This window comes from Teleopsis dalmanni, chromosome X, assembly GCF_002237135.1.
Source record: "Teleopsis dalmanni isolate 2A chromosome X, ASM223713v2, whole genome shotgun sequence".
Lineage (NCBI taxonomy): Eukaryota > Metazoa > Arthropoda > Insecta > Diptera > Diopsidae > Teleopsis > Teleopsis dalmanni.
In genome coordinates this window covers 65333141-65471200 of record NC_051848.1, presented here as the reverse complement: position 1 = coordinate 65471200, position 138060 = coordinate 65333141, and the positions used below count along the sequence as shown (strand labels likewise).

The following is a 138060-nucleotide window of genomic DNA, read 5'->3' as shown; positions in this document are numbered from 1 at the left end:
CTGTCGCGCCAGTAGCGACTTCTCTCGGTTGAAATCCAATCAATGATTAGAGACCTAGTTGTAGACCAACTTAATCCACAGAAAGGTTCTGGGCCACATATTAGAGTGGCGGATCCTGCCCGTGCAAGACTATCGGCAGACTCATTGCCATTGATTCCTGTGTGACCAGGCACCCAGCACAGTGTCACTTTATTATTGCTTGCCAGCTGCTGCAGTGTGTCATAGCAGTCTGCTAGAAGCTTTGAGAAAAACTTCCAGGAGCATAACGCTTTAATTGCTGCTTGACTATCTGAATAAATACAGATTCGGGCGCCTTTCAACCCTTTGTTAATGTTGATACGAGCGCAGACCTCGATGGCGTGAACCTCTGCTTGGAAGACAGTGGGCCATATACCCAGTGCGAGCGAGATTCTGGTGTTAGGACCAAATATTCCAGCACCAACTCCTTCTTTGGTTTTTGAGCCATCAGTATACCATGATATCACTTTTGGTTCAAATCCAGGAGTGCCATTTACCCAGTCCAGTCGATCGGGTATGAGGACTTCGAACTTCCTACCGAAGCGAAGTTCCATGTTCATGCGATCTGTCCTATCGCAGATCTCTATGCCAGGAACTAGTCTGCAGATAGAATTTTGACTGACGAGACTTCCGTGCATGTCGATGACAGGGTGTAGCCTAGCTGCACTCATAGCTGCTGTCTTTTTAATAAAGAGATGCAGAGGGGTGAGACCCACTATGGACTCCAGTGCTGATGTGGGACATGTTCGAATAGTTCCCGTCATAGCGATACATACGAGTCTTTGCAGTTTATTGCATTTGACTATTGCAGCATTTTGTTGCGCTTTATTCCACCAAACAAGAGCTGCGTAGGTTACAATGGGTCTGACCATTCTGCGGTATAACCATGATATAATTCTAGGACTTATGCCCCAGGTTCTACCATATGAGGTCCTACATGTCCACATGACCCGGGTGGCTTTGCCAATTATATTATTCAGGTGAGTGTTCCAGTTAAGACGCTTATCTAGGGTGACCCCCAAATATTTGACTTCATCGGAGCATTCGATAGCCGTATCCTTAATAGATAGGGACCCAATATTTACTTTGTACCTTCTGGAAAAAGGCACAATTACCGCTTTTTTTGGGTTAATACTTAGGCCTTCTTTGATACACCAGTTCGAGACTTTGTGTAATGCCGCTTGCATTACATCTGTAATTGTGGTGTCAAATTTACCTGTAACAATGATTGCCAGGTCATCTGCATAACCTATGGCATGATATCCAGATTGCTCCAGTTTAACTAGTAAGTCATCGACTACCAGCGTCCATAACAATGGTGAGAGAACCCCACCCTGGGGGCAGCCCCGTACAGCATTAATGCTGACGATAGTGCTACCTAACTTGAAGGATATGTTCCTATCACGCAACATTCTATCTATCCACGTTATTGTACATGAGTCTATATCTTTACGGGCCAGTGCTCCAGATATGGATTCGTAAGATGTGTTATCGAAAGCTCCCTCTACGTCCAGAAATGCACATAAGGCGATCTCTTTGGATTGAAACGTGCTTTCGATTTTGCTGACTAAATGATACAGCGCGACCTCTGTAGATTTGCCTTTTGAGTAGGCATATTGGGTGGAGTGGAGTGGGACAGTTTGTTCCAATTTATTCCGTATGTACAGATCAATCAGCCTTTCGACGGTTTTCAATAAGAAAGACGTAAGACTAATGGGTCTGTAGGACTTAGGTTGGTCCATAGGTTTGTTCCCAAGTTTGGGAATGAAGATCACGTTCACTCCTCTCCAGGAATGAGGGATATAACCCATAGTAAAACAAGCCCTAAAGAGTTTTATTAATGGGTCTATGATGATATCTATGCAATTCTGCAATAGAGCAGGGTAGATACCATCGCCTCCAGGCGCCTTAAATGGTTGAAATGAGTTGATAGCCCATTGCACCTTGTCCCTGTCAAAAATAACACCAGATAGTGCGTATTCCTGACCTGTAGGAGCAGTAACTTCCCTATATGAATGTGATGTGGGTGGTCCGGATACGGAACCAGGGAAGTGTGTTTGCAAGAGAAACTCGAGGGTATCTTCACGACCAGTAGTGAATGATCCGTCGGGTTTTTTTAAAAGTCCTACTTCATTTGTTTTGACCTTATTTAAAGCCTTGTGTAGTCTAGCAGCCTCAGGCAACCTATCAATACTATCACAATGGCTACGCCAGCTGGCCCGTTTGGACTGTCTGATTGAATTGTTGTAGTCGGTGAGTGCAGTTCTATACTGTTCCCAACTACCAGAGCGTTTTGCTCTATTGAATAAGCTTCTTACTAGTTTACGCTTATTAGCTAGTTGCGTGTTCCACCAAGGAACCTTACCTCTAATCGAAGCATTACCTGCAACCGTGCTGTTGTGAAAGGAGGTCAGTAAAACCTCACCTAAATGGTTTGCAGCCAACTCTATCTCTTCACGAGTTCTTAGTGGCCTAGCTAGAGAAAAATTTTCGGAACCCACCAAGTCCCTGTACCTAAGCCAGTTGGTTTTCCTCGGCCGGTACACTTTATCTTGCTGCTCGGATATACTGGGAATTTCAAACCTAATATGTTGATGGTCTGAGAGGGACACTTCGTCCGACACTCGCCAATTCCATATAGATTCCTCAATACCCCTAGTGCAAAGAGTGAGATCTAATACCTCTTCTCTAATTGCATTAATAAAAGTGGGTTTACTACCTTTGTTAGCTATACTTAATCTTACCGACATAATATAATCTAATAGGTACTCACCCCTTTTGTTATCATTGCTGCTCCCCCACACTGTGTGGTGGGCATTAGCGTCACAGCCCAAGATTAGCTGTCGCCCAGTGGACTTGCAGAAGTTGATCAGCTGCTGGACTTCCGATGGTGGAATGGTTACTTCATCACCTGGGAAGTAGGCAGAGGCCATGACTATATCTGTGGCCCCTCTTAGTGTTGGGACTTCGACTAGAACCGCTGCTAGGTCTCTAGAAATAAAGTTTGTTAACGGAAGATATTTTACATCTCCACCGATTAGGATAGCTGCACGTGGCACTGCTATCGAACGGTCATAAACCAGCTTACCTGATTTTGTGTTGAGACCCCGTATTTGGCCATCAAACACCCACGGCTCTTGGATAAGTCCTAGAGCGATGTTATTGATTTGGGCAATTCTGCACAAGGTGGCCGATGCTTCCTTAGCATGGTGCAGATTTGCCTGGAGCACTTCAAGAGCGCTCATTATGTCTCGTTAAGAGACTTACGGACGAGACTTTCACGCTTGTCTCGTCGAGAACCTTTATTTCTATCACCCTTTGATTGCTTCGGTAAAATTTTACCGATTAAGGGTGTTTTATTGGTAGCGGTCCGTGGTTTACCTGCTACAGTTGCCGTGCCCGTGGAGGGCATTGTGGACTTTGTTACCGAGGTGGGAATCTGAACAGCACGCCCACTGGCAGAGCACACAGCCTTGCTTGTGGAGGGACGTGTGTCTAGTTCCTCTTCCTCAGGAACAGTCACTGTTGGGCAATCATCCGTAATGGATGCTGCCGGAGCCGAGGATGATTGGATTATATTATCATCCTGAACCACCTTTGGAGTATTATCTATGAGGTGAGAATGAGCGGGGGTGGTTCCCTTTAGCATCAATCTCAAGTGTCCGAACCGGTATGCAATCCTACCTTTAAGTTCGGATAACTTCTTCATAGATTCGTCATCAATGACGAAGACTAGGTGAAGCATCTGATCCTGCGTCAGCCTGCGTATCACCTTCCACCGCGTGGTGGAGAATTTGTTCTGGGTACCAATGGTAGCCAGAACTTTTTCGTTTGACAGTGTCAAACTCTGAGGAAAATAGCCACGAACTACATGAGTTCGTGGGAAATCTTTTTCCTCTACCACGTTTAAAGCGAGTCCGCTTTTGGCCCCTATGTGGCCTGAAAATTTCTTGACCCACTCCGCAGTTTTTGCATCACTGCAGACGATAAGCAGCCACCCCGTTCTAGGTAAACACCCTTCGAACTCCGGCTGTATTTCGTCGTTGTGTTGCTCAATAGCAACATCAATAATGGCTTCTTGGAGAAGCGTGATTTGCTCTGTAGAGAGCGAAGTGCCAGCCGGATCGGCCGACGTGAAGCCTAAGCGTACGCCTTTAACAGCTAGGCTGTACGATGGCTTGGTGAGCCCCACGTGAGCCACCTTATGTTTTTTGGCGGGAAACAAACCGGGGGATTGCTCCTCTGATCTGACCCGCTTATTTGCAGGTGGATGTTGCATAGCAATTTTAAGAGCCTCTGCCCTGCTATGGCCTGAAGACATTGCCGCCTTAAACCTTCTTCTCTCACTTCTTTTAAGGTGAGTAAATTTTGGAGATTCCAAAGTGAGGTTGCCAACTTTGGATCCAACGACAGTTAGACCGGATTTTTGTGATACCACACTGCCGGTGTCGGAATCATCAGATTCAACGGTTTCGGAATTTGAGGACAAGACCTCAATAATTTCCTGCCGCCTTACCTGAGATCGCGACGAAGTAACTGCTGGTGCGTACACCGTTTCCGCAAGCGGAGAAGTAGACGGTGGCCCATCCGGATCCATTTTGACGCACACAGTAGCGCTGTCGAAATGGGTGGAGGCTTCCAGCCCAATGGCCGGCACACACTCAGCTACAGATAATTCCGGAGAGGAATTATTTGAAGATGATGCCGTTAGAGTGACATCAAGCTCATTTGAATTGTTTAATTTGTCCATACGAAAATTGTTTAAATTCGGGATGGGAAGGTCACACACGACATAGCCCGTTTATCGTGAGAAGTCTAAATTAAAACTGGAGGTCGACAGGTATCCAGAGTTCGCATATTAAAGACCAACTATCCATGGCCATTCATCCCTCGGCATATGCTGTTCCACCTTGGATTTGAGCTTTGATTTAAGACGCTTTTACATGCGTCCGCCCGATTACAATTAGCCAGCACTCATAGCAGAGACATGACCATACTATGAGCCTGTTTCTAGCCGCCCCCGCGTAGAGGATGTAATCACACTACCGACAGTATACAGCAGTTACGGCACATACACATAGTACGTGTTTATCCCCCTGTGTATCTGACAGCTGACGACCTACAGTTTTTAATACTATACATTTAATATTTTTCTGTCCAAGTTTGGCATTAAAATCAGCTCTTTTCTTACTTTGTCGAAAGTTTCGACGATATACTATTTGCCCTACATTAAACTCTACTGGTTTTTTTCGTGTATTGTATACTTTCTCTGCTTGTTTATGTGCAACTTTTAACTGTTCCATTATTTTATTTCGTATTAACTGTTGTTTGTCAGTCTGATGAAGAACACAAAACTCTCCCGTTCTAGTTGTAGCTAGTTTTCTATTAATAGTAAAAGACTTCCCGTGTTGTGACATGTGCGACCCGAACACAGCAAAATAAGGCTCTAATTGAGTCGCATAGTGAGTTACACTCCTCAATGCAAAAGCCACATCACTCACATGCTGATCCCAATCCTTCTGGTTTTCTCCAATATACGCTCGTATCATTTTCAGCACTGAACGGTTTACTCGTTCTGCGGCATTTGGTTGAGGCGAGTAGAAGGCTGTTCTCATATGATTCACTCCGTACTTGGTCAGAAGATTCTTAAAGTTTTCAGATACAAATTGCTTACCATTGTCAGAATGAATATGTTCTAGTACACCAAATACTTGAAAAATATCGCTCTTAACGTATTTTACCATACTCTTAGCAGTCGCTGCTCTCATTGGTTTTAGGAAAACGAATTTGGAAAAATGGTCTAGACATATAAAAATTACCGTGTTGCCTTCTTTAGTTCTTGGATATGGTCCCATAAAATCTACATATAGGCGTTGAAATGGTTTTTCAGTAATGATCTGAGCTCCCATTGGTGGTCTTATCATTTTGTTTGAAGCTTTGGACATATTACATATTTCGCATCGTTTTATCCATTCCTGGATATCTGGCCAGGTATGGTAACCTGGCCAGAAGTACTTCAATCGCAATTTACACAGGGTTTTCTGCATTCCTATGTGTCCTGATGAAGGAGATTCGTGCATCTGCTGTATCAACTCTTGCCGTAATTCCGTAGGTATTCACAACTTCCACGCGTCATCTTCTTATATTACATCTCCACTTCGAAAATCCATTCCATTCTTTTTTAACCTTCTGATACACAGAGATCTGGGAATTTGTCTTGCTCGATAGAAATAGTCTGAATAGTCTGAAATAAAACATTTAGACTGTAAGTCTGTGTCTAAATCTCTATTGGCTATAACCAATTCTTCTAAATGCATCCCGGATAAAGCATCTGACACTACATTCTGCGATCCTTTTCTATATTCTATCAGGAAATCAAAAGCCTGCAACTTTAAACTTCACCTGGCTAGACGACCTGACAAATCTTTCTGATTCATTAGCCATTTTAAGCTAGCGTGATCAATAATAATATACACTATAATTTCGCTGTGCCTTGTTTAGTTTGGTTGACATGTATGCGATTGGTCTCTCATTCCCTATCTCATCTATTTAAAATAAAACTCCTCCCACGCCATCACTGGAAGCATCACATTGGAGATAAAATAAAAATGACGTTCAAAATTTGGATTTGTCAGCACTAGTGCAGACACTAAACTATTTTTTAGATTTTTAAAGGCATCTCTAGCATTCTCCGACAAAGAAAATTTTTTTATCTTATCCTTAGTTAGACAATTGTGAAAAGGTGCAGCAATCGATGCATAGTCCTTTATGAAACGTTGGTACCAACCAGTCATACCTAAAAACCGTCGAAATTGTTTTGGTGTTTTAGGTTCTGGAAATTCATTAATTGCTTCTACCTTACCGGGATCAGTACTTATGCTGCCACTTCCTACCACATAGCCTAAATATTTCACCTCTCTGTAACAGAATTTTCTTTTCTCTACATTCACAGTAAGATTCGCTCTGCTCAGACAATCAGCAACCTGTTTAAGGAGTTCCAAATGACTATCAAAATCAGGAGAGCACACTAATAGATCATTTAAGTAAACAAACACGCGTTCTGAGCCTAGCTGATATCACTTTATTCGTTAACCTACACATTCGTTGAACTGCATTGCACCATCCAAACGGCATGACCGTAAAATGGTAAAGTGGCCTACCTGGCACAGTGAATGCTGTTTTCTCTCTAAACTTCTCTTCTAGTGGAATTTGCAAAACGCGTCCTTTAAATCAATCGCTAAAATATATCGAGTGTCTTGCAGTCTACTCAATATCCCTTCTATGTGCGGCAACGGATAACCATCCTTGATTGTACGTTCATTGACTTTTCGCGCATCTAGACATAGCCTATTTTTAGTACCTTTAATTACCAGAGTTACTGGTGAACTCCAGCTACTATTACTTTCTTCGATCACTCCTAAACTAAGCATCCTATCCAATTCATTATACATGAGTTTCTGTATAGCCGGAGAAATTGGGTAATGTCTTTGTTTGACCAGTAAATGTTCATCCATAACTTCTATAACATGTTTTTCTACCATAGTACCTAACTCATTACATGATGGGAATTTTTTAATTATGCGAGATAAAGTTTTTTGTTGTGGTTCTGTCAATTCGTGTGGGTTTGACGTCACTTGGAGGTCTGTTGCGGTCGGTACTAATTCTTCTACTTTACAGTTTTTACTCAATAGAGGTATCGGAAAGGTTTTCCAGAAGTCAATACCGAAGTAGAACTCCTGTTGTAAAGAAGGGACAACTAAAAAATCCAAAATTTTTTCTCCCCTTCTCATTGTACTTCTAAAGATATCACTCTTACTATTGGAGTTTCTTCCCCGTTGACAGTTTTCACATGTTTGCCTTTAACTGCAATCATTCGCTGTGATTTACCTTTTAGAAATTCTAAAGCGTTTCTACCAATACAGTTTGCACTTGCTTCAGAGTCCAATAGAGCCAGTACTTCCGTTCTGCTTACTTTGGTCCTCACATACATCCTATTATCGTCTTCTACTGACACTATAGTGTCCACCATTTTCTTCAAACATGTCTTCAACAAACGTCTTTTATTCCTCATTCGCATAATCTTACAAAATTTTCTGTTAGCTTTCAACTCTACTTTCTTCATTATTTCTTCGTTGAATAACCGACGGCGTATTGCTTCATATTCTGTTTTTCGTTGATGCAAAGTCTTCATGCCTTGCCTTTTCATGTCTAAATTTACAGGTGCATGTGGTGATTGCGGTCTTTTTAGTATCTTTGTTGGTGTTCCGGGCGCTGCTTCTGGTGGCATAGACCCCCGGTCAGTTCTGCCCCCTTCGAGTTTCCCAACGAGTCCAGCCTTAAACCACTTTATGGCTGGACCCGTTACTAGACAATGGTAATCTGTCAACAGATGGTGATACGGCACTTCATACTTCTCTCGCATACGCTAAATCCTAAAAATGAAGCTTTCCACCGTCATCTCTTTGGCAGACCCGTCAAATTTGATATGCCATCTTCCCAAATCGATGTCTCTTCTGGGCATGTGTTCATCTTCTTCAAAGAGCATTGACTCTCGCCGATTCCTTAGTCCTTGAGTTTTCGGATATGCTCCGCGCCTGGTTTTGTTCAGCCTAGATTCTATGCTTGGTAGTCCCGGTTTCTGTGTTGACATTCTGGGCGTCCTTGAGACACTTCGGCGTGGCACTTGTAGTTCCATGACGGGTGCCTCTGTCTCCCGCGTCTGGTTGCGTAGTGTACACATCTCGGTTCTCATCTCATTCATACAGCTTGTCATATACTCATTTTGCTGCATAATCATGCCCATCATCCTGCTGAGCTGCTTCGTGTTCACTGTTGGTTCCAGAGCTTATGCTCCTTGCGTGCTATTGTTCCTTCCTTCCATAGTGAATGGGCTGTCCAGATGTATTAAATCGATTTGTGAATTAAAACTAAGCTCTAATTTCCTCTAACTGGGGAAACTTTGGTAATATGTTCGGTAGTGCATGGTCATTGCTATGGAATGAGAGACTGTTTCAAATGCTTTCGCAAGCATTTGAGATGTAATCTCACAAAGAGCAGTGATGGTGTTATGACGTTTCCTGAATCCATGCTGATGGGGAGCTAGATGAATATAAGGAGAAATCTGTTTTAGTACTAAAGACTCCAGAACTTTGGCTACTGAAGATAACAATGAGATTGGTCTATATGATTCACCTAGACCAGCCGGTTAGCCCAATTTCAGCAGAAGGATAATCCTACCAGTCTTTCATATATTTGGGATGATATGAGAACTGATGGAAGTGTTCAAAATATGGGTCAGAACTGAAAGGTCAATAGGCCCGAGGGGCTTGAGCATGAGGATTGAAATACCATCAGGCCCAAGAGCTTTCGAGGCTTTGGGCACGAAAAGATCAAAATTATTGTGCACAATGCTTGGGATCTGGGAAGGTGATATCATTAAAAATGATCATTTTATTATTGGAGCGTGCAGGATTAGATAATGCTTTAATGGTAGTCCACAATTTACCATTTTGAGAGTCGCAGTTATCTTACTATTCCTTCCATTGATGATAATGCTGCGAAATTGTATCTCTGCCTTATTTAAATCAGAGGACAGAGAAATATTGCCAAAGTCGCGTTCAGAGACATTTTTAAATAAGGCCCAATTCGCTTTTTTAAAATTTCTGATGGTTTTCTTGTCAGTTTCGTAATAAACCTCAAACGATGGAATTGAGATGGTAATGGGAGTGTGGTCTGAGCTTTAAGCTATTTCCACATTCCAATTCGAGGCAGCGAACAGCCTAGAGCAAGTTGTTGTTACCCTAGTTGAAGAATTTTCATTTAGTACACCAAAGGAAGAATCATCAATTTGGGACGCCATTTGTAAACCCCTCTGATTGTGGTAGAGTGCTTACCACCACAAAGGATGGTAAATATTCAAATCATCCAACACAGGATCATGTTGAGACGCTCTTGCCAGTACAAAGGAAATGAAGAAGGCCGTTCGTTGGTAAAAACTTGTAATCACGTTTTTTTTTTGTGTTTTTTTTTTAATAATGAAATCTTTTTTTATGCCACAAAATTATTGGATATTTATTATTGAAACAATTATTTTTGAATATGTTTAAAAAAAAATTGTATACTTTTTCACATTTTATACTTTTTAACTTTAACTATTTGGTTCTCACTAAGTTCCGACTTAATGGTATCTCTATAGTGAACTTTCGACACTTGACGCCCTTTATTTTGGTTTCCTTGTAAAAGTCGCTCAACTCGTTTACACTCACTGGTGAGATCCGCTATCGATGTGAATGATGTCGAAAACACAAGAGTAGCCAAATTCCCTCTTAGATTACTTTTAATAATTTGCACTAACTCACTTTCTGGTTTTTTCTTTCTATCTTTGTTCAAACGTTTCCCCGACTTGTTGCCTACGTTCAATCATTTGTCTAATAATTTCATCATCGGACAAGATAACTTTATCATCTGCATATAGCAGCAACCTTATATTCAGTTATTCCACCTGCATACCACCCTCTAGATAATCGTGTAAGTCGTTTAGATGTAACGCAAACGGAAGAAGGGAAAGCAAGCAGTCTTGTTTGACACCAGAAATTGTGTTAAAACTGTCGGATAATTCGCTTCCGTTCCAGACTACCGAATTTGTCGTCTCATAAACCTGCTCAATAAAATCTACAAATTTGCTTGGAACTCCTATGCTCCTCAGTTTGTACATAAGTAATTTTCTAGAGATTTTATCAAATGCCGGCTTTAGATCTATAAACACAGCGTTTACTTTATTTTTTCATTAAATTTTAACTTCACGATAGATGCTAGATTGTATAGGTTGTCTATCGTGGAATAGTTTTTATGAAATCCTGGTTGGCATTCCGACATGATATTATTGTTTTCAACCCAACATGATAGCCTTTCATTGAGCACACCCATCAATATTTTTGCTTTTGTGTTCATAAACGCCACACCCCTATAATAGGCTACAATCGAGCTATCTCCCTTCTTGTGTATTGAAAATATTATATTCGTTTCAGAACTTGAATCTGTCCTTCCTGAGTCGTACATCTGGTTGTATGCCTTCGCGAGTTGCTCTAAAAATTCTGTGTTTGCGTTTTTGTAAAATTCGTATGGCATTCTGTATAAACCTGGAGCTTTTCCGTCTTTCCTTTTTTCAAGACCTGCAATATCTGACCCACCATTATAGGTTTGTCGAGCTCTTCTATTTCTACCAAGTTTCTTTCTTTCGCCGTTTGCGTGTGATTAAGAAGATTTTCAAAGTGCATCTTAAACTCGTTTTGTGCAATTCGTACCTCATTTATTAAAGGCCTATTTCTTAGCTCTTTAACCAGCTTTCACCATTCTTTACCATTTTTAATCGTGTTTATACGTGTCTTTAGACTTCTATAATATTCAGCTTTGCTTTTTAGACATACTTTTTTATATTTCCTATTTGCTTCTTAGTATTTTGCTCTTCTATACTTTCTCAACAAGTGTTTAGCTTTTTTATCGCGACAAAGCATCCGGAGGTTATACCATTTTGATTTTTTGGTATAGAATCCCTTACATTTTCGTATTTTGGGAGTAGATTTGAGTATAACGTCAGTTAAGTCTGATAAGTCTAGGTGTGTTTTATTTTGCAGCTTTGTCCTTATATTTTCCTTAAGTTTTTTGTTATATTGAACCCTATTTACATCTTTCCATTTGAGGGTCGGCTGCAGTTTTCGTTCTGTGTTTTGCTGTATTTCACATTGCAATTTCAAACCTACCACCAAAGGCATATGATCGGACCATTTCTTTTCTTCTACCGTAAAGGTTTCTACATATGTTAACATTTCTTGTGAAACTGTGCATAAGTCATTTACCGCAAAACCGTTACTATTTATATATGTGACGTTGCCTTCTATGTCTCCTGCCGTTCTCCCATTGAGCACTTATTGACCATAATCACAGCACAGCTCAATGAACTTTTTTCCTCTGCTGTTAACGACTACATCTTTTGATTGTCTACGCTCAACGCCTGATTTAAATTCATTTAAAAATATTTCTCCAATGTTTTGTTGTATATTTCCTATTCTGACATTTAGATCGCCAATTAAAATTGTATTTTCAACGTCTTCCTCCATCAAATGATTAGCTAGTTGTTGGAAATTATTTTCCCAATCGTTGTCGTTTAGATATAACGGAACTATTTTAAAGTTTATGTATTTTGTTTTTATGTTGATAATGTTAATATTATTTATATTTTCAAAGCAATACATAAAGCCAGCATTCCTTAGATCTTTTTTAACTCTGTACATTTTTTCATCACTACCACGGCCAAATCGACTTATCCTAGTAGCTTTTTTGAAATGTAATTCGAAACCCAAGAAAAATTTTCTATAGCTTTCCAAGTCTTTCTCCTCTATATGTGTTTCTAGAAAACAAAATATATCAAGGCCTTTGACGAAATTCGAAAAAATCTGGAAAGATCATTTTATTTTTAAACCGTTTATATAGGATGACAAAATACGAATGTTTCTAAAATTATTAACTATATTAGTAGTACTATTATATTCATTTTCTCCGCAGACAGCGCGTTCCTATTTCTTTTCTAATGCTTTTAAAAGATTTACATAATTAATATCTATTTTAGAAGCTAGTTCTTTAAACAATATTTTTAAAACCATTTCGATTTTTTGATCATCGCAGACAAGTTCATTTTTATTGTTCCGCCTTAGCCAGTAGTCTCCAATTCTAAATTTTTTATTTCTAACGCTGACCCTGTGTGCTTTACTTACGGTGAGAATTTTATGATTTATGTATCAGTTTACCAGGATCAAGATCCCGTTCTAAAGTGATTTGTTGTGACCCTTTTAGATTTTTACTTCTACTCAGCAGTTTTTCTACAGAGTTTGCTGTGTCCAACTATACAACGACATTCACCTTCCCGTTGAACTCGCTTAATTTTCTTACCGAAGCTATCGGCAGTGGGCTCGGAATGTTTAGAACTTCGTTACATAGTTGGGTTAAGCGCGGTGCAGACTATCATACTGGTTCCTCACACAAGTTGCGCTCTCTCTTGCTCAAATTTCTTCTAGCGACCGAATTTGAACAGATATGACTCACAAAAGTCGTCATTCACGCAAAATTTTCGAATAGTGGTTTTCGGATGGTGATTTTTTTTACCGATCTATATATTCGCAGCTTTGGACATCCCACAAACTGCGATTGCTGTTGAAGCATTCGATGAAAGTATCTAAAAATATTTTTTATGCATCCATATTCACGTTTTTTCACTTTTACTGCTAATTAATACTAATTTCTTAATACTATTTCTTTGCTTAAATAGTAAAAACTAAAAAGGTCATTAATTACATTAGTTAAAATTAGAAGGTCAGTAAAGGACCGTAGTTAATTTCATTCACTACCTGGAAAATAATCGTTTATAAATTAAAATAAAATTAAAATATTTAATAAATTATATAAAATGTTTAATTGTATTTTAATTTTTTATAAGAGTTTTATATAAAAATTTATATTTTTTTAATTAAAATACAATTAAATATCTAACTCAAATTTATAAGTGTGATTTTAATAATAATAATAAATACATTAATAATAAAATAATAAAAATTCGTATTAAATTTATATTACAATTCTACATATATCGCTTGCTTACAATTAATTTTTAAGGTTAAAATGCTCGTGTATGATGTATAAATCGTTTGAGGTGACAGACTATCATACACAAAACGTTGGCGAGAGCTGCTCACCAAAATTTTGGTGAGCACGCCAACATGTTGGTGATAGGCGCAGACTATCATACCTGTGTGTCACACAACGTTTTTCTCTCTCGTAAGACACACCAGTATGATAGTCTGCACTGCGCTTTACACAATCGAATGTTCGTTGGTTGGCATCATAAGCTAGGCCGCGGATTACAATATGTTTTCTCTTGCTTTGGTTTTGTAAATGTGTGATATTCGCTTACTATCAACTTCTTTCGATTCTTTCATTTGTTGCATTTCTTCTCTAAGCTTAACATTTTCTTCCTTTAGACTTTGAATTTGATTCGCAGTTTCTACTAGGTTATCTTTTAAGTCTTCGATATCCCTTTTCGTTCTATATCCCTTTTCATTCTATATCCCGCCTTCATATCTTGCATATTCATTGTGTTGGTAGTTTGTGGTTCACCAGGGCTGCGCAGTTATTTGTGTCTTGGTTGTATTTTTATTTTCCATGAAGCGAAATGTACTTCTAAACGCTACCGATCTGTTATACAAACGTCAGTTATAGGTGGCGCCTTTGTTATATTTTGTCAAAGATCTTGAACCAAAGTATACTTTTAAGTATACTTTAATAATAATAATGACAACAAGCAAAGCAATAATAGAAAAAAAAAATAAAAATAATAATTATAAAAAAAAGCATTTACAAACATCCTGTGTCATCTGTTTATAATATTTATATAAGCCTGAGCACAGTTGTCTGTATCCGTTTTATAATTTAGTCTTGTACTATTAGGAACTTGAAGTATTGAGAGCATTTCCAGAAAGTACCTCTTATTATGGTTTCTTTCTTCATGTAAGATTTTTGCCTTCTCAAAATCAAGTTCATGTTTATGGTCCATACAATGTACAGTCAATGCTGTATTGGCTTCAGCACCACTTTTATTTTTTAAACTATGTTTATGTCCAACCATCCACGTCTTAGGTTTATTTTTAGTCGTACACCTATATATATTTTATTACATACGTTGTACCCGTCGCCTTAACAATTCAGCTGGTACACTACATTAGATTTGTCCTCATTATTTATTTTTGTTTTAGTATTGCTATATAATTTAGCTATTGTGTTAGTTGTCTTCTGAGTGATTCTATAGCGTTCCTTGTCATATATATTAGAATTCATTATTTGGTTTGACAATTTCGGAACATAGTCAATAGATTTATATATTTTTTGGGCATTACTATTAGTTAGTTGGAACTTTTTCAAGTTATTATTAAGAATCGTATTAATAATCTTATCTGGGAAGTCACTCTTTCTTAAAATATCACGCACTTTGTCCTTTTGTTTACTATGCAAAATATTGTCACTAAGTACTAGAACTCTTCTAATAAAATAGGATGCTGTATTTAAAATCACGTGTTTAGGATGATTGGAATTGTAATTAACTACAATTAAATTAACTGTATTGAAATTGGTAAAATTTAAAAATTAAAAAAAAAACTTTGTAAGAGATACATTTCAAGTTTTCGGCTCAAGAAATTATCAGAATATAATAAGAGAAATACTAGCCTTATATATAGCTATAGCATTTTTCTGCTCTAGGAAGAATATAAATACAAGACACAGAAAGGTGCTATACATATATATAGTTATATATATATATTATTATTATGTACTTCTTATTATTTTTGTTACTATTTGAAATATATTTAAAAAAAAAAAAACAGTGTTTCTGTTATTGTAAAATATGAAATAAAAAAGCTGCAATTTTTAAGCATTGGAATAATTTATTTGATCAGTCTCCAAAAGGTCGGGAACATATAGGTATATAAATGACTTTTTAAATAAACGTAATTAATCATTTTGATTAAAAAATTTAATGTTGAATATATAATTAATATCGGATATAATAATGTTTTACCATAAGTCATATATAATATATCTTAAAATAATTTATTTTATGATCGAAATATAAAATCGGTGTTTTTAAATTGTAGCTTTTTAAAATAAGAAAAAAAAAATGAAACAAAAAGCCTTCCAAAAACATATTGTCTTCCAAATAATTTGTAATAAATTTGCATTAATTTTTAAATGTTATAATAATAATAATAATAAATACATTTATTTAAATTAAATGAAAGGAAGTCTTCAAAAGTTTATTTGTAAGAAAATCCATATAATATTAGTAAATATGTATGAATGTATAATTAAGATACAATAGATAGCCAAAATAACTCATATAAAATCGATAGTTTTTGTAATGCTTAAATATATATATATTAAAATAAAGTAATTTTTATTTTAAAGTAAATATAAAACTTTTATTATTTTGCCTTAACTTTGTCTATGATAAGTAAAACCCCACATTTTTATTACTACATATAAAAATAATTAAATTAATAAATTAATATAAATTTTCTTAATTGTTAATGAACGGCCTTTTGATATTTTTCGGGTAGCTTCGTGACCCCATCGATGTAAAATAACTGTGGGTTTTCCACGAAAAACTTCGCCAAGGGATTTACAGCGGATCTCTAGTACATAGCCTAAAATGTCACTTTCAAAACACATCAACGTTTGACGTGATCGAATTAGTGTTGCTAGAGATATAGGTTGCAATACCATCTAGTGACAAAAAACGACTAATACTTTTTATATTATCTATACGTATACAAAAATGCAACATGGAACCATTAATGGAATTTTGTAAAGATGTCAGAGTTTTTTTTCTAACTGTTCTGGTACGGAAGTTTCTGCCTCGTTTATGTTAATATTAAGAACAACGTGAGACTCTGGGTTTTATTCGATTTTTTTCGTTTCTAGCACGACGACCATAACAAGAAAAAAGCTCCAGTGATCGGACTATTGAATATTTTAATTTCAATAAACGTTCATAGTATTTGTAGACTGGCTTAAAGATTTCATTCTGTATGGGTATGAATATAGGTAAGTACATTCAGAACGACAGATTCCCTGAAAGTATCATATTGAAGCGTTAACTTATTGTACATATATAGTTGCCAACACATTATTAATTATACTTAGTAAGGAATTGATTTTTTCTAATAAAAAGCCAAAATTGATAACCCTGTAGTTTTATTTCAGGTATTTATATACAATATCTACACTTAATATTTCAATTATTCATATGTTCGAACGAGATGTTCAAGTTGATTATGTCGTAGGTCAGGTAGCCGCTACAACCTTAATGTAATATGGTAATTTATTCAGATTATATGCCAATTATAATTAAGAGAATTCAAATCTACTCCACAAGTTGCTGTAGTTAAACAAAAGTGCATAAAGGTATGGTGTAAATCTTTATTCCCATTAAAGACCTAAAACTATAAAATATCATGAAAAAATTAAAGGTTTAGAGAAACCTCTCCAACTGAGAAGAACACATGGTCTTAAGAAAACGATAGGTAAACTGTTGCAATTAAGTAGCCCGCTGCATATACATACTTATAGAGGAATTTGATTTCTAAATTCCTTTGCCAAATTATTCACAAGAGCACTTCTTGAGTAAATTACTATTTGGGTAACAAATATACAATAAAATGAAAAGCGTTAGAATGTGACTCTAACTTAATAAAATACTACATACTTTATAATCGGCAAATTTATAATTGACACAGATATATCATCAGAGTGGTTTTCCATTAAATCTAGAATAAATTAAGCGTTTGAGATCGAAGACTTGATCATGCATCTAACAGACGACATAGCTCTTATGAAATCGAATGTTATGGGTCCAATTATTGTGTTATTTTAACAAAAACTCCCAAATTATTGCAAGTTAAGATAAATAATCTTCACTATTATTGCGTGTTATGAAGTCCACAATAAATATTCAAAGACTCAAGATTACGATATTCGAAAAGCACCACAGTTTCCATGCAGACGAGGAATTATAAATGCATGACAATGAAAATTCGGGAAAAGTTAAGGAATAAAAATACACATGAGTATGGATCTACTATAATATTTTATATACTTAAGTTCCAGTAAAAACGTTAAAGAAAGCAAGAATGTTTATTAATTTGTCGTGGGAGTTATTTTTGTAAATAAGAAAATATGAGAGAGCTGACCTTCCATATAAAAGCAACTTAGAAGACCCGCTCCGATACTTTATAAACAAATAGTTGCGATAATCGCTTAACACAGCTAATCAAATGATATATTTTGAGCCCAAGTTATTATAAAGTCTTTTAGGTGGAAAACTAACAGTTACTTGAAGGTATTACAAGAAAAACAATTGTTTTAAAACGTGGTACGACCTATATTTCAAAATTCTGTCAGGCGTCAGTTGTCAATGTCTAATAGAAATCAAATAACGTAACTTTGTAATCATTATTGTATAAAATACGCTTTTTTTTATTTAGAGGGATTCGAATAGCAAACAAAATATAAACACAAAAATTTTAGTTCATTGAATTTCGAGTATTGTCACGTAGTCCTTATCCTCAGTAGTCCTACATATTCGAATATCTATCATTTTAATTAGTTTATATTCCGGCTATAATTTGTGAATTAGTTTCTTTTAATAGCATGAGGGGTATGTGTTCCCGAAGCTTAAATTGCCCCTTAGTTGTAAGCGTTTTAAGTCGATTGAATTGGTAAAAGAGAATTCGCCGAAGGAACTAAAGGCCATACCTTCACGGGGCTACGAAAAGTGTATGGAAGATTGGGTTAAGCGTTGGCATATGTGTATCGCTTCAGAATGAGCATATTTTGATGAAGAATAAATTTGGAATAAAATTTAAATTTGTGTGTTTTATTTACAAAATCCGAGTACTTTTTGAGCAGAAGGTACATCAAAATCACTAAAATATCAGCAAAACATAAATACATAACATAAATATATAAATGGAGCTCATAGATATGTATATATAAAGCAACAATTTAATAATAAACTTTGTTAAAACTAAAAATTAAAATAAAATAAATCAATCAAAAATTTTTGTTTTAAATTTATGAAAATAAAATGTACTTTAAGGTAAGTCTTTTAAAAATTTTTCAATAAAAATATTTTAATAAGTTATATTTGTTCTTTAAACAAATTTAATTAAGAGTACTAGCATTTACTTTAGATATTTAAAATATAATGAAGTATCAGAGAATACCCAATAAATATTCTTATATCGTCAGGACTATATCCTAACTGTCTAACCTAATTCTCTGGGCTGTTGCCACACACCGTTTTTGTCTCATTTTAGGATTATATCAATAATATTGGAACTAAAACTGTAATATAGCTGAAATATATAATATTATCCTTTTTATACTTCATTTCTTATCTAACTATGAAATAACTGAAGACCTACATCAAATATAGATCACACGAAATAACAGCGCACGTTGATTTTAGAACCTTTTTTAGAAATACTATATAATCACAACTGCAAAAGATTGGGCTTCACTGTGAAATATTAAAGTGCGCTTATCGATGCATTCTAGGTATACTTGGCCTTCTATATTGGAAATTATAAAAAAATCATCGCTTAACGAAATATGATAACTCGATGTGGTTTCACCAACGATAAAGTTTCTTCAACATTAAGGAAATGGGCAGAGGTCACGACCGCATCTATAGTATCTCCATAGATAGCGTCTATGGTTTAATCTTCTACTAACTAAGATCTGGTTTACACGATTTACCATTAATTAAATGTCCAATGCATTAAATGCATTAAAAATCTTTAATGCCGACATTTTTATAACCTAAAATTTTTTAGGTTATTCAATGTTTGAAAGTTGTTTTCTAACCCACTTGCCCAGTGTTTTCTACACATTTGCAATAATGTCAAGATCAGGACTGCAGGCAGACCATGGTGAAATCTATCATTTTGTTGTTATTGTTGTTAATATTAGACATAACATTGTACTGCTAAAAAACTAAACCCTACAGTGGTATCTTCTTCTCCATGAACGTTATCGCACATGTCGTCGGAATACCAACCAATTTATTAGAGATTAATTGATGAAGTTACAATATGTACAATACAATATGTACAATATGTCTTCATAAATATGTACAATGACTCTTCATATCGGGTTTTACACAATAGGCAGCTCAGCGAGTTTTGGATTGTATCAGGTGTGACTATATCAAGACTGCGTATTCTCATTTCTACTTTTTATTACGGCACTCGACCTAGTATACGAGAATTTCAATGAAACGGGTATTTATTGGAAGATGACGAGAAAACTAGGTGATCTAGTCTATTCTGATGATGTGGTTCTATTTAGGAACACATATATTGAGATGCAAGAGAGACTTATGACCGTAGCTAGCGACTCTGCGAAACTTGGCCTTCAAATTTACACCGCAAAGACTAAATATATATGCCTGAACTCACGTAACAGCTATCAGTTGAAAATATACGGAGTGTCCATGGAAGTCATTGAGGGAAAAAAAAGAAGAATATCGAAGACTGCTGGTACCTTCTCCGCTCTTTCGTGGGTTGACCATACCCATAAAACAATAAAACGAGAAACCAAAATTCAAATATTTACTTCCTGCGTCAAGTCAGTGCTAATCTACAACAGCGAAACATGACACGTAAAACAAGAACCGATTCGTAAACTACAAACATTTGCAAATAGATGTTTACGACATATTGTCGGTATTTGGTGGCCACGTAAGATAACTAACACTCGTTTGTGGCAAATATCTAAACAAATCTCTATTGAGAAAGAAATAATTCGCAGAAAATACAATTAGATTGGGCACACCCTTCGGAAGATCGCAAATGAATTAGTACATGTAGCTCTACAATGGAACCTCCAATGTGCAAGAAACAAAGAACGCCCCAGGATGACATGGTGTAGAATCGTTAATAAGGAAACGAATAACACATTTAATGAGTTAAATTGACTAAGTTCTTAATTTAAACCTTTGATTTAATGTTAGAACATGTCAATAATAAAAATAAATAATATTATTATGTATATGTATTGTTGACCGCATATATCTAAAAATTCAAAGATCCCTTGCAAAAAATAATTTCCTCGCTGTCAGCATCCAATATTACCACGTTTCAACAACTAATTAATTTTTTGTTGATATCTTCCTCTCTAGATCGATTTATCGATAATAAAAAGCAAACTCTTTTTAAGTCCATGTCTAATAAAAACAGTCCGAAAAATTGTTTTTGAATTCTTATAAATCCTTCCTTCGGACCGTAGTTAATTTCCGACATACATTCTTAGGACTTAAGCACAGAGCCTGTGAGTTTAGTCTTTAGTAGCAATTTTAAGTAGCTTCCTTTGGTCTGGTACGATAGTCTAGTTATGTTTGCACCGCTGAGATTTGTTTTTAAGCTTCAATGGAAAGTAGTATAGAAACTCCTTTACAGTGTTGTGTTGCCTCTTTTGTAATTATTTTAAGAAAAATAAAATATTAAGCCTATTTAACACACATCAAAAAATAAATTAAAATTTTTTTAAGTGTTCTTCAAATTATTTCATATATCCTTAATTTATTATTCTATGGGGTTGTTGATAAACCTGCATTAAGAAATGAAACGCAATGAACTTGAAACGCTGTGCGTAAAGGTTTGTGTTCACGCTAAATGAAGTTTCAGTTTGCTGCAATGTGTTATTTAGCATCAAATCTTATATGTAAATTTAAAATTAAGTAAGTATTATTTATGTTGTTTTATTAATGGCTTGTATGAACCTAAATAAAAAAGTATTAGTAGGTTGTTTATCTTTATTTTATATAATAACTTATATATAAAACACATCAACATTCACACTGTCTCATTTAGACGGTTTTGCTGATTAATCTCATCTATGACACATGAAAAAATATATTAACATAAAGAAGAAATCAACAAATCAAAACAAACAAAATATAAAGAATTCTCTAAAATATTTGTTTTTTATAAATAAAACGTATACACCCAAATCTTTTTTTACACGGTTTCTTTTTACACGGATTTGAAGTTACACGGTTGAAAAACAATCTAGTACGGTCTCAAAATCACTATCTTGTTTGACACTTGGCATATTTTTACACGGTTTTTTTTTACCCGGATTTCTGAGGAACGTATCTGCCGTGTAAAAAAAGAGTTGGGTGTAATTGATATATAAAAATATATATAAATGAGTTTAAGTATCAAGTATCTATTTAATATCACTGTTATTTATTGTTTTTAAATTGTTAGTAATTTTTTATAATTCACTGCACATTCTTTTTTATATGCAACAACTGCTGCATTCATATTGTGAACAATATCATAAACATTATGCAATAAATTATTTGCATTTCATGTATTTTCCATGCTAAATTATGTCATTTGCTTACAATTGAAATGTAAACAAAGAAAAGCTCTACAACTTAAATTATTTGACACATAAAAGTTATACTCATTACTGGTTGTAATGGGCAAAACCGCCTAAAGGCTCAATTAGACTGTAGGTAACGTAAGAAATTAATTTGAAGCGAAATGCACAACCAACCAAACCTGCGTATTTGATAGGAGCGAAATAAACAAAGTACACCGTTTTTGTTTATTTCGTTCCTATAAAATACGCAGGTTTGGTTGGTTGTAAATTTCACTTTAAATTAATTTCTTACGTTACCTACCGTCTAACTGAGCATTAAATGAGACAATGTGAATGTGCTGTTAAATTATTATAACTTAACTTTACAAATATGCAGTAATATGTACTATTTTCATATATAATTCATATAAAACTATGCTAGAGACGTTTCAATAACTTAAATTATTAAAGTTTACTCATATATTAAAAACTAAATATTTGGAGTTTTCAGAAATTTTTCTGTGATAATATATTAAAATATTATATAATAGAAAGATTTATTTACAATTATAAACATTGTGACAGTCTGATGGTCCACTTTTTTGAAATAAGAATCCAAATTTTGAAAATTTTTCATTTTTGCATTCTTCTTCTTCTTCTTGTTCTTGAGTTAGTGCTATTACGCACTCTATTACTCTATAAGGGCTTATGACTACCCCACACTAGGCTTTAACTATGCTAAGAAATTATTTATTTGTCTTTTAATTGATGGCGGACCTTAAATCAGCATATCTTCCGGAGAATCCAGAAGTGGACTTGAGGATTGTTAGGGCACTTAATTTGTAAAATTAAATAATAAAATAATTTTTTTATAATCAATGTTGCATTTTTTTTTTTTTGAAAACAATTTCTTTGATATAATAAAATAATACATATATCATTAGTTTGACTAAAACATAAAATTATATCTATAGAAATATTTATTTAAAAAAAGTTTGCGGCGAAAAAATTTCTCATTCCATTCCGCATTCAACTTCGTCAAAAGTTCGTTTCGCCTCATATGCTTGCGTAGTTTGTTGCTAGAAAAATATCTTAAATCATTTGGAAATATATTTGTTCAAACAATTTGCTCTTAAAATTCATTTTGTGTAAGGTTTTTGTCATAAATTTTAAAAAATTTTATTTGTTGACACAATGGAAGAGCTGCTAAATGACATTGTACCTCAGGATGAGCTGGAAGTAAGTAATTCAAATTGATTGTATAAATATGAATATACGTGCATATGTATGTGAATTATTTTTTACAACTAAATTTTCTTTGAAGAAATTCGAGAAGAAATATCATCAGGAATTGGAGTTGGATGGTGAGGCAACAACTGAATCCAAATTTGAGTACGCTCTCTGCTTGGTACGGAGCAGATACTCAAATGATGTGCGTAAGGTAAATAAGCAAATGAATCATCAGTTTGTTGTGAAATTATTTTAGCTTAAAAATTAATTACATATTTTTAAAAAAATTCTTTAAAGGGAATAATGATTTTGGAAGATTTAGCTCGCACCCATCCTGAAGGTAAACGGGACTACATTTATTATTTGGCTTTTGGCAATGCTAGAATAAAGAACTACACTGAAGGACTAAAATATTGTCGTGCTTTCCTTGAAATCGAATCCAATGATCAAGTTCGTTCATTAGAGGTAATTAAACCAAAAACAAAAAAAAATACTTAAATTATGTATTAGATTATGTATATGCAGTACATTGCATTACGTGGATATAGTATATATTTACATATATATATGTTTATATATATAATATGCATAGATTAAAATCGCAATACACAATTCTGCATTGATAAGAAAATATGGTTTGGAAATTCCATATTAAAGTCCAATAGAAGAGTTTTTAAGTAGTAAATTACAAAGAAACAAAATTATTTTTGGCTAATCATAAAGCTGTTTTGAGTAATGCCAAGTACTCATCATTTGTAATTCAAAGAATTAAACACTGTTTGAAGTGCTTTTTGAGAGCAATCATAAAATGTCTACATTGCGCTAATTGACTAGTTCCAAGAACGCACAAGTTCTCGTTCCGGAGCCAATTGTCGTGCCGTTCAGTACTCACAAAAGGTACTACACAAACAGGTGTCAGCGGACTGCAACAACATACTTATGAAACCGCAATTCTCTTTAAACTCATATAACTTTACAACACAAATTTTATTTATATATATTTTAGTCAAGATATATTCCAAAATAAACAAGACTTACTATAAAAAAGTAAGTTTATATCAAGTTAATTTCATATATCAGTAAAGTAGAACCCTTTATAGTATATTGTGTACTCTCTTCACTTTGAACTCCACGTCATAAATAACAAGTTAGCTGCTCTTATTATCAAGTGAATTACGAATTAATTACAATAAATATATATATTATCTTTGAATTAGCGATAATGATTGATATAGGTTTATTCCGGTCTATCTCCAGCTCAAAAAGTGCCCGGATTTTGTATATAAAACACACAAATTTAAATTTTATTCCAAATTTCTTTTATCTTCTTCTGAAGCGATACACATATACCAACGCTTAACCCAATCTTCCATACACTTTTCGTAGGCCCGTGAAGGTATGGCTTTTAGTTTCTTCTGTTTTACCGATTCAATCGACTCAAAACGCTTACCTCGAAGGGGCAATTTGAGTTTCGGGAACAGGAGTTTCACACGGATCCAGATCGGGTGAATATGGTGCCTGAGCGATAACAGTGGTGCCGTGTTTGCACTTGAGGTAGTCTCACATTAACCACATTAACCATATGTCAAGAAAGGGTGAACCAAGATAACAAAAAAAGGTCTATTACTTAAGGAGTAGTTAACAAACAAACAAAATCCGAATAATTTTTAAGCAGAATGTATATACAATAGGTGGCTTTTAGCAAACAATGATCCGCTCAATTTACATGCAAAAAAATAAAAATGGGTTGAACCAGCAATTGAACTGGTTCACATTCTGGTTCAATGTGAAATGTATGTACAAAATAAAAGTGGAACATATTTCATTCAAAATGTCGTTGGTAATGCGATTTTAACATATGATAACGCTTTATTTTTATTTTTAAAACTAATGATTATCCGTCTGTTATCCACTTTGAGATATTGAGCATTTATTATATCTTCCTCCTTAGAATACATATACTGAATGAATTCATTATGAATTTCGTCATTTTGTGTACGCTCAATTAAATTTTTTATTGAAAATGTTCTCTGTTGTTCCATAAAATGCAACAATCGACGAAACCCTGTTTTCATGCAACCAAAATGACTTCTATAACAATTCTTGCCCGCAAATATACTCTTGGGTGCTATGAGAACTTGGTGATCTGAAAGAGAAAACTGCATCTGTGTGTAGGACTGTTATGCCACGTTTCTATTCGATCTCACTGATGTGTGTTCCATTACAATAGGTGTCGATGTATACATGTTGAGAGCAGGGCTCCACTGAACATGTTGCTCTTAGGTTGACTATCTGTGTGGCATGCAAGTAGATGTTGCTCAGTCAGTCAAATGTAGTCTTTAGCTTTTAAAGCAGAATATAAATATACATATTAAGCATCAAATATAATATAATATAATATAATATTTATAAACTATAAATAATAACGTTTGTTGGTTTTTATTTTCAGGAGCACATCAAAAAGCAATCTGACAAGGAAATGACAAAGGGAATGGTAGTTGCTGGAGGTGCAGTTCTTGTACTAGGCGGCATTATAAGTCTCGGTCTGGCATTGGCTAAAAAGTAATAGCTCCAAACAAAAAACAAAAATTCATTTTATTTTAAAAAACTTTGTCCTGTTAATTCATAAATTTATTTATTTATGTATTCATGAATGCATGCACACTTTGTTTCACACTTGGTATGTAAAAACATTGCATTTAAACTGATCGAAATATTTTCCTTTGTATTTATAGTAAACAAAAACGTGATAAATAAAGAGCATAGAAAAGGATTTTATGTGAGCTATTGTTGATTATATTTACGTTAATTTTTATTCCGGATTCCATTTTCTAATAAACATAAAGTACCGTAAAATCATCGGACGCACTAAGAATCCGACTACAAATTTTAATTAATGTGACTTCCAAATCCTATAATATAGTTAAAAACAAATACAACGTTATGTTAAAATATTAAATTGTATCTTATGCATAATTGTACAACTTACGTGATAGGACTTCAGGGTCCATTAAAGAGAAAGTATATTCCAAATTATAAACCAAAAATAATATATTTCTATACTACTTGTATATCTAAACAAAACAAAAAAATCTCAAAAGATATCATGTGTAATGTAAGAATTTGTTAATTGGCATTTGTTATGAATAAGTATCTTTTATGAATGTTATATAATATTAATGATTTATTAATGGTTTGACTAATTTAGAAAAAAGAAAAAGATATGTGTTTTATAACTAGACTTTTATATTTTTGTTGAATAGTTTTTTCAATTTTATGTTAATAGATTTTAGTTAAAAAATTTCCAAAATCTTTAAATATAACTTAAACCAATAAAATTTCGTAAATAAATGCATTCGTTACTTAAAAGTCAAAAACACTGCAATCTCGAAAATTGCATCAAAAGTGTGCATATATGAAATATGCAATATATGGTAGTCATGCTAAGTGGCTTCTATGATCTATGGTCCGTCTTGCTCAGTTAATAATTGACTACTTCCTTAATTGCTGTTAAACAACGATATTTGTTAGGCAAGTAAAACGGTTCGAATACATGGGGGAACGGAGTATCCCAACCGGTCACACGTTTAACTGGTGCTTCCAGGTGTAGGAAGCAATTCTCCTGTATTGACGCTGCTAACTCGGAACCAAAGCCTTGTGTAAGTGGAGCTTCATGCGCTACAACAACACGGCCAGTTTTCTTCACCGACTAAAAAATTCATGAAACTAACTTCTGAACTTATTCAACCAAAATAGAAATTATAAACTAACCTTTATAACTGTTTCCTTATCCCAAGGCAGTATAGAAACTAAATCGATAACTTCACAGTTGATATTTAATTGCTGTTTGGCTAAGTCGGCAACCTGGAAGAATATTACAATAAGAGATTTTGTCACATAATGTACAGAGGAGTTACTGAATGATGATTGTAAATAGCAATGGAATTTATAAAAAAAAAAATATATGGTAGGTAAGCTGATGCACTTCTCTTACTAATAGAATAAATATATTTATTAGAACAATATTTAACAAAGTAGCAAAGTGCTAAATAAGGTAAAGTGTGGAGCTACTTCAAGGAAAATAGATATCATAAGTAAGCACTAGAATGAAACTGCTGGCTTTGAAATTGTCTTTTTATGAGGTTTAGATTGTATGATCGGGTAATGTAAGTGAAAAAGAACCCAGACTATGGAATGATATTCTTGAAAGCATTTTTTTAGTTGCGATAAATAATTATATTTTAAGTGTATATGATCAGTAAAGTATGAAGAAACGATGACCGTGTCATATGCTCTGGAATAAGTAAGATTTGCTTACCTCAAGCAATACGTGAACTTGTGTACCCCAACCAATCAATGTTATATCGCTACCTTGACGCAACACATCAGCTTTACCTAAATCAGAAGTGTAATTGCCTACAGGCACCTCTTCAACGGCAGCTCTATAAAGAGTTTTCGGTTCAAAAACTATACATGGATTTGGATCACGTATACAAGACAGTAACAAGCCTTTTGCTTTGATTGGTCCTCGTGGTATAACAACTTTAAGACCAGGTGTATGTGCAAAGTATGCTTCAGGACTTTGGGAGTGATATAAAGCACCATGGCCTACGGCACCGCATGGTACACGGAATGTTAGTGAACCGCAATCATAAATACCTCCACTACGATATCTATATTTTGCTGCTTCGTTCACAATTTGATCAAAAGCAGGAAATATATAATCGGCAAATTGAATTTCTGCAATAGCCGTTGATCCAGCATTAGCAACTCCAATTGCAAACCCAGCGATGCCTTGCTCACATAGTGGTGTGTTGAAAACGCGCTCTTTCCCGTACTTATCCCGTAAGTTTATGGAGCATCGAAACACACCACCAAATCCTACATCCTCACCGAAGAGTATAGCAGATGAGTCTTCTTGTAGCGCCAAATCCATTGCGTTGTTTATGGCTTGGAACATGTTCATCTTTTGACGTTCTGTAGCGGACCCATTAGTTGCCACTTTGTCGGGATAGTAGGTAAAATGACTTCGTGACAACACAGGAGTATTGGATTTAATAACATTATTGAGTAGAGATTTTGCAATTTTATTCATTTTTATATCACAGACCCACGAATTTCAGAACCAGCCACTGTCGACAGTGCAAGATCACAATTATGCAATCAAAAATCATATCATGATCATATGTTCAGAGCGTTGCCACTACATTTCAAAGCATATTAAGTGCAAGAACATTAATAAATAATTATGTTCAGTAATTTATAGTATGTTTCCACTACGTACTTAGTAAGCTTCATTTACTGAGTAAATTGCATTAACCATACAAAGAGCTTCCGTGCTTTTTAATTTACTATAAAATATAGTAAACAAAATTCGACCAAAATTATACCAAATATGACGAATGCAACATTGGAAATGATCGAAATTTGACATATTTGACACATGAAACAATATATAAACATAAACAAGCAATCAAAAAATCAAAACAAATGCGCCTATTTACACTATCATGAGCGTGAGATGAACTTGACGACAACATGAACTGTCAGTTCAGTTCACACTAATATAAACTCTCATGATCGTGAAATTTGTTATGTTTTGTGTAAACGTATGAAATGCTTGTGTTTAGTAGTGCAGAGCACAAAAATTGAGAGTATTCAGTATTAAAAGGTAAATATAAACATAACATTGCATATGAACTCACATCACGCTCTCTTCCCTGTCTCATCTATAAGTAACCGGTTTTCAAGTTCATGTTACGTTCATGATAATGTAAATCGGCCTATTGCCATAAAATTAAGAAAATAATGTGAAACAAAATTAATTTAAAATTATGATTGTTAATGTGAACAGGTTTTTAGTTCAAAATCATATAATACAGAGAGTAACGTCAAATGGTAACGTCAAATTTGAAATTGTTGTTGTTTTTAATGTAAATTAAAAAATTGAAAATAGGAGAAATTTCTATTAATACGGTCACAAGGTTATTTGTCTCATGTCACGTTCTCAACAACAAATGCCAAAATATGAAGCAAATATGGTTGCATCATATTTATAAAATAAATATTAAATATGTATTTATGTATATAGGCCGTGTGCGAGTTCGAGTAAATTGGGGTAAAATAAATTGAAATTTCCTCGGAATTTTTTGCACTGCACTTATGTAAATATTTATTTATTTATATATTGTACTTATTTATTATTTTTGGTTAAAAGTTTGCGAATGTATTTATTCATTTATTAAACAAATATAAAATTTTCACAGTGGTAATACCTAATTTATTTAATTTTTATCTAATTTACCCTACTCCAACATTCGCTGCCATACCGACATGATTTCCTATTTTCCTCAATGTACCATCAATTTACTCGAACTCGCACACAGCCATAAAAAGAGCATCAAATTATATTTTTTATTATAAGTTATACATTAAGACTGAAAAGTTTTCGGAAATTCTCATTTAAAATTCGCGCGCTGTATATTTTTCGATATTTTAAGTTTATGTAGTTTGGCAGCACTTTCCTTAATTACTATGCCAAAAATGAGCGCGATCTGTCAGACAGTTCGTTTACGGCAGCTGTTGAAACCAGTTCACCTCAGTAGTGCGTTGCGAAATGTCTTAGACGGTCGTACGACCGTCCTGAAAGGCTTTGTACCACTCATAAACTTGAGTTTTCGATAAAACTGATTCCCCATAAGCCTTTTGTAGCATTCGCAAAGATTCTGCACACGAAATTTCGTTAGAAACAAAAAATTTGATGCAAACTCTTTGTTTAATTTTTTTTTCCATTGTTTTTTTCGCAACGCACTACTGAGGTGAACTGGTTTCAACAGCTGCCGTAAACGAACTGTCTGACAGATCGCGCTCATTTTTTGCATAGTAATTGTCCTTAATTGCTGCCAAACTACATAAACTTAAAATATCGAAAAATATACAGCGCGCGAATTTTAAATGAGAATTTCCGAAAACTTTTCGGTCTTAATGTATATTGTTTCCAGTGCTTACTTAAGTTAGTTATAGCACATTCACACTGTCTCATTTAGGCGGTTTTACTCATTGTGTAATGTGTAAATACAATTTACAATTTTAAATACAGGTGTAATTTTACCGTATATATGGTATGTCTGTAGATCGAATTTTGGTATGTATACTTGCCGCCCTATGCTCCTTCTATACATATACACACTTTGATTTATATATATATACACACTTCGATTTGGTAGCACGGCATACTTGGTTTGCATACATGTAGCATCGTCTATGCCATGCTTAACTCTAACTAAAAACAGAATTTAAACTCACTTTATTAAAATAAAAACTATTTAAAAATATTTATATGTATTATTATAAAACTTTCTTTGTTTTTCAAAATTTATTTCGCGCTGTTCTTTTTCAACTTCTATTACTGCTTTATTTATTTATTTACTTTAAAAAATGCTTTAAATAAAAAAAATCCATTTGCTGCAGTATCTTAGAACTAACTTAAAAACGAACAAAAAAGAGATAAATAATATGTAAACAATAAATAACATTTAACAAATTATTAAATAAAAGATAGAAAGAGAAAAAACAAATTAAATTAAAAAATAACAAAATTTAGGATTAAAAATTTAGAACAGATTAAATTAATTAAATATAACACACAGAAAAGGTATTAAAAAACAATTAAGAAACAATTTGTGTTTCAAAAAACAGCTGTTCTGACCAAACTTTTCATAAAGCTGTTTCATGAAAATTTGTGTACACTGGCATTTTATTTGTCTTATGCTCTTAGTTGGTATTTTAGTTTTTTTATACTACGTTTACATTGTGAGATTAAGAACACGAGATTAAGTTAATCTGCATTTTAAATCTTCACCGTTTACATTATACATTGAAGATTAATTTTAACGTTTCTCTTGATGAGTTGTGTTTCGTGTGTTTGATAAATTTCTGTAAAAAATCATTTAATTAAAATTTTGTATAAAAAAATTGTAATAAATAATTTACTAAAGTGTTTTGTAGCAATAATTTAACAAATTTTAGTCATAATTTTGTACAAAACTATTATTAAACAAATTTTTTGAAAATTTACTCATTTCGGCATTTTTAAATTTTCAATGTTTGTTTTGAATAGATTTTCACATTTCTTTTCTAATTTTTCTAAGATCGTAAAAAAATTTACGATATTAAGCCATTTACAGAGTTGCATAGAAAAATAATCAGCATTTCTAAGGAGATTAAGAATTAATCTCTACCAAAAAGATATTAACTTTTGTATGGACAATCTTTGATTAAACGACGAGATTAGTACCTTAATCTTGATTTTTGCTTTAATCTATTTTTATCTCATAATGTGAACGCCGTATTATTCGAGTTTTACTACGAGTACCTCTCGTGGAGCAGACCTACCCTCAAATAAATACTTTGTCACACAAAATATTTGTGAGCTTGTGTAAACTCTAGGTTTACCTTATGTTCGTAAAATAAACAACTATGGCAACCATGTTATGGCAATACAAATAATATTTTTAAAAACGAACGTACGGACTTGTACTCGAATATATTTTATGCTATATGGATTGAATTTTTGGAATATTGCAAGTGCAATTAATATTTTTGATGAGAATTTAAAGACACTACAAAAAATTTTAAACTTAAGCTACAATGACAAATGAATTAAAAGAAATAAGTCTAGAAGATACTCTAGAAGATGATATTTGGATGGACTCCTTTGATAAATTGCTAAAAGCAAGACCGTAAGTTTTTTAATTGTAATTTACCATTTCCATACATACTTTAAACAAGTCTTGTTTTAGTGTTTTACGTGATTTGAATGTACTTAAAAAAGATGTACACGCTTCGTTAAACATTGATTCTAGCGTAGAGAATTCCATCGTGGATAATTGTGATATGACAGATTTGCCGCAAAAGCAGACGCTCGTAGTTACCTCAAATTGCAATAGTTCCATATCTACGCCGTTAACAAAAATTCGTGCCTTTAATCCATTTATATGTTCGTTGTCTCCAATCGGCGCTTGGCAATATCGCTTTTTTGATAACTTACAAACAAATAACGATAACTCAAATGTTCAATTTTCGCACGGCACACCAAACAAACCGGAAATGATTGTGGAAGGTACGGTAAAAAAATTCATATTCTAATTGCAATGAAATAACATGCTATGCATTGTTTTTCAGAAAATAATTCACTACGTTCTGACGAAAATTTATCAGTACAATATGTGAAGGAAAAGGAACTCTCATTATTACCAATTCCTAATAAAGAAACAAGAGAGAAACAGCGACGTATCCGTTTTCAATCAATTCTGGATAAAACAAATTCTTCAAAAATTATGCGCTCGAGTGCACCAGTCTCCTATAAAAACGCATCACGAGCTAATAATACAATAGTTAAACCTGACAAAGCAAAGAAGCCGATCAGTGTGAGCCGCCGTTCCGAAAACTCAAAAAGTATGTAATGTAATTATCAATTATATATTTATACTCTAATTAAAGTATTTGTTTTGATCAATTTTTAGATGGCAAATCAAAAAGTACTTTAGAGTTTTGTGCTCCATCTGTGCAAATTGGAAAACGTAAGTCAAAGTATGTAAATCCAGCAAAAGAGTGTGAATCCAAAAGTGGTGTACTTATTAATAATTCTAAAGAAAACGATAAAGATATGTTAGGGCAGCGTACATCAAATCATTTCGATAAACTATGTAATATAGAGATATTAATAAATTCCCAAAGAGCTGAAGAAGATGTAAGCGATGTAGTATTGACTAATCAAAATGATGCTCTTGAAAAAGAGAAACATTCATTATTACCAATACCACATAAGGAAACAAATGAAACAAGTCAACATGTTTGTTCCGAAATAACTGCAGATGACACTATTTTAAGATGTAGATCTTCAACACAATCTATAAGTTCGTTAATGAAAACTGGGAAATGGAGAAAATCGCTTAACGCGTGGCGCCGTACTCAAAATCTACAAAGTAAATAAATTTTGTGATTTAAATGTTAATATCTTAATTTTATTAAAGTGTTTGTTTTGATAATTATTCAGATGGTAAACCAAAAACTTCTAATATTTATGTTATTGCTGAAGAATCTGTAGAGATTTGTAACGTATCCATGCGAATTGGAAACCGTAAATCTATGTATATAAAATCAGAAGCAGACATTGAAGCCGTAAGTTACAAAGAATGTCAAAAACAAGTACTGGCACGGTGTCAGCAGCGTGTACCAAAGCAATTCAATAAATTATATAATGAAGATTTATTGGAAAATTGTCGGAAGATTGGAGAAGGTGCTTACGGTGAAGTATTTATCAACAATATTGACAACGCAGACGATGCTTATGGTACGGTAATGAAAATAATTCCCATTGATGGTGAAATAGCAGTAAATGGCGAAGTTCAAAAAACGTTTGAACAAATTTTGCCCGAAATAGTAATTACAATGGAGTTAAGTAATTTAGATAGTATAGAAAATCCTAATTCAACGATTGGATTCGTTAAAATAAACAGAGTATGTAATTCAAATGAATCAAAATATGAATATGTTAATTTTGTTTGAAATTAAAGGTTACTTGCGTCAAAGGGAAATATCCAACACATTTAGTTAACCTTTGGGAAGCATATGATGAGGAAAAAACGTCTGAAAATGATCATCCAGCCATATTCACAAATACACAACTATATATTGTATTGGAATTAGAATATGGTGGTCAAGATTTAGAAAAATTTGAATTTACAAATGCTGAACAATCATACTATATATTTCAACAAGTAATTTATATTAAATTATATTAACTTATATTAACTTATATTTTCAAGCATTTGTTTTAAGTGTTTCGAATGTTATTCAAACTACTTAAAGCTTCAAAGATTTTGATGTGCGAGTTCTCATTTAGCTAGAGCACAATGAGTCGTAGTAGAGCCTATGGCTTATTTTCCTATGTGCATTACTTACTGTGTGTATAACAGTAAAAAAAATTAAAAGCTATAGAGAGCAGTGCAGTCGAGAATTATCCCACAAAAAAGAGAGTATTCTACTAATGTTTGGTTTTGAGCTCAGTCCATACACATTTTTTGCTTAAGCTGTCAAAAACTTTTTTATAGTGCTTTAATAGTACATAGATATAGCATTGATTGTATCTGAACTAATTATTTAATTACTATTCGAAATATATGGTTAATTCAACTTTATCGATCATGTTGGAACCTATAGTACACATTCTAAAATTATTTTTATGAATACGTATCTCACGCAACGTCATTCCTTACCATTGCAGATATCAGAGAACAAAGTATGGAGTGTGTTCGCAAACAGATGTGGTCACTCTTACTTATTATATTTATTTATAATATTTTTGTGGCTATGGTAAAAGTTGTTGAAGTACTTGATGACCAGAGTAAGCGGGTTTTTATTAACAGTCAATTAAGTTTTTTAAATCACATTTATAAGTTTATTTGAACATTGTGATGTTTGAGTAAATTTAAATTGCTCAATAACTTAACTTACTGCAATATCGTTAAAAAATTAAAAGATTTTTCTTGTGAGAAAGTTTGTCTGCTCAATTAACTCGACTTTAAATATACTGCATACCATGTTTACATATGTATTTAAAGATTTTATTTAAGTGCAAATAGTTTCCAAAATGTACGGTTCTACGTCCGTTTTCAAACGGTCCGCTGTGCTCAAGCCAAATGTACGAATCATACCCATCCAAATACTTACACTGCTGAGTAGTGTGAATAATATTTGATGCTTTATTCTAAATGTCATTCTATGCATAGAATTTACAGACTATGTAAAGAGTTGAAATTTCAATAAATAATAATAAATGTTAACTATTTTATACATTATTTATTAATTAAAATATTATTTTTCTATATATTAGTTGGCAATATCTTTGGCTGTTGCTGAGGAAGTGTTTCAATTCGAACATCGTGATTTGCATTGGGGAAATATTTTGATAAAAAAAACTACAGAAAAACATTTTCAATACAAATTAAATGGTGAACTTGTGACGTTGCCTAGTAAAGGCATTAAAGCATCTATTATTGACTATACGCTTTCACGTATGACATATGGTAATTATGTTTATTATAATGATATCTCTAAAGACGACGAACTATTCGAAGCAACAGGCGATTATCAGTTTGATATTTATCGTATGATGAAGACAGAGCTAAAGTAAGATATAATAAACATGTAATAATAATGCATTTTGTCATTAATATATTAATTTTGTTTTTTTTTTTTTTATAATATAGAAACGAGTGGGATGTTTATAAACCTAAAACTAATATTTTTTGGCTATCTTATGTCGCAGCGAAATTGATCAATGACGTGAAATATAAAAATAAGCGAGCAAAAATTCACACAACTTATATTAAAAAGCTAAAACAGGTCAAGGAGTATATTCTAAACTACGACAGTGTCGGAGAATTCGCCAGAGAATTTATTATTGCAAAGTAGCTTAAGAATTTATTTTGTACGTTCGTGATATATAGCAATAGCGATTTATTTTTTAAATTTTATTATTTAGCGTAAGGAATATTTTTACCAAAAGTAACACAAACTAACTGTGTCGCCGATTTTAGAATTTTCAATATGAAAATGAATATCTATTTTTTATATTCGTGTTTTTGACAATTTGACGGTAACGAAAATTTTACCAAAAAGCTAGCTATATAGCTAAAGTCTTAACTGTTCAGGGCTTTATTTATTTTTTTACATTCGTCTATTGAAGATGAAATTTGTTTAAAATGCTATATTTCTATATATATATTTATATTAAATGCTATATATGAAATTTGTTTAAAATGCTATATATAGTCTTCGTTTTGACACCCTTATTTATTTTTTACATCCCTCTATTGAAAGTAACAAAATTTGTTTAAAATGCTAAATAAAGTCTCCATTGTGACGACTTTGTTTATTTTTTACATTCATTTATTAAAGATGATGAAGTTCGGCTAAACTGCTATACAGAGTTTCTGTTCTGAGGACTTTATTTGTTTTTTAGATTCATCTACTTAAGATGATGGAAATTTGTTCAAAATTTTATATAAGGCGTTCATTGTGTCGACTTTATTTATTTTTTACTCAGCTATTTAAGGTGGCGGAATTTTGTCTGAAATTCTAAATAAAACCTCCACTGTGACAATTTTATATATAATATATTATTTATAATATAGCAATATTTATACAAGAATTATTTATTTTTTAAATGCGTTTATATAAAGCATTTAAAATTACTTTAAAGTGCTCGTGCCATGACAGCTTGTCGAAAATATTTCTTTTTTTACTATATGAGTAGTTATATATTTAAATATTTTGTTTACTATTTTGAATTTTGTTTTTCTTTTTGTTGTATATATTTTTTATATATATCTTGTATTTGATATAATCTGAAATTATATAAAAAACTTTATTTTTATATGCTTTTCATATATGTATTAAAATAGATATATTTCGACAAACCTATCAGTACTGACTACATTATATAAGTATATTTTGTATATATGGTATTTATATAATAGCTTAGTTCTTAAATTGTTATACTTGTCTTCGGTTATTTTTGATAATAAGCGAATATTGTAAATTTCGTTTTTCGAAGTTAATAAACCGATTCAATGAAGTCTGTTTTTTTTGTTTGCGTTAGTGGAAAATCCGTCTGTCAGTCCATAGGCTGGTAAATGTTTTAATTATATAAATCATTAAAAATAATTCTTAATTTCAATTTCTCAACACTTATTATTTTATATATACTTAACAATTTTAACATATTTATTTAACAAAATTTTAACAATTGATTACATCGGTATTAATACAATAGTAAAATAGGCTTTTCAAGTACAAGGTAATGCTAATAAGGATTTTTACAAAGCAGGATATCGCATTCGACAGGATACTCAGATATTTGATGCTCTAGAATAAATATTTGCTATTAATATAACAAATAACGTCAGTTGTATGTAAATCATATCGTACGATAGCGCTCAGATTTTATTCCATTTAATCTAAATGAGAGATATTCCATACCATAGAATGGTATCGGGCATCAATTTAAATACTTGTTTATATTCAATATTACGATTTTTAATGGTTGCGATCATGGATGTAGCCATGAAGCAGGAAAGGGTTAATTTTTATATTTCAATTTTAAAAACAAATATTATTCCAATTAAATGAGTAATGATTAGTAAAAGTCAATTAGTAAAAGCAATTTTTACACTAACTAGAATAAGCAACTTGAAATAAAGTCAAATATCTTGAAAACTAGGGAATATTGACGTAGAGCATTGTGGAAACAGTTGCTTAAAATAGTTGTCTTTATTAAAATCTGTTGTAAATTATTAATTTATATATCGTTTTCTAAAGTAAAACATATTAGAAGAGAGTGTAGGTTGAAACAACGGGAACTTGATCTCATAATACAATACTTATATGAAAATAGAACTTCAAAATAATTAGTTATATTTATTACTTTATATATGTTTTGTATTTTTAATATTGCTTCTTTAAATCATTTGTATGCAGTATATCTAGCACTATTTATGTATATGTTCGAAACGTTGAACTTTGTTTTTTATGTTAGTATTTTTGTTTTCACTATAACAAGATCTAAACAGCGGACAACGAATCTGTACACTAAAGCCCTCTCTTTATAAAAAAATGTTTGGCAAATAATGAAAACACTTTATATCAGATTAATTTTTATCAATAATAGTATATAGTATACACCAAAAAGTAATAGTATATCTCTGAAAAATTTTAAATTTTTTATTTAAAATTAATTTTTTTACCAAAAAAATTACCTCGTTTGGAATAGAGTAGGGTTCTACTCTATTGCTACCGATGTAGCAGCTACCAGTTTAAAACTGTTTATGAACTGTACTTGCTCAAAAATGAAGAAAATCAGAACGTCACCATCAGTGACATTCGGAACATATCAATGATGTCCGCTATTATATTTCCATGTATGACATTTTAACGAGACTTTGTTCCATATGATATTTTCAGAGAATCATCGAGTTATTTAAACAAGCGGCTGACTTTATAGTCTACAGAAATAGTGCTATTGTGTTACTTCTTAAGTAGTGTCACTTGCTGACATTAGTGGACACACTAGTCTATGCGGACAAATCAATACTGACCTCAACATTGAAAGCAAACATTAAATGAATAAAGCTTTAATTATTCGAAAAAGTGATAGAAGATTTGGACCCTAGAATGAAATTTCAAAAATGTTTCGCTTGTGATTCGTCATTAATGTCTAAATAAGTGATGATTTCTTAGTAGGTTTTATTTATGCATTATACTATAAGATGATAATGGTTGATATACCTATCGAAATACGTCTTTAGCTAAAAATATTGGTACTGCTAGTAAAAATGCATTTGGCCACTTCTTTCTGCACATTCTGGCGTTATAAAGTTTTGTTACCAATCGGTGCTATGCTACTTTAACAACTGTGTCAAGCGCAATTTCGGAATCCAAGTGGTATTTTTATATCACAGTTAGGTCTAAAAATTTTCATTATAAACAAAATAAGATTTATTCGTTATGATAACACTCGTCTACTAGTACTCGTCTTATGTGGCTATACATGAATAAATCGGTAGCTATTAATGAAATATGGTTAAATTTGAGAGGGAACCCAGAGATATCATATTACCGAGAGTATAATCTACCGTCGATGAACTTAATGTTTTCAATCAAAGGTCGAATTCTGAACCTATTTCCATACCACCAACTATCTTGTAATATTGTAGATTATTTCTAAATCATTTTTGATCGGTACAGATTCTATACTGCAAGAGTGTCTCTTTTCCAGCGAACGGTTAACAGTAAAAATCTTCATCTTGTTAATTTTGAAAACACTCTTCCTTATATATTCCATCCTTACATAAAATTGGTTAATTTTTTCCATTTTAAATTTGTAAGTCAGTATTTGATATGTGATCGAAGGTGAACTCATCTTACTTATATCCATTTAAGTTTCCCGATTGGATTTACTCTACATTAATTACATTGCTGTTAATCACTGCAAAATTTTTGGTATCACTGCCGTTTTCAAAGTGGTTTGTAAGGAATGTCTATTAATTTGTCGAATGACATCTGTCAACCTAATTGCATTTTGATCTTATTTTATTATTTCTTAACTTCTCTATCGGTTTAAAATAATAGAATAAATATAATACTGCATTTATAAAAGAGGACAAATAGTAACGATTCTTCAGTTTAATATGACATAGTAGCTGTGGAATATAGTCATGCTATGTAAAAGTTGTAGATTAATTCGTGTTGCCACAGGCACCATACAAACGGATATCTTCTGTACTACATTGTGAACTCTTAGCAGATTTTGTGAGTAATGGATATATACCTAAATGCTTCACTGCTCAACCTACTGGAAACTTTATACATATAGCAGTAAAGAATATAATTTATTTAGCACTATATGTGGGGTTCTCGAACTTAAAATTTCTGGATAATTACCAATACATAAAAATACCTTTGAATTAATTTTTTGCAATAAATTTAAGAATGCAGATCTGTAGATTAGCTTTTTGGGGCCCATGATGAATAGGAAAAACTGTAGTTAACTTATAGACTTATAGATTAATTGACATTAACATTAACAAAAAGTAAATTTGTTAATGTTGTACACTCTCTGAGAGATTAGTAAATATTTTTACGGATCTATTAGTTCCTCGTTTTCACTTAATTGTTGGTTAAAAATAATAAATAAATTAATAAATAGTGGTAAAGAAAAATTCAAAAGACTTAAGAATAATCTTCAAAGAATGTATTCGTTGGTATATAATATATTGAATATATTGAATTTTTTAACAGCGAAATTAAAAACAAAATTTTTTTTCTGCATTCAACCTGAAACTTAAACTGTGTTTCCAAACAGTTAACCATCGGTTTGATGATGTTCAGAGTTGATCTGGAGGGTGTACTAACTTCTTTCATAAGATCTGGAAATTTTTTTGTAGGACATTCAATTGTCGGACTGCATCAGTACTTTTAAATATCAATTATAAGTTGTTCAGGAAAGGTTCTACCAATTTTATTTAAAACAATTTATTCAAATCGTGAATAAAATAAAAAAGTTTGGACCAAGGAATACCGACATGCATTGTTTCTGCCAAGAAACGAGTGTAGTCTGGAATCAAGAGACAGACATTGTTAATCTGTCGAGAAAAGCACAACAGATCTAATAGGTTGTAGTTAACTTTGTAGTGTCCCTTCTAATAATAAATAAAAAAATAAATTGAACTATCCTATGTACTTTTACGAATGATTCAGCACAGTTTGCTAGAGGCAACATTTGGTCTTGTGTCATAGTTTTATGGAATATGGAAAGCGCGACTTTCTATTTTGATTTATTTAAAGTTTCATTTGATGTTGGTCGACTCTACTGTATTATTGTTTTGAGCATTGCCAAGTTATCAGTGGTCTTTAGAATGGTTCATTTTAGAACGGTTTTAAAGGTCTGTATATAATTGCTGAACCGTAATTGTCAGATGCAGAATTTTGAACATAATATGAATTTGACATTATGATATCTGTGTGACGACCATGATACAATATAATGCATAACCTTAAAGTTCTTTGATTTGACCACTTCTATCATAAATTTTCGATTAAGTAACATCAGATTATTATTTTCTTGGACTGTTTGGGATGTCAAAACCTTTAACCGAGTCACAAATTACTTTTATCATTATACCATATGATGGTATAATGGTTATATCAAAGATTCTTGATAACTCTGCAGAAACTTGATGAGGTATATTACCATATTCTTTATGTTTGGTTACTTCACATTTTTTGGGATTATATAAAGTGACATTAATGCCAATATTGCTTCAAGCCTCTTTAAATTAATTGGTGTGTTGTATTTATTTGACAAAGTATCGGGTTGATTTCAACAATTTTCGATAATTTGGCACAATTCTATTCGGGGCACTTCAATTTTACACCGCATTTATGTAAATAGAATCAACTAATTGGATTAATTTTTTTTATTATGTTATATGCCAATATATTATGCCTTATTTCTCGATATATGTAAGTTTACATTTGAAAATTTCTTGCATTAATGTCTTACAAAAACTACATATGCCATAGGGCGTAATTTTTTCACTAATTAGAATAAGCAACTTGAAATAAAGTCAAATATCTTGAAAACTAGGGAATATTGACGTAGAGCATTGTGGAAACAGTTGCCTAAAATAGTTGTCTTTATTAAAATCTGTTGTAAATTATTAACTCATTTATCGTTTTCTAAAGTAAAACATATTAGAAGAGAGTGTAGGTTGAAACAACGGGAACTTGATCTCATAATATAATACTTATATGAAAATAGAACTTCAAAATAATTAGTAATATTTATTACTTTATATATAATTTGTATTTTTAATATTGCTTTTTTAAAACTTTTGTATGCAGTATATCTAGCACTATTTGTGTATATGTTCGAAACGTTGAACTTTGTTTTTTATGTTAGTATTTTTTTTTCACTATAACAAGATCTAAACAGAGGAAATGAATCTGTACTCTATAGCCCTTTTTACAAATATTTGGTAGAAAATGTTTACAAAGTGCTAGACCATAAGACCTATTTCTTATTTTTATCGCAGAAGCTTTGTTAATTAAAAAAATTACCTCATTTGAAATAGACTAGAAACACTGCCTCCGATGCAACAGCTACCAGTTTGAAACTGTTTATGAACTGTACTTGCTCAAAAATGAAGAAAATCAGAACGTCAGCGTCACTGTCATTGGAAACATGTCCCTGCGATTTATATTTCCATGTAAATCGCAGGAATCAAGAAATATTAAAACAGGCGGCTGACTTTATTGTCTCCAGAAACAAAGTTTTCAATAACGTGTCATATGCTGCCGTTATAACACAGGTTAGTCTATACAGCCAAGTCAATGTCGCATATAACCGCCGAAATTTCATTAGATATATTACCACGTCTATCATATTCTTAGATTTGGTTAATTCACATTATCATTTTTTTGGACTCTATAAAGTATCTTGGATGTCAAAACTATTAAGTTACAAATTGCTTTGACCATGATGCCATATCATGCGAGACTTTAGGGATGTTTGATAACTCTCCAAAAATTTAAAGAAATACATTGTGACCGAAAGGTTTTCGGAGGTTCTCATTTAAAATTCGCGCGCTGTATATTTTTCGATATTTTAAGTTTATGTAGTTTGGCAGCACTGTCCTTAATTACTATGCAAAAAATGAGAGCGATCTGTCGGACAGTTCGTTTACGGCAGCTGTTGAAACCAGTTCACCTCAGTAGTGCGTTGCGAAAAAAACAATGGAAAAAAATATTGAACAAAGAGTTTGCATCAAATTTTGTTTTTCGAACGAAATTTCGTGTGCAGAATCGTTGCGAATGCTACAAAAGGCTTATGGGGAATCAGTTTTATCGAAAACTCAAGTTTATGAGTGGTACAAAGCCTTTCAGGACTGTCGTACGACCGTCGAAGACATGCCGCGTTCTGGACGACCTTCGACCTCTACCACCGACGAAAACATTGAAAAGGCAAAGGAAATCGTGTTCAAAAATCCTCATGTGAGTGTTAGAGAGATAGCACGAGAGCTAGGCATCGGTCGTGAGATGGCTCGTTTGATTTTGGTGGACAATTTGTGTATGCGACGTGTCAACGCCCGGCTTGTTCCGATTCACCTCAATTTGTTCAACATTATCAACGATTTTAAGGCCAAACATTCAATAAATACCATCGAACAGCCACCGTATTCACCTGATCTTGCACCGTGTGACTTTTTCCTGTTTCCCAACCTCAAATTACCACTCAGAGGAACGCGTTTTGAATCCATAGAAGACGTAAAACAGAATTCGCAGAGGGAACTCAAAGCCATACCGGAAAGCGCCTATAAAAAATGTTTTGATGATTGTAAGAAACGTTGGCATTTGTGTATCGCTTCTAATGGAGCATATTTTGAAGGAGATAAAATAAATATTGATGAAGATTAAGAATTTTGCGTTTTATTTATTTATGACCGGAAACTTTTCGGTCACAATGTATATTACCGCGTCTATCATATTCTTCAGATTTGGTTATTTCATATTAATTTTTTTTGGACTCCATAAAGTGTCATGGATGTTAAAACCTTTAAGTAAGTCACAAATTATTCTGACCACAATACCATGTCATGCGAGACCTTGGAGATGTTTGATAATTCTCCAAAAATTTGATGAGATATATTACCACGTCCATCATATTCTTTAGATTTGGTTATTTCACATTATCATTTTTTAGGGTTCTATAAAGTATTTTGGATGTCAAACCCCTTTAAGTGAGTATGTCAAAAATTAATTTGAAAAGTTGCTTGAACTTTAAAAATTAGAAGTTTTATGGGCGTGGATATTAGATGAAAATACAGGATATATATTTCCATTAAAAATTTATAGACCATTTAAAAAAATTGAATCACTCTCCGAACAAAGGATGTGAACTTTTCGTATCGTCTGTGCAAATTATATTGGGAAGCTTTTTCATTACAAAAAAAAAAAATTGGACTGAGCTTTTAAAATTTAATATTGACTGGTAAAGCTTTTCACCAAATCCTGTGCTTACAAGTGTTATAGTGTTGAATGGTTTTCCTCTCACTGGCGACGGTCATAGGAATTTTCCTGTTTGACACACATCCATTCGTAATAGTAGAAAAGAGCAGCATTTACTTTTGTTGTAAATAAAATAAAAAATATAAATATTTTGCATTTAAAAATGTGCTAAAAACATAAACAAATACGAGTAAATAAGAGAATATATCATTTTCGTAGTGAAATAGTTGAAGTGTAGAACGCGTAGAACGAGTAGAACGGGTAGATTTGCGTAAAAGAAAACATTAGGAAATAATACCAAAAAGAAGAAGAAAAAAATTATATTTAAATAAACGTAAAATCCGTACTCCAGTTTGTGGTGAGCGACGTGACGGAGTAGTAACTGCAACAACAAAGAACAACATTGGTACAAAATCGATAGTTCCAGATTTTCCTCGCCGTCTTACGCGGTAATATTATCTTAAAGTGGGGCTGAAAACCGACAGAAGGAGGCATTAGTTGGTAATTCGGGAAGTGATATAAATAAACAAAAGATTCTGTTGGCCCTGCACTTGTTGTGGTTGTTCTGTTGTTCTGCGTTGCGTACCTGTACAGTGTACAGTGTACAGCTGCAGTGCGGGTGTTTGGGCGAGTGTAAGCGGTGCTGTTGACATTTTTAGTGCTGCAATGCTGCTCCAAGTAATTTAACGCAACCAACAAAATGTTGCATTTATTGCATTTAAATCAGTTTTAACAAATAATATAAGACGAAAAAAAAACAAAAAAAAAAGAGAAATTAACAAAAACAATTAAGCAAAACTGCGTTATGAGTTAAGTTGCGCGAAACAAATCTCGGTAGGACTTAGCTACATGTTTCTATAGATAAAAGTACAACAAAACTCGCAAAAAAAAATGTAAGTTAAAAATTTATTCAAGTGTCGTTCTATTATTTTTTTTTTATATATATATATGCATATATGTATGCATTTACTTTCTGTGGTAAATGGGGCAGGCGAAACCCTTAACTGGGAAATAAGTCACTACGGCTTGAAGGTAGCATATGCGGATGCTTACGTTACATATTAAACTATTTGTTCGAGTCGTTTCTATTGTTGCTTATAATTAGTCTCTACATACACTTAAAGCTAAATTAATTTATTTCACTTGACTGTGCACAGCTCTACCAACCAACCGGGAATATTTAGCTTAAAACCTGCTGGTCTATGTGCTAACATAGAGTTAACATAAGAGTAATTGCACTGCATTCGTTTAATCTCCGTTGCAGTCTATTGAATAAGCTACACATATTAGGAGATGTGGAGTTTTCTACTGTAGATATATATTATCATTAGCTCCTGTTACTCCTTGTGAGGCGAAGCGCCCTAGTGTCTATCCTAATTTGTGCTACTTGGTTTTATAAGCATAATATACATATATATATATATTTTTTATTACCTAGATTGTGCATACATACATATATATGTAGAAATAGATGGGAAGTAGTAAGAATCGTTTTTCGCATGTGTCATACTGGACATTGCCAAGAAATGGAACAGTGCGAGTATTAGTCACTCATGTATATTACATATGGTATTTTTTTAGAGCAACTTTGTGGGATATCACTTTGTTTTTTTTTCTGATTTGGTGCTATTCAGTAAAATCATGTCAAATGCTGTTTGTAAATACAGACCCCAATCGCTCGCTAACCCTGCACTACTAATGGATATTATTTTTGCAAAGCAAATACAATGTGTACATTTGTCAAAATACTAAACACAAATAGAAAATATTCACAAAAACCTGTTGAAATATTTTTAGTTACGGTCAAATCTGCTTTCCCTTACCTCGAAGCTCGAACCTCGAACCTCGCACCTTGCACCTCGAACCACGAAACATGAAACGTATTTACCTCCAAACGGGGACAGGCAAGTTTCCTTCACGAATAGCACGCCAGCCTTAATAACAGCGAAATTGACATTATGAAAAATTCCGGTAATGGTGGTGGCCTTAGGTACTGGCAATAGTGTTGACTTCAAACATATATTTTCCATTTTATTTTGTACGAATATTACCAGTGAACCAGCGAACCAGTGAAGCTCTTTATTAGTTGTTGCTATTTCCGCATTAGTTTGGAAACTTGTGCAGACTGTGGAAGCGTTCACTTAATGGAGATAGGATAATAAATATCCTTTGCTTATTGTGTACAAATTAAAATGGCAACCCATTACCTATTGACGCTTTTATGGGATAAAATGTTCTAACAAAAGGCATTCGCTCTGTAATGACAGTTGAACTGTTTTGTTACTTTTTATGCAGTCCTTGTGCCTTTGTGATGTGCAATTATCCTTGCCGGTTCAGTGTACTGCACCTATGTACTTTCCACAGGATTGTTGGAAAAAGAAACTGATAAATGTGATTAGATCGACAATTATTACAGCTACTCGTATAAAATAGTTCAAAGATGTTTATGTTTCTAAATTGAATACTAAAAAATTGTATTGTACATGATTATTGTATATCTCAAACTTCAATTATCAATACTTATCATTAATCCTTATTATGTCCTCAATTATTTGTTAAAGCATTTGTGATTATCCTTCTAGCAAATTTGTTTTGTTGGGCGTGGTGAAATCGCATGCTACGAGAAGTATCTCTCAATGCAATTTCTAAGTAGGTCAACGTACTTGTGTGACGTTGCTTGGGTGAAAAAGCGCAGCATACGCCACAGGACCAGTTAATGCTACTTGTGTGCAGGAGGATGTGGCTGTTAAAGAAGGTGATACATTTTTCCTTATTTTGACCACCTGCAGTTTTGGCAAATAAATAAAACCGCTTTAACGATGTCAGGAAAATAAATTTGAGGAAAGTGTATGAATAAATATTTGTAGACATTGATATATGTCACTTTGTTCTGAAGTTGGGTATTAACATAAACTTAATGTATTTGTTAGTTTTATCAACAGAAAAGTACATCTTTTACATATTTTTATCATAATCAGTAGTACAAACATTGTTTGGTAAGCTAGTTATACAAATTTGGGGTACTCACTATAGGTTAAAGTGGTAGTTAACGTAACATAGTTGAACAGCTCACAGAGATTCTAGGGGTTCATTGTGATAACTATATTATGATAGTTAAAAATAATTAACTATGAGTGTGTAACACTCATCAGATTACGATAGTTTGCGAAATTCATCAACTAACTTAAACCCTCCGGGTCCATCCATCTACATTATGATAGTTAAAGACAATTTATATTCCACTTATTACTACTTTTTTTTTTTTGGAGTGAGGAGGTGGAATGCGTTACGCACCGTCCGACTGACCGTCATCGGAATGGTGTGCCCCACTCCCTAACATTAATATGTACTATACGGACTAAAATACCCATCTTCGGCGAGACTTATTCCTCCTCGGAACCGCTTTCGCATTATTTTGAGGAGAATCTCTTTTGTATTAGTATTTGAAGCCATGCTCTTGTGATTTTCTTTCTGCGTTTAGACTTTCACTTTTCCACCGCATTTTTTTGGTGACTACACTAATTATTACCCTAGTTTCTGGTTCTCCTTTCTAGATCTAAGTTCCTGTGAGGATTTGATTTAATAGTTTGTGGGGCTTGACTAGTGCGTTTGTAAATAAAACAATATTCTGAATAAAATTTTATTTAAATTTTTTTATATATAGTATATAAATATAAATATATAAATATAAATATATATATATATATAAATAGCTTCCACAGAATATTTCACAGTACTAGACCATTTTGAAGTTATTTTCGATTAATTGTGGCGGCACATAGCTAGTATAAGCTTGTCCTAAATTTGACGGATGTTAAATAAAACGTTTCAATGCATTGATTGTTCATATAAACACGATATATTGGGTCAATTCATCTAAGGCCTGATCAGTCCTGATAAATCATGTGATCTTAGAGGTCAATTTACATAACTAAAATGAAAGCTTAAATAAAATGGGGTGTGTAGTGTGGCTTATGACACCGAACTATTGTAATCACATACCTTTTTCACACCTTAATTTATTGGGTGTAAGGATCAAAACCGATAGTTTGAACACACTTTCATTATTTTCAAAAAAGAATGGGTTTATCACACCACCAGACATTAGGTCTCACCTAATCACCTAATATTGAGAATTTTTGTGGATGCAAAGGTGTTTCTATAGGTACTTAGAAATTACCATTGGTCTATAAAAAGCGAAAATGTGGCTCATTTTCACTGAAAACAATTCGATGTAAAATTGCTTCATCCCAACGCTGCTGTTCTGTGTTTAGCAATTTTAACATGTTCAGCGATTGTTAAATGATCCTTACTGTGAAATGGCAAAATTTACACTAAACATTTAATGCCTCTGTTTGACATAAGTCAGTCACAATGTGGTTATAGCTACAAATCTTCTACAAAGTTTATATCTTATTTCAGCCAGTATTCTGTAAAAAAAAATGATAGAACTTTTATAGATTTTTCGCAAAAAAACGTATACAATTTTAGCAAATTAATTTTATTTAATGTATTATTTTATAGCTTTAATCATAAAAAATTACTTGGGTGATTTGACCACAAGGGAAACATTTCAAAATTGGTTTTTCAAATAATTAAAGCTTTATTCACTTAATATCTGCTTCCATGGCTTTAGATCAAGTAAAGTTGAATTCTTCGCATAGATCAATTTGTACCCTGATGGTAAAAGAAATGATCTAGGAGATCACGCAACAGCTCTATTTCTGTAGACTATAAAGTCAGCCGCTTGTCGATGATTCTCTAAAAATATAATATGGAACAAAGTCTCGTTAAAATGTCTTACATGGAAATATAAATAGTAGTTCACGGACATGTTCCGAAGATCACTGATGGTGACGTTCTGATCTGGTCGCTGCTGCATCGGTTGCAATGGTTCTACTTCATTCCAAAATGAGGTAATTTTTTTTAATTAACAAAGTTTCTGCGACAAAAGTAAGAAGTAGGTCTTATGGTCTAGCACTCTGTTAACATTTTTCACCAAATATTTGCAAAAAGGGCTATGGAGTACAGATTCATTTCCTCTGTTAAGATCTTGTTATAGTGAAAAAAAAAAACTAACATAAAAAACAAAGTTCAACGTTTCGAACATATACACAAATAGTGCTAGATATACTGCATACAAATGATTTAAAGGAGCAATATTAAAAATACAAAACATATATAAAGTAATAAATATTACTAATTATTTTGAAGTTCTATTTTCATATAAGTATTGTATTATGAGATCAAGTTCCCGTTGTTTCAACTTACACTCTCTTCTAATCTGTTTTACTTTAGAAAATAATATATAATTTAATAATTTACAACAGATTTTAATAGAGACAACTATTTTAAACAACTGTTTTCACAATGCTCTACGTCAATATTGCTTAGTTTTAGAGATACCTGGTTGGTTCAAAGGTTCATTTAAGAAATATGAACCTTTAAGGTTTAAGAAATAGATTGCAAAATATATTTAATCTACATATTCATAATATAACGAAATTATGAATCTTTCTGTCTACTTTTTAGATTCAAATAAATCTAAGCAAATTGCATTTAATTAGTTATGTTAGTTAGTAACGATAAATATGTGTTATAGATCAAGTGCGGTGCTTTACTGGATTATGAACTTTGCTTCAGGCTATTAAACTCTGTAAGCTATTTTACTGAACACATACATTGGTAGTAAATAGATGAGTAAGGATTTATCAAAAAAAAAATTCTGTTAGTATTAGTTGACGGGCCAAACATTGCACCTATGTGAACCTGTGCAGTTTTTATCTATTTACGGAGTAAGCCTTTTTTGAGCCGATAGTCAGTATTGGTTGGTGCGTACTTTGTATATTTTATGTACTATATGTAACCGTGCAGAATCTTGTTGAAACATCCACTCCATTTCACCAAAATGTTTCGTTGTCTATCGCTTCCAAAACCTCTAAAGTTTTTCGAATAGGCACCTATGTGGAATAAATATCGCTTATAGAATCTTACGGTCGTTTAAACCAATAGAAATTCTGCAGTTTGATCTTTGATTTCTAGTGACTAGTCGAGTGTTTAAGTCGTCATATAACCTATCTATTTATCTATTTACCTATCTATTTATTTATGATTTACTCAATTCAGGAACTGCGAAAATTTATTCGCGTCTACATTAGTTAGACTCTGGTATTACATTTAGTTTTTCAAAGTATGATTTTCCAAAATTCAAACATTTCTATTACCAACAATTTGGTAGGAACTGATGTATATAATTTATTTATTATAAAAAATTTATGTAAAAATTATAGCGTTTTCGATTGGTAAGTCTGGGGTAACTTTTTCAATCAAGATTCGCTTTTGGTATAATTTTCATTTTCGACTGATGAATCTCGAGCGAAATGTATAACACTCGAGATTAATTTATAACACTCTAGATATTTTGCCAGAGTAATAAAATTAACATAAAATTAACAGCTGTTTTATATGATTTGACAGATACCATAAAGTGTGATTTGATTTGATATACGTATATGTGAAAAATATGAATGTTTACTAACTAAAAATGTTGGGCAACGAAATTTGACAGATCGAGTAAATCTAGATTGAATAGAAAAATTACCAATCAAAAGGGTCATTAGATTTGAAAACTATGGTATGTCACTATGTTTTAATAAGATATACAATCTAAAATGTTATACTTTAAGTCAACGATGAATGTTCAACATGTAGTTGTTTTATAGTCTCCCCTTGAATTCCAGAATACCATACAGCACAGTTTCTTTAATATTCGGGTAAATAAATTTGAAAATATTTTCCGCAATTAACTACTGTTCACTTTCTAGTAATTATATTATTTTAACGAATTTATGGAGGTTGTACTACTACACTTCACTTTAGCTCTATAGAAGTCTACAACGTCTTGTCACACAAAAATTGTAGGTAAAACGTAAAAACGGTTTTTTGAAGATTTAATTTTCGTCAAATCCAATTTGCCGTTTTCATTAAATTTTCTCTGAAAATCCTACACACAATGTGGATAAATTCCCATGCAGTTAATCGAAAACAACTCGCCGGGCTTGAATAAATTATGAAGGGAGCTTTCAGCATAGGAAAAAAGTCTCCCTTTAAGAGGAAGGTTCAATTTGTTTGTTGTGAATGTAAGTGTCGTTGTAGGTTAGAAGTACTTACGGGTGCAGTTGAAAAGTTCGTGGTGGAGTTTGAGTGTCGTATGAGTTGTGTTGTTTGTACCGAAAAGAAAAAGGGGTAGACCTATTAACACAAATTCAACATATCCTACAACCTCATTTAATTGGAAATATAATCAGTCTGTCTTTCTTATTTTAGTCATATAAAATTAGACAAATTTTGTGTAGTATAAACAGCCATAGATATTATACTATAACGTGTTTATTTCTGTGGTTATATTTTGAAATAAAAATAATTTGATTTTGACCAGCAGTGGGCACGGACATCAGTCAAAAGCTAAAAACAGTAACCTCAACTGCTAACACAATCATGTGTTTATACTCTACTTCTGTAGCAGATAGATTAAAAGTTAGTTAAACAATACATAGTTCTTGTGATTTTTTATGGCGTTTTCGATTGGTAAATCTAGATTCAGTCAAGATTTATTCTCGATCTGCCAAATTTTGTCGTCCAACCAAAAATTTTTTAGAGTAATCTAACATTTTTTTAGACGTGTTAGTAGATATTAACATTTTTCACAAATAAATATATTAAATCAAATTACACTTTATCTGTCAAATCACATAAAACAGCTGTTAATTTGAGGTTAATTTTATTACTCTGGCAAAATATCTAGAGTGTTGTAAATTAATCTCGAGTGTTATACATTTCGCTCGAGATTCATCAGTCGAAAATGAAAATTACATTAAAAGCGAATCTCAATTGAAAAAGTTACCACAGATTTACCAATCGAAAAGGACATCAGGGTTTGTTAATGAGTATTGATACTGATGATCATAATAAAGATTATAAATTTTTTTAAAATTAAGAAAATAAACTATATTCAATTTAAAAATTATTCAAGTTGAAATATTCCGTGAAGTTTCATTTCATTGATTATTTTATTATTGAAACAATAAAATAATTGTATTATTTTGTTGTTGTAATTAAAAACAATTAAATTCAATTGAAACGAAAACATTTTTAAAGCTGATTTTAACTGTCAAATATCAACTCGCACACTTCGACTAAATTAGAGGAGTGTGAAAAATTCCATCGAAAATTGTGCTACGAGGATCACTATTTATATTTTAAGCCTAATAATGAAAAAATACTAACTTGTCGTTGAAAACCGCTTTATTGTTCCTCGAAGTATTCTCCTTTATGTTTAATACACCTTTTCATGCGTTTGAACCATTTGTCAAAGCATTTTTCCGAATCTTCTTTAGATAGCTCCAAAACATGGTTTTTGAATATACTAATGGCTTCTTCCGCCGTTAGCTAACCAAAATCGTTGTCCACGCAATTTATTCTTACGCTTGATGTTTGGGAACAAGAAGAAGTCATTAGGTGCCAAATTAGGATCGTATGGTGTAGACACATTAATTCGATTTTTCGAATGTTCAAATAGTCGGGTGTTAGACGAGATGTGTGAGCACTCGCATTGTCTTGATGGAGAATGTTCCGATGACGTTTGTTTGATTTTCGTATTTCACTGAAGACTTCCGGTAAACAAATGGTTGTATTATATTCGATATTGACCCCGTTTTACGTTTCTGAAATTGTAACTGTATAGTTGCCACATGACCAGTTTTCCCGTAAAAACAAGCAACCATTTGTTTCGAAGTGCTTCGAACGCAAACAACTTTTCTTCGATTTGGTTCATCTGAAAACACCTATACAGTCGACTGCTGTTTATGTTCCGATTCATACCCATATATCCATGATTCATCACCTGTTACAATCTTATACTTGTATACTTCTTTTACATCGCCACTGTTCTTCTGGAGCATTTGCGTCCACCAATCGAAACAAGCATCTTCTTGAGATTTTGTCATATGATGCAGGATGGGATCCAAAGCGAACAAACCTTCTCACGGCTATATGATATTTTATATATGCTGATGGAACTAATGCTTAGAATTCCCTCAATCTCAGAGTACGGATATGTCCAGTGACGATTTTGTATTATCAGTTTTTGCACAGCATTAATATTTTCTAGCACAACAACTGATTTTGGACGACCTTTACGAATACGAATTTCATCAGTGAGCAAACTTCGGCCCCGACTAAAATCATTGTAGTAGCGTTGCACAGTGGAAAAGGGTGGAGCTGGTCGATGCACTCTTGTGTTGTCAAACTTTCATATGGAAACGTCAGATGACATCTGACAACAATCAGTATTGCCAAGGCTTAAAGTATAAATAGTGGGCATCGTAGTTTAGTCAAATTTATTCAAACTTCGATAAAACTGTGATTATTTCACAGTCGAACTCGATTGAAATTTTAAAAACTCTGTTTATTATCCTTTTCAGTTCAGAGGTTTCATGTACACATTTTTTCTTTTAAATAAAAACCAATTTTTCTAAGAACTTTCAAATTATATCAAAAATCTAGTTTTAAATTTGGATTTCAAATTATTTGATCTGGAAATGAGCACTTTGGATAGGACAGGATAGTGATTTTTTATATATTTTTTGTATGAAAAGTTTAATTTAATAAATTTTTAATTTCTAATTGCAGCGTGACAATGCATTCCGTTGGCATACATTCGGCGATGGCCATTAAACGTCAGCGCAAGAGACGAGATGAGCAGAAAAGAGCAAGAGAAAGACGTTACAGTACACAAAGTTCCGAAAGTGGTGAAACTTTTCATTCACCTAGCGGCTCATTTCGACGAAAATATCATCACACACATGCTGCAGCGAAACCAGGACCAGGCATGCTCGATAGTCAGGTATATTAGCTAGAACTTTCACCAAACACATTTTCACATTTTCGTCTTCTATATATCTATTAGAATAGGAAAATTGAAAGATTGAAACAAAGAATTGAAACAACAAATAAAAAATAGGAATATTAAAGTGAACCCATGTTTTATATAAGATCCAATATGAATTTTAATCCAATATTTTTTTTTCATAAATATTTGCTTTATATAAATATAAAACGATTTCTTTAGAGTGAATAAATATTTGATAGAATTATATAGGTATTATTTATTGTGGTCTCATATCTTTACTACCTTATTCGAAACAAATTTTTTAACGTCCAAAATTTTTACAAATAACAGGTAACTCTAAAGAATATAGTGGGTGTTGCGGTAGATCTCATCCAAATTGTTGGAATTTCTGGCGAGTTACCAAACCTGTATGGGAATACTACACCTTTTTTAATGATTAATTCAAGTCTTTTCCGTTTAAGTAAATAATTCATTTTGTCCAGCTAATGCCGGTACAATTCAGAATTGCTGATTGAGTGATCATTTAAAATACTATCTGTTTGGACAGCATTATCTTTTTTCTGATATATTTATTTTGAAGTGCTTTGTCTCTTCATCCCTTTTACAGCATGATTTCTTGTGTTTAGATAACATTGTTTTAGATAACTTATTTTACGTCCCAGTTGCATTTTAAGAATGGATTATTTTCTAGACCTTTGAAAGCAAATCTCAAACTTTCATGCGACGGCACAAATTTATATTCGTATGAACACGAGGAATACATATGTCGAGCTATAAGAATATCAAAATCATTAGCTAAGCTAACTTTTTTTTGAGTGTCCAGTTCTAGACAAGCACGATTATTACTAAATGATGAAAAATAATACTGTTTTAACATTAAATATTATTAATGAAGTCTACGGACTAAAGTTACCTTCCTTTAATCAAATATGAAATCTAATTTCAGGTTGTCACTAGCATAGGGATGCTTCATATTGGTATTGTGTTTATAGTGTTTGGTATATTTTTATGTGGTGCCGGTATTATACCCGATGAAACAATGTCCTGGAATGTCTTCAGTAAGATTTTTAATTTCTAATAAAAATGCAGTTTTATATATGTTTTGAAAATAGGCTCCAGTTCGGCATGGTGGAACGAAGTTACCTGCACTGGTTTGTTTTCACTTGGTCTTGGCTTATTTTTATTAATTTTGAATTGCCTTATTAGTCGCAAGGAGGAAGAGGATTTGGAAGACTATGTGCAAAGGCAGTTAACTAGATCACGATCAGGTCACCGCTTGGAACGAGATGTTGAGACTGGTGTATTGACGACGCGGCATGCGCGTAAAGCAGTCGCTTTGCAAAAAAATGTTAAGAATGGTTCAGCGACTGATGTTGCCTTGGTTAATAGTTCAGCTACTGATAACGTTGCTAATGGCCCCATAAGCGGAAGAAATTGTAAGTAAAGATTGATAAAAACTTCTAAAAATAAAAATAATTATTGGAAAATATATATATTAGAAATTAAATTAATTTATATTTATACGAGTATTTAACTTTAACTTAATAAAAAAAATGTTCAATATATACTCCTATTATTTTCTAGAACCCTTTGTGGAAAAGGTTTTTTCAGTTTAAAAAAATTGTCATGTGTTCTATCTTAAGTGAAATAAGATAAAATATTTCTTAATAGTACCCGCCGTTATGTTTAGTGGTCCGATCTTATATGTTTGAAATTCGCAGGTCAATATCTACGAAAATCATATATTGCTTACTGTTAGTAAGATTATTAAGAACATTGTCGAAAAATATTTGCAATATTTAATTGTTATTAATCTTCTTTAGTGTACATTATAATAACGGTGAGAACAGACAAATATTGCCAATTATTATCTAGGTATATAGATATAACTTAAGTATGGCAATTAATCTTCACGAATTTATTTTATTACTGCTTTATTTACTTATTATTTTAAACAAAGCATTACAGTGACTGTCTGAAGTGATCTAAGATTAAGGTACTGCATGCTAATCCTTTAAGGAGAAGTCAATTTTGAATTTTTTCCACTAGCAATTATTGTCAAATAAGTTTTTGGATAGGTTAGATTAGGTTCGGAAGGCGCGTGCTGACCGTTGTCAGCACTTTCACTCGGAGGCATATGTTGCCCATTGTGATGCCCTCAAAAATTTGGCCTGGAGAGGCGATAACCTCTCTAACCTAACCTTTGTAACATAATCCTTGTTAAACCATTTGGTTTTCCATTTGGTTCTCTTCCAAGTCAGTGAAATCGTACACACTACGATAGTAGTGTGATCGTACACACTACCATACAGAAAAACTGCCAAAAACCCGTGAAATTAAATAAAATAAATATTTAACTCACAACAAAGCGATCCCCGAGACATTGAAGTCGCTTTGTCTGAAGTCCTGGACAGAGGAGTCCTAGTTGATAGATTCTACCTCCTCTTCAGTTTGTGGATAGATCAACAATGAAGTTTTAAGGCATTAACTGACTGTAGATGTTTTTGGTAGGGATATCCCTATTCTGGACAAGAAAACTAAGTTATTATTTTAATGATAGTCACAATGTATTTAACATACATGTTGTGGATATCGGATAAATACTTAAGAAAGTAAGTAGCTTCTAGAAATTGCCGTGCTGTAACAGTGTAACAGAGCAGGCACTGTCGCTCGAACTAGTATTGATGTTTTTCTGGTTTTTGCATGGTATATATATTTATTTTCCTAATGTGTTTGTAGTACCTGGTGTTTGCTAAAATCAGTCATTTTTGTATGATAGTTAGCATTATATTTTTGAAGTTTTAAAGTGAAGTGCAATATTGCTACTTGACTGTCTACGAATTTAAGAAGGTATATATGTGATATAAGAAGGTTGAATAGTACTAATATTCACTAATACCAGAAATTGTTTTTTAGATCGAGTATATCTTAACTAGAGTAACACTGAAAGTATCACAGTGATGACATGACTACTATATCTGGATACCTTACGAGTAACTATTAACTTTATAGCTGCCTTTTTTTAGCTTTAAACTATCTGTTCAGATATTAACTTCATAGCTACCTGTCACAGCTTCTGACTCTCATCTTTCGTCATAAGGCTTACGCAGTGTATAGCCTATCCATTCATATTTTCCCTTTTGAATTTCAACGTTAATAGACGTTTGGTTAGTTTGCCTTCAGAGTTCTTCATTGATTTTAAGTATTTTTATAAATAATCGCAACTAATTATTTTTATAATAAAACCTATATCTTTAAAGGTTTGATCTAATTTATAATATTATTTTATTTATTTTTTAATTTTTAATCTGTTATAATATATATGTGTACATATTTTTTACAGGTTTAAATAATTCCGGTGATATAATACTTGAAAAAATTGTCGAGGAAGATAATTCATATCTAAATGATCGTAGTGCCGGTATTTCGCCTATTGAAATAGAAAATGATACTAAGCAGCTTTTAAGCAGAGAATCCGTAACAATCAATATTACACAAATTTAATTTAATATTTAAAATTTAATAAGATTTTACTAAATATAATAATAATAATAAGAAAATCACAAAAAAGTATTTATAAGTTTATAAACTTTAAAAAATATATATACATATATATATATGTATTTCAATAAGAAACCTATATACTCATGGCGACCATTATCTTTTATAATTAAAAAAAAATGAGAATAAAAACCAAAACTCTTTTGTAACAATTTTCATATATAAATAAATTATATCTACAGAAATTTTAAAATAAATTTAAAAATTTATTTATATATTTAAAATTTATTAGACATAAAAATGATAAAATGAAATATGTTAATAATATATATCAAACACAATGAATAAATTTACTATACATTGAAAATATAATAACGCAAATGATAAAAATGATCAGTTTGTCAATGAAATGTTTGCAATTACTATGTTTCTTCGCATAATATTAAATTATGCATTTTTAAAATTTTTAATTTGATAAATATTTAATTTAATTATTATTTAATTTTATTAATAGTATTAAACACAATTATTGAAATACTGACAAGAATTGTGTAGTTAACAAAAGATAGTATAATACCAGCTGTCTTAACACCTTGAGAAAATAATAGTTTTCGACGGTTAAAGTAACAGGAATTTATAATATAATTGATGGAAGATGCTTGCAAGATAAGAATTGAAAGACTTTTTCATATGGAATTACTTAAGGTAAATGTAAGCTGTGATTCTTTGGTATAACTGATGAAAACTGAAGAACTGATGAGTTGAAGAGCAATCTATCTAAAAAAAATACAGTCAATCAAATAATACTAACACCAAAGCTTAACTCACTTAACTTTTCAAAATTAAAGTTATAGTGATTTAAGTTAATTTTTTTTCAAAAATATTTGTCAGTATTTCCAAATTTTTTTACATTTATGTACTTATTTTTTTCGGTTTTTAAAATTTTTCATCTATTATGCACCGTTCTCTTACAATCGACCTTTGAAGCAAGGTGCTCCGATTCTTCTTCTTGCTGACCTTTACGGTTCACAAAGTGTGGCGGTAAGCTACCTAATTTTTTTTTTTTTTTTTTTTTTTTTGAAAAGAATATTGTTTTCTTTCGAAGAAATTTGTAAAATATATATAATAATAAAAATACATTGCATATACTGATATAAATATAATTTATTTATTTAACAATTTAAGCTGCTTGTACTGAGTTCTTTCTAATTGATATCTACAAATAATGACGGCTCTTAAAAACATAAATTAATTTAAATATTTTTGCACTAATAAAAAAATATTAAAAAAAAAAAAAGAAATTGAAAAATACTAAGAATATACCCATACCGAAAACAACTAATAAAAAAGACTTTATATTATAATGAAAGAAAATTATATGAACTAATTTAATTAATATATATTATATGTATATAGCTTTTTTTTATTTATACTTATATATACGTATATAAATACCTTAATCTCTAGTCTATAAACTTAACATATTTTAAATTTATATCAAAACAAAAAAGAAATTAGTTATAAATTAAAATTACTAAATAAATTCGCTGAATCGCTACTTTAGAATAAAAGAAATACAAAACTGTGACATTATTAATAAAAATTTTATATTTTTCATATTTAATGTAAAATTTATAAGCATTTTTTTCATTTATGAAAAAACCAAAAAAAGAAATATAAACATATTTCATTAAATTATTATGTTGTACCTAAGGCCATTCTAAATATATTCTGGTGATTTGGAATAGTGTTTATAGCAGAAACTGTAAATTTATATTTATATATATTCCGCATCGCCTTAGTATAATTTAAATTGGCCATAAGATTTTTTCTTTCTTTATGTGAATTCTTAATAATAACTAATAGATATTTCCAATGTTCTCCCTGTGCCTCTATAAGTTTTCATGTATTGAGCGTTCTTTTAAAATTTATACTTTTGGGCCATCTTACGCAGTTGATCAAATCGATCAAGTCGTTGACCACATCTGTTGTTGCTTTCAATACTTCAGACAATTTATTCAGATATAGTTAAAGCAACAAAGAATATGACTACCAACAATCATCGACAATTGATCACCTGCATATCATGTCTCTTTGTAAGATATGTGATCACTCATGCATTCTCGATCTTTATCTTTGTCGCCATATGTATAATAGCTCAACATAACTTTCGGTAGTATACATTAAATGTAGAAATCCTTTGATATTTAGTTGACATTCGTCGAATTGATTTACAGCAATTAGTATATCATATATAAGGGCTTTCTTCGCAATGTCAAAATACATATATAGAATTCTTAAAATATCAATTTTATATAACATAAATGTAGGACTTCTTGTTCCATTAAAATATGCATAAAAAGTTCAACAATTTAATTTAGTATTATCCACCTTTATTTTGTGCCAAACTCTTCTGCTTTTTTTAATATTGAAATCCACTAACTATCACTTCTCTGGAACTTAAGACAAAAGTGTGAAATTAATCAACATAAAATAATAATAATAATAATAATATTATTATATTATTGTGTGCAAAAAGTGGGGCAATGAATATATATCTGCGCGCGCATTTAGACCTAGTGAAATATTCTAGACCTACTTTATCTTTTAATATATATTCTAATATTTATCTTTTAATTTTCTCTCCCACAATATTTACAGTAAAAATAGAAATACAGTAGATGTCCAATAAACATATAGTCAATTTAACGAATATCCAATTCAACAAGCTACAATGTTCTGTCATCATTAGCAGATTGATTTGATGCGCTAATGAAGCGTACCACTGTCTTTGTCAAAATGTGCTTTAAATGTGCATTAAATTAGCACTTCAGATGCACAAACCTTGTAAAATTTACTGAAAGTTCTGTTTTAAAGCACATTAAATACGATCTGAATTTAGTAAGTGCAAAGCACTCACTTTCAATGGCATGACAGTGTCAAAATTGTGCTATATATAAGGATTTAAGGTTTTTTATTGCTTCTTTAGAGCGCTATTTATGCATTCAGCTGACTGCTGCATTCAGAAAAATATACTCTAACCACATACTAGTTAAATTCACCTGATCATTTTGTTAGAGTAATTTTATCTCATGTGGTGAAGAAGATATGAAAACCAATATGTGGTGTGGTTGAATCAACATGATGCGCCGAGTAAGAATATATTGACCTAAGATTTAGTTAAAATCTATTTAAATCAACTAAATTATTTTTCTGAGTGTGGATGATTATTTTATATGACGAACGCATAATTTGTATAGTTATTGGATTGAGTGATTATTATACGTAAAATATCTATACACATTCATTCTTTATAAATTTTCTATGGTTCCTGATCGTCTTGACAATACCTGTTCTTAGTACTGTAAGGGGTTTTCTGAATTAACATTTATATTTATCCCATAAATTAATAAGCTAGACAGCATTGCTGTTAAATCTTGTTTAGATTAATATACATATGTTATTTTTAGACAAATTTGTTCATAAATTGATCAATAAATAATAAAAAAAATTTCAACCGATAAGAATTCCTCGGTGTAATAAGACCTCGAAAACTATATTGAGGAATAATCAAAGTTTCTATACCTATAATATATTATACATTTTACATCATAATCATGATATTTCAAGACCTACGAAAAGGTGGCACGTGAAAAATCAATAGAAATCATGTGTGTACTCTTAAACTCTATATATTCTTATTTATTCATTTCATTGGATTGATGGATTGGATTATTTAAGAAATCATTCGTTAAATTGGACGTTTAATATAAAAAGTAATAAAACAACGTTTATTTTTTTTATAACATTGTTAGTGTGAAAATGCTCTTCATATATATAATGCAAATAATAATTCCCAATTACAAAAACTTGCGCTCTAGACCAATCCTCCATTTTCCCCTGAGGATAGAACGGCTCTATATTATATCTTTTAATCTTTATATTATATCTTCCTTAATTACTTTTTTTTTGTAAAAGAATGTACAGATTTTTCTGTCCTGCATTTATTTATTTAAATATACGTATATATATAAACATGTATCAATACGTCTATATGTTCATATATTAAGAGAACTCCATAATATCTTTTTGGAAAGCTATTAACCCATTTTTAATCAAATATTTAAAGACTTGTACAACATAAAAGCATGTATACATCATGTCCATTACTGCATTCTTAAATCACGTGTCTTAAAGTTAAGCTTACATTTATTATATATAGTATGGATTGGTTACAATGCAAACCAATTCGAATTTATTTACGGTAAATATATAATTATAAAAATTTTTTAAATATTTTTTTTGTAATAAATTCAAAAGATTGAAACAATTTTCTCAATATTTGTATTAACATAAATTTTAATATTAAAAACAAACAAAAATATTTATTTTAAAATAATTTAGAAAATATATTTAAAATCACATTGCTTGCACAACAAAACAGATATAGCACAATGTAAAAACAATGAATACATTTTCAGAAATTAAATATATATAATAAAACTCCATATAAGCGATTACTTGAAAATATACTGTACCAAACAAAACTTTTCTTTAAATTTTTTCGATATATCAATTTCAATAAAGTACTTAAATATTCAAAGAATTTGTTTCAATTTTGTGTTAACTTCTAATAGGGGACTCTGTGAATAAATAGGGATCCTGAATAAAATATCATGTAGAGTGTTTTTTTAGCTGCATGAGAACTATGCATATCGATAACTATGTGTCGACATTTCTGTTCGGTAAGGTTTGGCAATTCATCATGGATCGTTTAACTGGAAATTTACTTTGAAGAAAATAAATCTGTTCGCGAAGTTCGTAGAGCACTTCGTCAATCGGCTACGTCAATATGTAAAACTGCCGTATATGGAGCGAAGATGATCCTCAACATCAATGACAGCATCATTGATCCTAATTTCTTTCAAAATAAAGAATAAGCTGCCGTTACGGTGAATAGTATGCGCTCTAAAGCAATGCTAACTGGATTTTTCTCAACAATTTCCAAAAATTAATTAGGTTATCATCGACGACATTTGCCATTTGGTTCTAACAAGACGACGCAAGTTGTCATGCAGCGCGCTTAACAATCGATTTATTGCGAAATCAATTTGATAACTGGTGGCAATTTTATTCCAGAAATGGTTCTGTTAATTGGCCAACGGACCCCCTCGTTTGTGCGATTTAACGCTTCTAGATTATATTTTATGGGGCTATGTTCAGTGCAACAATAATCAGCCATTCTTGAAGCATTGGAATCCAATGTTCATGCCACCATTGTCCCCACACATTCCATATGGTCGAAAAATAGTCAAAAATTAGACTGATCGCATGAACTATGTAATTCATAGCCACATAGACTTATTCCGGAAAACATATTCAAAAAATAAATACAATGAAATTTTCTACCAAATAATGATATAAAAATTTCAAATAAAATAAATAATTAAATAAAACCAGTCACTTAAGCTATAATCATACTTTTATTATATCTCCTAACTATAATATATTTCTTTCTTTTAAAAATCAATAAACTTAAGGCCAGGTAGCTATAGCTTTAATAAAGTTTAGTTAGACGTAATTTATAACTACGTTGTAACTTTGTTAATAAATAAGTAAATTGATGTGAATATACTTGAAATAGTCGACGATAAAAATAATTTGCAAGACAAACTCATTGAAAATGTTGAATCAGAAACAAAAATAAATAAAATATTATATTAAACTTATAGAATCATAATATAAGAAGCTAGCTACAAGTTATTTGTACAAATTTTTGTCAAATATAATGAGAATTATAATTGTGTGAATATATTTACCAGTAAATTTTTTGAATAAACTAAATGAGAATTGTAAATTAATTCTAAATGTACCATAATATTTTGACTGCGTTGAAACTTTTTAAACATTTTTATAAAACAAATTTATTTGGTTATTTATCAAATGAAAACTGAACAAAAAAAAAATATATAAAAATTTTAAAATAGTTAAAATTTTATATAAATATGGTCAAAAATTTTTAAAAAATATTATGATTTTGAGTTCTTACAATTTTTCAATCCTTTTAGGTACAAAGAAATATAAATAATAAAATTAAAGAGTATATAATGTACCTAAAGCAGTTATTTGGCTTAAGCTATTCAGATTGACTTTTTGTAAATTACAATATAAACAGTTCAAAAATCCACTATATGTACTATTCCACTACTGACCATAGGCTGATGTGTCGTCTTATGGGGTTTCTGAAGGATGCAGTTGAAATCGCTTGACGTGAAAAAGGAATTTTTGTGTGTTTCGTCTTGCTAATAGGTTCATACTTCACTGACCTTTTTTGTTGACTTTTTGACTTCTTCTTTTATAACTCCGGTATCAATAGACGAACATCCTTTTGCTGAGCCCTGCATATGGGAAAGATCACGTAGCACAATTTCGTTCTGTAATGTGGAAATAAGTGTAAAGAAAAACAGCGACAAATATATTGTTTAAGTGTCTGTAATATTTAAGCCTGACTTAAATACAATTAGTGATCGTACTTGTTAATAAAAGTGATTAGTTATTTGTAGATTGTCGAAAATGCTATGTAGACCAGTTCATTAAAGTATTCTGTGTTTTAGCGAACAATTTGTCTAAATTGATATATTTTTTCCGTTTCAACAGAGAATGTTACAGGTTCTGAAACTATAGACCAGAATACGCTATTACAATAGGGATATTCCAATGTGGTCGGTAACTCAGTAAAGTCATGATGACTTATGTATATTAGGTATTAAGCAATTACTATGCAACGGAGCTAATGGATTCCCAAGGCATCAGCTCCAATATTTTGTTTGCTGTATGGTAAACCATGAGCTGATTGTGAAGTGTTACACAAAAAATAAATAAATATTGATAAAATTTAGAAATTAAATAAAAGATATAATTTTACTTCAATTTAAAATTTAAATTTTTTAACTATTAACTATTTCTTGCCATTTTCTTGCTTTTATGTGATGCAAAACAGGCAAACACAAAATCAGGTACTTTGGTAGCTCAATATGTAAACTCTACTGAGAAGAGATTTAAAAGACTATCTTTTTATCACTTTATCAATTTATAGAGTTATATAAATATATCAATACCCTTAATATGTTGCATACGCTGTAGAAAGCTATTACATACTGAGATAACCGAAGATTTGAGTTGATTAAATTTTAAAAATTTTGTGAGTACCATTATTATTTCTGACAGTGCAATTCTGACGAAGATCTCTCATCTCACCACACTCAAAAATCTTACGAATGAACGTTTGAAAGATTTTTCGTATTATGGCTCTTTTAGCTCTTTGTAAAAACTAAATGATAGATTTGCTATTGATCAGGTCTTTCGATTGTCAGTTAAGATCTTATTTGTGTTTTTGTGCATAAACTTTTCATTATATAAAATAAAATACATAAAAACTAAAATTAATAATTAATCAATTAAAATAGAGCAATTATTTCTAACTTCATTTTGAATACAACACAAACGTAAACTATAAACTATTGATTAACTATACTGTCTTTATAAATATTTTAAAATATATATTTTATATATTTATATATAACATAGATATATATTTTTTAAATATTTACTTTCTAATATTTATTAATATTTATTTTACATTGATTTATTCAACTATTTCTTTCTTTTTTATTTAAGATATAAATAATTTAAAAATAATATAATTATAATCACAATATATTTATATAATACATATATTATATTTATAATATATTATAATTATAATATTATTATAATTATAAATCAATAAATAACTAATTAATTTTTTTGCAACTGCTTTATTTATGCAGCAATAGGTGCTACGATTTCTTTTATGACATGATTTAAATTCAGTAAATAATTATTAATGTATAAATTATAATAATAATGGAGCATAGATCTTGGGGCTTTCCATCACATTTGTATTAAAATTCAGTTACATATTTACTTGCAGGCGGTAGCGATTAGCAGCTGTTTTTGATTTCACCACGAAAGAAATAGAACAAAACAGCTTTTTACCACGGTTCAGAAATATAATAAATAAATACTGCTATTTTATTAGCTTCGGGAGTAACTGTTACATGAGCCCATCACAGATTAATAGAAAATAACTACTCACAAACATCCCAAGGATTGTTTTTTACTATCTCATTAGGTATCATTAGGTATTTATTTTACAATTTCACAAGCTTATGAATATATTGAAGCACCCTTTGCAATTGCTGATTCTATTTATGGATCAACATTTTTTATAACAACAGGATTTCATGGAGTTCATGTTTTAATTGAAACAAATTTCTTATTAATTTGCTTAATTCCACATTTAAATAATCATATTTCCAAAAATCCCCATTTTGGATTTGAAGCTCCTGCTTGATATTGACACTTTGATATTGTTTGTCTATTCCTTTATATTTCTATTTATTGACGAGGAGGATAAATAACTCTATAGTTTATCTAAATAATATAAAAAGTATATATGACTTCTAATTATAAGGTCTAGAAAATATAATAGCTTAGATAATTCTATTATTAATTTGTTCTATTGTAATATTTCTGGCATCAATTTAATCAAAAAAAATAATTTGAAAAATTCTCCTTTTGAATGTGGATTCCATCCAAAATCTTCCTCACGAATTCCATTTTCACTTCATTTTCTTTAATTACAATTATTTATTTAATTTTTGATGTTGAACTTGCTTTAATTTTACCTATAATTATAATTTTAAATTTTCCTAACCTATTAATATGAAGAATAACTTCAATTACTTTTATTATTATTTTATTAGTAGGGGTATATCACGAATGAAATCAAGGATTATTAAATTGATCTAATTAAACTAAAACAAAGTTATTTAGGGATTGTAGTTAAATTAAACATTTCATTTAAATTAAAAAAATATCATCTTTTTAATCTATCCTAAAAAGAATAAAAAGTGATAAATCGCATTTAGTTTCGACCTAAAATTAGGTAAATTTACCCTTATTCTTTCCTTTTAATTGAAACCAAAATATAGGTTTATTACTGTTAATAATAAAATTGAATAAAATTCCAATTAAAGAAATATAATGAGTAAAAAAAATTTTTTTTAATGGTTAAACTCTTTTTATATTTCTATATATATACTATTTATTTGTTTAACAAAAACATTACATTTTTATTGTGAAAACAAATATATTTTATTTATAAATTACTAAATTTAATATATTAAATATTTAAAGATAAATTTATCTCCCTTATAACTTCAACGTAATACTCTAACTATAAGCTATTTAAATATCAAATAATAAAATATATTAATACAAAAAAAATAATCTATTATTTTGTAAAAATTAATTAAATTTTGAATAATTTAATAAATTTTTATATAAATAAAATCCAATAAAAAATTCAGATCAACCTTGATCAAATCTTAAATATAATCTTTTTCCCAAAAATAAAAAATTATAAATTAATCCATATGTAACAATATTAGGTATAAATCATATTGGACCAGCAAAAATTGAAATAAAATAATTTTATAAAGATTTATTAAAAAAATATAGAGAAATTTTTGAAATATAATATCCTACAAATCCCCCTAAAATACAAAAAATTAAAATCAATAAACAAATTATTAGGTAAACAAATTGTTGAAGGAGTAACAAATAATAATTAACTTAAAAAACCTCCTCCAATAATTCTTATAAATAATAACCCAAGTATCCCTTTTAATATAACTCAACTATTATATCTTAATATATTTAAACTAAAAAATAAAAATTACCAATTAATGAATAATAAACCAAACGAATTGAATATTATAACTGTTAACTTTGTAGAAAAAAAGAAAAGAAAAAAAGAAAATATATTAATATATCTTAAAGATACAATTTCTAAAATTATGTCCTTAGAATAAAATCCAGCTAAAAAGGCATACCACATAAAGTTAAATTTGCAATATTAAAACATCTACATATAAAAGGTATATAATTTCTTAATACTCCTATCAAGCAAATATCTTGTAAATTATTTATATTATGAATAATAGCTGAGTTAATGAATGAAAAAAGGTAATTTATAAAATCCTTTTGATAAAATTCTTATTATTAAACCTAATTGAGTTAATGTAGATAATGCAATATTTTTTTTTAATTCAAATTCAAAATTAGCTCCTAATACAGATATAAATATTGTTAATCCTGAAATTAATAATAAACATTGACCTAAAATTGTATCACCAATTAATAAATTAAATCGAATTAATAGATAAACCCCAGCTGTAAGAAGAGTAGATGAATGAACCAAAGCTGAAACAGGAGTAGGAGCTGCTATTGCAGCAGTTCTCTTGAATCTAAGTTCTTTTAGTTATTGCAGCTAACACAATTCATACTCCAATAATCAATATATTTATATCCAAACTATTAAATTTTTATTAAAAAAATATAATTTCACGATCCATAGTTTAATAATTTAAGCAATAGCTAATAATAAAGCAATATCCCCAACTCGATTTGACAATACTGTTAGTACTCCTGCATTATAAGGCTTTACATTTTGAAAATAAATTACTCTCTCTAATAAATTAAAAACTAATCCTAAACCATTTTATCCTAATTAAATTCTAATTAAATTTGGCGAAATAATCAAAAATATTATCGATCTAACAAATAATAAAACTAACAAAATAAATCGATTAATATTTATGTCCCCTAATATATATTCTTTTCTATAATGAATAACTAAAGAATAAATTAATAAAACAAATGATATAAAAATTAATCTCATTCAATCAAATAAAAAAGTTATGACAATACTAATTCTATTTAAAGAAATTAAATCTCATTCTAAAAAAATGGAATAATCTTGATTAATAAATAATAAACCCAATAAAAAAGGAATAATTCTTGAATTTATTAATAATCAAAATCTTATATTTCAAAAAGATAAATTTTTCACAATTTAAAATAAAATCTTACATTTTTGATACCACAAATTAAACTAATTAAACTATTTTAATTTATTATATAATTATTATTATAATTATTTCATAAAGAAGTTTTCGAACAGAAGTGAAACAACAACAAAAATTTATTTTTTATATTATTTTAATTAATTGAATTTTTGGCTGACCATACAGCTGTTTCGAGTATTGCCAAATACCCATCATCAGTGGTCTTGGAAATAATTCTTGTATTTAATTATTCGTAAATAATAATTATTTTTGAGACTGCAAGTACCAGGAATCGAACTCGGGTCCTGCCAAATGTGAAGCTCAGAATCAGCGCACCTTAACCAACTCATCCAAAGCCGTACTGGTTTTTTTTTTCGCATATTTTTCTGGAGTTTTGTTACTTTTGCTATGAAAGTTTTTTATTAACAATTTTACTTGCTATGTTTATATATTAGAACGAAATCATAAACCAAGTGTAGAATAATTGAATTAATTAATTAATTATATTTTTTATTTTTAATTGTTAAATTTCAAATTAATTATTTCACTTTTTATAATTAATAAATTAAATGGTACTCAATGTTATAACAATAATAAAAATTCCCATATATTATTTATTGTAAAAGAAAAAATTCCAGATCAATTTTTCAGTGTTGACTATAAGAATATAAATATAAAGTATATGCAGCTCTAAAAAAAGACAAAAAAGATAAACTAATTATTGAATATCAAGATCAACTCACAATTATATATATTAAAGAAATTTTCCCTAATATAATTAATATAATTAAAGCTGCTCCTCCAGCTATATTTCCTGATCTCAATAAAAATCATCATAAAAGTAAAGAAGGTATAAAATTTAATAATCCCTTATTAATTAATAATCTTCGTCTTCGTAGTCGCTCATATCTAACATTAGTTTAACAAAATAAAAACCTAAAGAACATAAACCATGACCCACATAATCTATACCCCCACAAATTCATCAATTTCTTGAATTTATAATTCCAGCTAAAACAATTCCTATATGAGGAACAGAAGAATAAGCAATTAATGGTTTTAAATGAACTTGACGTAAACAATTTAATCTAACTAAAATACCTAAGATAAAAGAAATTCTGATAAAAAGATAATTAAATTTTGAACAAATAACTGAAATAAAATAAAATACTCGTAAAAGACCATATCCTCCTAATTTCAATATATGGTAATTCCAGCCAAAATTATTGAACCAGAAATCGGAGCTTCAACATGAGTTTTAGGTGATCATAAATGAACTAAAAAATAAAGGTATTTTAACTGAAAAAGCCAAAATTATAGAAAAATAAAGTAATTCATAATTTAATATATAATTAATTAAAAAGAAAAAATTTAAATTTCCTGATTTTTCATTTAAACAGAAACTTCCTATTAATATAGGTTAAAATACAAATAAAGTATAAAATAATAAATATATCCCAGCTTGTAATCGTTTAGGTTGATATCCTCACCCTAAAATTAATAATAAAGTTGGAATCAATATACCTTCAAAAAACAAAAAAAAATAAAATGCAAAAATATTTATTCTAGAAAAAGTTAAAATTAAAAAAATTAATATAAAAACTATATTAATTATTAATAAATTATTATAATTTTTATACTTATTAGTTTTTTCCCTTGCTATTAATATAAATGCACAAACTCCAAATCTTGATAAAATTAATCCATAAGAAATTATATCACATCCTAAAAAATAAGAAATGCTTACAAAATAATTACTATAAATATTAAGTAAAATTAAAATGAATCTAAATAAAATTATTATATTCTGAACCATTCAAAATATAATATTAAAAAAACATTATAAAATTCTAAATGACTGAAAATAATCGTTTCCATGAGTTTGAATTATAGAAACCAAAATAAAAATACCTAAAGTCCCTTCACAGACTTTAAATATGTTAAATATGTTATTATAAAATAATTTCTATAACCTATTATATTCTAAACCTAACGATAAATTCTAAACTTAATAATATAGATAACAAATGTTTTCGATTAGATATAAAAGAAAAAATTCCAATTAATACTATAACACAACAAAATAATCAAAAATAAATTATTATTTTTTTAAGTTTTTATAGTTTAATAAAAACATTGGTCTTATAAATCAAAAACAAAAGTAATTTTTTAAAACTCTCAAGAAAAAAGAAATAATTCTTTATCACAAATTCCCAAAATTTATATTTTAATTAAACTATTTTTTGAAATTGTACATCTACTAATTCTAACTTTAATATTAATCTCAAATATTATATTTTTTTTCATCGGTATATCCTCCATTATCAATAGGATTAATATTAATAATTCAAATAATTTTAATCTTAATTTTTTCAGTATTAATTTCAAAAATATTTTGATTTGCTTATATTTTATTTTTAATTTTTTTTAGGAGGAATATTAGTTAAAAAATTAAAAGATTGCTAGGAACAATCTTATTCCTTATAAGAATTTTATTTTTATGAATTTTTATATATAATTATATTAATATAAATATATTTATAAATAATGAATCAATAATATTATTTAATTTAATTATTTTAATTATAGATAATTCTTATATTTTAACTAAATTATGTAATTACCCAATTAATTTTATAACAATCTTTTTAATAAATTATTTATTAGTTACTTTAATTGCAATTGTAAAAATTACTTATATATTTTTTGAACCAATTCGACTTATAAAATAAATGAATAAACCTATACGAATTAAACATCCACTTTTCAAAATCATAAATAATTCTTTTTAGTAGATTTACCTACTCCAATTGATATTTCTTCTTGATGAAATTTCGGATCTTTATTAGGACTACGTTTAATCATTCAAATTCTAACTGGATTATTTTTAGCTATACATTATACAGCAGATGTCAATTTAGTTTTTAATAGAATTAGACATGTTTGTTGAGATGTATAATAAATTATGGATGATTATTACGAACTCTTCATGCCAATGGAGCATAATTTTTTTTTATTTGTATTTATCTTCATATTGGACGAGGAATTTATTATAATTCTTTTAAATATACTTAAACTTGATTAGTTGGAGTAATTATTTTATTTTTAGTAATAAGAACTGCCTTATATATAAAATTTATAATCATTTATTATCCCATAAAATATTAAATCAATTATTTATTTAAATTTATATAAATAAATTAAATAATAATTAATTCTAAGTTAAATTTATTTCTTTAAAAACTAAATACCATATTAAACGAAAAACATTGAAATGTTTCTAAAAATTTATTAAAAATAATATTATTACATTAACTCTCATAAACTTTTAACTCTTGATAAATCAAAAAAAAACATTTAAATAATTATTATTTATTTATAAGCCCTGATACACAAAGTACAATAATTAAGATTTTCTTTTAACACAAAAATTTTTCAATATATTTCAATTTTATTTTACATTATTAATTCACTATAATAAAAAATATTTTTTCAATAAACTTTACTAAAAAAAATAAACTCATAATTATTTTTAATATATAATTTTTTAAAATAAAATAATTTATTATTTATAAATTAATTTTTAAATAATTTTTATTAATTACAAATTAGTTTTTTATTGATTAATATATTTTTATATATTTATTTTTAATTTCACTATAAAATAGACTATACTAGGTTAGATTAATAAATATCTTTATTAATATAAATATTTAATTAATTAATAAATATCTATTAATTTAGATTTCAAAAATTTTAAAATTTAGAAATCGGTAGGATTTATAAATTTTATTAGTTATGTTTTATCTAATATTCCATTTAAAAATATTGCTAGATATATAAATAATTTATTAATCAATATTTATATACCAAACGATTATTGTATTAACCCTATTTAATAAAATAATTTATTAATAAATTCCACCCTTATATATTTATATATATAGAATATTTAATAATTATTTAATATTTAATATATTTTACATTATGAAATTTATTATAATATATAAATAATTTTTTTGGAAGACTTTTGCGTCACAATAGTTAAAATCTTACAAACGATCTTCGGGTAAGTCTTACAAAGATCTTTCGAACTGACCCCCATGTTCGTGCGATTTAATGCTTCTCGATTATTTTTATAGGGCTATGTTCAGTCCAGCAATAATCAGCCATTTTTGAAGCATTGGAATCCAATCGTCATGCCACCATTGACTCCATATGGTCGAAAAATAGTCAAAAATTGGACTGATCGAATGAATCATGTCATTCGTAGCCGCGATAGACTTAGTTCGGAAAACATATTCCAAAATAAATTCCATGAAATTCTCTACCAAATTATGATATAAAAATTTCAAATTTTTTTAAAATATATTTCTGTCTTTTATTATCAGTTTAAGTTCTCATTTTCAAGGCATTAATTAACTTTCTTTGACTTAAATATGGAACCAGAAATGAAATAATTCAATCGGTTATGGCCAATGATTTGGTATACAAAAATTGACAAAGAGAGCAAAATTTCAAGAAAAAAGAAAAGGGAATGAACCTTTTGCAATTTAGAAGTACCTTACATTACATCATCAATTTATAAAGCCAATTTTAACATTATTAGAACTCGGGTGAAAAAAAAATAAGAAAAGGAAACGATTGAAAATGTTTAAATATCAAAATGATATTATAAAATAGTTATTATTCTAAACTCAATAATCAACCACCGTCCTTAATAGGGATACTCCATCCGCCATTACACATAAACAACGTTTCAACACCTTAAGCATATAACCTATTTAGTGATTTAATTGGATTGGATAGATGGCTGACTAGATTAATTGGATTGAAGATTTATATGGTTCTTAAGCTGCACTGGATTCCTAACAGCAATTGTCTTTTAAGTTTAGAATAAAAAGTTCTCGAATAAAACAGCATTAATAATATATTACGAGATATCGTTTTGAACTACCAGGCATTGAGAATATGCAAAGAGCTTAGTCAAATATATTAAAGGTAATTATGGGAATATGATGGTACATCAGATATGACAAAATCTTCAAATGTCATCAATTACCTATGGTAACATCATAATTCGTAAAAGGTTAGATAAAAATATGCGGTAAAACTATATATAGGACACAAAACACGTACGAGTATAAGTTCATTGATATTATTTCTCGATGTTAGCTTGCAGTTAATTAATTATTGAATTTCGTCTCAAAACATATTAGGGTCATAAAAATAAAATTTCTTTAAGGTACAAGCAACCTGGACCATGACTCCCATTAGCACTAATTGCAACAATACAAGAAAGTGATGGAAAATAGGATATTAAACATATAATATTGCTTTTGTTTTAATGACAAATATTTTTAACACCCAAATCCATTAATAACAGGAAAGCACACAAGAGGGAAATATTGTGGCTTAAACTCCACCTTTATTATTTCGGTCCTTTTTACACTGGATGTAATAACTAACCCCTCAAAAAATAACATTCTGCGGATAATTGGGTGACTACAATCTGTTTATACTCTCAAATATTACTTGCAAATAAAAAAAATTGTATATGTACATAAATTTTACATTAAACTCCCCATCCAGTCCCTTCCAAAAAAAAAAAAAATAAAATAGATAATTAAATAAAACCAGTCACTTATAAGCTATATCTGCTAACGATAATACTTTTCCTTCTTTCAGAAATCAATAAGCTTAAGGCCAGACAGCCATAGCTTTAATAAAGTTCAGTTAGATTAAATTGAGTTAAATTGATATCAATATAGTACTTGAAATAGTTAACGATTGAAAATTTTGATAAAAAAAACTAATTTGTACTACAAACTCATAGAAAGTACTGAATTATAACCAAGTCGATATATTAAACTAAAACCAAAAACGTTCCGGTTCGAAGATTCGGCTTTGATGGTATTAGGAAACTTATTGATATTTCAATCACTAATACGATAATTAAATTGAAGACTTTGTAAACTAGTAACTCAATCAAATTACAAAATGCTATAATATCAATTTGCACTTACTGAATTAAATAAAATATTATATTAAACTTATAGAATCATAATATAAGAAGCAAGCTACAAGTTATTTGTACAAATTTTTGTCAAATATAATGAGAATTATAATTGAGTGAATATATTTACCAGTAAATTTTTTGAATAAACTAAATGAGAATTGTAAATTAATTCTAAATGTACCATAATATTTTGACTGCGTTGAAACTTTTTAAACATTTTTATAAAACAAATTTATTTGGTTATTTATAAAATGAAAACTGAACAAAAAAAATATATAAAAATTTTAAAATAATTAAAATTTTACATAAAATTTTACATGGTCAAACATTTTTAAAAAATATTATGATTTTGAGCTCTTATAATATTTGAACCCCTTGAGGTACAAAGAAATATAAATAATAAAATTAAAGAGTATATAATGTACCTAAAGCAGTTATTTGGCTTGAGCTATTCAGATTGACTTTTTGTAAATTACAATATAAACAGTTCAAAAATCCACTATATGTACTATTCCACTACTGACCATAGGCTGATGTGTCGTCTTATGGGGTTTCTGAAGGATGCAGTTGAAATCGCTTGACGTGAAAAAGGAATTTTTGTGTGTTTCGTCTTGCTAATAGGTTCATACTTCACTGACTAACTTTTTGACTTTTTGACTGACTAACTCCGGTATCAATAGACGAACATCCTTTTGCTGAGCCCTGCATATGGGAAAGATCACGTAGCACAATTTCGTTCTGTGATGGGGAAATAAGTGTAAAGAAAAACAGCGACAAATATATTGTTTAAGTGTATGTAATATTTAAATACAATTAGTGATCGTACTTGTTAATAAAAGTGATTAGTTATTTGTAGATTGTCGAAAATGCTATGTAGACCAGTTCATTAAAGTATTCTGTGTTTTAGCGAACAATTTGTCTAAATTGATATATTTTTTCCGTTTCAACAGAGAATGTTACAGGTTCTGAAACTATAGGCCAGAATACGCTATTACAATAGGGATATTCCAATGTGGTCGGTAACTCAGTAAAGTCATGATGACTTATGTATATTAGGTATTAAGCAATTACTACGCAACGGAGCTAATGGATTCCCAAGGCATCAGAAACAATATTTTGTTTGCTGTATGGTAAACCATGAGCTGATTGTGAAGTGTTACACAAAAAATAAATAAATATTGATAAAATTTAGAAATTAAATAAAAGATATAATTTTACTTCAATTTAAAATTTAAATTTTTTAACTATTAACTATTTCTTGCCATTTTCTTGCTTTTATGTGATGCAAAACAGGCAAACACAAAATCAGGTACTTTGGTAGCTCAATATGTAAACTCTACTGAGAAGAGATTTAAAAGACTATCTTTTTATCACTTTATCAATTTATAGAGTTATATAAATATATCAATACCCTTAATATGTTGCATACGCTGTAGAAAGCTATTACATACTGAGATAACCGAAGATTTGAGTTGATTAAATTTTAAAAATTTTGTGAGTACCATTATTATTTCTGACAGTGCAATTCTGACGAAGATCTCTCATCTCACCACACTCAAAAATCTTACGAATGAACGTTTGAAAGATTTTTCGTATTATGGCTCTTTTAGCTCTTTGTAAAAACTAAATGATAGATTTGCTATTGATCAGGTCTTTCGATTGTCAGTTAAGATCTTATTTGTGTTTTTGTGCATAAACTTTTCATTATATAAAATAAAATACATAAAAACTAAAATTAATAATTAATTAATTAAAATAGAGCAATTATTTCTAACTTCATTTTGAATACAACACAAACGTAAACTATAAACTATTGATTAACTATACTGTCTTTATAAATATTTTAAAATATATATTTTATATATTTATATATAACATAGATATATATTTTTTAAATATTTACTTTCTAATATTTATTAATATTTATTTTACATTGATTTATTCAACTATTTCTTTCTTTTTTATTTAAGATATAAATAATTTAAAAATAATATAATTGTAATCACAATATATTTATATAATACATATATTATATTTATAATATATTATAATTATAATATTATTATAATTATAAATCAATAAATAACTAATTAATTTTTTTGCAACTGCTTTATTTATGCAGCAATAGGTGCTACGATTTCTTTTATGACATGATTTAAATTCAGTAAATAATTATTAATGTATAAATTATAATAATAATGGAACATAGATCTTGGGGCTTTCCATCACATTTGTATTAAAATTCAGTTACATATTTACTTGCAGGCGGTAGCGATTAGCAGCTGCTTTTGATTTCCCCACGAAAGAAATAGAACAAAACAGCTTTTTATCACAATTTACAACTGATTACACCTTTTTTGGAAGAAAATAGCTAAAATCTTACAAACAATCTTCGGGTAGGTCTTACAAAGATCTTAAGAAAGGCTTTCAACGATACTTGCCAGAATTGCTCTGAAAATTACCGTCGAACGCATTATGCTAACAGTAGTTAGCTATATTGTTCAGAATTGTTAAATGTGAAGTTAGCTCAATGGAATATAACAATATTCCGTATAAAATCAGTCAGTCATTTTAGTCAGCGACTACAGTTTAACCATGGATTAGACATGAAAAAATCAGTACACCAGCCGTTGGGCACGACAGACAATATTTGTAAGTGATATGTTTTTGTAATATAATAAGGCATTTTGGTGGCTCGCAAGTATGGCAATAAACAGCAAGTTGCTGGCCTATACTGGTTGAAATGTACGCAAAACAACAACACTATTTTCTCTACCTCGGCCAGTATAGCTATACTGGGCAAACACATATACTGGGCAAAAAAAATGTTACCAACGCTATCAGCAAACTATTGTGAATCTTCATTCACAACAAATCACAAAATTCAAAAATTTGAAAATTGGGAAAAAAGAAAAATTTAGTGTTTTATTTTGAAATTTTCAATATTTTTACCATTTCTTTCAATTCTGTATTCATTTTACTCGTCAATTTATATGAATTATTTATTTTCATACAAAATGTAACTTGCTTGCATTATATCCACATATGTAAGATTTTTTATTTGCCAAAACATAACATATGACAGATTGCAACAGTGATGCCAATATCTTGCGTAGCCAATATAGGTCAGCATGCATTTTTTGCCATACTCGCGAGCCATCGAAAAGGACTATTATTATATTATTCTTTCTCCCATTAGTTTTTAGTTTTCAACTAATTTTGGTGCTTAAGAATAACTTGGCATCACTGCCTAAATCAGTAAAAATATGACAACTAAGAAAATTTTAAACAAATATGCGGTTAAATTTTCTAAAAAATTATTGGTGAGCAATTATTGGTGGTAATATAAAAAATTATATGTACTTAAATTTATATATTTATCTACGTTGACTATCAACCGTATATTTTTCATTTTATCTTAATATATGATAATATATGATATATATAATACAGTAACTTAATGAATAGAAAATCATTATCTTCAAATAATTTATATAATTTTGTTGCGGGACTGCTAAGTTCACAGAACAGGAAAGTTTTAACCAAAATGAGAAAATATCAAACACCTCCATCATCAAGTAACGTTATGATATACAAAAATAGTTTAAATTTAGTGAGGGATTTAGGCAATACGAGATTGTAATAAATTCGTTTATATAATTCTCAAACTTGTAACATCACTAGTTAATGCTAAATAAGCAGTATTTAACATTGCTTTAGTTTTCTTGGAATTGTCTTATAACTTTTTGCTTTTTTTTAATGAATGTGAATTTATGTATTGCATTTTTAATAAACATAATACAGATTTTAAAAATTTCCTAACAAAAAATTAATTTCTTTACAATTACTAACCTGTCTATTATTTTCATAAATTTTGCTAAATAATTACTTACTAAAAATATTTAAATTCATATATAAATTCACTCAGTTGACTGTTATTTTCATTTTCATCCAAAAATCATTCACAATAGATCAGTTTTAGTGCGAGCATCATTGTAGTGCGAGCGGCTTATTCGATAAAATTTTATTTATGTTTTTCGTGCACAAACTTTCCTTTATATAAAATAAAATAAACAAAAACTAAAATTAATAATAAAGCAATTATTATAACAGAGCAATTATTTCTAACTTCATTTTTAATAAGACACAAAAGTAAATGTATTGATAAACTATACTGTATGTATAAAAATTTTAATATATGTGTTTTATATATTTGTATATAATAAATATAATTTTCATATATTTGAACTCAAATATTTATTAATATTTAGTTTAAGCAGTTTCAGGAAAGTGGACTTATTTGTACGAATTTTATTTTGCTTTGTATGTTAATTTTCAAGCACCACGTTTTTTATTGGAGCATTCATGTCAAAGGAATACACCTAATATAACTAAGCGAGTGTCTAAATGAAACAGTGTCCTAGATATATAAATATTTCAAAATTATGTGTTATTTGTATATCAACTTAATACGAAATTTAACGATTATTGCAGTATTTAAACAAAATCAAGGAAAGATTTGAACAGCAATTCCTAAAATAAATGACATTTGTATGAATTCTGACATTTGTACCATAACAAAATAATAATAATGTGTGTAGTACAAAATTTCAAGTTGCAACCCTGCATAGCTGGTGCGTACAAATGCAACCATGTATGATACGAAGACAAAAAATAATAGAAAACAGATGACAGCATAAATACAACAAGAAAAGTATTTTCAATTTCAGTTCTGGGCAGTGGTAAAAAAGTATTAAGTTTTTTTTTAGAAATACAAGTTATTATGTTTAAAAAGATTTTGTGGACAAATAAATTTGAATAAATTAAAATGCGGAAAGAAACAAATGATACGGTAGACAGTCTGAACAATTCAACGCCGCGAAAAACTGAAAATGAAATAATCGATCAGCCAGAGGAGTTGTGTTTTGCCCAGAGTATGTGAATTTATTGAAAATATAAATATCATTACGGTCATTTATGTTATATTATTTCGAATTTCAGAACCCGAAAGTGATGGTGAACGACGTAAAAGAATTCATATTAATGAATTAATTAACAACAATGAAATAAACTACGAGGTTTTGCTGGAATTGGCTCGGTCTGAATATGGACTCGTTAATGATAAAATACGTGCCATTTTGTGGCCACGGTTGGCGAAAGTGAACGAAGAAGATGTTAAAAAGGCACCTAATATTAGCGAACTGCAATCACATCCTGAATATCAGCAAGTCGTTTTAGATGTCAATCGATCTTTGAAAAGGTTTCCACCAGGTATTCCCTACCAACAGCGTATTGCATTGCAGGATCAATTAACAGTGCTGATATTACGAGTCATTAACAAGTATCCAAATTTAAGATATTATCAGGGTTATCACGACGTTGCCGTTACATTTTTGTTGGTTGTAGGAGAAGATTTAGCTTTTGCTGTTATGGAAAAACTTTCAACATATCACTTTGAAGAGTGTATGCAGGAAACAATGGATGCAACACAAAAAAGATTGATGTTTATTTGGCCACTTCTTAAAATGGAACATCCGACGCTATATAAATTTATGGTTGAGTCAAGTGTTGGTACTCTGTTCGCTCTCCCATGGTATCTTACATGGTTTGGACATAGTTTAAATTCATATTTAGATGTGGTACGATTATATGACTACTTTCTTGCATCGCCAATTTATACGCCAATCTATGTAACTGTAGCCATTGTACTATATCGAGCCGATGAAATATTGGCCGAACAGTGTGATATGCCTTCCATACATTGTTTGCTATCAAAGGTGAGTATTTATTAAATTATTATAAAATCATTATAAAATGTCTTGTGCTTGTCTTTATGCTTGATTATAATTTTTACTTAGTGAAAGGTTAAACAATGTCGGATGTCTTATTTATGTATTTTGGTTATGTAGATATACAATATATTTTAATTTGATGTAGAATCGTATGATGTTTATATATTCAGGATCAGTATATATGTTAATATATAAAAAATTAATGTAGACCTTGCTGCCTACATGCTATAAGTCTATAGTTATTGCTATGCAGGCATTTTCTGCAGTTCTGCACAGTTTTTTTTATGTATAGCTTCTCTTATTTCAACGCGTCACATGAATTTGATTTGCTTTGGCACCTTGCTTTACTTTTTCTCATGCTCATATTTCAGTACTATTGTATCCGCCAATAGTTCTTTAAAATATACAATCCATTTGTTGATGATAAACCATTTTTCTGTCATGACGTCATCCTCTTTAACTCCTCAGTTTTTGTATAGAAATGTATAGAAATTTATAGAATCTCTGGGAATATTGGTAAAATACACTGCACATATGAGATCGATTGTAGTAAAGTATAAATATTACTACATTTTCCTAGAAAAATTTTAATGACTTATTAACAGATCTAAGCCGAAGAGTGTTAAAATATAAATTTAAAAATGAAATAATAAGTTTTTTTTATAATTTTCATATAAATGTTATATTTTTTTTTTGTTAAATGAATAATAGATTTAATGATTCACCTAATATATTAATAAGATTTAGTATTTAGAGATTTAGAGATTTAGTATATTAGTTTCATATATAATTTTTTATAGCATAAATATATAACTTTTGGTTGTGAAGTCAAACTACATAAGTATTAAAATTATTTTGCTTTGATTTATGATTAAAAACACAAGAATTTTTAATTTTTTTAAAAAGGATTTATTTAATCTTTAAAAATATTCTACTTTTAATATTATGTACTTATACCACAAATATCAGAAACATTGTAAATAGGTCTTTTTAGTCATGGTCATGAGCTTGGTCAATTATTTTACATATAAATTATTGAAAAACGTAAGACCGCTGATGAAGGTCAGCCAAATTTCAATTAATTACCTAAAATTTTGTTCTTATCTTTCCTTAGCTATACGAATCCGTCTAACTTTTAAATAGTTCCTTTTCGTCATAAACACGCGTTTCTCTCGGCAAGAAAAAATTAACATTAAACAACGTTTTCCTTTGTATTTGTCTTTTTGAATATCAGGCCCACTCTTTGCGTTTTATCTCAAGAACGATCTTGAGATCTTGGTCCCAAATCAAATAGGTAAAATTAAGCCCACTACAATTATAAGATTTATAAATAGTCTAAAAAATTGTCCTAGTTGGGCCTATAGACGCACAATAAATCTTTTAGGTCGGGGTGCACAAATAGCCTATTTAAATAAAATAAAAAAATAAAATAAAATCTCAAGAACTGCTAGTTGTATAAAAAATTAGCTAAGATATAACCTGTAGATTTGTTTGCTCTGTTATAACTTTTAAACGCAATTGGCGAAATATTTATAAAAAAAATAATTTTTATGACCTTTCCCCTCGAATATATTGTCCGTCTATTCGATATTCTTTGCAACTGTCTGGGCAACTTGTGTCCAAATAAAGATTTATAGATTGTTTATAGCTTGTTGCCTTTCTTTACAGACAAATATGTCTTTGACCTGTTTCTTTGATCTGTTCCTGTAAAATAAAATTAGCCGCTTGAACGCTTTTAGTTTGAATATTTTAGGGATACAAGAGTGTATGAAGTGTTAGGTTCAATTATTCAAATTCAAGTATACTCGGGCTACATAGACGTCAAAATACTCATACGATTTTAGGCAGCGGTGAACACGTAGTGGTTTAATTGGCTTAATCCGTTATTTAATCGTTTCAAAAACCCATAACAAGTAACAATGACTCGTACAGCGATGGAACATATATTTGTGGTATGCAAACAAAGAATTATTATCAGTAGGTGTAGGTAAGCAGAGCTATGATAAGTGACATTCAAAGCTATCTACTTCGATAAGCACTAAGAAATTACAGAAACAACTTTTGCCTTTAAGTAAATGAAGACATTATTAACACATAGTGAATTCAAAACATTAATAATATAACTTTTGTTCAATTTTAGGTCTAAAATTAAAAATAAAAATGTTAGAAGATTGATTTTTAACGTCTGTTCCTAATGTAAAGTATTGTTTTTAATAGAGCTGTATTTCGAACAGTAGTGAATTATAATAATAAAGTTTTACTTTTTATTAACTCATTGAATTTTTGGCTGACTATACAGCTGTTTCATGTATAACCACATACCCATCATCAGTGGACTTGGAATTATTTTTTAAATTTTATTATTTATAAATAATTTTTTGAGACTGCAAATACTTAGAGTTGAACTCGTGCCCTGCTAAATTGAAGCTCAGAGTCAGTGTTTATTAGCCAACTGACCCAAAGCCGTACTTGACTTGTTTGTTCGAACTTGCGGTTTTTGTTAATTTGCTGTGTTAAATTAGAACGAAATCATACACCAGTTGTAGAATAATTGAATTAATAATGATAGAAATATCAGCGGCATATATCATCGCTGTTTTAATGTATACATAAAAGCCCTCCACAAAGATGTAGTATCCTTCTTGAGACTGCGGTTGTCAGACAACAAGGTTCTCAACAAGCCATCTTAATATCTTCCTAAAAGAACGATTTCTCTCTGTACAGTAAGAAGTGTCGTAGCTCTATTGAGATCATAATATAGCCGAGTGCTAAACTGTTACTTGCCACGCATAAACACGTCTATGCCAAATGTGTGCTCAAACTGTAGCTCTACTCCTGATGATATCCCCCATCCGCTCTCTTGTCCTACAACGCACACAAATCTCTGTTCAATTGCCCTTTGAACCCAACCCATTAAAGTGGCTCGGTTTGTCCATCTGGACCACCCATCTACTCCACGCATTATCCTCATTTCCTACTCCTCCAACACTCCCAACCACTAATCATCAACTTTCCCACCCATGTAATCGTCTTGTATATGCTTTCATATTATCTGCTTATACGTCCCAGCGGGTTACAACAACAACAACAACAATGTGTGTAATATGAAAGTTGATATAGTTTAGGACACTGCATAGATATTTTGTGTATATATAGTAGTATAGTATTCGATTGCATTTGGTTTTAATTAATTTTGTTAAATATTTTAGTAATTATAAACCTATTTTTCAGCTGCCTGATGACTTACCATTTGAAGAACTACTAGTGAAAGCAACGAATTTATATCAAAAATACGATATTGATTTAATAGAGCAACTGGTGGAAGATTTTGTTAAGGAAGAGTAAGTGTTGCCCTTGCCCTCTAATAATTTCCTATCACGTTCCTGATATTTTAATTTAAATAATTATATACTCTATTAAAACCATTCATTTTTTAGGCAAGAAAGAAGACTTCTAGAACAGAAAGAAATGATGGCTAGAAGAAATCAAATTCCAATGTCAAGAATTACAACGGCTACATACATTAAGAAATACTGGTTGCCCCGAGTAATGACTCCAAAACGTGTAATAGTAACAACAGCATTCTCAATAATTATTGGCTTTTGTGCCTATTATTACAGGAGTCACTATCTTTCGCCGGGATTTAGTTGAGTAAGTCTGTTCTTGCAGCCGTCTTTGCCTTTGGCATTACGGCATGCAACACCACCAAAATGTAGCTGGATGATTGGTTTTTCGATTTGTTAAGAACTTAAGCTGTAAGCGGTATAAACATCAATCGGAAAGAAATATACAATATAACCCAACATTAAAGCAACAGCAGAGCAGTGAACAAGTTTAGGCGATAATTTAGAAAAAATTTTGATAAAATATTTTAAACACTAGAAAAATTTTGAAATATGAAGATATTAACATCACATTGGGTTATATAATAATTTGTTAATAAAACTTTAGTTAAATTTGATGATAAAAATTTTAGTCAATCTCAAAATCCATACCAAAAACCAACCTCCAGTAAAGATTGCGTTAGCATTAAGTCAACCGAACGAGATAGTAGATCGAAGGAATTATTCAATATATATATATATATAAAGAGGTGTGTGAACAATTTAGCGGTTAAAGACCTTCGATACTTACTTTAAACATTGTAAATTTAAATTCCGTACATCTTCGCATTTTTTGTTATTCGAATTTAGGGCAAAATAGTCCTTGAATTCGGCTGAGCTTTTAAAAATTATTTTATTTTTGTAATTTTATAGTTAAGTACATTGTTATATTATTATACCATACAGAACATACTAATTACTATTATAATATTAGGCAAAATATATTATAGATTTAATAAATATTTCATATATGGTGTAAAAACGAAAACGATTCTTGGAGTACAGGATTTTAATTGCAGTTTTAAGTAAATATGTGCATACTGTATTATATGAATATGAAATATACAAATATATATATATATATATTCCTAAGTACTCAAAACAACAGTTTTATATTGTAACATTATTAATAAGATATTAACATCTCATGCTGTCTTTGTGATGACTTATGTTGTTTAATATTTAGTATGTTGTATCTTAATTTATATTTTCTATTCAGCAACTAGAAAGTTAATATTTGTAATAACTTATCTATTATAATATTGAAGAGAGAGCTCCATATATGAATAAATAAATTATATCTTTGATAATTGTTATTTAATTCTACAATTATATGCATATAAATGGGTTAACGTAATATAAATATTACGATTTGAATAAAAATGGAAAAAAGTTTTTTAGTTTTTTTCAGTTCAATTAATGATTGTTTGTAAAATGTGTAAATTTAATAAATATCTTTAGTATAAATTAATATCTTTAATATAAAGTACAGATTTATATTAGAAGCTTATATACAATTATTATTTAAAATCAAATTTAACGTTTACATCATTTTTTTAAATAGAAAGGGAGCGAGTTTTAAATAGAAATAAATAAAAAGTGTAATTAATTTATTATTTTTTATCTGCTAACCATAGTCAACTGTTTGCTGTACTAAATACGGTTCCAAAAACGGCTGAGTGTATGTCCCGTAGCTACTCGTCGTGTTCGACGATCAAGTGCCGTTTAAGACTTCCAAAAGTGATTAGACAGACAGGTACGTGTTTTGTTTTAAATTTGTCGTTTATGTGATATTCCCACTAAGAAGCACATCTCATCCATCTTGCTTCTTAAGTAACTTCTAATGATCGAATTTGAACCACGATCCAACCACGATCCTGACTGACCAACAACTCTTCTTAGTAATGTTTTGTTGATAATTTCCCTATTAGCAGAAACGAAACTTATGTATGGTGCAATAGTTGCAATAACTATTGCTGTGCAGATTTGCATATCCATACCGATTGGAATTCTGGCTTTAGAGGAGTTTCTTGTCCAATAACTCCGTTAAATGAACTTTTTTGATAGTTTTTGAACCTACCAATGGTAGGTTACTTTCTCAATCAATTTAGAAAATAATTCTAAGTCCTCAGTTGTATGGTGTTTAAATGACATGTGCAGAGAAATATAAATATATATAAAGTCTATATTTTATGTTAAAAAAAAAAAATTCGTTGATATAATTGAAGAAATGTAATTTATATAGGTCATACGTTATTTATTTTTCCTATAACAATCTCTATACATATTTATATGTATATATATTAATTGTATTTATATAAATATGATTTACGTATATAATTTAAAATATATATATATTAATTATCTGGAAACATATTTCAGTTTGTCTTTTTATATACATACACATATATAAAATAATAATTACTATGTGTATATTTATAATACATGTATCAATATATGTATATTATTATTATTATATATATAAATATATAAATTTATATATATTATACAAAATGCGTTCGCAGATCAAGAGGAAGATTATGGTGGGGAAACATGCTCCAGTCTGACATTAAATATTCCTCAAACAGGAACATACTGATCTTTATTCGCAAGGCAAAATACCTTCAGTTTAGGTAGGTACTGTAGCAGTAGAAAAGATGAGTTGGTTACACTGCTTTGCTTTAAATGGGAGTCTAGGGCCACATTTAACAAGTTGTTGAAATAATTAAGAGTTTACATTACCATATAAATAAACCAGGTACTAAGTTTTTTTTATATGTCAGTGCCTTTTAGTATGTGACCTAATTGTAGTTTTTTGTCAAGTAACGTTAAGCATATACTTACTATGAGTGTTGCTTGATAACCATTTAAGAAAACTCTTTAAACACATATTGGACATAATGTTAATATATAGACTAAAAATAAATTCTTAAAATAGTGATATATTTTAACAAATAATACAAATTATTTTTACAAATTTCTCTTAATACAACAAAAAAACTTAAGATACATATACTCTTATATAAATACATTAATTTTATATCGAAAGTCGTATTCAATGAATAACTAAAAGCTATAAATGTTGGCTTTAATGGAGTTACTAAAGTAAACCCATTTGGTATCTAAACATAAAAGACGTCACTATTTGAAATGTATTCTCGAAATACATCGCGACAACCAGGTTATTTCCAATTTCGTCCAATCATTTGCTTTTTTCAATATGAATACTTTCGTTTATTTTTGCTTGAAATCATTATTTTTTATTTGTTGCTTCATTACTGATTGATAACTGTAGCGTTTTTATAAACTCATCTAGTTTTTTAGGGTTCATTTGTATGTGCAACGGTTTAAGATTTCCCTTTGAATTGCGATTGTTAAATGTCACAGTTACAATTTGACGTTGATTATATGCATAACTGCTGTCGCCCAATATGTACCGAAGATCCCAATCAAAGGATTCTACTAAGGGATGCTCCTTAGCGTTTTGGTGCCTTATAAGGTAATTGATAATTTCAGGGCGTCTTGCTGCCAACACTGCTGGCACTAACCGTTGCAGTTCGGGACTAAGATTTGCAAATTCAGAAAGCAATTCTGCCTCAGTTGAGTTTTCGAGACAGCAATTATGATAGCATCGCGCAATTGTACGTGTTGTTAGCATAAAATCATCCGGGCTGTGGAAGCCAAACTTGTGACATAAACGCAATGTGTGTTTGTCATCACGACGATTTCCAATCAAGTAATCAATGGAATGGTGTAATATCTGTAAAATGATAATAATGCACTATATAACAGATGAATTAATTATTTAAAATCTACTTCAATAAGAATTTCCTTATTATCCGTATTCAACAGAAAGTCTTGCATTTTATTTGCAATGTTTGGAACTTTTGTATACAAAAAATAAAGTTAACATCAGCTGGTTTTGACACAACGGGAATGACCCAGTAAGCAATGACAAAATGCACACTGACAGTTCTACATAAATAACTGCGGGGAAGTGCAATATATTTTTTATTATATTTTAAATATGATTTTTTTATCACTTAAGTTAAGTTTTTATTTAGTTTTAATTTAATTTATTTAGTTAATTAATTTAGTTTAATTAAATAAAATTAAATTAAGTTGTATTATTTTATATTAAACTTAATTATATTAAATTAAATCACGTAAAATAAAATAAAATTAAATTAATATAAATTAAATTAAGTTAAAATAAATTAAATTAAATTACTTTAAATTAAATTATATTATATTAAATTAAATTATATTAAATGATATTAAATTAAATTAAATCAAATTAATTTAAATTAAATTATATTAAATTAAATTAAATTAAAATAAATTAAATTAAATTAAAATAAATTAAATTAAATTAAAATTAAGTTAAATTACATTAAATTAAATTAAATTATATTATATTATATTGAATTCAAATAAATTAATATTAACAATAAATCTAAGAATTGGTGTCACTCGTAGACCAATCAATTCAGTATATTTAATTAATTTAATTATGTTAGTCTAATTTAATTTAATTTAATTTTAATAAATTTTAAACTTCATAAATGAAAGTTATTATCAATTAATATATATAAATTTTAATATAGTGAATACAAATTTAAATTTGAAATGATTAAAAGTACCTGTGACGAAAGTGTTCCATGCGAGATGATACCTGTTTAGGTTTTAATAAGTAGGCTTTTGTGATATTAATTAAAGTTTTATAGCATACTTCACGGTTTACAGAATATACATATATTAAAATGCTGTGTCTACTCTGTACTTGGATACCAATTTTAAGCTTTAATAAAATAGTTAAAATATCTAGAATTTATTTTGAAAATATCGAACATAAAACTTTTTACGCGAAAAAAACTTTTAATGAGTAAATCACATATTGGTGAGTGCAAGAAAAAGTAAATGAGTTGTAGTTTTCTTTTCAGTTTTATTGGAAGTCATCAGGTCAGCGTATAAAACCGTGTGTTGTCAGTCCAACAATTGTATTAGATGACGAAGAACTGTCTAGAGTAATCAGTTGCTATGCTTTGTTCCGATTGTATGTGGGACATACTATATATATTGTATCAAATACATGATTGAAATAACAAATTAGTCGTTTTAATTAACCAAGGATAAACCGACTTCCATATCTATGAAAATAGATTTTGAAAACAGTAATTTGCAACATATATTTAATTTATCGACACTGCAGTTGTTAGGAATAGCACTTTGATCTGGTGCCCTCTATGAAGACATATGATATTGTACCCGGTTTATCTCAAGTAAGGATGATATTCCAAAGGAAATGATTACTTGATTATAAAGAGGTTAGTGAACTACAACAACAAAAATTTTTTTTTATATTATTTTAATTAATTGCATTTTTGGCTGACCGTACAGCTGTTTCGAGTATCGCCAAATACCCATCATCAGTGGTCTTGGAAATAATTCAGAACCATATAAATATGATATAAAATGGTACTGCAGCTGCTCTATCAGATAAGCATTCTTATCTATGAGAAAGAAATAGTAGAATGTTCAGCACGAGATATATTTTATCTGGCAATATTTATATAGACGATTTCCGTTATTCAAAAAGATTTTAGTTTGAAACTTGAAAGTTTTTCTGAATGAAGAATCTGTACGATTATCTATCTAACAGTACAGATATACACAAATATTTTCAATAGGTATTGCAGCCGATCAATCAAGTTATGGAAGACATTAAGAAAAAAAATTAATAGAACATTCAATAGGGGATATTTTTTTTTGGTTTTTATATGAATTAAACACTCTATCGAATTTAAAATCGAAGACAGGATATTTAACTTTAAAAAAAGAAAAACAAATTGAATTCTATAGACTACAGACGAGGATGGTGTCAATATGTATCAGTTCATCAAGAACCATTCTAGATTTTGCTACATAGGTTGCATAATTGATTAAGAATATTGAATCGTGTGTGGCGTTTACGCTGGTCTGGTATTTCTTTTGGATCCAGACTTTATAAACGATGGTTTCGCTTAAGATTGAAAAAAAAGAGAATAGAGTAGCATCTGTGGAATACTTCAGAAATAAAGGACTGGTAGGATATTTACAGTATCACTTTAATCAAAAAATCTTTCTTAATGAATTAATCTTGTGAGGTCCAATATTATGCAATATATGTAGTATGCATGAGTTAGGGTTTCTGTTCATATATAAAAGTGAGAAGTCACATATTTTGCGATTTCATGGATCGTAGCGAGGCGTGCACATACGAGCATTTCAGAATTATGCAATAATTTTAATCTTTTCGTGAATATCTTTTGCTTTTAAATTTATTTAATGCTATTAAATTTAGAAACTTGTAAGTTTTTGAAATGGAAATGTTTTACATGTTCTGTGTTAAATTTTTATGTATAATTAAATTTGCATTGCTTGTATTGCGGCGAATAAAGTCTGAGTTCGTTGTTAGAAGAACGATTCTATGTATCGAGGAATCCACTTACCGTACATATTTACACTATATTAAATGCTCATTTTTAAATATGAGTATTTCAAAATTTAATTATTTAGATAAAAATAAAGTGAAAACAACTGAAAGTGTAACGAATCCATTTATTTTCATATAAATCATTTCAGGCATTAGTCACGACTGAAATATACGAGCGCATTTTATTGGAATATGAAAATATTGTGTATGGAAAAATTGCACACGCCTTGAGTTACAGAAAAAGTTAATAGGTTTGTCGGTAAGACATATGAAATTGGAAATTAAATGTAACCGAAGCGGTGGGGGATGGACGATGACGGAGGTGTCTTTTAGACATGTGATAAAAATTGATAACTACTTTTGTTTTTTAATTAAGAATCGACACAATTAAATTATATAGAAAAGTTAAGGGTCTTTGAAGAATATCACGTTACGAGTTCTGAACAAGTTATGTTAGTGCATTGGTACATGAAGAAATGGATGAGCGGAAGAGACTCTACTTTTTATTTGGAGGGAATTGATATTATGGAAAGCAGAGTTTCTTTTAAGAATATTCTGTTAGAAGTAATGAGAAAAAAGAGGCCCACAGGTTAACCCAAAAAGTTTGGTTTGGTACACAGTTGGATCAAAAATGGATAGAGGCACTGTTGCTGATGTATATGGACCCAACACCAGAATTTCGGAACCAATGGGCACATGGCTCAGTTTCTTCGAAGCTGAAATTCTCACAATTAAATTATGCGTAAGATCCAATATCAGCAAAAAACCATCTGGCTCAAAATTTGTTGTTTATTCTGACAGCCAGGCTGCTCTTAAAGCTCTGTCTGCATGGACTTTCATGTCGAAATATGTCATTAAGTGTTGCGAGCTGTTACAGTTATTTGCAGTTTGGAATAAGGTAACTCTTTATATGGTTCCGGGACACAGGGGAGTTTTAGGAAATAATCAGGCTGATGAGCTACCTAGAACTGTATCGAAAATTGCTTTTACGGCTTTTACTCTTTTGTGGGTTAAATGGGTTTAGTACAAAATAAATAATCAAGGAGAGGGTGTACCGGAAAGATTTCACAGGACTTAGACAAAGCAAATCACTGATGAACAAAATTACGTGCGCAACCATTATTGTCGGCAAAAGAAACCATTGTTGCATTTAAAAACTATGTTTTACTCGTACTCCATTTGCATATAGTAATGAATGTATATGTTAAGGTGCAGATGTCAATAGTGTCACTACTTCTTTTTACCAGACTTAGTAATGGTGTTAGCAAAATTTAAGATTATAATCAAGATTACTTTCTTTATACATCCTCTAAAGTCTTAGTGACACCAAACTCAACTTTAAGACTGACATACAGCACTGTGCTCAGGTGTATAAAAACACCTTCAACAAATCCGGAACTGGATAAGTGTATCTTTCCCATATATGTTATTTTTAAATCTATAGTCATAGTATTGTATAAATATTTTCTATATACATATGTATATAAAATTCATGTTTCGATGTTAATGTATTTTATTATTGTTTCTTTGTGATATGTATTAAAATATTGTTACATTGTATTTAAATTTTGTAGTACCCTGATGATGACTATAGATTATAGTCGAAATATCGGTCAAAATAAAATCTTTTAAAAATGATTAACTATTTTTTAAAAATGTATTATTTAACTATTGACCAATTAGCTTATAAAAAAACCCAATAATTTAAAAAAAAATTTTTATTTTTGACTTGATTTATGAAGTACGGTCCATTTTCCGTACTTAAAAGTACTTCAAGATCTCTGTTAGATCACTAATGGTAACGCAATGACTTATAAGACTTGTAGGTTGTTCTTAGTTATATTTAACCTTAGGTCGATCTTATTAAATTGGGTATGCATACATATGCCACGGTGATCACATGTATCTTTAAGAGAATTGGAAGACCTTCAGGGAGGGTATTGGAAATGCACCACCAGGGGGGATGTCGTGGAGTAGAGTGAGGTACCTACATGCAAGTGACAAAAGGTACTCGTTAACATGAGTGATCTTGGCATTGCCATTAAGAACAGAGACAGAGAAGTGCTTGCCGTCAGGCTTACGCTTGTAGTTGATGCCATCTTGAACAAGCTTTTGCTTAAATAGGCGGATTCTTTCTATTTGAGCAGAAGAGATTGTAAGCCAAATGGGGCAGGCGTAGGTGAGTAGGGGGACGAAATAGCAGAATAGCTTAACTTTGTAGTTAAGCTGGCTGTGTCTTTAAAGTGCTTTTTTGAGTTGAATATGCTAAATCGGGCGTTTCGGATGGCATTATAAACGTGGGAGATGAAGTTGTGTCTGTGGGCAGTAATATGTTTTTAAAAAGTATTACCAGACATTTGTTTGTTTGTCTATTAATATGCAAGTCAATCGAAATACTAAACAGGATCTTATTATGAATCCATGCCAATCAGGTTAGTAAGATAGTTAATAAGTAAAAATAATGATTGATGAATAATTGAGTCCAGTTCAAATGTTAGTAAAATTTTTTATTAAAGTAGGGTAGTTAACACTTAATTACAAATGCTCAGGGTTTATAACACATCACTCAATAAGCTCTGAGGATAATTTGTAAACATTGTTGAGGGTAAATTCATCGCTATTTACAAACAGAATTTCATTCAGGAGAGCCAAATTCAAGCCAATTGTTCTTTAACATTTTAATAGGGTTTTCCGGAACGACTTATGTTTGGAATCTAAACTTTTTTCAGAACATTAATGGATTTTTGGATTTTACAAATTCATTGCTTTTTGATAGTTGCATATTTTACCGATTATATAAATCTTGATATTGCTCTGATAGAGTCTTTATTTGGTGCATATTGTCTTTTCCTCAAAAGCTTTTCTTGCGAGCTCCTAGGTTTTTTAGAATACTCCATATTCTAATATATTGCACTTAGCTTTATAAAGTGTCAAATATATTATTTACTTCTAAAGTTCTAATCGACATCAATGATAAAGAATATATTTACTGAAAGGCGCTTAAGACTTCACCCTATAAATCAAGTCCCAAAAGACCTCTGATACAGAAACGCCTTACTTATGTATGAAGTTTTATACATAATTTAGTTGAACGTTATAGTGAGGTTGCGTTAGGTTAAAATGGAGTTGTGTAGTGTCTTCTTCAACAAATAACGGGCCGTTTTAAGTAAACCGTTGTAGTTTAGACCCTCAAAAATTAAGAGCAGCAATTTCTAAAACAAATGGATTAATCTTGGTAAATAAAGCAATGTGCATAAAATATTGAAAATCGGAGTGCCGTTATAGATTATTTAGTTTATGGTACGTGGGTAACAATAAATTCTCTATATCCAAGATTAAGACTCTAAGACTCAGTAGTAAAAGAAACTTAAGACCACTTTGAAAATTTCCAACTGCAGTAAAGCTCAGATAATATTTTATAGTCAATAAAATTCTTTGGTTGTGGAGACATAATTACGATAGACTAAACATGGTATTACGTTATGTTGTATAATAATGGCGTTAAGGTTTGATTTGGTTTTGTTGCTCACTTGAATGGCTTTTACACACGCAGAACTGCGTAGCATCGTTCCGAACACTTTTTAACATATAAATAACACTGGCATTGAATTACAATGTCAAGGTTTCCTCAGCAATTCTCTTCTGGTATGCGACATACTATAGATAACGTAATTACGTTTTAATACATTTTGTTTTAATTGAGATACTAAATAGAAGTCTCTTTTTGTAAACAATAAAAATATTTACAAAAAATCATTCCACACAATATTGTTACCACTTATCACAAATGGATGTGACCGATTACTGAGATCAAGATTTCAGTTTTTAAGATATTGTCGTTTTGAAATATTAGAAAATATGACTACTTATAAAAATAACAGAAATATTATGTTCGCAAGTATTTTTAGCTTAGTTAATAATATAATAATAAAATATTTTGACTCTGTATTCACCTGATTTGAAAAATTCACCTGATTTACTATATAAATTACTATGAAGAAAATGTTTTCATTTTTAAAAAAATCGATATTGGATAAAGAAAGTCTCGATTTTTTATTAATAAATTGATACGAACAATGATTGCATGAGTAGTATATAATATATGTTCCTTTAATTCATATTGGAACCAAAACAGACTGTGCAATATTATTAACCACATTCCCAGATTTCGCTTTGTATTGAATTATTATTAAAACATATGAAAGTTTTCGTAGAAATATAGCCCATTACATGTACTGGCTTATATCAACCTAGACCTTTAGGTATTAAGCCCCTTAACCACACTTCTCTACATTTATCACTAGAAGAAAGTATCCGTATTGTGGTGGAAATCCTTATTCATTTCTAAGAAGTGGTTTAGGGGTTTAACGTCTCACATTGTGGCTAAAGCCTTTTAGCCCATTACATAAAGAAAGGCCATTGCGTCACAATGCTTCTTTTTTAAAATGCACAATATGTCTGTAAGCGATATAGTTAAAACACTTACTAGAGAATACTAAACGATACAAATATATAGACTTAAATATAGCTGACAATGATAATGCCGTGTTTATCGTATATACTTTCAGTATAAAAGTTTTTAATTAAAATAATATAAAAAATTAAATTTTTGTTGTTGTAGTTCACTACTGTTCGAAAAAACCTCTTTATAAAGGTTTTAACAAATTGAATATATAATTGAAAATTAATTGAAATAATTGAAATTCCAATTTGAACTGAAAAATGGGCTTCACAGTTTTGCGTAAGAATAAGTAAAATCTTAAAAATGGTGCAATCAAGTCATCGATTTTAGTCTATTACGAGTATATGTAATATGTATATGTAATATATTTTAAATTGATAACTAATATATAATTATACGAGTATAATATATATCTCAAGATCTCAGGTTGTCGAATCTTAAGATTGACCTAGTCCAAACTGAAAAAGAAACATAACAACCAACCACTTCAACTGCAGCGTAACTTGGTCACCGTTATGGTAACAGTGCTGAGAGATCAATGCGTACTAGAAAGACATGCTATAAAACTGGATCTATATAAAAACTATTATAACTATGATTATGGTGAATGGCGAGCGCTATGGAACCATCCTGACTGAATTTTTGTCAGAAATTTCCAAAAATTAATCAATTAAACATCGACGACATTTGGCCATGTGGTTCCAACAAGACGAAGCAAGTTACCATGCAGAGCGCTTAACAATCGATTTGGTAACAACTTTATGTCCAGAAATGGTCGTGTTAACCGGCCAACTGACCCCTCGTTCAAGCGATTTATCGCTTTTCGATTACTTTTTATGGGGCAATGTTAAGTCATTGGTTTATGCCGATCAGTACAAATCAGCAACTCTTGAAGCATTGGAAGCCAATGTTTATGCTACTATTGACGCCATACGGTCACATTTATTGCTAAAAAAGTCGAAAATTGGATTGATCGAATAGACCATGTAATTCGTAGCTGCGGCAGACGTATGCCGTAAATTATATTCAAAAAATAAATGACATGAAATCATCTACCAGATTATAATAAAATAATTTCAATTTCATTCCAACAATATTTCTGTCTTGTATTATCATTTTAAGTTCTCATGCAGCTAAAGAACAGCTAATATATTGATATATAATAGAAATCTGTGAAAAAATAGTTGCCAATTATTTATTTATTTAAAAAATTATTGAAAAAATTATATTTTACTAAGACACAATTTTTGGAGGATATTTTGTGGAATATAGAGATTCAAGACTAAGAAAGATAGATACTGTCTTTCATTAAAGAAATCAGACTCGGAGAAACACTCTAATCCAACTAAGGGGCGCAATAGTACTTTTAGGTACTAGTAACTTTTAGGATAGTTACTAGGTATAAAGCGTTATTATTACATTTTGTTTCGATTTACTAATATCTTTTGATAATAAAATTCACGGATCCACTTTTTTCTCAAATCTAATGAAAGTCAAAGTGTGATTGTTGTTTATATATTTTTCCAGTTTTTTGAATGGAAGGTTTTCCTGCATAATTTTCCTACATATAAAAATAAATATAGCAACAAACTATTAATGTTCCAAATTCTTTGAGTTTGCTATATGTCATAAAAATTTGAATTATCACTCCTCCGTTCACTTTGGTCATTTGCAAGATATGTGAATGCAAGTAGTCGTATGAAAAATTCAATTTATCATCTCATCACTGTCAGTATCAATGCAGTCAGGTATGTTGCCATAGTCAGCAAAGTATCTTGGCTGTACTCGTATATATTTTAGTAGAGATAGTTTGATTGCTTACATTTTTGCATATATATATGTACATATGCACATATTAAACAAATGTATATGTATATAAAAATGCTTAGATAGTCACCGAAAAACAAGGCAAACCGCAAAAATTGGAGAATTTCAAATATCAAGCTAATTAATTTTTGTTAACTATTAGTTCGGATATTTTATGGTTTCTAATGCTGAAAGTATATAGAGATATCCGCAAAGGAATGATACAATTTTGTTCAATAAAGTTACTGCACCGAGGTATAAGTTTTATAAGTTTAATTGATATTATGACTATCATCATCATTTAATTAAAATATGAACTCATAGATTAAATCTGAGGTAATGATGTTTGATTGTCTTGCTCTCTAACTAAATTTGAGTAATAGTTATACTCGTATATAAATAATGAACAAAGTTTTCTATAAAACTTACAATAAAATTAACAGTTTCTGTAATAATTTTTTCTGAAAATTGGCAGTAAAAAGTAAAGAGTACTTAGATCTGATTCTGAACTGCATATAAGAGAGGCTGACCTCTCAATATAAACACCGTTATGTGAACTGTTACGATAATAGAGTAAATCACCAATACGGTGACTAACAATTTATAGGCTAACTGCGAAGAGTGTGTAATGGGTCACTGTATCATTGCGCCTATTTTCGACCGGTGGCGAGTTCCAACAAGTGAAGTATGCAAGAGCTGCCAAGATGAAGAGGAGACACATCTATTTACTACTTCCTGTGTCTCTGTCCGGGGCTGCAGACAAGGCGACTTCAATGTCTTGGGGATCGCTTTTTCACTAGCTTGGAAGAGATAACGAAAGCAAACTTATCGAGTAGAAGTGCTGACAACTATCAGTCCTCTGAACCTAACCTAACCTAGATCCGATTCTTCAGTTCGCAGTCCATGTGTAGAATGTGTTGATTTCAGCCATTCCGCATTTTTTAAAAATGTGACTTGAAGAAGCGACTCTATTGGAGCTTGCATCAAAATAGCTAGAAAAATGGACTTGATCCAGAATTGATGATTTCAATTTGTCAAAAATAATGATTTTTGATTTAATATTTAATTTATATCTTGTACTTCTAAGGTTTATCCAACATTTTGTCATAATTTTCTAGGGAAATCAAAAAAAAAAAATTGTTTTAATGAAATTTTATTTTTTACTGCAAATTTTCCAGATTTATCTGCGATCGTTTTATATTGTAAACAGAAACCTCTCAAGATCTCATACAATTACTTGAGAATATTTTATTTAAAAAGCTGTAATTGCAAATTCTATGACATTTAGATATAAATTTTCTGTACAATTTTATTTTTACATATTAAATTTGGTTGGAGCAACGAACGGCTGTGATGGACTTAATGACGACAATAAATTTCTTGAAGATGGGAGCGTAATGGATAATGTGGGTGTTTGTCGTGCATTATTTAAACTATTGTTGCATTTTGAAAAAAATATAAAAGAATATAACACAAGAAGAAGCATTGGACGAGCTATTGAAAACGGAATCTGAATGACATAAAGCAATTTGCTGTTTTTCTTTGTAAACCTACTAGATCTTTTTAGAATATTTTTCTTAACTTTTCATCTAATCTACATAGAATGTGGGTCAAAGATATTTATAACTTATATAAATAAAGTTAAGTTAAATTAGCTAGCCAAAATATTTTTACATAGACTTTTACAGAGATACTATGACATCCCAAAGTGATGGATTATCTATTTTTTGGTTCCGATAGTATTCATGTGTAAAATACAGTAGCGGTCAAGATTTTGATCAAAATTTTTCTTTTAATATATTTCTAATAGTTGTGATATGCAAATATTTACCTCAGGATATTTCACAGTACTGGATCTTTTTTTAACAGCACTGGATTGATTCATTATATTATATTCATTACAAATCCACTGTTCTATGGTAATATTCGATGCAGTTTTTATATACCTGGGATTGCTAGCGGTTTGTAACGAAAGGCATAGAAGTAACTCCTTGCTTTTATTCTCCGATATGTCAAAGTATGTAGGTTCAATTAAAGTGCTTAAGTATACTGTTAATAATAATGCAATGGGAATAAATCGGGCTTTTAATGTGAATTATATGATATATTGTTAAAGAAATTTTCGTAAGACTAGATAGAGAGCTTTAACTAGGTCTTTGCAACTTTTAGTATATATAACACTGTAGTACTTAACAACAAAAAATTAAAGAATTTATCATTATGAAAAAAATGTTTGTAATTATAGATATAATATTAAAACTATTAATGTAGAAAATCATAATGATGTTTATATATTTTCTAAAAACCTTATTATTTCATTTATTATAGTTAATTACCTTACAACTCATCATTTCGGGACTGATGACGATGATTATTATGCATAAGACAAATGCGATTGGCATTTTCGATTGGTTCTTCGATCTGTCAAATTTTGTTTCCGAATCGAAAATTTTAGAATAATCTAACATTGTTTAGTAGTGTTAGTAGATATTTATATTTTTCATAAATACATATATTGAAGTTAGTTCTAGTGTAATTTTGCTATTCTGGCAAAATATCTTGAGTTCTATAAGGTAGTCTAATATGTTTCGAGTATACATTTTGCCCGAGATTTACCAATCGAAACTGAAAATCGTACTAAAGGTGAATTTCGATTGAAAAAGTTACCCTTGATCTATTAATCGAAAATGGCATAAGGAAATTTGGATTTAAAATGATAAGAATACGAGCGGAAGAGGATTAGCTATAATCATTGACAAATGCTCAAAAGTAATACTATCCCTGGAGAATCTGTCGTCATGTTTATAAAACGTTACAACTAATATTAGTCTATTTGGCTAACGCATTCTCAAGTACGTTCTAAAGTTAATGAAGATAAATTAAATAAATTTAATATATATAAAAAAGTAAAAAATCCCTATAGATTTTCACAAATAAATTTAATAACAAAAATGTTGTTGCTTAGGTTTTACTTTATTTTTGTAATAAGTAATATAAGTCGAGGCAACTTATTTTTTTTTTTTTTTTTTTTTCAGTAGGTGGAAAGCATTGAAAGCCACAGTGTGAGACTTGAACCCACTAAAACCACCTCTTAGGAATGAATGGAGAAGATTCCCACAGCAATGTGGAAAGTTGATAGACTTAATACCTAGTAACCTAGGTTTATCTAAGCCAGAAAGCAAGGGCATGAATTAAGGAGAAAGGGTAGTGAAGAAGGGGCAACTTATTCCTATCCAGGTTTGATATTTGCCTACTACTACTAGTGCTACTACTAGATTCAGATGAACCCTAAATCTATCTTTTTTATATTTCGAAAGTTTTTGTTGAGGTCCGCAAAGAAAATTAGATGCCAAAATAAATGTTATAAAATCAAACAAATATTGGAATGACCTATGATTTATAGTTCTGTGTATATCTAAATTATTTGTGTTTAATAATAGTATTTGCTTTAAAAGACATATGAACGCACAATTAATTCTTAAGCAATTAATTAGGTGCATTTTGTATTATGTTTTTTTTTCGGTTTTTGCGCTGCGACCTGGACATCTATTATACCTTCTTCATGATCTTAGAGCATTTTATGTACAATTTCTTTAATAAATTTTGGTATTGAACCTACATTACAGATTTTGATTTCTGTAATAAAATGAGATGGGATGCTCACCTAGCTATTTCTTTCTTTCTGTATCAGTTTCGGATAAACTCTAAGCAAGTGTTTCAAGGCGTCATTGTCTCTTTCAAAATAGTTACAAGTTGTATTAGAATAACTTTCCAGTATTTTGTATTTTGTAAGTGATAGTTAAATCCACAGTACCCCGTTAACAATCTTGTAGTGATACTTAAATTATTCTTTAATTATAGTAGTAAGAGTTCCGTTAAAAATATTGGTTTCAAAAAATTTGGTATTGCATTTAAATATTCTTTTATTCAATTATTTATTTGGAAACATCAAATTTTCAATTACTTACAGAGAGGTCTTCTTCTCAAACATATTTTTTCATTTTATAGATGTAAAAGTTATGTTGTACTCTGATATCTTTAATGGTAGATATTTGAGGCGTAAATACTCCGTTTTTATTTGTTCAAATATTACGAAATGTTAATAATACATAATATATTAATAATACATAATCTTTGATATTATTATCTTTGATATTAATATGAATAAGTTGTATATTTTGATTTTATTAATATAAATTGAATTAACAGTCAAAACTCTTTATAGCAAACCTCCCTATAACGAATTTAAAATTTTTTTTGCTTTTGAATTTTTTCATATACATAAACCTCTCTATCACGGTTGCCACTTATGGTACTTTAGTACCAAAATTGGTACTTTTTTTTCCGTTTGGTACTCTGGTACTCATGTTCAAAAAATGGTACATTTTCGGCGACCCAACTTTATTGTGGATATTTTCAATTAATTTTTTTTATAAATGTAACTTGTATTGTTTTATACTTTTTGTACATTTTATATAAATTGTATTTTCTTATAAAAAGACAATAGAAAAATTTTGGACCTTTTTTTACAGAAATGGTACCTTTTTAAACCAATTTTGGTACAGAAAAAAATTTTCAAGTGGCAACCGTGCTCTCTATAGCGAACCTCTCTTTAGTAAACTATAGCGAACCTCTCTATAGGGAACTTCTCTTTAGCGAACCTCTCTATAACGAACCTCTTTATAACGAACCTCTCTATAGTGATATTCTCTATAGCGAATTTCTCTCTATAGCGAACCTTTTTATAGCGAATTTCTCTCTATAACGATGTTTTTTTAGGTACACAAACAAATTTTGCATAAAGAAAAGCCTCTCTACAATGAGTTTCTTCAAATGCAAGTTTAACACTCCATTTAACTTATGAGAAACTGTGTCATACTCGATATGAGCTTGTGGATGTGTTACTCAGTTTATAATAGGCAAGGGCACATTTTTGGCATGGTAAGTGGGGAAGAACATCAACTGCATTTGCTGAAAGTAAAAGATTTAAATAAAAGAGTGATAATCAAACACATATATGTGTGCTCTCGCTTTGAATACGAGGGGTAGAGAATTTTTAGAGAGGTATAGAAATTTTTGAGTCCATTAACTTATTGGAAGAGTTCTTTGACAAGAAAAAAGTTAAAATATCTGAACAAAAACTAAAAATAACGAATTTTGTGAGTTAAATAAAATAATTAATTATGAAAATTTAAATAACAAACAGTAACAAATTAAATAATATTAATAAATAATAATGGTTCTAAATCGAACTGGTTAAATAAATATAATAAACACAAATTAAATATATTTTTGAAATAAATATGTGTATAATTCTTAGTAAAAAGGAAAAAAAAAGCCAAACCAAAAAAAATTGTTAAACCTCTCTATAACGAAGACCTCTCTATAATGAAGTTTTTTGCAGGGGCCAACGATTTCCTTATAGAGAGGTATATCAATTGCAATCTAAACACGTTTATTTCACTTACGCAAACAATTTATGCTCTAGGATGATATTTTGTGCTAGCATTCCACCTTGGTCATAGAAGTTATTGGAACATCACTTTAAATGACACATCTTTTATTTATATCAATTCAATCTAAAAACTTTCACTACACTCATGTAAGCATTAATGCTTTTAGGTCATATTAGCTACTTGAACACTACTTTACTGTTATAAATTTAATTTATATTAATTGCAATCTATATATTTTTATTCCACTCATATAAGCATTAATGCTCAAACTCAACAATTTCACTCCTCTCATGCAAGCAGTTAATGCTTTTAAATTATATTAGGTGCTTGAACACCACCTTCGGTCATATAAAGTACATGGACACCAATTAATGTGATGTGAATTTAATTTATATCAATTGCAACCTCAACACTTTCACTCCTCTCATGCAAACAGTTAGCGCTCTTAGATCATATTTGGTACTTGCCCACCACCTTCGGTCATATAAAATACATGAACACCACTTAATATGATGTAAATTTAATTTTTATCAATTGCAATCTACGCATTCTTACTTCACTTATGCAAGCAGTTAGCGCTCTCAGGTCATATTTGGTGCTTGAACACCACCTTCGGTCATATAAAGTATATGGACACCACTTAATGTGATGTAAATTGGATTTATGTATGTCAATTACAACCTCAACACTTTCACTCTTCTCATGCAAGCAGTTAATGCTTTTAGATTATATCATATTAGGAGCTTGAACACCTTCTGAGGTGATACATAGGTGATATAAGTTATATGAATACCACCTTATAGCACTTTATCTTCACTGCGTGCGTGAGTGAAGTCTCAATAAGTTTAGATTGCAATTGATATTAATTAAAAATGGTATGGCACGAGTAATTCATAGGCATTTGATATATTCAATATATGACTTAATCACTTCAGTTAATGCTGTTGTGAGTTTTATTTTTTATGCATATACCATACAGTGTAATATTAAATTTTTGCAATAATAAATATTAATGTGAATTGTACTGCTAATAGCGATTTATTCATTTGACAAGTGACAGTATTTGAATATGAAAATTTTTTGCAACATTGCAAATTGCATTTTTGAGAATTTATCAAAAGACCTGGTATTTCTTGACACATAAAAAAATTTCAAATAAAAACCGAAGACCAAAGACTAAGAATCAAAATATAGAAAATGGAAAAACACGGAGCCAACAGCAAGTCAAACAAAAACAAAAAGCAAAGAATCTGTTGTCAAATGAAGTGGAGCATTTGTTTAATACTCAATGTTGACATTGAAAACACAATAACAGTGCTCTCGCTTTCGTTTCACATGGAGTGTTGTTGTTGTGTTTCTGCTGTTGCCAGAAATATTGTTGCTTTTAAGCATTTTGTGTTATTGTCTCTTGTTCTTGTTCTTGTAATAACATGCCAAAATTATTAATTGGTCATGATTACACTGTTGCGTACATATGTACATATGTAGATGATGCATATACGTACATGCAAATATGAATGCACTTATATATATTTATACAATGCATGTTGTTGTTGTTATTATTATTATTTTACCAATGTCTTATTTATTTTTGTTTATTAGCTTACCGTGCGAATTCAACAATTAAAATACAACTTTTTACACAACGTTGCTGTTTCGCTGTTGCTGCTGTTGCTGCTGCTGCTGCTGCTATTGTGGCCGATGCCGTTTTGCCGGCTACGCTAGTGAGCGTAACGGTTATGATGAGTGAAGTGTGATAAACGCTTCAATTTATATTTTAGTCGCTCGCTAAACACTGTGCATGCATGTTGGTATCATCGCATAGCTATTTGACCGCGAAAAAAATCAAATGAAGTTTTCGTTGCAATAAAATTTTATAAAATATAAATAAACATATTATTTAAATATTTTATATGAAATAAATAATATTTGTATATGTGAAAACATAATTATTTATAAAAATTTAAATGTGTGTAAATGACACACACAATATGTTGTATGTGTGTGTACTAATTTTATACAGAATGCAATCAAATGTGAAAATTCATTCAGAAATTTTAAAATTTTTGATTTTTCTTAATTTGTGAGCCAATAAAAAATAAATATTATAAATATAAATTTTTAGTGTTAAAACGCGTAAACTGCTCTTGTACCGTAATCTGAACAATATAGCACAATCTTAGAAAAACAAAAAACAAAAAACAAAAAATAAATAACAACAAACAAAAAACAATAGACACACGTACAAGCGAACGTAAAAAAATCGAAAAACAAAGTCAAGTTCAATGCTCGAAATTTATTCTCAAAACAATTCGTGGTTAAGCGTAAAGTGCGTAAAGTGTGGTTCAGCTCGAGTGTTTAACAGAGCAGCGGTGCGCCACACTCCATAACATAAACAACTTAATAAGCAATCAAGTGAAGCGCTACTGTGCTGTCGATAACAGCGCCGCTGTATGCGGCCTTCACTGTTCCCACCGCCAATTAAGTTTAAGTTTTAATACAAAGCTTACAAGCTGCCGTGAGTCCATCCAAAAAATACACTCACACACAAACATTTTTGCGAAACCTTGCAGAACACTAGAAGGTGTTAGAGAAAAAAGTGAGTATAAAACAAATAAGTGCTTTACTAGGAGTGTGTGGGAGTGGGAGTGGGAGTGTGATGTGATGTCCTTTGTGCTTACTAGAATTAAAGATTTTTTAGTGTTCTTACTGATTTCATGTGTTTTACGCGTTGGGTTTAGTGAAGTGTTAAGTATAAGCACTAATAACGAAAGCAGGTGTTTTCCTTCTTTTTTTTTTTTTAAAAAAACGCTCAACAGTTTTCTAATGAGAATTTGAATAAATAAAAAAAAAACAAAGAACAGCTGTATGATAATTAAAACAAATTTTTAGCTTCCGCAGAACTTCCAGAAACCAAATTAACAACGCAAATACAATAGACGACAATCTAAAAAAAAATTTAGAAATTAAACTTTTATTTAAGAAAAAACTTATATGGACTCAAATCAACCTTTATGTGTTATCACATAATCAGTTTTCAATCAGTTCCTGATTGCAGCTTTGATGGTTTTTCAAAGTTCACATTAGTTTAAGCCTGGAATGAGAAAAAGTATTTGCAATTCCATGAATTCGAATAGTATCAATTTATTTCGTTCGTAATCTACAATCTTTAATCTAGATCCATTATTACTTTATTGTGAAATTTCGGAGTATTGTCTTAGGAAAACTGATGTAGGCACCTTCTACAGTCCTCTTTTGAGACTACTTTTTATTAGCAAGAAGATATAATAAAGTTCGATACAACTGTTTATTTGTTATAGCAAAGCCAGGACTATATGGTGGATGTATTAAGACTTACAAGTCACATTCTTTCAAATTTTAAGAGGATACCAAAGATATATGTGGACTTTGCATTACCATAATGAGACATAATTGTAGGAATAAAAAGTCGAACAGATTTTATATTAAACTTTTACAATGAAATATGAATCATAATCCAACATGTTATTTTTATTTATTTTTGCTGGGTCTTCACTTTTCTGAGACGAATTTTCTGTCAAAAAAAATTATTTTAGAGAATGATACATTGATACATACTATAATAATGCAATATCAGCAATATATAATGGGTGTACCAATATTTTAAGGTCAAAGTGAAACAATTTTTGGTGAGGTACTCAAGTATTTTGATGTATTCATCAAAGTATATCCTTTTGATTCGTTTCACTCTTTTTTTAATATCTTTCTAAAATTTTTTTTGGAGATAATAAGATTCTTGTGGCATAACTATGCTATGATTGCAGTTCTATAAATTACACCCTTTTCTTAACATCCTACTAAAATTTTTCTGGGATTATTTTAGATACAATTGATAAAATAATAGTGCAATGTCAGCACAATTATATAATAGGTGCAACTATACTTTCAAGTTAGTGGAGGTTTCCGAGGAGGTTATACTGAAGAGGTTTAATACCTAAGGTTTCCGAAGACTTAATATTGCCATAATGCAATATAATAGATTGAATCACAGCTTAAAATAAATTTATATTTTATAGTAGTGGCAATTTTAATATGTATAAAATTGTCACTACTATTTTATATATATAAAATGAAGAAATAAATTTAATATGAAATATGCTTCATTTATATAAAAAATGAAATAATGGTATAAAGTGCCAAATCGTACAATGGCACTTTAAATAAATTCTATGACAATATCTTGCTTTAACTACATTAATTAATGGCATTAGATATTTGTGAACCAATTGTACTAAAATATTTAGTAATTGCCTATAACTGATGATTTCCCTGTAATTGCAGCAAATACGTAGCATTCTCTTCCCTATTGTCAATTACAGTTTGAAATCGAAATCGATCGAGTTTCATCTTTTTTCCACCAAAATCGTTTCAAACCATGGTTGGTAGTGATATATCATTGTAATAAATGGCTTGATAGTGATATACAGTAATGATATGTAAAAGTGACATATAAAATGTTGATATATGATGGTGATATATAAAAATACATGGTCGACTGTTTGACAACTGCTTGGAAATCATTTAAAAATCGATTGGATGTTTTTCCTCATGTCAGTGTTTCTTACATGGACATTTAGTTAATCGTATTTTATTCTATTAGTTCATGAGGCACCCAAATATTAAGTTTCTTTTTGTGACTAACTTTTTGTAATGCTTTAAGAGAGATTTTTATTTTAAGTTTAGCTGTATCAATTGTAGCCCTTAATTGTCAGCAAAACCAAAGATACCGTTTTTTATTATATATAGTTAGGTTAGTTTGGTCATTCTCGTATTTAATTAACTTAGCATGATGGAGATTATATTATAGTTATTATCTCATTATGCTCATTATTATTATTATCTTATATGTATGAATTCTTAATTATTTATAATCTTCGATTATTCAGTTGATGTACTGACATTATATTTAATGTCATAATTAATTAAGTTAATTGATTCATAATTAAAATATCTTTAGATATGGTTTTGCATACCTTATGGAAAAACCTTTTATGTATTATTGAACTTCAATAAAATTACGTATTTTAATTAATACTTGCATATTAATCCATAAGTTTGTAATAATAATTTAAGATAAATACAATCAGTAAAGCATGCTAACTGATAAAATTTATCACAGATAAAAAGATGATGCAATTTATGTTTTAATGATAGACATGATAAACTATATGCTATAGTGTTGAAATGAGTAGGAAAAACCATTTGTGATTTAATTGTATTTTGTGTTACTAGTTTCAAGAGTTTAGATTGCACTCCCTACCTAACTTAGCTATTGAACAGCTTATCTCTATATATTTGATAAGTTACAATAGCTTAATAGACGGTTCTTTTATAATTTATGTAAATATTTTGATTAAAAATTCACTATCATTGTGTCCTTTATGTAATTCAATATTGGCTGTATCGAAATCTATCTATTAATTTATATTATTGACATTTTCTTTTCCAATGGAGAAGATTACAAGATTATATTATTAGTCTAGTGACTCCGACTCCTTAGATTCAATGTTTTTACTATTTTATATTTACTATTTTTTATATTTTTACTATTTTACTATTATTACTATACTATTTATTACTATAAATAAATTATTGCATTTATACAATTTTTTTGTAATATTTTTTGGAATTTCTTTCTCAGTTATCAAGTAGTAACGACTGGTCTTATGGAAGTCACACACATCTATGACTTGACTATATATCTAGAGTTCTAATCACTGTTTATCATTCAATAAAATTTTATTTTTGAATTCTGATAAATGATTTTATCATTTAAGTCTGTTATTTTGTTTCTAACTGTTCAGATTATTTATTATTGATTTCCTTAATTTCAGACAAAATTTATTGTAGTTATATATAATATGCAGTATATAACTTTACTGTACAATTTTCGATATAATAGTGTCCAAGTATTTTGTATTGATATCTGTCTTACCTTGTTGTGTTATGTCTTACCTTATAGCCAACTTTTTGATTGGTTTTATTTTTGGTAAAGTTTTCTCAACTGTCCAATTATCCAAATATGCTTTATTCCCATAGATCTGAAAACAATATTTTGGATACGATTTTTAAAAGGATGTTCTAATTTTTCGAAGTGACTATTTGTTGTTTAATGATATATCAAAGCAACCACCAGTTCTGACATTCATTGTTAATCCATCTTACCTTGAAATTTTCGGAGCTCAATTCTACTAATTTTACTATTCTATTCCAAGGTAAATATTTCCAAATCAATGAAATTAAGCAAAACATTTACAATACAATTAAACATAGATGGCACAGATTCAGAATGAGATTTATGCTACCTGACTAACTCGGATATGTTATTGCGGTTGAAAATGTTGAGAACTGCAGCTCTGATGTATGGGTACATTGAAATCTGCAGACGGCCATATTCGAAGATGGTAATGGTTTATGGGTTAGGCTAAGACCTTTATGTACTGCGAACAGCTTGTTCTATTGTGCACCCCTTTGTATTTAGACATTTTATATCTCAAGCATATTGGAAGATACCTGATAAGGTTTTAAAATCTGACAAATATATAAATGCATATAAAAAGGATTAAGTTAAAGACTGTCAAAATTTGATGTTGTGGTGAAATTTGTACGGTATGACTGGCATCCATCGTATAGTTCGTATAGTTTGTATGATATTGATGATACGTATTGTATAAATATTGATACATATATTTATATATTACTTCAAAATAGTTCAGTAAAATTGGATCTAGATTTGATATATCCTTTCAAATAAAAATGAAAAAACCAATTCTTGTCAATATTGTTCATCTTTTGTGGCGTTGAAAATGATAATAGATGTATTGGATAGAATTGGATGTATAACATCCAAATCTGCAATTCTCTCCGATTATCTTATTGGTTTATAGCTGCAATACTCGATCATTTAATTTGATCGTTTCGAATTATTGCAATATTTTTGTTGAGATGTCTGTAAAGCAATGATGCCTTGAAATTATATTTATTATATATTTATTTAAATAAATATATTTATTTATTGTATATTTAAATACATTTTCTTTTACCACTTTTTTCGTAGTTGAGTTGATGAGTTTTGTTTGATTAATTTTATGTGATGTTTAACTTTAGCACCATCAGCTAGAGTTGTCTTTTATATTGCCTTCTCAGGGATAGATAATATTTCATTGTTTCCTTACTGATTATTATTTACGCAGCCGATTTAGTGGAACATATAGTTAGTTTCCAGAGTTTTTATTAGTTCGATGTTAATTGCTTACTGCATGTATATGCCAAATAATTATCAAAAATATTATCGATTACGTTTGGTAAGTCTCAATCCTAATTAAAATCGTGTCCATTTCCTATATGTCTTATTGTTTGCGTTGATTATTGCAGCGATCATCAAGATATTATTTTAAAATTTTGTTGCAGAGGTAATAGTATTTTGTTGAATTTGTTTTTTAAACTGTCTTAGATAATTTCCATATTTTATTGTTGAATCAATTTATCATTTTTTCTCTTTATTTTTTTGATAGCTATCCAATCCGTTTTGTATTTAGTTTATATTTATAATATATATGTATGGACATATATAGAAAGGTAAATAACCTTACTTACTCCAACAATCTAACATACAAAATGTTAACGTAAACATATCTCATACTCTATATCTCAGTTTGTTGTTTGGATTTAACTAGATCCACCTTATTCTTCTCAATGATATTTTTTCATTTCGATTTTCGAAGTTATGTCCTGTACTGATGCTGACTTTTTGTCTTTTAAGGAATCCATAGATGTATATCTCTTACACAGTGGATTATTGGTTGAGTAAATAATTTTGATTACTTTAAAATAATGTTACTGCGTGCTTTTTTCAGTGTAACTGTCATATCAAGTTTATCACTCTTTAGTAACTAAAACATACGTAATTCAATCGTTGAAATACATTGCTTTGTAGAACTCATTAATATACTTCAAAGTTTGGTTTAATCATATTACAGCTGCCACTTTTGGACAGCTCTTAAAATGCTAATAATCGATGACTTCAGCTCCACGCCATTACAGTGCGTTGGTGTGTTGTTGCTAAAACTGGTGTACATTGATACTTCATTCCAAATCGTCCAAAAAGCTATGAATCAACACTGAATGCATTTTTAAATTATTTATTTTGGAAGCAATATTAAGGTGTGGCAGGCACTTTCAGATTTTTATATTCAATATGAAGAAAGATTATCTGAAAAGGAATCTTATGTTTTGATTAGATATTATTTTTTGCAATTTTTTGGCCATTTTATATTAATTATATAAAATAATCCTTTTGTTATTGGAGGATTAACGGTGAAAATAATTTTTTGTTAATGTACGTATGTATAATATAAATTATTATATTGAAGTTATTTTTACACAGAATTTATTTTAATCTAAACGCCTAACTATTAATTCTACTGAAGAGAACTGCTGGATTGTGTCCCCCAATTGATGGAACTATTGTAAATAAAATCACATTTCAATAGATTTTATCCAATGTTAATATTTTTAATGTAATCCATTACACAGTCGTCATACTCTGCTAAACTTTTGTGACAAACTTAAATGGTTTGTGCCATAAATTATTTTTCTACCTGAAACTTAGCTTTTTGTATTATGTTTCCTGTATATAAAACATAATATGCTAGGGGTTTTCTCTCTGTCTTGCAAATTCATTGCAAGGTGCGCGAAATGCACAGATTGCGCCAGAGTGCATTGGACAATAGCTAGCAATTTTGGTATACCTAAACCTGAACCTTGAAAAAAAAAAAGCTGTTTTAACATCTGTTGCCTCTTATGTGGATATAATATACTGTAAAAGCAGCTGTTTCACTTTGATGGTGCAATTCTGCAACAGAGTTGTTCTCGCACTCTTGCAATTTTAGTATAGCATTCTTGCATTTCGTGCACTTTGCAATGACTGTGAATATCTCTATTAAATATTATGCTTCCCCTCATTTTCATTACCATGTTAGTCATATAACTCAGTACTTTTTCTTTCAACTTTGAGTTTTCATTTCCAAATATGTATTTTGCAAAAAAAGTGTTTTGCTCTTGTTTCCAAAGTAGATGAAATTCGAGAATAGAGTACCCTTGCTTGCGTTTTTGGGCAATGATAAAGAAATGATAAAGAGTTTCTGTAAACCAGATAGCTTGAAGAATTGTAACTAGCATAGTAGTGTAGATCCGGTACTTGCTTATAAGCTTGCTATTCTTGTTACACCTGTTGCGATTTGACTATAAAAACTGAATATAAGTGTTTTTCTTAACGGTCTTAGTGGGAAAGTAAATAAGTACTTCTGTGAAGACGTTGATAGAGGTTCCAAGGTGCTTAATTTTCTGCTTTATAAATTGTTAGAGAAAATAATAAACTTAACAGAATATTTTAATAATTTGAAGTATGTATATTAAAATTACCATAGTTTAACAGAATTTAATTTGTACACATAACAATTAAGAATTGGAAGCGTTGAAGATTATATATAAGACAGAATCCCGAAATTATTTGACTCTGTGAACACTTAAAATCGTAAAACAACGAGCAATTTATATATTTGTAGATAAATATGGTGGACCTCACAATATAGGTAAGTTTATAAATTAATCTAGATGACTTAATATCATATATGAATTGAAAACTTATAATAGAGCAGCACTCAAGTAATAAAAGTCATTATTGAATAGAAGTGTATAAAACACTAATTCATATTTTATTAAACATCACAAGAACTAAATACTCAAGAACTAGTACTCAAGTTCAACGAATGAAATAAAGTTTAATTGTGACAGTACCATATAGTACTTTGCTTAAATAAATTAGAAATATATGAGAAATTTTTCCAATTTCTTGGTCTAACTTTTATTATTCGTGATGATTACAATACAAAACACCATATGTAGGAGTCAATATTTAATACACCGATAGGGACGGGAGCTATATCATGAAAATGTAAAATAGTTATCTTAACTAATAGTCAAGCAGTAATCAAGTCAATCAATTCTTATTAAATGATATCAAGGCTGGTAATCATCATAATTATCAGTTCCTGTATCTGCCACTGGAGCATATATATATATATCTATTACCTCGAAGACTGGTAATAGAGTCTCGCTGAACATTCTTTATCAAAATAATCAGAAGTTGCAGATAAACTTGCTAGAAAAAGTGTAGCTTCACATCTTGTAGACGAGTAACCTTTTTGTGTATTCGGGGCGGTAATTTTTTTTTATTCACTCAGAATGATAAAGTAAATGAAAGAAAGCGATGCTGGGATCATCTATACGGATCAAAATCGCTTATAGGGATTTTCATTCTAAAACGATTAAAAGATTGTATGCAACTATGGTAGAGTATAGATAACAAGTATAATACGTTAATATGCTGAATGCTGTGCCCTTATATACAATTATAGAGTTAATTAACATAAGTGAAGGATATTACTAAAAATTTGTATGCTAGATACCAAGTTGCAGAATATTAATTAATATTAATATATTAATATTAATTATTATAGTAGTGCTCTGATAGTGCTTAATTATAATTAAGTTTCAGATGAAGTTTTATTTATTGATAATTTAAATAAAAATTTATTAATATTCCTTTAAATATGAATATCTTCTTAATTACCAAGTGTCCACACTAAAGGCTTAATGCATGAGTTTAACTAAACTATTTAATGGTATTATTGAGAAGTATGGTAATTATTGTGTAAACGCACTTGAAATTAAAGCCAATTGACTTGGGCCTACAATATATTACTAATAATTAATAATCAATTTTAATTGATTAATTAAATTAGCACGAAATCACCATAATATCACGAACAACAAAAAGTGAAGTGAAATATGGACACACAAACCATTAATGCCAATTAATGCCTTCAATTTGATAATAATGATGATAATTTGTAAATAAAGAAACGTCAGTTTTTACGAGTGCTTGCCGTTTTTGGTAGTAACGGGGGTGCGAGGGCTATACACCTTTCTTTGGGTAAGCACGACGACGTATGTAAACACTGTTGGATGAATACATTTGTTATTCTTCTTTTGTTTGCTGGCAATATTTTTTGCTTTTGTGCTGACTGTTATTGTTGTTGCAATTGAATGTTGAATGTTGAATGCTGAATGCCGTTGTTTTCTTTGACGCTTATCACTTGCAGAATGAAAATTAGTGAGAGTGTTGTTATCTCCGACCTTGGGTAGGTTTAATACCTCAATACGATGTTTGATTTGACGTACATACATACGTTTGCGAATGTATACATACAACCAAACGAATTTGTTTGCTTGCTATAACAGTTTTGTTATTAGACGCTAAAAGCAAATATTGTGCTAATGGGTTAATATATTTCGGCCTACATTCGCGTATACATGATCGCTCCTATATATTTGGAGCGTTCTTAAAAAACAACACTTCGAATTATTTTGTTAATTTTTGTTTTTAATTAAGTAAATAAATAAATGCATTAAAAATTTGTTATTATACAGAAAGTTGATATATTGTTGATTAATATTTGATCGTTATAGGTTAAGCATTCCACCTGCTAAAGAAATTTTAAATAATTTTTCAATTTAAATTGCAAATAGAATTATCTATTAAATTATTGTTTATTAAAAATGTACTTGTAATAAAAAAAAAAATTTTTTTTTTTCAAAATTATGATGGCTTAAGCTCACTTAATTATTATTATTATTGACATATTCTAGCATTATATCAAATTAAATTAAATTAATAATTTAGTCTATTAATCGTATGATTTCCACAAATCTCGGTTTTTAGCTGTATGTATTAACTCATTAAATGTTTTATTCGTTTTCTTATTAACGCTTCTACGCCATGTGATCTTGGGCCGTTCTTTGTTTCTTGCACCTTGAGGGTTCGATTGTTGGGCTACGTGTAATGTTTTGTTTGTGTCCTTCCAAAGGGTATGCCCAATTCACTTGTATTTTCTGCTCACTATTTCATTCTAAATAGGGATTTGTTTACATATTTGCCACAACCGAATCTTAGTTATCGTACGGGGCCATCAAATACCGACTATACGTCGTAAACATCTATTTACAAATGTCATCTCTTACGAATCGTCTCTTGTTTTAAATGTCATGTTTCGTTGCCGTAGATTAGCACTAACTTGACGCAGGAATTAAATATTTGAATTCACTAAATTAGTTCACTAAATTAATTCACTTAATTAGTTCACTAAATTAGTTTACTAAATTCATCTAAGTTCGTCTTTCGATCTCTTACATTTTTTTTTGTATTTTATTAAAATACCTATTTTGTCAAAATAAAATTTTTTTGAAATAAAAAATATATCTCTGACATGATAACACATATCTCATATAATTAATTAAATTTTACTTACGACGAACTATACATCTTTAAATTAAGATTTTAATATATAATCTGAAATTCTATTTACTATTAATAAATGTAAGATAGAATGTTTCTGATCCTAGTTCAATCGGCTTAGATGACAAAAATAGTATATGTTGAATATATCAACATCTATTGTTATAGACCTAACATAACTGAAGTTAAATATAAACGTGGTCTAATACTCCTCCACATAGATGCAGTATCCTCTTGGACACAAGTGCTGCACTGCAATATAATTTTGAATAGGCTCTTGCCTATTATGCGTTACTTGTTACGCATAAATAAATGAATTGTTAATGTGTACCCTAATTACAGCTTTATTCTCTATGATGTCACCTATCTGCTTTTCTGCCCTAATACACACAGAATCTTGAGTCAAATTGATTTTTACACTCGCGCCATTATAGTGGCTAAATTTTTTTGGCTTGATCTTGGCTGACTTCTATTTAAATCCCACCCATCTCCTAATTCATTCTTATTCGTAAATAATTAAATAATTCTCTTTCCTCTGACATTACCATTAATTATCCACATTTTAATCCTTTATATCTAAAAAGTAGTTTCAAGTATGGTAAAATAAAATGCAATTATAGTAAAGTAAGAGGGCATGATGTATACTTAACTGTTAAGCATCGAAACTATATAATATCAAACTACATGTGGTCCATTAGTTATGTTAGGTAATATTAGTAAAAACTGTATGGAGAAAGAAAGGATATAAACTGTATAGTATTGAAACTATATAATATCGACAGTATATAATATTAAAGTACATGTCATTCAGTAGTTCCGTTAGGTAATAAGAATAAAAAATATATTAGGAAAAAAAAGATGTATCGATACTGTATAATATCGACAGCACATTATAACTATTAAAGCATATGTGACCCATTAGCTAAAAGAAGAGAAAAATGTATAAGGTAAGGAAAGAATTGAGTCTGTTTCCAATTACAGTGCTGTGTCTACAAGGTAAAGACATATGTAAAAAGGGCGTTAATCTGAAAAACTAGTGCATCAGTCTAAATACTTTTAATCCTTTCATAATCGATATTAAAATTAAATGTCTTATTGGTTAAGTTATGCTTATACTCATCTGTGTAATGAAAAACTAATGTAGCTAATCGGAGGAACAACTACCTACAAAAAAAACTACCTTATATGCAAAAGCGTTATATTTTTTCATTTTTAAATATGGTATATTAGGCACGCCGTGTGAGTTACATTTCGTTTCCAAAAATAAAAGTTATGCCTACGTTTTATATTTTTAAGGCAAGAATAATAGTTATTTTTGCGTTTTAAAATAAAAAGCAGAGTGTAAGAGTTATTGGTGCGTAAAAAAATAAAATGCATATGGTAATAATTATTTTTAAAAATATAATATAAAGCAAATTTATTTATTATTTTTTGAGTTTCATTTTAAAAGCAAATGATAAGAGTTTTAAGTTGATTTTTCTTTAATGATAACTGGGACATTAAGAGACCGCCCTGTCAAAAATAGACGAGGCAGGACAGACAGACAGCAGTTGATAGATTGACCTACCTCGTCGGGAAAATCAAACGTTATATATATATATTCATACATAGAAGACATATTAGTAATAAAAAATAATTAAAATAATAGTAAATCAAATAACGTTAATCTTTTTTCAGATGTCCCAATTGGTATTAACATAATTATGTTAAACATGCAATAGTAAGTCTTGTACAATCTATGAAACGTAACAAAGTCGTCATCTAGGGTGAGTTTCGGTTGTCTATGGGAAAGTTTGTTACACCGTTAAATATGATAAGCTTATATAGATATTTTAGTCTGTCGGAGTATATAGCTAAAACGTTTATATAAAATTCAAAGTGACATGATTGAAGAAAGACTCATCTCTCTATATGTGAGTCGGGTTGCATTCTGTTCTAAAGGATTTTTCAAGCAGCAATCAATAACATTCATCATATCATTTAAGTAAATGATGCGTTTTAGAATTGCAGACAATATCAGTCCTGTAGCTTAATATAATAGGTCATTGACAACTAGAAAAAAGAGTAAACCGTGGTTAAAGAACTAATATGAACAAAATTAAGTATATGATTATAGATAGAAAAACTATTTATAGTAATGCTAATTAAAAGCATTTTAAGTATTTTGGATCAGTATCAAAAAACTGGGACGGTTTCAAATCGTTAAAATGTTAAATAAAAGTTGTGCGTAATGCTCAAATTTCAAACTATGTTTCGTTCGGTCCGTATAAGATTTCTCCATCGTCGATCCGTGAACTGTCCCTGTCCTGTAAAATTATAAAATTGTTATTTTTGTATATTCATTATATTGTGTATTAGAATATAATCTATTCCAAATTTCTAAATTACTTGATATGTATATATATATTTATATACATAATCATATATTGTATGTTTATTTTGATTTATAATTAAATGAGAAAATAAAGAAAATGTCCTGCGGCAAGAGGAAATTATTTCGATACTTCTGTTGCAGGTAAAAAAAGTTCTTTAACGTACCATCGTGCGAGTACTATTTTTCCACTGTACCGAACCGTAGATTTTGACATTATTTTTCGTTTTAATTTAATTTTTTGCTTTCACTATGTATTTTGTGTTATTTTTGCTTTCCATAAATTTTAATAAAATTTAGTTTTTAGTAAATAAAAAAGTTGTTTTATTGGCTTTATAAAAAATTTCGAAATAGTTTTTGTGCGACTTGTTATTTCGTTTATATATTTGGACAACAAAATAATGACCAAAAAATAAATTTTTTTTTTGCATATATTTTAATAATTTTTTATATGTATTTTTTTTAGAACGCTTGTTTATTAAAATTCGCAATACTTGAATTTTAGATACAAATATTTTAATATCATATTGGAAATTGTTGATATAGTATATTTATGTTAGAGCACACAATAAAGTATTTGTGAATAAATGTACTATATGGTATGCTAAGGAAAAGTATTATAAGACTATAAAAATACATTTAATATATTTATGAAGTATACTATATAATATACTTTACTCTCAACTTAAGTCAAAATACTAATATAAGTCATACCTAAGTCATCAGTTTTGTTGGCTTAACTTATACTTAAGTCTGTTACTACTGTGACATCGACACTTAAGGTGTAGAATTGTAACAAACAACATAGGTGGTTTTTCAAAGAAATATATGTATAAGCCCATTAGAATTAGTTGCAAACGATGTCCGCAGTTATTAACATTTATATGGAAGTTAAAACTGCAGTTGACTCTAAATTTAAAAATTACACTTGGACAAAGTATATATGGTGGCCGACAACTTATTCATTATCTTACAACTTACAACGACAACTCATCTTGTATTCGAAAACCCCTAATACAATTAATAGAATTTAGTCAAACAAATCTTTTGGTAAAAGGTTTTCGGATATGAAATCAAATAAAGTATTTATAATGAAAAATATGAGTTTTTAATTTAAAATATTACTAATGACTTATAATGTTGATATCACATCTCGAAAAATGAAGTTAGTTGGAACAGACAATCAGCCAAACAAATAAATAATGCTTCCCGAAAATTTAACAACAATACTTTTCTATATACTATATCCTTCTTAACTCTGTTTGAATATACTCGGATATTATGAATTCTGTAAATTTAACCCACGTGGCAGACGACTGTAGGTGACTATATATTCAACCAAAAACAAAAAAATAATTAAAGTTAGCTTTAGCATTCTTTATAAAATATTTTGTTACAAAACAATAATAAATTAATTGCTTGCATTATTTACTTATAATATTTTAAAATTTTTTAGTTTTATAGTTTTTTTTGAACACAAAATACGATCCAATTATATACTCTATGTCTATTTACAAAAATAAGTTCTTATTTGGCAATTACATGATAGTGCCACGAGATCGAGTCATTCAATTTCAGTTATGGTTCACACTAATGGTCTATATTAATTTAAAGTCCTTGTGACAGGGCAGATTAACTGACAGGCAGACAGACGAACATATTTCAATCGATTTAATTTGTCATATTCGTATGATTATATGTCGTATGATTATTAGAAGTCTACTTATTAACATTTTGAGATACTTAAAATGTATCCTTTTTATACTGTGTGTAGCACATGGGTTAATATGAAAAAAAATTTCGTTAATTCTAACAATAAGTGCTTTATTTGTCAACAAAAGTTAACAAATTGTCACTTTTTGTACCTCATTGATCATTGATCATTTAATCCTTTGATGTTTGTTTTATACTAACATTATAACATTATATTACATCCAATTTTTATTTGGAGTCTTCTGTGACTATTATCCAGTATCCAGTATTTTTGTTGTCATAAGGACTTTTTGGCATAGAAAACTGAATTGTATGAAGAATATAGTATTTCACGATTACTGATTTTCTTAACTCCCTCTGAAGCAAAGGGTCTCCGATCCTCAGTATCTTATTCTTATTCAAAAATAATATTATTTGATAATGTGAAAAAATAGTGAAAATTGTATAAAATTAATATATTAATTAAAATTTTGTATATTCTAAGCGAAGGAAAGAATATAGAATTCTTCTTTTAAACATCCTTTATTGGATATGAATAAAATAATATATTTATAATATATAATATATAAAATAATATATAATAATATATTTCGAAAATAAAAATTTGTAATTATAATTTTTGCCTTTAAAATATCTTTTAAATTATTTATATTAAATTAATTTTCAACATCCGTTTTGACGCTAGAAATTAAATTCTTTATATAAATTATTGTTTTCAATAGAGAAGTTTTTTGTGCAGAGATAAATTACAACAATAAAATTTCATTAATTAATTAATTAATTAATTAAATTTATTTATAATAATTATTTGTTTGATTTTTTTAAGCTTTTTCAATACGAAACGTTGGAGACCATTTACATACTTTATCAGTATGACGAAACAAATCAATTAAGTAATGTCCGTCTGTCTCTTCCTCTGCTTATCTACCTTTGTGACTGTCTGTTTGATTACCTGTCCATCAATATGTCGGAAAGTCGATAATATATCCATTTATTAAAAAAAATCAATGTTATTAAGTTTTGCGTAGTGACTTTTTGAGAATCCAAGGAAATCAAGTTTGAATTTGATTTAAATTGCTTGAAGACAGCTAGCAGTGTACTATGTCCGTAAGAAGTTAAAAATCTAAACATGATTAAAACAATGATGATTTACCATATCTCTTAAAATTGAGTCAATATTCATAATAATAAACTCTATCAAATAAATTTCACATAGCACTTCTTCAGAAATTAATTTAGGTTTTAGAAATTAATGTAATGAACTGAGTTACTTAAATATTACTATATAATATTTCACAGCATTAAAATATAATATAAAATATGTAATATATAATACATAATGTACACTCTAGCCCCATAGAGTGCACAAATTTATTTTATTAATTATTTTTATCCCTATAAAGATAATAGAGAGATATTATTTGACAATGTTATTTAACAAAAGAATTTTGTTTTGGTAATTTATATATCTTGAAGTTTGTGATTTTTTTCATTAATATTCAGCATAATAAAATTTAATATTAAAAATCATGGATTAAAAAACGATAAAAAGAAGTTTAACACCATTACTGGCAAAATATTGTGCGACAATTCATTCAGAACTAGTTTATAATTCTCATTTACTTTATTAAAAATACCTTTGTATTGCAGAAAAATTACTTAAATAAAATTCTCATTGTGTTTAACTAAACTATTCTATAAGTTGCTAATACAGTTCGAATATGAAATGATCGTAGTTTTAATATAGAACAGTTAGATTGAAGATATTTGATATACAGAAACCGGTAAGTTACGCTGATTATAATAATAATGCGTAACTGAATATAAGATAATTTTGATTTACCAAAAAAAACACTAGTATGCAAATAATGAAATAAAGGTTTAAAAATGAGAATGTACCGAAGAAGAAGATTGAATCAATTTAATCATTCAATTATTAATTAATTATCAAATTGATTAATAATTTTTTTAAATATTTTTGTAGAATAGTTTATATAGAGGTTATTTATAAATACCTTAGGGTTTGTGTTTTTCTCCGTTGATGTTTACCATCATTAAACCAAAGTTTAAGAAGAGTTTGAAAATAAGAATGTACCTAGAAAATGGTACAAAATCGCTAGTTGAATGCATGGTTCAAGTAACCACTTCAAACAATCATTCAAATCAGGGGTGTCAAATATATATAGTGTTTATTTGATTGCACAACTTTATTTTAACATTACATTAAAAATAATTTATTTTTCGTCTGGGCACTACTAAAACTAATAATATTGACATTAATAGAATTGTAGAAGATGAATTAATAATGCTAATTTAATCACTATCGGGTTATTTTTATTTTTCTCCGGGGTTAATTATGAACGTATGTATGTTACTCGTATTTATTTCTGCGGGCCTTCAACCAACAGATTCAAACGATCAAATAGAGCAATATGGGACCCATATAAAATTTCATCATTCAAAATGATTTAAATACTCTAGAGTGTTTATAAGGAATAAAGCTGTGTTGTATTTAGTGTTAGTTTCTAATAATTTTTGTTGGTACTGAGTGTGGTTAACGTAATCTAGAAAATTTATATCTATAAGATACTCTTTAAAAAGAAATTTAAACAATGAATGGAAGTCTTAAAGGAAGTGACGTTTTCTATCAAATGCTGACAACTTCATTAAAATATTTTGTAGAAATTAATTAATAATTTTATTAAATATTTTTGATATACAGTGGTTTCGAGTTATCTCAGTCTGTGTTAACAGTAGAGTATTGTATTTGGACGGTGATTCATCCACGAATCAACGAAATTTATAGGAATAAACATTGGAAAGAATGTGTGGCTAAATTTTCTATGAAATTCTCAAAACATCATAAAATAGTTTTTTGGCTACTTAAAAGGCAATAAACAATTTATTTTATATAATTTTGGAGTGTCGACTTTTTTTAATATGAATTAAAATTTTACTACTTTTAAATTGCGAACAGAATACGAAATTAGCTGCCCTAAAAAGTAAACAAACGTTGGTTGATTGTGTTTTATTGTGCAAATACCTTTTAAAATTATATCTTTTGTGTATGAAAAAGCGTAGTACGCTCGCAGATGAGCATATAGCTGAGCAGCTCGCCTTTCAGCTATTCGAAATTTTGTTAATTTACTCCTATTGCAAAAACGAATATTAAAATAGAGACAATCGTTTCAATTTAATATGTAATAGTCCATTGGTCAAGTCGTTTTTGAGCTAATTTGCCTCAAGCGACTTACGGTATTTCCAAACATTTGATACCGATAGTTAGTAAGAGTTACAGAGTTCACTTTAAGTTATAAGCGGAGTATAAAATATTGTGAAATATTTTGTATTATCTTCTCTCAAGTGAATCTATTTAAATATTAATGTACCATTTCCATTAAATAAATAGGCTCCTTAAATTGTAGAATGTTGCCCATTTTGAGATCCTGGCTTGCCAGCACTATTTCAGTAAAATATCTTAAACCAGCTGTTATCTAAAATATTAGGTCTGTTTCACAAGCTACTCGAAGTAAAACTCAAGTAAAACACAAGTAAAGTACAAATTGAGAGCATAACACAAATAATGTGTCAAATTTCGCTCTTTACACAGATTTTCATGGAACAGCTTTGTGTAAAATCTGGTGAAAACTCCAGTGTCGCGCAAATAAACAATACAAAAATTTAAATTCAAATCAAAACAGCTGATCCACACATCAGCACAAATTGTACTTGAAATAAAATGTTCGAGTAAAGTCTGTGTAACATTTTAAAGTTTCGACACGGATGTTACGCTCTCTCAGATACTCTCAGTTACTCGAAAATTTGCTGGTGGAACCACGGTTACCACTTGAAAATTTTTTTCTGTAACAAAATTGGTTTAAAAAGGTACCATTTCTGTAAAAAAAGGTCCAAAATTTTTTTGGACTATTTTGTTTTTTCGTTCTGTGTTTTTCATAGTGTTATAAATGAACAAAATATAAAATAGTGCAAAATTGCATTTATAAAAAAAATAAATTGGAAATATCCACAATAAAGTTGGGTCGTCAAAAATGTACCATTTTTTGAACATGAGTACCAAACGAAAAAAAAAGTACCAATTTTGGTACTAAAGTACCATAAGTGGCAACCGTGGGTGGTACCTACACAGTGTTAGTCAAAGTTACTTCAAGTAGCTCGTGGAACAGACCTATTTTATAATACGCATCGTTTAACAACCACTGTATGTGTTGAAATTGTAAAAGTTTACTACAAACACGATAATGGTTTCTCACATCTAGTTGTCTTAAGTGCTGGGACTTTTGTGAACTAGTAAAAATCTATAGATAACTGTGGAAAGACCATTGCATTCGCAAACAGTTTCTGCATTGTGTATCGTTTGGTATGGATGTCTGATAGGCCCGTATTGTCTTCAAAATAATGAAGGTGCGACAATAACCATCAATGTTGATCGCTTTGGTCATAGGAGTATCAATTTTTTTTTTTATTTAAATTGGAGATCTAAATGTGAGAGCTATGTTTGTCATCACTAACCATAATTTCTGGAAGGTTACAGAAAACACCGTGTTTGTTCAGAAATTCTTTGAATGCTTGATGTTCTAAAAACTGATAGCGATGTTATGGGCAAGCTATTTGTATTGCTAAGTGTCAAGAAGGCATCGGATATTACTTAAAAAGGATTCACTACTGTAAGATATGCTTTGGAGTGCATTAAATGGCAATATACCGAAACAAGAATTTGATCGAAATCCGGATCGCAATTGTGTTTTATATACACTTGCTTTGCTAATCTGAAAATGGAAAAGCTTGTATGTTCATGCTTTTTTTGTTAGTTCTAAGTTTTTTTATTAATTTATTATTATTTATTTATTTCTATTTGAGCCAGTGCACTTGAGCATTTTTACTCTTTCTTAACTCGAGGTATTTTTAAAACCCCTCTTTACGCCTTGGCTGGATTATTGTTTATCAATAAAAACTTCATCAGACTAAGCAATAATTCACGTCAGATCTGCATACCTCCCCGAGGAGCCTGTAACTATTCTGAGATTTGATAATGCGGTGTTGGTATGTCTGTCAGATTTTGCATATAATTTCAGGGCTCTATTGTTTATGTATTTTTTGATGGGATCAATTTTGAGGTCCCTAAGGATGTCATTTGTCCGAATGTACCATATGTACCATGGTACTTTGAAAAGTCTTCTCAGAGCCTGACTTTGTGCAATTTCTAGCTGGCGAATAGGAGTGTTTGAAGCTTTGCTAAATGCTACACCACTATATAGAAGTGACGGACGAATTATTTGGTTATATATTAGTTTCCTGTTAGCATTGAATTTTCATTTCAGAATAGCGGTTGGAGGTGGTGAAGAATTTTGGCACAGCTAATTCTTTTCAGTTGAACATGTTTAAGTTTATTTATATAAAATTATATTGTTTGTAGTAATTTTTTAATGTAATGCAATAAAAATATGAACCTAAATATTGTCGCAAAATTTTTTTGATTTGAGAAAGGGTAGAATAAACTAGGTATAATTACATTTTTTCTGACAGTTATAAATTATTTGTGTTGTTGTAGTCATCTTTGCTTTCTATAAACATTTTTCTATGTAATATTTTTTCTAGACACTAAAAAAATACTTAAAATGATTAGCAGTATTTGGATGCTATTGGGTAATACGGTGTTTAGTAGTATTTGGCTTGCATGTATGTACTGGGTAACTAGGTGTTCGGCAATATAATAAAAAGAATAAAAGTCTGATTGCTTTTTTTTAATTCATTTTCTGAAAAATTGTAACTGAAATGATTTGAAAGGAATGGTAAAAAGAGTCAGCTGTTTAATTATCAAATAAAGAAAAAAAAATATTTTGTTTATTATTATAAATAAAATTTTTAATTAGCTTCACTTGCAACTGCTACATTTCTATTTCTAGTATATTACTTTTATGTTTATTAAATCATTTTATCCTGGTTTTTCATATAGGCAACATCTGGTTAAAATAGTCAGGCAAGTGGAATTTTAAAAAATCTGCACATTTTAAATTGTTGTCTACTTGTTAGACATTCGAAAGAAGAAAATCTTAAATCAGAAAAATGAAAGATTTTTTTTTTATATGATTTAGTAATGTAAGGAAGTAAATTTGACTATATATCAAAAAATTGTTGAAAAAATCAAAACAATATTAAGGCTTAATTTAATTAAATTTCGTGCATACTGACAAATTTTTGTATCACACAAAACAACAGCGTTATTGTTGCAATTTCACTGTTGTTGTTTTAATTTTTCTTTATACGCAGTTTTTGCATTTGCATGATAACATAAACATTCTGTCTGTGCTTCTCAACTCAACTTAATTGCGCATATACGTGTTACGCAATGAAATAAAAGAATAAAAACAATATATAGAAAATACACTTAACAATTGCTGAATGAATCCCGGTACTTAAGCGTGTCAAGAAACGTACGACGCCGCAGCGCTGCCGTTAGAGCGTTAAAAAAATATATGCAACTTATCGCAGCGACGCAGCTAGTTTGTGTGCATTGATCAATAATATCCAGAAGACAGCGGGGTTCTTAGCATTTTGTGGCTCTCGTATGTGTCGGTATTTATTAGACAATTAATAAATAATTAAGTTAAGTTCACATTCTAAATAATTTTTTTGCCGCTTTTGATTGGTAAATCTGAGGTAATCACACTTTTCATTTTCGATTGGTAAATCTCCAGCGAAATATGTAACACTCGAGATTAATTTATAACACTCTTGATATTTTGTTGGAGTAGTACGGTTATCCAGAAATTAACAGCTGTTTTATATAATTTGACAGACACAGTGTGACTTGATTCGAAATATGTATTTATGAAGCATATGAATGCCTAGTAGAGTCTGGCGATTCAATCTAAACTTTCTCTTAATCTGTCAAATTTTGTTGCCCAATTGAATGTTTCTAGTGTAATAATAGTGTAGATAGTTGTGTTAAACTATCTAAAACCTTATTAGATTTAATTAGTGTTATACTATGTTCAAACAGTGTTATACTATGTTCCTTAATTACGTTGAAATGAAATGAAATTAATCTGGAAAGTGTTCACACTGCCCCAAATTAAGGAAATCATATGTTTTTTGATTACAAATCGAATGTTTTGAATTGTATGCTTAAAACACTATTTGTATCTGAAAAATTTTAAAAGTTGATTATTATAACTATAAAGGATGGCATTCAGTAGTTTAATTAGTTTTTGTGGATTTCAGGTATATGAACTATTATTTTTCACTCGATTTTGAATTAATAACAGTTGCAGTTTTTTTTCCACATTCAAATTTAAAATTTTTCTAAATATTTTCTTGGTTTTATTAAAGTCAGCAGTTTTTAAAAATAAGTCACTTTTTCGTTATCTCAACTTATCTTCGTTTCAACGAAATTAAGTCTATTTTCTTTAATATCGTTCTAACTTAAAACTGAATTTTGTATGGAAAAAATACTTAATTTCGCTAAAACGAAGCCGAAAGATTTTAAGATTAAGATTTTTGCTAAACTAAGATGTGTCTAAACATAGCATTAGATTTAATTTAGATTTAATCTAGATTTACCATTTAAAAATGACATTATGGTACATTTACATTGTGTGAGATTAAGAGAACGAGATTCATTTAATCTACACTTTTAATCTACACCGTTTATACTATTCATTGGAGATTAATTTTAACGTTTCTCTCTTGTTATGTTTCATTTAGTGTGTTTGATAAAAATTTCACTAAATTTGGCATTTTTAAACTTTCAATAGATAGAATAGATAGAATAGATTTTGACATAACTTTTTCAATTCTTCTAAGAACGTAAAAATGTCTACGATATTAACACATTTGCAGATTGTACAGAAAAATAATCACTATCTCTAAGGAGACTTAAAATTAACCTCAACCATTAGATATTTCTGAAGATATTTTTTTTATTGAAAATATATGTGTGAACATTTTCAGCTGTCCTATTTACTGTAATAAATGATTTAGAAAGCCTCTATCCTTTTCCTTCACCGACACATATCAAATATGTTATTGTCAATTTAAATTTTTCAGTATATTTCTATAATTTTTTTGTAAGTGCTGTACAAATTTCTTTGAATCAGTAATAAAAAGTCAATAAAAAAAATAATATTCTTGGCTATTTGTGGATAAACACGATTAGTCATCGCTTCTAATTTGACAGGCACGAGTTCTAAGCCTAGCACTTGCAGTCCAAACAAATTATATACGGACTATAAACTAATTAAATAAAAATTCGATTATTCCAAAGACCACTGATGAAGAGTACTTGGCAATATTCGAAACAGCGTTGCATGGTCAGCTAAATTTCAATATATTAAAAATAAAAAATTTTTGTCTTTGTCCTTTCTTTGCTATTCGAATCGGTCTAACTTTTAAAAAATAATATCCTCTTCCTTAAAAGGATATAGTAAGCTGAAATAGCAGTACTCTAAATCTTAGCAATCGTTTCACTCTATATGAAAAGCCTAGTAACTTACTGACCTCAAGCCTATGCTTAAATTGTGTTGTTCAAAGTACAGTAAATATCAAAAACGTTCTAAGTAGGTAAATTGTAATTAAGTAATTAGACGTATAAATATTTATAATTAATTTTAATTTTAATTTCTTTATCAGTTCAAAAAGTTTTCGTTTTTATATGATGTCGTTTTTTACATAATTTTTTTTCTCTGCCATATGGCACGACGCTTGAGAATTATGTTAAGCCGGACAGAATTTTAATATTGTTTCGCACAGTAATTCATTTATATATTCATTTAGTTTTGTTTACGTATTTAGTGTTTAATACTACAAAATATATTTGGAATTTAAAACTAGCGAGAAAACTCGTAAATACACTTCTGACACGTACTTAATTTTAATCTAACTTTGACCTAGAATACTTCGATACTTGCTACACTGAAAGAAACAAAAGTTTTTAAGTATGGCAGGAAAGCAAGTCGTAATGAAGTGCAGAATGCATAGGTAACTGCATAGGTAAGACGGCTCCAAACAAGTCCGTTTAATTTGTGCAGTTCTTTGGTGGACTTAAAATAAATTATTGTATATAAAGAATTTAATGAATATTTCTTACTTTAAAGTATTTTAAATTATGTTCACAGCAGTAAACTATAATAACAATGACATCATAATTCTATAAAAATATTTATTTTATGATTTCACTAAAAGCACTCGTTCCAGTAGATAATTATTAAGTCTGTGGGATTGAGTAACCTTTTTTATTAATTCATTATTTTCTTAACTATTTGAAAGATGATGAGTTCATTTGCCTTTAGTGGAGCATAAGCCATTCTAAACTACTTAATTATATTACCATTGTTAAAATATACTAAACATATTTCTTCTCTATTCGTACTTATCGAAAATGCTACGTTCGATGTTGGAGTTTGATTTTAATTCTAGCTTATTAAATTACTTTTCTACATACATCTTTCATTATTTGGGTTTAAGTTAATTTAGCTAATTATTGTATCATTATTACTTAGCAGCAATTTCTCAACTTTATTGTAGGTTTCGATATAAATGCCTAAATATGCCCTTCAGATATTTCAGTATTTCATTTAAGCATTCTGATTTTGGCTATTAGAATATTTCACAAAAGGCACAATAACATACAAGTTTAACAATTTTCAGAAATAAACTTATTAAGATAATATATTTGATGTATATTAAGTTAAAATTTTGCTCCAAATGCACATTCACAAAAATTTAAAAAAAAAAAAATATTTGCTTCTTAAAAAATCTTTTGAAACGGGAAACGACAATTTATTATCGTTTTCAGTTTTGTCAAATAATTTTGATTTGTGTGCAGATAATACTGTATGTATACTGTATAAAAAGTGAAACACTAGGTTTGAAAATATATTAAAAGTATGAAAATTATTAACTAATGTAATAAGTCTTAGCATTCATAAAATCTACTGTTGGGTTCACATTCAGTTTTATGAGTTTTTAGATTGCGCAAGTTCACACATCCAATATGTAAAGTAGTGCTTAATTATCGTGTTTTAGTCATGTTTTAGATATGAGTAAACACCAGCATTAGTTCATAGCTTCAATTAAGTATGATTTCAATTTTTAACTTTTGAATTGAATATTAAAAATAGTACTAGTATATAATAAACATAAACATATACCTACACCACAGCAGAGCGTCACACATACAGTACAGTAAAGGGTGTATTAAGTTTGATAAGATATTTGTAATGCAAAGAATTACACACCTAAGACACCTAAATATATAAGAGGTATTCACTCTGTCTTACAAAGACATTGCAAGGTCCACGAATTACAAGATTGCTATACTAAAATTGAAAGAATGCGAGAACAACTTTGTTGCAGACTTGCAACATCAAGATGAAACAGCTGTCTCTGTAGTACACCATTGCCACATCAGAAACAAACAGAGCAAATGCCAAAACAGCTGTTTTTTCCATTTTGTTTCGTTGCAAGAATATATACATGAGTTAAGGTATAGCAAGATTGCAAGTTATTACAAGAAACTTTATGCTTGTATTTTGTTATTGTTCAATGTTAGCTCGCTCAATCTGTGCATTTTGTGCACCTTGCAATGAGTTTGCAAAACGGAATAAATACCCATATAGTCTTAAACATCTCAATAGAGGGTTGCACATACAGAGTGAAAAGAGTGTATCAAGTTTGTGAAGATATTTGTATTGGAGAGAAGTATATATTGGCGACCCCATTAAGAACAAACCTGTAAGATTAATAACGAACCGAATAGATCTGTGCATTAAATCTATTAAGTTTCTTAAGATATTTCTAACACAAAGAAGTAGTTAATGGTGATCTATTAAAGTACAATTATGCAGTCTTGGACATGTTCATATGATTGTGTGAAAACAAACTAGAATTTTAAGTAATGTGTGTTAATCGTCATGTAAATGATATATGTTTCCTAATATGTTGAAATAGGATGCTTGTGAATAATTGACCTCAAGGGATATATATTGTTTATTGTTCTTTCAGCATCTAAATGCCGCATAGAACACGATCCAAAAAAAAAAAGGAAAACGTTCCTTGTCTTAGAAATAATTGAATCTTAGATAGTGCATCTGCGTTCAAGATTATTTTTCCTTGTTTGAATATGATGTTAAAGTTGTAATTCACTAGTTCTATCCTTATCTTTTTTGGTATTCAAAATGGTTTCTTCAAAACGTAGTGAGCACTTTATAATCAGTATAGACCGTAAAATTTATATTATAGAATAATTTACATTGTGACCGAAAGGTTTTCGGAGGTTCTCATTTAAAATTCGCGCGCTGTATATTTTTCGATATTTTAAGTTTATGTAGTTTGGCAGCACTGTCCTTAATTACTATGCCAAAAATGAGCGCGATCTGTCAGACAGTTCGTTTACGGCAGCTGTTGAAACCAGTTCACCTCAGTAGTGCGTTGCGGAAAAAACAATGGAAAAAAATATTGAACAAAGAGTTTGCATCAAATTTTGTTTTTCGAACGAAATTTCGTGTGCAGAATCGTTGCGAATGCTACAAAAGGCTTATGGGGAATCAGTTTTATCGAAAACTCAAGTTTATGAGTGGTACAAAGCCTTTCAGGACTGTCGTACGACCGTCGAAGACATGCCGCGTTCTGGACGACCTTCGACCTCTACCACCGACGAAAACATTGAAAAGGCAAAGGAAATCGTGTTCAAAAATCCTCATGTGAGTGTTAGAGAGATAGCACGAGAGCTAGGCATCGGTCGTGAGATGGCTCGTTTGATTTTGGTGGACAATTTGTGTATGCGACGTGTCAACGCTCGGCTTGTTCCGATTCACCTCAATTTGTTCCAACATTATCAACGATTTTAACCCTGGCAGGCCTCAAGGTACGTTCTGCATCCGTCACCATTAAGTTGGTCGTGTAGGTTCGGTTGTAGCTTAGCTCCCGATTAGTTCTGGTCTGGCTCTGAGCACTTGCTCCCATAAGGACCTGTGCCAACCCTCGCATGGCCTCCCTGCATTTGCATAGATAACCATGGGACTTCTTTTTATCAGGAACTACACTTACGGGTGTCAGATAGCGGCTTTGAGTGGGGACCCTTTTAGAATGAACAAAGCAAACAAAAATTCCAATAAACCTTTTAAAACTCCTAACCCTTTAGGGGGGCGTTCAAGCCTTATAAGGCAAGCGCCTATTAACAACCAACCGTCTAGAGCTTCTGCTCAGGCGGTTCGTACAAGCAATGCTCCATCATTGAACACCTTGGCAACTGTGCCAGGTGGTAATGCTGCCTCCTGCTCTTCTGCTAGTGCTGCGGTCAAAGCTAATGCGCCAACCGCACCATCTGCAATTAGTGCCAACTCAACTTCTGGCACACGCTCCCACCCTAACCCCTCGACAAGGGCGTATAGGGCGCGAAGGTCAGCATATCGCATCCTCTCTAGGCTCAATGCCGCGGATCCTTCCTCGCTCTCAGAGAGCGATAAGGCATCATTAAAGTGGGCAAGGGAAAATGTCAATCTTCGGCCCTCCGACATCGCTTCTACCTCTGCACCTGCTCAGAAACGACAAAGGTCGATTGAACAGGCTGGGAAACCAATTTCAACTAGCGCTCCTAAGCGCCCCAAATTTGGTCCTCCGAGACCCCCATCGCTGTCTAAACCTCTCAGCGAAATAGTTAAAGAGAGCCTGACCTGGGCCATCATCGACGCTGGCAACAGTGATGGCACCATCTCTCCAGCAAACTGGAAGAAAGTCGAACGGGCTCTTCTTAAAATATATATGGAAATCATTGCCCTCAACCCTGGGCCATCTCCCAGCTGTAAAGACGCTGGATGGTACCAGGGTCATATTAAAATTATTGCCTGCTCAGATCAGCGCTCCGCGGATCTTTACAAGCAGGCGATCGAGAAGGTTGGGGAACTCTGGCCCGGCGCACAGCTCAGAGCTGTTTCGGTGGAAAATATCCCACAACGCCCCCGCTCCAAAGTGTGGCTTCCTTCGGAGCTTACTTCCCCTGAGGAAATTCTTTCCCTTTTAAGGGCCAGTAACACTGACCTCCCCACGCATAACTGGAAAGTTGCGAAGGTCAGTGACCCCAAGGGTGACTTTGTCGAAGCCGTCGTAGTCCTCAACGAAGAATCTTTAGCACCCCTTCAAGCCCGAAATGGGGTGATTCATTATGGCTTCGGTTCGGTCACTCTACGTGTTTACAAAAGTGACTCTCAAGCCGCTAAGCAACAACCTTCTGGGGGGGCACCTTCGGAAACGATCTCCGATGACGGAATCGGTTCCATCCCAGTTCCAATCAACCCCGATGTAGGAACTTCCGATTTAATCGGCACTCCTTCCTCCGAAGACGGAGGTAGCGTAATCTCGTCTTCCGAACTGGTCGGCGAGTTCTTTACAGGTATGGCGCTTTCCCGGGAGACCTCACCGATGTCGGATGAGGATGAACTGGACAGTACCATAGTTGAAAAACAACTAAGCTGTTGAAGGTCGTCCAAATTAACCTCCAACACTCCAAAACTGCATCGGCAGCCCTTACCCTCCGCCTAGCTGAAAAAGGAGAGGACATAATGCTGATCCAAGAACCTTGGATTGTAAACAATCGGGTTTGTGGACTGAATACAAACGGCTATCGGTTAGTATTCACAGAAGGTCAAGGTAAACCAAGATCTTGCATTCTAGTAAAAAATAACATTAATGCCTTTTTACTCCCCAGGTTCAGTGACAATGACAATGTAGCCATGGCCATCGAATACGACTCCAAGGCCCTTTGGATTGTCTCAGCATATATGGCACACGATCACGGTGCCACTCCGCCACAGGACTCCCTCAAGCTTCTGGTGTCAGAGGCAAATAACAGGGGGATCCCGGTGATCATAGGAGCTGACGCCAACGCACATCATGAGATGTGGGGTAGCACAGATACAAACGCGAGAGGTGAGTGTCTATTTGATTTCATTCTTGCAGGAAACTTGGTGATCGCTAACATAGGTAGGGAGCCAACCTTCATGAACTCAATTAGAAGGGAAGTTCTTGATATCACCATGATTAGCGAGCACTTCTCTTATTTTATTACTAAGTGGTCCGTATCGCAAGATTGCTCCTTTTCTGACCATAGGTACATTAATTTTGATCTAAATTTTGTGGAGAACCCTGAAATGAACAGATTATCTAAACCAATAAATAGGAAACGTACTGTATGGCCCATTTTTCGAGCCAACCTGGAATCCAACTTACAGTTGGACCCTCCCACTATTCTCAACTGTTCCGACATAGATCGAGCGGTTGACCTTCTCACATCAGCATTTAGATGCGCCACAAATGCGGCCTGCAAGCCACCCGAATTTAGAGGCAAACCCAAACCTCCATGGTGGAACTTGAATATTGCAGACCTCCGAAAAACTTGTAGAAAACTTTTTAACGATGCCAAATCAACAGGTAACTGGACTCCATATAAAGTGAAACAAAGAGAATTTAAATACGCCATTAGGCGGGCCAAAAGGGCAGCTTGGAAAAATTTCTGTGGCAACATAGAATCATCTTCCGAGTCAAGCCGACTGCGCAAAATCCTCAATTCCACCCATAAGACACTCGATTGTATCCAGGCTCCAAATGGTCAATGGACCAACTCCAGTAAGGAAACTCTCGACATCCTTCTGGACTCGCACTTCCCAGGGAGTATAGCCTCTGATGCTGACTTATCAACTCAAATCAGCTTACCCCCTCTAAATAATCCTAATCCGTTTCAAGTGACCAACACTCAAATAAAGTGGGCTATCCAAACTTTTAAACCGTATAAATCTCCAGGTCCGGACGGAATTATTCCCGCAGATATTCAACAGGGTGAATTCGTAATCCTCCCCTGGCTTCTAAGCATTTACAACAGTTGTATTAAGCTTATGTATGTTCCAAGCTGCTGGAGAGTGGCTCGAGTAATATTCATTCCCAAAGCAGGAAAAATAACTCACTGCAGTGCCAAGGACTATAGACCAATCAGTCTGTCTTCTTTTCTTCTGAAAGTACTGGAGAGAGTTCTTGATCTGCATATCAGGAACAAGATAAACCCAGCGCTCTTATCTTCATCACAGCATGCTTATACTAAAGGCAAGTCTGTCGATACTGCGCTTCATGCACTCATCTCGCAAGTTGACCATTCCATCTCTCTCAGGGAATACACACTTGCCACCTTTCTCGATATTGAGGGCGCTTTTAACAATGTCTGCCCCAATGGTATCATAAAATCCCTCTCAAAGTTAAATCTCGACAATAGTCTGGTTAAATTTGTAGAGGCCCTTCTCAAAACTAGGATTATCACATCCGACATCGGAAGTGTTCAATCCTCCAGAGCAGTCTGTCGGGGAACGCCACAAGGTGGAGTTCTCTCTCCTCTTCTATGGAACATAGCGGTTAATTCGTTGTTAAAACTTTTGGAACAATCCGGATGTAGTGTTATAGCTTATGCGGACGACATTGCTATTGCCTCATCTGGCAAATTCCCCCAAGTTCTATCCAATGTTATTAACTCTGCGCTCCTCATTGTAACTGAATGGTGTAGGGAATTCGGTCTGGATATTAACCCTGCAAAGACAGAGGTTACTCTCTTCACCAGGAAATATAAAATTCCGACATTTTCCTTACCAAAGATAAAGGGCGTTACTCTAAATTTAAGTTCGAACGTCAAATATCTGGGTATAATTTTGGACTCTAAACTCAGCTGGAAAGACAACTTGGCTGAGAGAGCCCGCAAAGCGGTATGCGCCACCTACTGTTGCAGAAGAGCTATAGGTCGTAGTTGGGGGCTCAAACCGTGCATTATACTCTGGCTCTATTCAGCTGTTATCGAACCAATTCTTCTGTATGGGGCTGCTTTCTGGTGGCAAGCAACTGAAAAAGCATGCCACACCAAATTAATTGACAAAACTAGGAGGATAGCCGCACTACAAATCACTGGTGCTCTTCGCTCTACCCCCACGCAAGCTCTTTTCGCTATGCTTCATTGGTTGCCATCTCGGCTTCTGGTAAAACAGCAAGCCAAAATAGTTGCAACTAGGCTCAACGCCCTCTCCTGCTGGTCAAGAAGTGATATAGGCCACGCGATCATACTGAATCAGGATCTGCCAACGCCCGTCTCTATTGACTACATGTGTTGTTACCCAGACCTAATTAGGGGGTTCGAATCTCTTATACCTAGCAGGGAGGACTGGATCCTTGAAAGAGCGATCCCTCTCCAAACGGTTGACATTTACACGGACGGCTCCAAAATAGATAAACGAGTCGGCTGTGGCATTTTCTCTGAAAGACTGGGTCTCAGCATCTCGCTCCGACTTCCGAACCACTGTAGCGTCTTTCAAGCCGAAATAATGGCAATTCACCAAGCTGTAAAATGGGTTCTTTGCAATCGAACATCCGATTTACCAATCTCAATTTTTTCTGATAGCCAAGCTGCTATCAGATCACTGATGGGCACCTCAGCCACGTCAATCACAACTCAAGACTGCCGTGCTTCACTAAATGACCTAGCTAGGTTTGTTAGGGTCAAACTTATTTGGGTTCCTGGTCACAGGGATATCACAGGAAATTGTAGGGCAGACGATTTAGCCAAGGCAGGTGCTCTTCTCCCTAACATTAACCTCTCTGATATAGGCGTCCCTCTTGCTACAGTTAAACTGGCAATCACACAAAAATACCTGAGTATAGCCAAGCAATACTGGGCTGACGAACCTCAATGTCAGATTTCTAGGTTGACTTGGCCGAACTTTGACAAGAAAAGAACCCGTCAGCTACTTCAACTAAGACGGAACCTGCTCAGCACTACGGTATCTGTGCTGACGGGACACTGCGTAATAGGAAGGCATGCTATGAGACTGGGTCTCCCCTTTAATGACTTTTGTAGAGGCTGTGGCTCTGAGGATGAGGACGAGACTGTACTCTATCTCATGTGTCAGTGCCCTTCCCTAGCCAGAAGAAGATTAAAAATCCTTGGATCTCCTTTTCTAACTGACCTGACTGAGTTGTCATCCTGTAATGTTAGGGACCTAGCCAAGTTCATAGAACTGTCAGGTTGGTTTTCCTTTGCATAATGGGGGAGTCGTTACCTTTCTTTTCGGCGTTAAATGTATACTGATTAAATCTATATACAAATAACGTTACTCCTGTGGTACCACAACGGGCCTTTATTTGTGCCTAAGTGGGCTTTTTGGGACACAAGGCCGCCACTCCAACCTATACCTATACCTATCAACGATTTTAAGGCCAAACATTCAATAAATACCATCGAACAGCCACCGTATTCACCTGATCTTGCACCGTGTGACTTTTTCCTGTTTCCCAAACTCAAATTACCACTCAGAGGAACGCGTTTTGAATCCATATAAGACGTAAAACAGAATTCGCAGAGGGAACTCAAAGCCATACCGGAAAGCGCCTATAAAAAATGTTTTGATGATTGGAAGAAACGTTGGCATTTGTGTATCGCTTCTAATGGAGCATATTTTGAAGGAGATAAAATAAATATTGATGAAGATTAAGAATTTTGCGTTTTATTTATTTATGACCGGAAACTTTTCGGTCACAATATATATTCTATTACAAGCATGTTTATTTCATGTATGCTTACAGTTTTACTAGCAAAAGCTATTGGTTTATCCTTTCCTATTTCTCCTTGTGACAATACAATTCCTAACGTGTAGTTGGAGGCATCTGTTAGAGGCGTCTGTCGTTAATATAAAGGTTTTTGAGAAATCAGGGTAATTCAAAATTGGTGGTGCAATTAACTTTGTTCTCAAACTTTCAAAAGATTTATTACAATATTAAGGGGTCTAGCTATTTCAGCAAAATCTTGTATAAACTTTCGATAATAATTGCGCATGAAAATAAATCTTCGAACTTCGTCAGAATTTTTGGGTTTCGAATAATTTCGAATGACTGCATGTTTACTGGGATCAGTACATACACCTTGAGCTGTTATTAAGTGTCCGCGATATACAACTTCTTGTTGTAAGAAATTACATTTTTCGAGGTTTTATTTGAGACTATTTTCTTATTGTCTACTAAATACTTTAATTAAATGTTCATTGTGGTTTTTCACATTTGAGCCAAAGAATATTATATCATCTAAACCGGTTAATGCTAATGTTAGCATATGCGTTTCGGAATTGAATCTTGTGTCTTTATCAGGTTTAACAAAATCGGCGGAACCTGTAATATAACTAATTTTCTTTAATATCACTAACAAATTATTTATATATATACAAAGTCATCTCCGTAATTAGGAATTTATAGTAAAGAGAGGAAAGGGGAGGTACTTTTAGGTGAAATGCTGTATCGATTTTTCACCATTCAATTATATCATAATACATTAGTAATGATTAGATATAAGTATATATATGATTAAGGATTATAAAAGAGCAATAGCAGGACCTCAAGTCCCCTTTCTCGCATATAAATTCGTCTTTTATTATTCCTATATTAGTACTAATAGAATGCACAACTGTAATCTCGTTGAGAGATAAAAAACTATATTCTTATATATAAAATCAAGTAGTTTAATATAGATATAGCCACCAATTGATTCACATAAAAACATTTATTTGCAAAATGTTTGGAATATTTATGGTCTTTCAACTATAACTATATGTAACTATAACTATATATAATATATATAATTATGTATAGGTACTCTTACTGAGGTAAGAGTACCTATACCTATAGATGTTGTATAATTTGTACAATTACAGCAAATATCTAAATTTTATTTAAAGGTTCGATTTGATTTCGAAATAGTGGATATATATATAATTATGATTTTTATTTGCACAATTTTTGTGAATAAATGCTCTATATTTTTGTGTGAAGAGTATTTAATCTTCGTCTAAGCCAAACTTTACTATTTTTTTGTGTTTTTATATTTAGTTTTATTTTTGTATTTTAAGAGTTTACGCTTTTTACGTTTTTTCATAAAGTCTTTCTATTAAAAAGCATTATCTGGAAAGCTGAAACCTATTTGGTCATAAAGCACTAAACATTCATCTAATAATACTTTTCACTTTTTATTAATTTTTTTAATAGAAGTTTTTTCGCTTTTTTTGTTTGGACAGATTTGAGTAAAGAAATAGATTCTTAAAACCAGATCTACTAGTAATAAAACAATCGTGAACAAACAGATTTGTGTAGATTTTGCTTACATGTCCCACTTCCCTTCGCCTCTTTAATCTTAAAGGTACTACCTTTATAAATATTGTACTCACTTTTAGTCAGTAACACCTACTGATTAAAGAAATATTTCTACCTAAATATGCTTGGATTTGATTTTACTTCAGTCAAAAATCAATCACTTAGAACCAATTTTTTAACAGAAATCAATTTTATTCATTAATAAAGACTGCTTTTAATCTTAAAAACTGCGTCTCTGTAAAATATGGTTATATTTCTTGTAGCATGCTTCTGAGATTGGCACGTAGGTGATAGTCACCAGATATCAAATTTGTAGAATAATATCAATATGCAATCAGTTCAGAGTGTGAATCATATGATCCGATCACAGTAGTTAACGACTTTCAACACAGTGCATTGTTTCAATGAAAGATCACTTCTTTCTTCACCACATGAGATCAACTTTTTCGCGATTTTTCCTTTCAATCTTACCAGTAACCTAACATAATATAATATTCGCATTGAAAAGGAAGTTCATAAATACTTTACTGTACGAATCTGTTATAATGAAGGCCTTTTTTCTTTCAGCCGAAATTTACGCTTAGACAGATTTAGAACACGTTTAGCAACATCTCTGCTCCCAATTGACTATCGGTTTCATTTTTACATTCCGATAAACAATTTCTTGTCTATTATATTTAAAGTCAAGGATTGAAATGATCAAAATGTTATTAACAAAAGCACCAACTGTTTCGAGCACATCTTTTTTAAATGTTCGTATTAAATAATGACTACATTATCTTTGGATATC

At 30.4% G+C, this 138060-nt stretch overlaps 8 protein-coding genes across 8 annotated transcripts in view; 5 read left to right on the top strand and 3 right to left on the bottom strand.

Annotated features, from left to right (window-relative positions):
- Positions 1-3234: 3234 nt before the first annotated feature.
- LOC119688510 lies at positions 3235-4768 on the bottom strand. The gene has a single exon (XM_038103185.1). It carries the CDS (start codon positions 4766-4768, stop codon positions 3263-3265), a length of 1506 nt encoding a protein of 501 aa, XP_037959113.1. The 3' UTR covers positions 3235-3262.
- Positions 4769-22966: 18198 nt separating this feature from the next.
- On the top strand, positions 22967-25996 carry LOC119688039 (mitochondrial fission 1 protein). Its single transcript, XM_038102661.1, has 5 exons — positions 22967-23232; positions 23318-23434; positions 23521-23688; positions 25673-25785; positions 25959-25996. The coding sequence occupies exons 1-5, from the start codon at positions 23188-23190 to the stop codon at positions 25978-25980; spliced, it is 465 nt and encodes a 154-aa protein (XP_037958589.1). The 5' UTR covers positions 22967-23187; the 3' UTR covers positions 25981-25996.
- A 536-nt stretch (positions 25997-26532) lies between these two features.
- LOC119688038 (2-oxoisovalerate dehydrogenase subunit beta, mitochondrial) lies at positions 26533-28568 on the bottom strand. The gene is made up of 4 exons (XM_038102659.1): positions 28508-28568; positions 27542-28426; positions 26995-27087; positions 26533-26932 (listed from the first exon to the last, which is right to left on the bottom strand). The coding sequence occupies exons 2-4, from the start codon at positions 28316-28318 to the stop codon at positions 26705-26707; spliced, it is 1098 nt and encodes a 365-aa protein (XP_037958587.1). The 5' UTR covers positions 28319-28426; positions 28508-28568; the 3' UTR covers positions 26533-26704.
- A 3258-nt stretch (positions 28569-31826) lies between these two features.
- On the top strand, positions 31827-35859 carry LOC119689679 (serine/threonine-protein kinase haspin homolog). Its single transcript, XM_038104561.1, has 8 exons — positions 31827-31964; positions 32025-32344; positions 32407-32679; positions 32748-33209; positions 33281-33744; positions 33801-34004; positions 35120-35415; positions 35496-35859. The coding sequence occupies exons 1-8, from the start codon at positions 31873-31875 to the stop codon at positions 35698-35700; spliced, it is 2316 nt and encodes a 771-aa protein (XP_037960489.1). The 5' UTR covers positions 31827-31872; the 3' UTR covers positions 35701-35859.
- Positions 35860-43943: 8084 nt separating this feature from the next.
- Positions 43944-57268, top strand: LOC119690106. The gene is made up of 5 exons (XM_038105095.1): positions 43944-44747; positions 53545-53758; positions 54711-54822; positions 54877-55200; positions 57108-57268. The coding sequence occupies exons 2-5, from the start codon at positions 53552-53554 to the stop codon at positions 57266-57268; spliced, it is 804 nt and encodes a 267-aa protein (XP_037961023.1). The 5' UTR covers positions 43944-44747; positions 53545-53551.
- Positions 57269-78530: 21262 nt separating this feature from the next.
- Positions 78531-84438, top strand: LOC119689049 (TBC1 domain family member 20). The gene is made up of 4 exons (XM_038103791.1): positions 78531-79170; positions 79238-80013; positions 83260-83369; positions 83466-84438. The coding sequence occupies exons 1-4, from the start codon at positions 79065-79067 to the stop codon at positions 83677-83679; spliced, it is 1206 nt and encodes a 401-aa protein (XP_037959719.1). The 5' UTR covers positions 78531-79064; the 3' UTR covers positions 83680-84438.
- Positions 84439-86412: 1974 nt separating this feature from the next.
- On the bottom strand, positions 86413-87327 carry LOC119689246. Its single transcript, XM_038104035.1, has 2 exons — positions 87228-87327; positions 86413-87171 (listed from the first exon to the last, which is right to left on the bottom strand). Exons 1-2 carry the CDS (start codon positions 87273-87275, stop codon positions 86665-86667), a joined length of 555 nt encoding a protein of 184 aa, XP_037959963.1. The 5' UTR covers positions 87276-87327; the 3' UTR covers positions 86413-86664.
- A 16386-nt stretch (positions 87328-103713) lies between these two features.
- LOC119662716 (receptor-type guanylate cyclase gcy-13-like) overlaps positions 103714-138060 on the top strand; it is a 100392-nt gene continuing 66045 nt past the window's right edge. Inside the window, exon 1 of the mRNA XM_038072413.1 lies at positions 103714-104209. The gene's annotated coding sequence lies outside the window, so the exon portion shown is untranslated. The remainder of the gene's footprint in view (positions 104210-138060) is intronic.

Coding starts and splice junctions, on each gene's coding strand:
- LOC119688510 (XM_038103185.1), bottom strand. CDS start 4,768: ATGGACAAATTAAACAATTCAAATGAGCTTGATGTCACTCTAACGGCA.
- LOC119689246 (XM_038104035.1), bottom strand. CDS start 87,275: ATGCAAGACTTTCTGTTGAATACGGATAATAAGGAAATTCTTATTGAA. Junction 87,172..87,227: donor ATAAGGAAATTCTTATTGAA/GTAGATTTTAAA, acceptor ATCATTTTACAG/ATATTACACCATTCCATTGA.
- LOC119690106 (XM_038105095.1), top strand. CDS start 53,552: ATGCATTCCGTTGGCATACATTCGGCGATGGCCATTAAACGTCAGCGC. Junction 53,759..54,710: donor CAGGCATGCTCGATAGTCAG/GTATATTAGCTA, acceptor ATCTAATTTCAG/GTTGTCACTAGCATAGGGAT. Junction 55,201..57,107: donor CCCCATAAGCGGAAGAAATT/GTAAGTAAAGAT, acceptor TATTTTTTACAG/GTTTAAATAATTCCGGTGAT.
- LOC119688039 (XM_038102661.1), top strand. CDS start 23,188: ATGGAAGAGCTGCTAAATGACATTGTACCTCAGGATGAGCTGGAA. Junction 23,435..23,520: donor ACTCAAATGATGTGCGTAAG/GTAAATAAGCAA, acceptor AATTCTTTAAAG/GGAATAATGATTTTGGAAGA. Junction 25,786..25,958: donor GGTCTGGCATTGGCTAAAAA/GTAATAGCTCCA, acceptor TTGTATTTATAG/TAAACAAAAACGTGATAAAT.
- LOC119689049 (XM_038103791.1), top strand. CDS start 79,065: ATGCGGAAAGAAACAAATGATACGGTAGACAGTCTGAACAATTCAACG. Junction 79,171..79,237: donor GGAGTTGTGTTTTGCCCAGA/GTATGTGAATTT, acceptor TTCGAATTTCAG/AACCCGAAAGTGATGGTGAA. Junction 83,370..83,465: donor GAAGATTTTGTTAAGGAAGA/GTAAGTGTTGCC, acceptor TTCATTTTTTAG/GCAAGAAAGAAGACTTCTAG.
- LOC119689679 (XM_038104561.1), top strand. CDS start 31,873: ATGACAAATGAATTAAAAGAAATAAGTCTAGAAGATACTCTAGAAGAT. Junction 31,965..32,024: donor AAATTGCTAAAAGCAAGACC/GTAAGTTTTTTA, acceptor GTCTTGTTTTAG/TGTTTTACGTGATTTGAATG. Junction 32,680..32,747: donor CCGTTCCGAAAACTCAAAAA/GTATGTAATGTA, acceptor ATCAATTTTTAG/ATGGCAAATCAAAAAGTACT.
- LOC119688038 (XM_038102659.1), bottom strand. CDS start 28,318: ATGAATAAAATTGCAAAATCTCTACTCAATAATGTTATTAAATCCAAT. Junction 27,088..27,541: donor AAGTTCACGTATTGCTTGAG/GTAAGCAAATCT, acceptor ATATTCTTCCAG/GTTGCCGACTTAGCCAAACA. Junction 26,933..26,994: donor ATAAGGAAACAGTTATAAAG/GTTAGTTTATAA, acceptor TGAATTTTTTAG/TCGGTGAAGAAAACTGGCCG.